Source organism: Gopherus flavomarginatus, chromosome 1 (genome assembly GCF_025201925.1).
Source record: "Gopherus flavomarginatus isolate rGopFla2 chromosome 1, rGopFla2.mat.asm, whole genome shotgun sequence".
Classification (NCBI taxonomy): domain Eukaryota; kingdom Metazoa; phylum Chordata; order Testudines; family Testudinidae; genus Gopherus; species Gopherus flavomarginatus.
Genome location: NC_066617.1, coordinates 18,349,767 through 18,476,589, shown reverse-complemented (window position 1 = coordinate 18,476,589; position 126,823 = coordinate 18,349,767). Strand labels below are relative to the sequence as shown.

Here is a 126,823-nt window from a genome sequence, read left to right as displayed (position 1 = left end):
TTCTGCAAAAAAACCCAGAGCAAAACCCGTTTTCTTGGGCTTGATGTAAAGAGAGAGAACTTAGGCATGGACCATTGAACTAAGATCTAGGGAAAGAACTATTAGCATATCTAGTTCATCCCCCTGCCAGCGTAGGATGAGTCCGTGATCTGAAGCAGTAACCTGTATTTCTCTTTAATAGAGCATTACATTTCACCTTTAATTTGGTGGCAAAAGTGGAGTGCAAACTATACAACAGAGCTGTTTACAAACGCTAGTGAAGCATTTAGATGTGATAGACTCTGTGAAAAATTCTTTAAATGAGCTGGAATACACACTTAGCTCGGTGATTTTAGAGATGCTAAAACTTTCTCAGAGGCAGGCACAGCACTAATGAAAGATAGGTGCTTAGGGACATGTTCTACACTCATCCTATGCTTAGGGCTCCTGGTGATGATTGAATCCATTCATGCCAACAGCAGTTTCACTTATGGAACAAATTCAGAATCTGACCCCGAATAAGCAGATTTACATTAACCTGATTATTTCATCCCAACTCTTCTGCAAATGAGTCAGATTTAGTTAATTAATTGGAAACAATCTTATTTCAAAAAAGCTATTAATATGACCACTTCAGTTTCAGCCTCTGATGCCATTAATCAGCTTACAAGCTGTCCAAAGAGCGCAATGCATGATCGTATTTATAACTTTTAAATCTTTCTATTTTGTTCACTTCTAAGCAGTACATATTCAGAATACATAACTAGGTCCCCACCAAATTCATGGTCCATTTTGGTCAATTTCACAGCCAGAGAGTTTTTAAAATAATCAATTTCACGTTTTCAGATGTTTACATCTGAAATTTCACAGTATTGTAACCATGGGGGTCCCAACCCAAATGGTGGTCAGGGATGGAGGGTCTCATGGCTATTGTAAGGAGTTCGTGGGATTGCCACCCTTAAATCTGCCCTGCTGCTGGCAGGGGCACTGCCTTCAGAGCTAGGCAGCCAGAGATGAAGGCTGCTGGCTGGGCGCCCAGCTCTAAAGCCAGTACCACTGCCAGCAGCAGCACAGAAGTGAGGGTCACAGGGATGGAGGAGGTGGGTTACCATATGTCCGGTTTTCCCGGCAGTGTCCCACCCAAGTGGGGGGCTGACAGCGGGAGCCACAGCCTCAGCATGCCGGGGGGGGGGTGACAACTGGAGCTGTGGCCTCCCCATGCAGGGTAGGAGACAGCTGGAGTAGCAGCCTCCCGCCCTGGTCAAGGGGATGACAGCTGGAGCCACAGAGCTTCCTGCAGCTGGGAGAGGTTCACAGAGGTGGGTCTGACCTGCCCTGGGAGCGGCTCCTGCAGGGGAAGAACAAGTTCCGTCCCTCCCCATCCCCAGCCAGGACTAGCAGCTGGAGCCCTGTGCAGAGTAGAAGCTCCCAGCTAGGTGCCAGATTCCGTGGGGGAGATCAGATTTCACAGTCTATGACACGTTTTTCAAGGCCATGAATTTGGTGGAGCCCTGTACATAACATATGTTCTTCAGCCAATCTTATCTCTAGGCAGCAAATAGTTACTAATTTGATGGTTGTTATGTAGCATTGATTCAGTTAACCACTTTTTCCTTGGTCTAGGACTAAATCTGAAGTATAAAATATTTTCTGTTAAACCTCATGGAAATACAGACCTGCATAAAGTATAAATGTGTCACTTATGCAGACCGATGTTATCCTGGCTGCACTATATAGTGTTTTATTTCCTTTTTCTTCTTTGCTTGGTTCTGAAGCTCTTTCTCGCCAACTTTGCCACACCTCCATCTGCGCACAATAGATTGTAAGCTCAATTTTCAAACTGAGTGCTTGAGGCCCCAATCCTGCAATGAATTTTCCATGTGGGCAGACCCCTGCAGCTGCACAAAGCCCACCGAAGTGAATGGAGCACCTTGTGGGCACAGGGGTCTATCTTCATAGAGCTCATTGCAGAATAAAAGCCTAAAGTGAAGTACACGAATTCATCAGAGCAACCAGAACGGGGGATTGGAGCATGCAAATTTATCGGCCAGGTTAGGCAATTGGCACTGGGCACAATCGTGTGTTAAGTACCCTCAAACTCTCATTGTGTTAATGAGGGTTAGAATCAATGGAGGAAGTGCTCAGAACTTTGCAGAACTGGGTCCCAAGTGTCTGATTAATTAATTTGCTTATTTATTTGGAATTCAAATTAAGTTTTCTCCAAGATTTACTTTAACTATTTACAATAACTTTCTCCCCAGAAAAAAATCCATCAAGATGTCTCTCTTACCCCACCATGTCCTGTGGCAAAAACAAGTGAGAAGCAGCAAATCCGCAGTATCACAAGTTAAGATAAATACTGTTAGGCACACTCAAAACAATTCCAAACAGTTACTAAAGGCAAAAACAACGAGGAGTCCTTGTGGCACCTTAGAGACTCACAAATTTACTTGGGCATAAGCTTAAGTGGGTTTTAGCCCACTCTTCGTTGTTTTTGTGGATACAGACTAACACGGCTACCACTTTGAAACCAGTTACTAAAAGAACATTCTCAGGTCAACTTAGGCCCAAAGTACTGGTTTTGTGAAAACAAAGGGAAATCTAGGATCAGTAGAAATAATGCCATGAATATGTTCCCTTCCAATGAAAAATTTGGGTTTAGATTTAAACATTCTCTGGCAACAATTGCAACTCCAACACTGCAGCATTGTGCTAACGCATAAGAGCCAGAAATAAAACTGACCTGTCTATTTTAATTGTGAAAGCTGAACACAGAACAAAAAACAAGCCAGGAATATGAAAGGTGACAAACTAGATTTTCAAAAATGATTTTTAAAAAACCCCTAAGATTTTATTAATAAGATTTTTTCAAATTTATTATTTTAAACCTGCCAATGTCCCTTTATTTCTTCTGAATGGATGTAAATCCTGAACACATAGCAGCACCACCTGCTGACAGAGGATAAGAATTCCATGATAAATGAAACTAAAGGATAAATCCTGGTCCCTTTAAAACTAATGGGAGATTTGCCATTGATTTCACTGGATGCAACATTTATCACTGAATCACAAAGGGCCAAGCCTACATTTAGGCTGAGCAAATCTTAAACAGTTGTCAGTGTGTAGCTCTAAAGCAGGCATTCTCAAAGTTTCACAATGTGGAGCACATCTTATTATAGATACCAGGCCAGCTCCTCAGTCAGGGCTGGCTCCAGGTACTAGCCCAGCAAGCAGGTGCTTGGGGCGGCCATGGGGAAGGGGCAGCACATCCGGCTCTTCAGCAACAAATTGGCGGCAGGTCCCTCGGTCCCTCTCAGAGCGAAGGATCTGCCACCAAATTGCTGCCAAAGACTGAAGCGGCGATGGTAGAGCTGCAGATCACAATGGTGGCTTTTTCTTTTTTTTTTTTTGCTGCTTGGAGTGGCAAAAACCCTGGAGCCGGCCCTGTTCTCAGTGGGTGTAAATCACTATTGTTCCATTGGAACTATGCTGAATTACACCAGCTGAGGATCCAGCCCCATTCCCATGGTCTAACTCCCCTCCCATACACAGCTGCATGTACAGCTTCCCCTTCCATTCACAATTATGCAAAATCCCAGTGATGATTACAGGGGAAAGTACTGATGTATTTTTCTGTCTTTAATGCAATAAGGGCCAGATTTTCCACCCTTTATTCACATTGAGCACTGCTTTACTCTGCAATTACGCCGTTTGCTTTCAGTGGCAATAGTAAATTACTTCCCAACATGAATAAGGGTGGCAGAGTCTGGCCCTAAATATTCTCTTTTTAAAAAAAATATTGATCACGCTGTCTGCCTTTTGCTCTTTATTCCATCTGCTGCTCCCATCTGTTCTGTATCTTCTCTCCTTTCTCCTCTCTGTGAGATTCTCTGCCATCTGGCCCCTCCTCCGTCTCTCCCACTAAGCATGTTCACTGATCCCCCTTTTCCCTCTGCTCTTGCTGTTCCGCAGCTCGGTCGTCTCCTGCTGCTCACCTGCACATTCTATGCAGCCATCCTTTCTATTTTCTGCTTTGGAGGTACTACCCAGTGGCCTGCCTCCCTTCTTGCTGCCTCCTCCGGACGTTCTTCTCCCACTGGCAGATCCAGTCCAACTAGCACTTCTGATACCCTCTTGTTGATGGCTCCAACTGGTGCCTGGCAGCTGCAGTCCTTATGGGCAGCTCCTGTTTTCTCTCCTCCTACTCCTCATTTAGATGTACGAATACAGACAACCTCTATGCAGGCACCCCAACGATCTAGGTGCTCTTGACAATCATCTAACAGCACTGTTAAACTTAAGGTAAAACTGGCAGCAGCTTCTGCTATCTATATACAGCTGTGCTCAATTAGACCTTCAGCAAAAAAAAAAAAAATACCCTCCCCTCAACTCCACAGACTGCAGTGGGAGATTTGCTAAGTGTGCTGAAATATGGAAATGTTTTCCCAGAGCACTGACCTTCCAGACTGGGAGGAAAACCAGTTTGCCCCATGGTGTAAATTACAGCAAGAAGCATTAGAAGGGCAGTGCAGTAGGCATTGCTGATAGCATCAATCCTTTTAGGATCGCACTGAGAGGCAGTTGAGGGAACATGTGTGAAACTGATTGTCCATAGTTGAGGGCAAAGTCTGGGAGACCATCTCCTAATGGGACTGAAAATGACTCACAACTTTTTCCAGGCTCCTGCTCAGCCTGGCTCCCATGCAGGAAGTTAATAGGGCTCTATTTGCCAGTCACGGTTCCTTTTAAAACTCCCCTTAAAGAGAGGTTCCACTCTGCAGAGGAGAGTTCAAACAACTTCACTATCTACTATTGCCATTCTCCTTTAGACTGTGAGCTCCTCAGAGCATGAACTATCCTTAAAGTTTCAGAGTGGTAGCCATGTTAGTCTGTATCAGCAAAAACAACAAGGAGTCCTTGTGGCCCCTTAGAGACTAAGTGTATTTGGGTATAAGCTGTCAGACGTATGGAGTGGTCTGGATGAAAGTTGGAGGCATGTCAACTTCTTGTCAACTGTCTGAAATGGGCCACTCTCATTACCACTTCAAAAGTTATTTTTCCTCCCTCGGTATCCTGCTGTCAATTGAATTGTCTTGTTAGACGGACCTCACACTTGATAAGGCAAATCACATCTTCTCCTGTATTTATACCTGCTCTTGTATTTTCCACTCCATGCATCTGATGAAGTGCGTTCTAGCCCACACAAGCCTATGCCCAAATAAATTTGTTAGTCTCTAAGGTGCCACAAGGACTCCTTGTTGCTTATCTGTAAAGTGTTTGCACAGCACCTACCACCAATAGATAATAACAATAATAATACCCTAATACTGAGCAGATTCTCTACAGGACTGGGTGGAAGGGAAGGATGTGTTTTCCTGCTAGTCCTTCCCTTTGCCCTCCATCTCCTGCTCCTTCCCAGTTTCCCACTCATGGACCCCCAGCCATAGGGGGTGCCCTCAACAGGTATGGGGAAGGGCAGCACAGTTCCTCAGAGACAGCTAAGCTAATCCATATCTCCCACTCAAGAAAATGGGTAGGACCGCACACAAAAGACCATTAGCAGGTGAGAATCCACAGGGTACAATCTGTGCCTTGTACAGTAACTTGCATTTTGCCTGGAGCAAATTGTTATCACTTACAAAAAAAGTTTTTATCATGCAAAACCTAACAGACCCTGGACTACTGTATGGAACCACAAACACCTGTCACTTTAATAGAGACTTGATGGAGACACACTGTCACTTATTTTGCAGGTTAGATCAGTGATTTGGCTGAACCAGTCCAAAGTGACAGACGTAGCCTCTCATGCTAAAGAGATACAACAGATAAATTCTCATTAGTAAACAAAGAAAATCTCTGAAAATCCAGATAGCAGTTGGCTGTAAAAATATAAGATTTGTCAGTGTATTTCCCATGAAATCCGTATCCCAAAATAACAACTAAATACAGAGTTAACCTCAGAGGGAGAGAGAAATAAAGAGATGTTGCAAGATACCCAGCATTTCAGTTTGTCACTCAAACTTCTCTTCCAAGACCCCGTCAAACCTTCTCCACTATGCCCTTTCTCTATCCCTGCTGACAATACCACCAACCCCCCTTGTTGCTCATGCTTATAAAATATATGTCACCTTTGATTCTAATCTCTGTCTATCCCATGTTGACGCAATGTCCAAATCCTGCCACTTCTTTGATAATATATCCAAGGATCCAGCATTCTGACGTAAACCATCTCCTTCAGACTGCTATTAGCTCCTGACGTGAATACCACAACTTCCTATTCTGTTGCGTCCTTGACACTGACATCACCCATTCAAAAAGAAGCTGCTAAGATTATGTTCCTTGCCTATCATCTTGACCTTGAGATCTTGCGTGACCTACAAAATAAAAAGGCGTCATATAAAAAATGGAAACTAGGTCAGATCACGAAGGATGAATATAGGCAAATAACACAGGAATGCAGAGGCAAGATTAGAAAAGCAAAGGCACAAAATGAACTCAAACTAGCTATGGGAATAAAGGGAAACAAGAAGACTTTTTATCAATACATTAGAAGCAAGAGGAAGACTAAGGACAGGGTAAGTCCACTGCTCAATGAGGAGGGGGAAACAGTAACGGGAGACTTGGAAATGGCAGAGATGCTTAATGACTTCTTTGTTTCCGTCTTCACTGAGAAGTCTGAAGGAATGTCTAGTATAGTGAATGCTTACGGGAAGAGGGTAGGTTTAGAAGAGAAAATAAGGAAAGAGCAAGTAAAAAATCACTTAGAAAAGTTAGATGCCTGCAAGTCACCAGGGCCTGATGAAATGCATCCTAGAATACTCAAGGAGTTAATAGAGGAGGTATCTGAGCCTCTAGCTATTATCTTTGGGAAATCATGGGAGACGGGGGAGATTCCAGAAGACTGGAAAGGGGCAAATATAGTGCCCATCTATAAAAAGGGAAATAAAAACAACCCAGGAAACTACAGACCAGTTAGTTTAACTTCTGTGCCAGGGAAGATAATGGAGCAGGTAATCAAAGAAATCATCTGCAAACACTTGGAAGGTGGTAAGGTGATAGGGAATAGCCAGCATGGATTTGTAAAGAACAAATCGTGTCAAACTAATCTGATAGCGTTCTTTGATAGGATAACGAGCCTTGTGGATAGGGGAGAAGCGGTGGATGTGATATACCTAGACTTTAGTAAGGCATTTGATACAGTCTCGCATGATATTCTTATAGATAAACTAGGAAAGTACAATTTAGATGGGACTACTATAAGGTGGGTGCATAACTGGCTGGAAAGCCGTACTCAGAGAGTAGTTGTTAATGGCTCCCAATCCTGCTGGAAAGGTATAACAAGTGGGGTTCCGCAGGGGTCTGTTTTGGGACCGGTTCTGTTCAATATCTTCATCAACGATTTAGATGTTGGCATAGAAAGTACGCTTATTAAGTTTGCGGACGATACCAAACTGGGAGGGACTGCAACTGCTTTGGAGGACAGGGTCAAAATTCAAAATGATCTGGACAAATTGGAGAAATGGTCTGAGGTAAACAGGATGAAGTTCAATAAAGATAAATGCAAAGTGCTCCACTTAGGAAGGAACAATCAGTTTCACACATACAGAATGGGAAGAGACTGTCTAGGAAGGAGTATGGCAGAAAGAGATCTAGGGATCATAGGAGACCACAAGCTTTATATGAGTCAACAGTGTGATACTGTTGCAAAAAAAGCAAACGTGATTCTGGGATGCATTAACAGGTGTGTTGTAAACAAGACACGAGAAGTCATTCTTCCGCTTTACTCTGCGCTGGTTAGGCCTCAACTGGAGTATTGTGTCCAGTTCTGGGCACCGCATTTCAAGAAAGATGTGGAGAAATTGGAGAGGGTCCAGAGAAGAGCAACAAGAATGATTAAAAGTCTTGAGAACATGACCTATGAAGGAAGGCTGAAGGAATTGGGTTTGTTTAGTTTGGAAAAGAGAAGACTGAGAGGGGACATGATAGCAGTTTTCAGGTATCTAAAGGGGTGTCATCAGGAGGAGGGAGAAAACTTGTTCACCTTAGCCTCCAATGATAGAACAAGAAGCAATGGGCTTAAACTGCAGCAAGGGAGATTTAGGTTGGACATTAGGAAAAAGTTCCTAACTGTCAGGGTAGTTAAACACTGGAATAGATTGCCTAGGGAAGTTGTAGAATCTCCATCTCTGGAGATATTTAAGAGTAGGTTAGATAAATGTCTATTAGGGATGGTCTAGACAGTATTTGGTCCTGCCATGAGGGCAGGGGACTGGACTCAATGACCTCTTGAGGTCCCTTCCAGTCCTATAGTCTATGAGTCTATGAGTCTATAGCCCACTCCCTCACACACACTTCTGATCTCTACTGCATCAGATGACAGGCCCCTTCATAACTCTGTTCCCTCTACCTATCCATTCTAGTATCTTATTGAAAAAGGCACATGCTACTAAAACAAAAAGTATTGTATAAATCTGTACCAAACTCTGTGTTTGTAGTACATTCTGCCAAGTCCCAAGTAACCAGACTTTGGATTAAGTTTATTAGAGTTACAGGATGGGTTGAATTGATTTATTATGCTTACAGACCATCTCAAAGCACCATGGTGAGTCATCCACATGTTGGTGATCCTCAGTCTTGTATCTCCTTTTCATCAGACCTAGGTTCCACAGTCTCAGTGCTCTCCCAGTGTCTGACAAAGATAGGGAACTGGATTAACAGACTATCTGTGCAAGGTGAAGAGCTCTGTAATTGGAGAGCAATACTCATTTATCTTTAACAACACCTAGGTGAAAGGAGACAAACACAAGTGATGGGGCTGCAACCAGTGGGTGAAGGATATGACATCTGCTGGCTGTTATGGAAAAGCTGGACTACAATTTTATAGGGATTTTATAGGGACAGTCCCGATATTTGGGGCTTTTTCTTATATAGGCTCCTATTACCCCCCACACACTGTCCTGATTTTAAACACTTCCTGTCTGGTCACCCTAACTCAAGGGAAAAACAAACCAATCAACAAAAAACAACCCTGCAAAGGTAATATTGGGAGCCTGATTCTCCCATCACCTATGGTAGTTTTATACTGATGTAACTCTGTTTATTCGGTGTTAGAGGAGAATCAGGCTCTCAGAATTGAATATAAATCCATAGAACCAAGAAATAAATGTAAGACTATAAGGTTCCATCACTCTCAGTGAGCCCTGGTGGACCTAAAGATTCTCCTTATAATCCAAATCTTATTAGCCAACTTTTTTATTGGAAATCTTTCTTTCTTTGAATCAATCTGGATGTGCAATATGCAATTATAAATTGAGAACATAAAGATCTAAAAAGTGGTTCTGATTTTTCATATCAATTAACTGATAACCAATTGGCATGACCCACATGGGGATTTCTTTACTTATTGTTTCTGTTGGATCAGCCACTACAGAGTGACCTGATCACAGAGAGAGAGGAATGCACAAAGACAGTCCAGTTCATTACACAAGGGCCAAACCATCCTCTGTATGGATTATTCTGACATAAGGAACAAGAAAGCGCACTCATAGAATTTCCACCTAATACTTCTGCCAGGCCACAAGGGGCACCCCTAAGGAATAGACAAGGGCCTCTGGCCCATCCAGAAGCAAAAGGGAATATTTGGCCCCAAATCTCAGTACTTAAAAATGAATCAACACAGAACAACAGCAACATAACCCAAGACATTTCTGGTCAAAGAACAGCAAAGTATTAAAACACCATGGCAGGGTGGCCTACTGTTGGACTGGGATTCAGGAAACCTGGGTTGTATTCCTTGCTTCGCCATTGGCCTACTGAGTAATCTTGAGAAAGTCATGTCACCACTCTGTGCCTCAATTTCCCCATTGGTAAAATAGGAATAATATGCTGACTTCCTTCGTAAAGAGCTTTGAGATCTACTGATGAAATATGCTGTATAAGAGCTATATATATTATTACTTCTAGTGAAAGTTTTTAGATCTCAGGAAATATACAAATTGGTTAACTTGAGCCTCATCTACCATGGAGTTTTGGTGAAAATCTACCACAGTTGCTACAATGCTTGTGCAGCTCCACAGCAGGAGAGCTAAAATAGATCAGCAGCCAATTACTGAGTCATCTACACCCTCTCTGAAGAGCGTTAGACAGCATGGTGCTTAAAATGCTGTTCATGGGTACACATTAACACGCACCACAGTTGCCAGCACTAGTGTTACAGTGTTGGTGGGAAAGTTTCACAGAAGCTTCAGTGTAGACACAGCCTCAGTGATGATAAGCATCTGATATTGATGGTACTCATAAAAGAGTCATTGCTTGTTACAAAGGTAAATCTATTGTTTTTCCAAGATCCAGCTGTGCTCTAGAAGCCTCAGCAAAATAAATATACACATACGTACATAAAGTCCATCCTTGACTCCATCAGTTCTCTCATGTACTGATACTCTCAATTGAAACAGGTCCTGTCTATAGTACTGATACTAACTGGTCCTGCTTTTAGGTCAGGATTACCTGCTATCCAAATAGTCACAGGACAATTCGGATCAATACTGAGCTCTTCTGGCCTAGGGTCTAGGCTTTTCTCAAGATCAGTTCTTTTAGACAGTTCAACATTAACCTTGGGCTTCATTATGTTGCAAAACTCACCTTCATAATCATCACCTTTTCCATGTGTACCTTGATGCTGTAACAGCATTTTAAAAGCATTAATGAATTAGGTCCTGCAACACTCCTGTGAGGTAGGTGGTATCATCCCTATTTTAGACCTGGAAACTGAGACACAGAATGGTGAAGTGACTCGCCCAAGGTCATGCAGAAAGTCTTTTGCAGAGCTAGGAATAAGATCAAAGAGTCTTGACACTCAGTTCCCTATACTACCCATCAAAAAATGCTGCCACATAATACTGGTATTATAACAATATCACGCACTGGTACGCCAGCATTACCAGCAGGTGCACATTTTGCAATGCAGTTGTTTCTCACAGAGTAAATACAGATACATGAACACAGGGCAATAATAGCCAAAAAAGGGGGAAATGCTAGAGTAAAACCACAATTTTAAATCACTCACAAAGCAGGAGTTAAAATGTGAAAGATAAGTATGGTATTCAAGTAGTCCTTCTCTTTGTGCTAGATTGTTGTCACTTCCCACACAGCAGCTTTCTCACCCTGATAAATTTTGACACAATGAAGAGCAGAGTACTAACTCGTGATTCCATGGTAAATTTCTTTTTTTCTCATTCCCTCCTTAGCACCTACAAATATTACTGCTTAATTTATTTAAAATATTATTACTTCATATTATCATGGAAATCCTTTTCTATATCTGTTCTGTATGCTGGAAAATTTTAAAATTAAGATCCAAGATCAATCCTACTGAATCCACTGAAGACAATGGCATTACTCATGTGCTTGAGGTTAAACACATAAATTTCTGCAGGATTGGGGCCTAAGGGTAAAATTCTCTTCTCAGATCCACTCTGATATTCTGTTCTTCCACTATGAGTGTATCTTGCGCTGACAGAGGTAAAGTAGGGAGAACATGACATGTACAGAGAGGAGAAGTTTTGCTCTCTGTACCTGGAGTCTGAATCTATGTTTCTTGTGCACCCAAAACTCCCACTGACCTTCATGGCAGTGATGAGTCATAGGACTGCAGCTACAGGCTCTTAATATTACTTCTAAAAAACTATATCAAGAAAATATTAAGATTGCAAAGTATAGCACTGAAAAGTTAGGAAATGCCAGAATTAACGTGGTCTATACAACCTGAATTTGCCCCTCTTTATGCTCATGCACTTTTATACAGACTCCCTGTTCTCAGTTCCTGTGCACCGTGTCATACCAGCTCCTGGCTCCAGGGTGAAACAAAACAGGGAAACTCCACCTAAGCCCCTGCAGCCTGGGCTGGAGCATGCTCGATGTAGATGGAATCTTTGAAGAATTTAGCTGCTGAACACCAAAAAGTCTCTACTGAAAATGTGCAAGCTGAGGTGTTTCAGAGGCTCATAACTTGGCTAACTTTGGGCATATGTACATGGGAATTGCAAAAGGACATCCCTGTCACTTGGGAAAATCCTCTGGCAAACTCAAGTCCTTACTCCAAATGATGGAGGCACTAAAGCTTCGCAATAAAACGGTTGTAAGAACTTTTTAACATGCATGAATCAATGTGTTTTCCCCTAACCTCATTCTGAGAAACAGCTGAATCACTTTTGCTGAAATTTCCCCAAAATAGTCAGCCTGAGGCAGATACCTGGCACGGAAAACTTCAGACTGAACAGCTAAATCTGGCAAAGTTATAAGCAGTCGACAATAGGTTCTTATAATGGGAAGTGTCAGGCACCCATAACCGGAGGTGAAAGTAACTCCAGACACTTACTGGTATGGGGTCAGGGCCGGCTTCAGCCCCAGAAGAGGTGGGGCCTCGGGTGGAAGGGGTGGGGCTGAGGGTCAGCATCCCGCAGCCAGCCCTTCCATACCTCCTGACCCATGCCACCCAGGGCTCCAGTGGCGATTTAAAGGGACCAGGCAGGGGCTTCGGATGCTGCTGGCGTGCTAGTGGCAGCACCATCCAGAGCCCCAGGCCCTTTTAAATTACCTGCCCTAGGGCAGCTGCTCCTTTCCTCGCCCATCAGCGGCTGAGGGGGGGCAAAAGGGGCAGGGACGTTAAAGCGCTGCAGGGTTCTTTGCCACGGCAGTGCTTTAACGTTGCTGCTCCCCCACCCGTCGGTGGCCTTGCTGGTAGGGCTGCCGATGGGAAGGCACAGCAACTTTAAAACACTGCCGTGGCAAAGGACCATCCTTAAAGCGCTGCCGCCACAGTGCTTTAACGTCCATGCCCCTTTTGCCTCCGGTATTGATGGTACAGACCTTACCAGCAGGGCCTCTGATGAGGGAGGCAAAAGGGGCAGGGACATTAAAGCACTGCTGTGGCAGTGCTTTAATGTGGGCCGCGTACAGGCCGATGCGGGTTCTTACCAGTACACCGTACAAACCGGTACCAGTCACTTACACCCCTGCCCTTAACTGTACCTATTGGTACCTCTGCTATCATAACCACGAAGTATTTACAGAGAAATAATGTTACTGAAGCAGAAAATGTCTGAGGAAATTTGGGAAGCCTAACAATTACAAACTAGATCTTCCTTTCTGGATTAGCAGACACCTCTAGTTCTTGACTGCTGGATCCAGATAACAATATATCCAGTGCATTACCCTTTCTCTGATTCTCTTCTTGCCAAGCTATGTGAAGCTTAACAAACATTAATGAAGCCTTGCAACACCCTTACAAGACATGATGTGATATTATCCCCATCTTACAATTCACTAAATGGAGACAAAGAGAATTCTCTTTGACAAGTAAAAATGCTTAGTTTTAAAAGCCCCTCTGAGACACAGTGAGAAGAGCCAAATCTAGCTAATTTGCACATTTTATAATTCACACAAAGCAAATGTGATCTCTCCCCCGTTCTCTGCAAAGTGGAGTCTCATTTTCCTTTTACTGAACATATTACAGGACATTTAGTACAATGGGGAAGATTCTGCAGCCCATTTTCATGGATGTAAATAGTCCTTATTCATACAAGTCGACCCACTGTCCTCAAAGGAACTACACAGTAAAAGTTGCAGGAATGAGCCCATTATGAAGTACCATACAGTATTCTAAATAATTAAGCTACATAGATAAAAAAATTAATGAAGAAAACATAGTTTGGGATCCAGTCCCTTGGCTGGTTTTGTGTTGTATCTGTTTCATTACTAATTTGCAAAATTCACTCATTAACGGTAGGTCCTCCAGTCATTAAAGCCAAACAGTGAGGTTCCACTGTATTAGATAAGGAACCTGATGCACCAGCACAGTATGAGTGTGAAGAGGGAAATGCATGAGCCTATGAAATGGGAAAGCACTGACAGAAAATGGATCTACCTCACTTTTTTCACTAGCATAGTCCCATGAATTTCAGTGGAGTTAGTCCTGATTTATGCAAGTCCATGTGAGGGGAGAATCAGGCTCTATGATGACTTCCTGGAGAGCTGAAGTCCAGTATTTCCATAATTCTTACATAGCATCAGGAAAAAAAGGTTCCTCTGGAAAGATGAGAGTTTCTCTGAAATGTTCCTCTTCCCTTATTGATCAAGGGCACATTATAAGGGCCACATTCTGATCTCAGTTAAAGAAGGAGAAATGCAGTGACTTTTGCCAAGAATCAAGGCACTTAAAAGCACCATCTTGCCAATGGGCAACTTCATAGGTGATGGAACTAGTGGTGCAAGGGGTGCTGCAGCACTCTAGGCTTGAAGTGGTTTCCATGATATACAGGGTTTACAGTTCGGTTCAATGGCTCTCAGCACCCCTCCTAGAAAAACTGTTTCAGCACCTCTGCACATTGGTCAGTGGTAAGGGAACAATTTGTACAGTGGGGGTGCTGAGACCTATTGAACCAAACTGTAAACTCTGTATATGCTGGAAACCACAGCAGCACTCCTACTTCCAGCACCTGTGCACCCAGGGGTGGGATGGGGAGGTATCTCCTCTCAGCAGGGCACACACAGAGGAGTGGGATGAGATAGAATGGAGTTCTCAAACTGGGGGTGGGGCCCCCCCAGGCAGTCACGAGGGTATTACACAGGCGGGTCACGAGCTGTCAACCTCCAGCCCAAAGCTCGCTTTGCCTACAGCATTTATAATGGTGTTAAATATATTTTAAAATGTTTTTAATTTATAAGGGGGTCACACTCAGAGGCTTGCTATATGAAAGGGGTCACCAGCAGGGCCACCCGGGAGGGGTGGGGGCAAGTGGGGCAATTTGCCCCAGGCCTCGCAGGGGCTCCGAGAGTTTTTCAGGGCCCCTGGAGCGGGGTCCTTCACTCGCTCCGGGGGCCCCTGAAAACTCTGGCAGGACCCGGGTCCCCGGAGCTTCTTCCTCCTCAGCTCTTCGGCGGTGGGGGGTCCTTCCGCCCCCCCGCAGCCGAATTACCGCTGAAGCGGGACCCGCCGCCGAAGTGCCGGGTCTTCAGGGTAATTCAACAGCGGGGGGGGGGGGCCTGCCGCGGGTCTTCGGGTCACTTTGGCGGCAGGTCCCAGAGCGGAAGGACCCCCCCCCTCCAAATTACCGCCGAAGCAGGGGCCTCCCGCCGCCGAATACCCCAGGCCACCTGAATCCTCTGGACGGCCCTGGTCACCAGTAAAGAAGTTTGAGAACCACTGAGAGAGAATCTCCCCTCAGCAGGGTGCACAGACGGGGATGGTGTGACCTTTCTCGCGCTCTCCCCCAGCCCGCCCAGTGCCGTGAGCTTTGTGGCGCCGCGCCCTGGCGGAAGCCGGTGGGCGGGGCGGAGGAGGCTCTTCCGGCGGCTCGCTGGCTGCCTGCGCCCGGGCCCCGCTGTTGCCTCCCCCGCTCGCTGCCGCTCTCGGCGCCTCCATCCTGGTACTTCAGAGTCTCCATCCTGGTTTCTCAAGTGCCCGGACCCAAAACAGGAAGTAAGTGCGAGGGGACCCGCGGGCTGCCGGGGCCAGGACCGGGAGCAGCCGGCCGCGGGGCGCGGCGCGGCGCGAGAGCCCGGTGGCGGGAGCGGCTCAGCCCCTCCCTCGCCCCCCTTCCTCCCACCGACGGCTGGCGGGGATAGGGAGCGGGGCTCGCCGCGGCCTCAGCTGCCGCAGCCGGGCGAGAAGAAGCCGCGGAGTCAGGAAAATGGCGCCGGAGCTAGCATGGGACCAAATGGCGGCGCTGCCGGGCGGGGAGTAGCGGGCGCCTGGCCCGGGGGCAGAGGCGGGAGAACCCCCCCCCGCCCCTCCCCCACACACGGAGCACGGAGTGGGGGGCAGCCCCTCCCCCATGGAGCTGTAACTCCTCGCCAGGAGGGAGGAGCTGGTGTACATGTGGGCGTGATTGTCACGGGTGGGGGCGAGGGCGTTATTACTGCAGCTACAAAACAGTGAAAATTGCAAAAACAGGTGAAATAGAAAATGAAAAATGCAAAGTGTTTTTAAAACGTATGGTGGTGAAAGCGGCCCAGAGGAGACTCATTGTGCGGGGGAGAGGTGCTTGTGAATTATTGTTTGTGCTTTAAAAAACATTGTTTTTGCGTTTTCCCTTGTTCTTTTTAAACCCGTGTGTTTAAATGTTAAAAGCCCAGCTGCAGAGCATGAGCAATGTGTAACATTTCTCCTTTCCTGGGTCTAGGGTATTTAAAATTCATGGGCTTTTGTTCTGGTAGGTGACATGATTTGGGATTGGGCTTTTTTTTTGGCAGTGGGTGTTACAGTAGGTTTTTGAAAGAGGACATTTACAAAAAGTGAGGATTTTCACTTAAATACAGAAAATTTCCAGAATTTATTTTTTCCACTAATTTGATAGTTATGCAGTAACCATGCAACATAATGCATCCTGTTAGGAGAACATCTGCATCCCGGTTTTATGGAAATTATTGTGCTTTGTTTTTGTTATGTAGTGAGTTCTGGCTATGATGGTGTATAATAAATTCACGGTAAATGCAAGTATATCCCTCACACAGCATCTCATTAAGCGATTCAAAGAAACTACAGCAGAGTATACTGTACACTGACCGAGAGTTACTGAAATTTTAGTTCACAGAAGTAGATAAGGATATTAACATAACCTGACAAAAGTTATTTATTGACAAACTTACAGTGTAATGTGTAGTTTGATATATTGACAATATTCAGGTGGTAATCATTTCACAAACATGAAGGATGTGAAGTGTCTTCATATTAAGTAAAAAGATACAGCTTGACAATGACTGCCATATAGATGAAGACAACTGTAACAAAGAAGGCACTGGAGTTTGGTTGGCATATGCCATCTGAACTTTATAAATATAGAAACCCTTTCTTCTTTGTAAACATTTGTGTAGTCAAAAAGAATTTGATTTTATAGTTGGTACTGTAAATAATAGGACTATCAGCTGAATCAGTAATAACCCACAGAGGTGTGGATCTTGCAACAGTTATAAGGGCTGGAACCTGAAACTGGCTCCCTGCAGAAACAGTTGTAGGATCAGAACTGAAATAATAACCATTTGTGTCAATATTTCAGTGTAGGTCACAGCACTCTTATTATTTATAGAATTTAATTCGTATGTTCAGTTATGCCTCTCAAAGCATCGGAGCTGTGGCTTTCCATTATAATTACAGTAGGTATAATACTGAACAACTTTTCATATTTCGTAATACACTGGCAAATTTTAATGTATCATAAAGTGAAGAGATAATTTTGAACATTAATAAAGAGATGGAATTTAAATATGCTTTTTCTTTAGTGTGTGTTAGTGTATACCAATCTATCAAGCTTTTTATCCACACCTATCCCAGTAGTTTTTAAAAGCCTCAGAAATGGCCTGCGGTCCAATTTTCCATTGTTCCATATGACGGATGAAGATATGGTATCCACTTCATATTGCAATGGTTCGATAAAACTGTACAGGCACACCAGTACCTCTTGAATACCGCATAAGAGCGGCCATATTGGGTCAGACCAATAGTCCATCTAGTCCAGTATCTTGTCTTCTGCCAGTGGCCAATACCAGGTGTTTCAGAAGGAGTGAACAGAACAGGTAATCATCAAGTGATCCATCCCTGTGGCCAATTCACAGCTTTTGGCACCATCCCTGCCATCCTGGCTAATAGCTTTTTTGAACCCTTCTGTAGTCTTGGCCTTCGCAGTATCCTCAGATAAAGAGATCCATGGGTTCACTGGGTATTGTCTGAAGAAATACTTCCTTTTGTTTTAAACCTGCTGCCTGTTAATTTAATTTGGTGACCTATAGTTTTTGTGTTAGGAAAAGGAGTAAATACTTCCTTATTTACCTTCTCCATACCCGTTATGATTGTGTAGACCTTTATTATATACCCCCTTAGTTGTCTCTTTTCCAAGCTGAAAAGTCCCAGTCTTGTTAATCTCTCCTCACATGGATAATTCACCTCGTCTCATTCCTTCTTTGACTTCATGAAGTTGTCAATTGCATGATGCAATAAATTAGAACAGTTTGTCCCAACATGTGTCTACTGTACCTTCTATCTCTTATGATAACCCATCTGTATAAATGTTGCTTTTGAACTCAGTTGACTTCATTTAAAATAAATTGTGAGATGTACATTGAATTTGCATAGATTCCATGTAAGAGGTTTTCTATGTGTGGACTGATTTTTTTCCCCTACTTTAGCAACTATTTAAGAAGATTTCCTTGTGACAGATTTTTTGAATCTGAAATACTTAACTGCTGGGTCTAATTTTGCTGTTACTGCAACATATGCTATTTGGACAACCAGAAGCAGCCAGTGTGAGTGAGAAGTCATGTTGTTTATGAAATAACTTACAAATGTGTGCCAGGTGGCCAGTGAAACCTGCTGATTATGACTGCATACATATTTATAAACTTACCGACTTTTTAATGAAAACACATTGAGAACACCTTAAAAGAGTTGGTTAGCTTTAAAGTACAAGGTGTTATAGTTTGTGTTATAATTAGGGCTGTTGATTAATCGCAGTTAACTCACGCAGTTAAAATGAATCACGATTAATCACAGTTTTAATCTGTTGGGACTTTTTGGTTCCTAATGAGTCTGATGCTGGATGGAATCAAGGGACTTCCATTCGATGCGATGCGATTCAATTTAATTCAACAAGGCTTTATTCAATATATACAAAAGGAGAGCCCCGGTACAAAAATCAGGCAGAGTCCCTTTCGCAAGGAGCCCCTCCCCTCGCTATTTTATAGCACATGGCACTTACATAAGAAGTTACATAACATGAACCTCTAACCAATCAGATTTAACCTTTCCATATATGGGTTTGTTTATCACCTGCTCATAGGTCTCCATTCCACGTGCTGAGCTCACCCCCCTCCTCCTGGCCTTCTCTGGAATGTTCCTGGGGTGGTGAGCCACAGCATGCTTCCCTATGCATAAGCACTCTGCAAACCACATTTTATCCAGAATGAACATAAGCGTACCCTTCAAGTCAAACTGCTAAACAATAGAATACCAATTGAAATGTATTAAATATTTTTCTACATGTTCAAATATATCGATTTCAGTTACAACCATACAAAAACAATGAGGAATCCTTTTATGTTTATGCCCAAATAAATTTGTTAGTCTCTAAGATGCTACAGGGTATGCTAAACTGCTCAAGATAGTTAAGACCAAAGCAAACTGTGAAGAACTTTAAAAAGATCTCACAAAACTAAGTGATTGGGCAACAAAATGGCAAATGAAATTTAATGTGGATAAATGTAAAGTAATGCACATTGGAAAAAATGTCAACTATATATACAAGATGATGGGGGCCAATTTAGCTGCAACGAATCAGGAAAAAGATCTTGGAGTCATCGTGGATAGTTCTCTGAAGATGTCCACGCAGTGTGCAGAGGCGGTCAAAAAAGCAAACAGGATGTTAGGAATCATAAAAGGGATAGAAAATAAGAAGGAGACTATATTATTGCCCTTATATAAATGATAGTACACCCACATCTTGAATACTGTGTACAGATGTGGTCTCCTCATCTCAAAAAAGATGTACTGGCACTAGAAAAGGTTCAGAGAAGGGCAACTAAAATGATAAAGGGTTTGGAACGGGTCCCATATGAGGAGAGATTAAAGAGGCTAGGACTTTTCATCTTGGAAAAGAGACTAAGGGGGGATATGATAGAAGTATATAAAATCATGAGTGATGTGGAGAAAGTAGCTAGGAAAAATTATGTACTTATTCCCATAATACAAGAACTAGGGGTCACCAAATGAAATTAATAGGCAGCAGGTTTAAAACAAATAAAAGGAAGTTCTTCACACAGCGCACAGTAAACTTGTGGAACTCCTTGCCTGAGGAGGTTGTGAAGGCTAGGACTATAACAGGGTTTAAAAGAGAATAAACTCATGGCGGTTAAGTCCATTAATGGCTATTAGCCAGGATGGGTAAGGAATGGTGTCCCTAGGCTCTGTTTGTCAGAGGGTGGAGATGGATGGCAGAAGAGAGATCACTTGATCATTACCTGTTAGGTTCACTCCCTTGGGGGCACCTGACATTGGCCACTGTTGGTAGACAGGATACTGGGCTAGATGGACCTTTGGTCTGACCCAGTATGGCCATTCTTATGGTCTTAAGGATGCCTCGTTCTTGCTGATACAGACTAACATGATTACCACTCTGAAACAGAATACAAAGTGTACAGTGCTCACTTCATATTTTTATTATAAATATTTGCACTGTTAAAATGATCATGTGCCAGCAATGTCCCTCTGCCATGTACATTGGCCATACTGGACAGTCTCTGCGCAAAAGAAAAAATGGACAAAATCAGACATGAAGAATTATAACATTCAAAAACCAGTCGGAGAACACTTCAACCCCCCTGGACACTCAATTACAGACCTACAAGTTGCAATACTCCAACAACAAAACTTCAAAGACAGACTCCAATGAGAAACTGCAGAATTGGAATTAATTTGCAAACTGGACACCATTAAATTAGGCTTGAATAAAGAGTGGGAGTGGATGGGTCATTACACAAAGTAAAATCTGTTTCCCCATGCCAATTTTTCCCCTACTGTTACTCACAGCTTCTTGTCAACTGTTTGAAATGGGCCATACGGATTATCACTACAAAAGTGTTTTTTCCTTCTCCTGGTAATAGCCCACCTTAACTGATTACTCTTGTTATAGTTAGTATGGCAACACCTGTTTTTTCATGTCCTCTGTGTGTGTATATATATATTCCTACTGTATTTTCCAACACATGCATCCGATGAAGTGGGTTTTAGCCCACGAAAGCTTATGCTCAAATAAATTTGTTAGTCTCTAGGGTGCCACAAGTACTCCTTGTTCTTTTTAAAAGAAATACTATTTTTCAATTCACCTCATACAAGTATTGTAGTGCTATCTTTATCGTGAAAGTGCAACTTACAAATATACATTTTTTTGTTATATAGCTCCACTCAAAAACAAAACAATGTAAAACTTTAGAGCCTATAAGTCCACTCGGTCCTCCTTGTTTATCCAATCACTAACAAGAGAAACAAGTTTGTTTACATTTACTGGAGATAATGCTGCCCACTTCTTATTTAGAATTTCATATGAAAGTGAAAACAGGTTTTCACATGGCACCGTTGTAGCCAGCACTGCAAGTTATTTATGTGCCAAATATGCTAAATGTTCATATACCTCTTCATGCCTCGGCCACCATTCCAGAGGAAGTGCTTCCGTACTGATGACGCTCGTTTAAAAAAAAATGCATTGATTAAATTTGTGACTGAATTCCTTAGGGGAGAATTGTATGTCTCCTAGTCTGTTTTACCCGCATTCTGCCATATATTTCATGTTATAGCAGTCTCGGATGACGACCCAGCACATGTTCGTTTTAAGAACACTTTCACCGCAGATTTGACAAAACACAAAGAGGGCACCAGTGTGAGATTTCTAAAGATAGCTACAGCAATCTACTCAAGGTTTAAGAAGCTGAAGTGGCTTCTGAAATCTGAGAGGGATGAGGTGTGGAGCATGCTTTCAGAAGTCTTAAAAGAGCAACACTTTGATGTGGAAACTACAGAACCCGAACCACCAATAAAGAAAATCAACCTTCTACTGGTGGCATCTGACTCAGATGATGAAAATGAACATGCATCGGATAGTTGTCAAGCAGAAGCCATCATCAGCATGGATGCATGTCCTCTGGAATGTGGTTGAAGCATGAATCTTTATCGCTTCTGGCACATAAATATCTTGTGACACCAGTTACAACAATGTCATGCGAACGCCTGTGACATTGTAAACAAGAAGTGCGCAGCATTATCTCTTGCAAATCTAAACAAACTTATTTGGGCAATTGGCTGAACAAGAAGTAGGACTGAGTGGACTTGTAGGCTCTAAAGTTTTACATTGTTTTATTTTGGATTCAAGTAACTTTTGTAGATGATTCAACATTTGTAAGTTCAACTTTCATGAAAACGAGATTACACTACAGTACTTGTATTAGATTAATTGAAAAATGCATTTTTTTAAGAGTACAAATATTTGTAGTCAAAAATAAAGTGAGCACTGTACACTTGATATTCTGTGTTGTAACTGAAATCAATATATTTGAAAATGTACAAAACATCCAAAAATATTTAAATAAATGGTATTCTGTTATTGTTTAACAGCACAATTAATCGCATGATTGATTTTTTTTTTTTTATTGCGTGATTTTTTTAAAAGCTTGACAACCCTAGTTATAATCTTGGTTACAATTTTGATAGTCTTGAATAACTACACTGATGTCCTATCAATTCCAATGTTGTTGCTTCAGTTTAATTTCACTGTCTCTGATAGCATCTTGTTGCATGAAATCAAACTTTAAAAAGGAGTACATTTTTACCCAGTGAAATTAGCAGTGTGGATCCATTGGAAATGGACTCATTTGTGACACTTGACGGGGAGGACTAGATCTGAAATCAAGTTAGTAGATAGAGAGCAATTGCCACTGCTTTGTTCATTTCCTGCTTAATAAAAGGTAATATTTCTTCTTAAATTAGTTCAGACTAAGCATTAGATCCAATGATGAGTGTATAAAAACAGTTTCTGCAGAACTTGCTGTAGTCCTCAGTACAGTTACATAGTGCAATCTCATGACTGAGAGCACTATAGAACTTTTGTTACTGAAAATCACAATTCACAATTTTCATCACTTAATGTAAAATCGGCATTGTTAGAGATTAGGGGAACCCACTGTACACCTCATAATTTTCTGAAACAGGTTAACATTACTGCACTGTGTAGTTTCAGCGAAAACGACGAAAAGTCTTTGTGGCACCTTAGAGACTAACACATTTATTTGGGCATAAGCTTTTGTGGGCTAGAACGAATCAGATGCATGGATTGAAAAATACAGGAACAGGTATAAATACACGAATGGATGGGAGTTGCCTTAACAAGTGTGAGGTCTTAGCTGCTATGAACAATAATCCCTGAATCTTTACTATCCATATTAAGAAAAAAACATTAAAATAGTCTGCCCATAAGCATTGTTTAACCCACACCATGTGTTCAGTTTCATATAGAACTCTGTTGAAATCCCATATGATTATTAATTTACAGCGAATATTGTTCAGGTGCACTTCCTAACAAAGCAATCTGTAAACTATAGGACAGGGGTCAGCAACCTTTCAGAAGTGGTGTGCCGAGTCTTCTTTTATTCACTCTAAATTAAGGATTACATGTGCCAGTAATACATTTTAGTGTTTTTAGAAGATCTCTTTCTGTAAGTCTATAATATATAACTAAACTATTGTTGTATGTAAAGTAAATAAGGTTTTTAAAATGTTTAAGAAGCTTCATTTAAAATTGAATTAAAATGCAGAGCCCCCCGGACTGGTGGCCAGGACCCGGGCAGTGTGAGTGCCACTGAAAATCAGCTCGCGTGCTGCCTTCGGCACACGTACCATAGGTTGCCTACCCCTGATGTAGGAAATCACTCATTTAGGGAACATTAGGATCCAAACCATTCACATACTATCTATCTTCACAACCACTCATAATAAATATTCATACTATTCCCCTTAATATAATGTTCAGGGGATAATCTAGTACAAACCTACACCCTTCCGCATAGCAAACACCATCAAACATAGTATGTACTCAGATTTCTTAAGTTTGTTTATGGAGAATGCATACAAGGATGAGCAGTGTAGCAAACTGTATGAGAGACTAAAAAATAAGTTGTTTTGGAAATGGAGAAATTGTATGTTGGTAATGTCAAAATTTTAGATTATCAGAAACGATAGGGCCATGATTGTGCATTTGACTTTTATGAGTAAATGGATTGAGGATGGAAGTAGTTTTTGTGTTGGAAGAGATTTATGTTGTGTGTGTGCTGAAGGAAGCTTAACTATGGTTTAGTGCCAATGGTAAGATTCAACAGTCATTGTGATAAATTGAAGACCTCCAGGAAGAATGTTTTCCCTACAATCAGTATCAGGGAAGTCTTCATTAAAATGCCTTGTCACCTCCAGCAGTGCTCTGCACTCTGCTGTGTTCTGTATAAGAATGTTAGTCTATCAGTGAATTGTCGGTCAGGGTCATTATTCAATTATAATGTGCCCATTCCTATAGTATCTGAGAATATCAAACAGAATAACTTAGCCTAAGGTTTACAAAAGTAGTCATTAAAGTTCTGAAAGCTGTTTATTTAATAAACAATTTTCCAGAATTGTTTAATCTTGAATTTCTGTTAGATTAGCTATCTCATACCTGTGGTATGTACACACTCACACTTTGTTGTCTCTGTCTAAATGTACATATCTCAAAGAGTTTCCCTCACTTTCCCGTCACCCTTTAATTCATAATCTAAAAGAGTGCACTGACTGGAAGTGTTTCATGATGCTTAGATTTGATTTTCCTTTTCAAGTTGCTTCTCAATAATAGTTTTGCTACTGGGCCCTGATCCAAAGCCTGTTGAAGTCAGTGGGAGTCTCCATTGACTTCAGTGCTCTTTAAATCAGGCCATTGTTACCTAAGATCAGAAACTATGATTTCATATGTGCTAAACCTGAAACAGGGATGAAACTGAAAGTAAAAAACCAAAACACCATCACCAACATAATTTTCTCTAGAAGATCTGTGCCTCAAGTCAGTGTCTCCCCATCTCTTCTCTTTAACCTTGACTTTGGCATACATCATTCTCAGGGGTAAGACATTTGGCAACAAGCATGGTATTCTGCTGGGTCTGGGGTTTATGTTGGGGAGTGCTACCTTCATTGTATAATCCTATCTTGTCTTGTGACTCCAAGGGGATTTGGCTCCATGGGGAGTTTGTGGTAGATAGGGAGTAGCTGGAACTCTGATGATTTCTGTTGCATCATCTTTAGCTGACTCTGAAGGTACCCATGCAGATATTTCAGTGGGAGAAGATGCTGCCCCAAGCATCATTAACTTCTCCTATGATTGCTGCTGCATAGCCATGAAAGATGACGCAACAAGGGCGAGAAAGTGGCCATCTCCTGTCTCTGCTTGCCTTGGGGAAATTCCATTTCATGAGGACTGTTGCGTTGGAAGGCTGTACCCCACTCCAAGATATTTCTTTCTTTCTTTCTCCTGCCCCACCTTCCACACCTTCAGCTTTCTGGCTTCTCAAACACCTCTATAATTTTTCAGCAGCTTTACTGAGACAATAATGCTAACTGCTCTGCATTCTCAACAATTACTCTGTACAACCAAAATTATATTGCCAACTTAGGAGCCTACCCCTGTGCCAAAATGTCTCAGAGAGAGCCTTCCACTGCACTCCAACCAGTCCTAAATGCCTGTGGGAAAGGAAGGGCAGCAGGGCAGAGGAAAGCTCAGCTGTCAGATCTCTTTATTCGGTTTTCATTGTGGATGCCTACAATAAAAACCCTGCCCTGTATTTCCCAGCATTTATAGTGCTAGAACTTCCTCCCCTCCAAGATGAATAAAAATGAGCCTTTAGTGAAAAACATGGTTGAAATGTGCTTTTATAAGCAATTTAGTCTCATCTGTCTTCCACACTGTAGTGGGATCCATTGAAGTCCTGGAAGGAAAAACAACAGACTTAGAGAGAGAGAGAGTGTGTAATGGGTGGAAATAATCATACACTAATTGCTGCTAAATAAGAGTGCTTCATTTGAAGACACTTTTCTATGAGGATTGTAACTACAACACTCCCATGTGATCCCATGCCAGTTAAAAACTGTCTAGAACAGTGGTCCCCAACGTGGTGCCCGCAGGTTCTGTGGTGCCCGCTGGGGCATTTATGTGCACCCACCTAGTTCCCAGCAGGGGAGAGAAGCTGCGGCCCCACACCTGCCAGGGACAGAGAACTCTAGGGCTGCAGGCACCAGTGTTCTCAGTCCCTGGCAGGTGCGGGGCCGCGGCTTAAGCCGGAGAGAAGCCGCGGCCCTGCGCCTGCTGGGGACAGAGAACTTGGGCTGCAGGCACTGGTGTTCTCAGTCCCCGACAGGTGCAGGGCCCACCTAGTGCCCAGTAGAGAAGAGAATCGGGGGCCCGGCACCTGCTGGGGACAGAGTACTCCAAGGCTGCGGGCACCGTTGTTTTCTGTCCTCGTGGCTTCTCTCCGGCTTCTCGCTTCTCTCCTGATTCATATATTATGTAATATTAAATATATTTTTTATATTATTTAATGTACAAATACAAAATAAGCCTTGAAAAATTGTTGGCGCCCACTACACTCTTCTGAAAACATGAATGTGCTGCTGGCCACAAAAAGCTTGGGGACCACTGGTCTGGAAAGTACAAATGTGCTGTGACAATAAAGGGTCCTATTCTCACTTCCGTCAAAAGAACAAGTGAGGAATTTTCCTCTGTTTGCCCACCTCTCAAACATTAAACTAAAGAATCAAGGTTCAAGTCTAAAGAAGTTATAGTCCACCTATTAATAAAACATATTGAATATTTCTCAGTCCCCACATGGGCTAAGGATGCATGTTCCAGTCCCTTAAAATCAGCAACATAACTTTTTCAACTAATACTGCTTGCAGATTAGTTTGCTCTAGGTTATCAACAGCATTCAGAATTCTCACCATAATGAAGAGATAACAAAATTTCATCCTAGGAAGCAATCATCATTACACATATTTTAAATGGCTGGTTGCTTTAAAGTGGAATCCCTCCAACCAGCACCAGAATTGACATGCATGGTTTGTGATGCTTTCTAAGATGATGAATTCATTTTAAATGCCAACAATGGTCTTATCCTCTCTAGTAATTACAGCAGTTGCTGACAGTAACTTCAGTAACTAATTAGACAAAGTGATTCTATCTAAAATAATAGGAGTTTTTTGCCAAAGCAGTAGCACTCAAGGAACACTATCAATTTAAAATGTAGATTGTAAATTCCTTATGGTAGGGACTGTCTGTATAGACCCTAGCACAATGGGACCCTGGCCTGGTTGGGATCATCTGTAGGAGTTACTGTCAATAATAATCGCTTATAAAACATGAGTTAAAAGTTGTTGCTGGTACTATATTGCCCTTGTGACCCTTTTTCAGTGTTTTGGGGGGTTTAAAATAACATTTTCTAGGTTTAAAAAAAAAATTATGTCTACTGTTGCTGTGTGGAAGAGCCACTCACAAAAAAGGAGCGGGAGGTGGATGGGAAATGGTGGCATCCTCCTTCTAGTGGCAGGTGTGGTCTTATTTAACATCCTAATTAAAGATCCAGAAGCTAAAGTAAACAACCCATTAATAAAATTCTCAGATGAAAAATTTCACAAGTAGTAGAGAGGACAAAAAAAAATATAAAAAAGACTTGAAGGCCTTAGAAACATGGGCAGAGAGAGTACATGAGATTTGAAAAAAATGAAAGGTAATACATCTAGTGAAGAAGAATCCAAAACCATGGTACGGTATGTAGTGGGATAGAGAAACCTGAGAAGCAGCTGCAAGAGACCAGGGGCTGTTAATGGACAGCAAATTCATGCTTCACTACTCTTTAGTAACCAAAGAGGCCAGTGCATCTTTGGCTGCATATGCAGCTCAATATTGTACACCTCTACTCCAATAGAACGTGACCTGATATAACACGAATTCGGATATAACGTGATAAAGCAGCGGGGAGCCCCGGGCTCTTTAAAGCGCCACCTGAGCCCCGCTGCTTTACCGCATTATATCCGAATTCGGGTGGAGCCCCGGATCCTTTAAATCACTGCTCGAGGCAGCCGGGCTCGGGCGGTGATTTAAAGGGCCAGAGGCTCTGGCCGCTGCAAGTAGCCCCAGGCCCTTTAAATCCCCACCCGAGCCCCACTGCCAGAGCTTCGGTGGTGATTTAAAGGGCCCGGGGCTCCAGCCGCTGAGGACCGCATTATATCAGGATAGAGGTGTAGATAAGAGAGGTAGTTGTCCTTCCCAGTACTGGTTTGGTATGACCACAGCTGAAATATTGCATTAATTTCTGGGCACCACGTTACCAGAAAGATATGGACAAACTGGAAGGACTTTAGAGAAGAGCAGCAGAAAGAAATGATCAGAGGCCTAAAGGGGTTTGCTTATGAGGAAAGATTAAGGCTCCAATCCTTCGAAGATTTACACACACAACTAACTTTAAGCACGTGAATACATATTTGTAGTATTGAGGCCTTGAAAAGAGCCAGTTGCATATAGCTTGGCTAAGCAATGCCTAAGGAGAATAATGTGACAGTCTATGCATGATTGAAGGGTATAAACATTAAGGGAGAAGAAGAATTATTATTATTATTTATTATTATATGGCAGATTGGGATATGAATAGGAGTAATGGAATGAAACTGAGAAAGTGAAAATCTGTACCTGTGTATCAGTACTTACTGACAGTGAGATGTATTGTGGAATAGATCCCTAAAGGAAGTACTGGCAGCCCCATTAGTTGGACTTCTTAAATTCAGTGGGATGAAGCAGTAGTAAATGCATTGTAGGGAACAGTCATGGCAGGAAGGAAGATGGACTAAGTGATCTGCTAGGTCCTTTTATTTCTAATACTTGTGGTTCTTCCAATGTTTCAAACTAAATACTTTCTATTTACATTAATAAAAAAAGTCACTTAGGGAGCTTATGCAGAACCTAACTTCCCTTCTGAAAATGGCAGATGCACCTAAAGTGTGAAGTTGGGCTCCTGTGTGCATATTTTAGGCACCTAGATGGCTTTGAAATGTTCTTATAATTTATAAAAATGTGTATGACAAATGTACAGGAAAGCAGTTGTGTTGTGGAATAGTGTTTAAGCACGGATGAAAAGTCAAGTCAAGAATGCTTTTCAAACCTCGACTTGCTCAGGCCATACAATGAGTCAGTATCAGAGCAAAGATAGAACCCAGATCTCCTGACTCCCAGGTCCCTAAAGGAGTTTTGTACTACTCATTAAATGCAAGAGAAAGAATATGTCGTACATTGAAAGTAGGAGCTTGCTCAAAGAAGACTTAATTTTTTTTCTTCTGTTCAGATTTGAGTATGAGCACAGTTGAAGAAGAGTCTGACACAGTGACAGTAGAAACCGTGAACTCTGTGACTTTGACCCAGGACACCGAAGGGAACCTTATACTTCATTGCCCTCAGAATGGTATAGAGAATTATACCAGTGTTTGTATTCTCTCTCTCTCTCATATTGGTTCTATTTATTTTGAAACTGTTTTCAACCTCCCTCTCCACCTGTGTCCCTCCAAGTGAGATGTTATCAGTTGGATTGTCTTTGCTGTCCATGCTGAGGTTCTGTCTGCTTTGGGCTAGCGCAGGACATTTTTTGTTCTAGGACCTCCCTTTCTCAGGATTTCCTTTTAGCTGTCTTTAAAGCTCTGTGTAAGAACTTTCCTTTCAGATAACATTTTTCTTGGGTATGTTGTCTTGCTTGTTGTCATCAAGTTTTCCCTTCAGTTGACTTGAATTTTTTTAAGTGGTTGGTTCCTGGGCCATTTACTCTGTTATTAGTTATTTCCTGACACTAGTATAGCATCTCTTACACCTTTAACTGGTGCATTATAAAAACAACATATTAAAAATACAGATCTTGACTTCTTTTGGTCACACTGGCTTGTTAATAGCTTCTATTTTATAATTTTACAAATGTACCAGTATACACTTTAATCCTACAGAGAATTTACATACTTGCTTAATTTTAAGCACATGAGTAGCTGATTGACTTCAGTGGGACTACTCTCATTCTTGGAGTTGAGCACCAGCATGGTTATTTGCAGCCTCAGGGGCTTGCTTTGCTTCTGAGAGGATTCAGATGTTGAGACCATAAGGGACCATTGTGATCTTCTACTCTGGCCTCTTGAACAACACAGGCTTTAGGACTTCCCTGGATTAATTGCTGTTTGAACTAGAGTATATCTTTATAAAAAGCATCCAATCTTGATTTTAAAATTTCCAGTGACAAAGAATCCTCTGGTAAACTGTTGCAATGGCTAATCACCCACACTATTAACATGGTTTAGCAAGAGTGTAGGTAGAAAAGAAAACACTTGAATGAGAGCACCGAGCAAGATTTCAACAATGTTTGGTCAGCAAAAGATTCATTATGTTAATAGAAAGGGCTCTGGATGTGTTTTTGTTACTAGAAGCTGATGAAGTAGACTCAGAAGACAGCACTGAACCTCCACACAAGAGACTTTGCTTATCATCAGAGGATGATCAGAGTATTGATGATTCCACTCCATGCATTTCTGTTGTTGCAGTTCCAAGTAAGTCCACTGAACACTAATCAAAGTGCACATTATATTTATGTTCTGGCGCTCCTGAAGCATTGAAAGACTTGCCAGAAACAGACAGGAGTGAAGGAGCTTCATCACTGCCCTAAACGTCAGAGGCGTAATAGAAACATCATGATGATTCTTGGAGCAAAAAAAAATTAGGAATATTTTAGAACACTTTATTTTGTCAGAGTTTCTATCAATATTTTACACTTTTGTGTCACCCTTAAGTCATAGAACACTTACAACAAGCTGTATATGTACACTATCAATGAAGTAAACCCAGTTGTTGGATAGAGAGTAGCAACCAACTAGCAGCATATGTACCACTCGGGGAGGCAGAGTTGGGAGGACACCAACAGAGACACTCTGTTCCTACTAAAAGAGTACAGGATCTTTATGTCCAAACAGAACAGTTGGGCTTTCCATGTTTGAGGTCATACCTGAAAGATCCACATATTTGCAGAGAACTGTGTGGTGCTTGAGTTATTTACCACAGTATAATAGAGAATTGACTCAAGCTTGCAAGGGTTTGAACCTGTGGTTCTAGTGAGTCTGGATATTCCAAAATACTAAACACACTACTTTTTGGCCTGTTTTAATGAAGTAAAGCATCTAGAACTTTGCTGGGACTTTATTCATTGATATTTTTACAAATGCAAACACTGTAATGTTGGAGTTACAGGAAAAATAAGCTTTAAAAGTTGCTGCCAACTGGTTTGAAAGCTGTACACTAATAGTCATTGGCGAGTAATGAAAACAAAATATAGAACAGAAAAAGAAACCTTCACATTATGCTGTTTGCACCCAGTTATTTAAAACTCACTTTAATTTTTGTTTCACATTCAGTTTTACAACATGAATCTACCAACAAGTGGTAGATGTCCTACTTGTGTATGTCCTGGTTTTAAAATCCTTATTTGAACTTCATAAAGCAAAGTATTAGCAAGCATCTTAGTGTTTTTACTAAGCCAAAAAATCAGTGTCAGAGCACAGCTTTATTCTGATTTGCAGACCAAGTACTGTGTTGTGTAAATCCTGTAGTCTACATATCAAATACTCCAGAAAAAAACTTGGCTACTAATTTACATGTTTTGAAGTTTCAGAAAATGATCAGAGCTTTGAGGTGACCATGACTGCTACCACTGAGGTAGCAGATGATGAGATTAATGAAGGAACTGTTACTCAGATCCAGGTATGGTAAAGCTTCAGGCTTGGTCCAAGGGCTTTTAATTAACTTGCCTCTGCATATTCATATTAAATTAAGAAGCAAAAAGTTTTGATTAATTGGGCACTGTGTGTCGTGTTCGTGAAACTAACCTACAGTGACACTGGTCTTGTTTGGAAGATTCTGTTCAATAAAAATACATTTTAATTTTTCAAAGGAAAACATGATTTGGTGAAATTTTCTGTACACGGATTGGTGCACTTAGTTATGACATGTGTAGCACACATGCTTTGATTTGTTTTAGAGAAAGCCATATTGAAAGATAAGATGGCTGGGCCACTACTGCAGGTGGTGGTGTTTAGGGGAAAATAAGTTTTACAATCCTTATGGTAGAACCTTTCAGGTGGTACCACTGTCGAGAGAGAAATGTTTAAACCTAAAAATACTCAGCTCTAATACAGCACACTTCACATTAAAAAGCGACATAGATGTTGGGCCCAATCCGTTCTCCACTGAAGTCAGTTTTAACTTCAGTTGGTATAGGACTGAGCCCATTATCTAATTAATCCTCACAACACCTTTGAGAGTTAAGATAGTAAGTATTATTATCTCTATTGGGTGTGGAGTTTACAGCTCCCATCTCTCCAGAGATGTTCCAGCAAGAACAGTGGGGGCCAACTGGACCTATTTGCGATTACTCTGCTCCCATCTGGCCACTGCCAACCCTTTTGGGTCAGAGTTTTAAAATCCCTACCTTCCCTGGAGGTTACAGCAATGCTTTCTGAGGCCTGATCTATACCTAAAACTTAGGTCGACCTAGCTACATTGCTCAGGGCTATGAAGAAATTCATGCACATTGTGATGTAGTTCGGTTGACTGAAGCCTCACTGTAGATGCAGCTAGGTTGACAGAAGAATTCTTCCTTTTACCTAGCTATTGCCTCTCAGAGAGGTGACATATCTGCACTGACAGAAAAACACCTTCTGTGCTACAGTTTCACAGTTGCAGGGCAGTAGCTGTGCTTCTGTAGCTGCTGTAATGTATACATACCCTAAATCTCTGAATGTTTTTTTTCTTTACTTTTCTCTTCTTGCTGTCGAATCCCCTATTTAAGGTGCATATCACCTGACTCCACTCACTACAAATACAGTTCTGCCATATCCAGTGTCTGCAGAACTACCAGTTATATTTTCCCCCACACCATCTTACCTGTCTTCAATCTTCTGGTCCTTGCTCATGCTATTTCCTCCTCTTATGTCTGCCCTCCTCATATCCCATGCATTTCCTAACAAATTGCAATTTTACAGTGGAGGTTACAGTTGGGTTCTAAACTATTTGATTGTCCACTTATAATTGTATACTTTATGAGTTGTGTTAACTGGGTGTTCTTTACAAATATTTAACAAATAGAATAATAAAATATACTAAAATTAATAATTTAATGCTAAATGACAAATGTAATTGTCATAAAATTAATACATCAGATGGACACAAGTAACGACGGATTTAAGCCAATATCTGAATAAAGAATAAACTTTTTAAAAGAAGATCTTTTCCTTACAGGGCACAAAAGCTGTGTTGTTAGAGATTGTATGTACTTTGTTTTTTTGTGAAGCTTCTTGTAAATATCAATCATTTCTCTTGATGGTGTGTAAAGTAGGCTCACTGCAAGGAGAGAAAGACAAGGGAAAACACAGATCTTAGTTTCTAAACCTTCACCTTATGCAGAATATAGAGTAGCGGAGGAGGAGTGTACATTACAGTAGATAAGCAAATGATTCAATATATCCTACAATTTATAAAAAATAGAATATATATCAGTGCCATTACTGCGAGAAAATTGGTATGTATTTTGTAAAAGATGATGGGGAAGAGATATTAGTTTAAACTAGCCATGAGTATGATGGGTAAAAGTGTTGCTTAAAAAAGGAAAATATCCTGGGAGTGCCCTGCCTAAAACAAATACACTTAATTAGCAGCCAGCAAGGTGAACTAGTATGACAGCCATCTTTTTTCCACTTACACTTTCCAGGTATTGCATGTTAAATTCTAGGTGGGGGAATGAATGTTAAATCAGTTAACAAGGTACTTTTCAATTCTTTTCAAGATTCTTCAGAATGAACAACTGGATGAAATCTCTACTCTAGGCAGTGAAGAAGTGTCAGCTGTTAGTCAAGCCTGGTTTACAACCAAAGAGGATAAGGATTCTCTAACAAACAAAGGTAGGATATGTAGGCCCAAATTCTCCCATTGGTTGCCAGAAGATGAGCTGATCTCTGTAATGTGTGTATGAGGGTACTTTTTAGGCTGCATAAAAAACCCTGTATTCTGGTGCAGGGTGGTCTATCACTTTCATTCACTGTCCTGATTGGATGCATGCTTGCTTTTAAGAGCCATTAGTTTCCCCCATCTTTTCCATCTCCATTTTTTCCTCTGTTCTGCACAGGTTCTAATCTCCACGGTGCTCAATTCAAGAAATGAGGTGGGTTGGGGGCAGAGTAGCAAAGAGACTGCTTTCCATTTCAGGAGGCTGGGGCTAAAGTAGTTGAGACGCCTCATGACAGTAGCTGGTAGACTCTAGGGTGAGGAAGCAGATTATGCACCTCCTTTCCAGTAGCCAGTGGGGAGGAATATGGACTTCACATTTATCAAAATCAAAAAGCCTAGAGCAGTGTTCTCCAAACTGTGGCCAAAGGAGTTCTTGCTGATGATTTAGTGAAGAGCTGACTGGTCACATGTGTCCTGTGTCATATTATATTAAACTTGGCTTAAGTTGGCTAGAAGTAGGCAAACATAGCAAAGGCATAATACAAGATTTCCTTTCCTCAAATTAGATGATATTCCATGTAAAGTGCAGCTCTATCTCCTCTTCGTGTGATTTCTATGCTCAGATGATCATGTAAATGACAGAGAATTGTAACTATACACTATGGGTGTAATTTACCTTTGGAACCTCATCTCGGTCTCTGTATGTCACTTGGGAGGAAGAGAAAGATTGAGGACATGGTGTAAGAACATTCTCCTACACTGCAGGAACAGAATTAGCTATAATAACTGTATTTTTGATTTATAATTAGATTTCAATAAGCAAAAGCTCTTTGTCGATTCTCTCCAAATTGTTTTGCTGGTAATGATCAGGCTAAGAAGGAAACACTTGGTTTTTCTGAGCAGAGATGGGCATGTAGCCAACATTCAGTACCTGAAGTGGGTCAAGAGCATATCCTTAATTACGTGTGATCTGTCACTAGTAAAGATGTTATGAGTACAAAAGGGAGAAAATATCTGTAGGCAAGAGTAAAGGGGCAGTTATTTTTAATGCCACTTGGCTATTAGATCATGGTATTTAAGGTTTGCATCCTTATCTCTGAATAAAATTGAATTGGTTTTGCTTTTTAAAAAAAGCCAAAAGCTTAGATGGTATTGAAATGACTAACTAATGTTTGTTTCTATTGATTTGCCATTTTTATTTGGGAAATACAACACATGCAACAGGGCCTTAATTCTGATTGTGACCACTAGGTACTACTCCCAATACAGATAATAATGACATAGGTCCCAATTCTGCAAACTCTACCAGGCACAGAGCTGATTACCATTGACTGCATGGGGAGCACTCAGAGCAGTTAGTACTACACAGGCATGGTTGGAAGTGATAAGGTCCATAACATAAGGCCACAGTGTTGCCAGGTTTTGCAATTTTGTGTCTTGTGATATTTGTTTTTCTTTAAGCCCTGGCTCCTGTAGTCATGGGAATACACGATAATCTCAGCTTTCATTATTTAAAAAAAAAAAAAAAAAAAGCTCCCAGTCCTCATGGGTGCAGAGAAAAGCTTAAACACGTGACTTGAATGCACCCTAAAAATTCAAAAACCAGAAGCCAAATAAAAACAACCCCAGTTTTTTTTTAAAGTGGCTTAAAATCATCAGACTCTTGTGATTTTTTTTTCTTTTTCTTTTTGAACTCTTGGGGTTGGTTATACTGAAGCCATCAAACATGGAAACTGGTTGCTTAGCAAATACAGTTATTTCTGCTGTGTAATGGTTCTAATTAGTTTGTAACTACTACATGTTTTTCTTTAATTACTTCAGTAAGAAAATTGTGTGTTCTCATTTCCCCCACCTTGCTAGCCTCCAGCATTGTAATTAGTTTGTCTTGTCCATTTTAAGGCCATAAATGGAAGCAGGGAATGTGGTCGAAGGAAGAAATCGACATTTTGATGAGTAACATTGAACGTTATTTAAAGGTAGGAATTACAGTACATTAGTCTGCTAGTTTAGCTGGTTATGCTATTTCTGCTATATCCTATTTGAAATTAATTTTCCGTAGAACTTCCAGAGAGCATGCAAATAGGCTTATTTTGATCATTTTGTAGTAGAACTGATTATTGCCTGTCTGAAATACACAAAAATGTTTCTAATGCATAAAATCAGTAAATATAATTTTTATTGTAATCATACTTAGGGTTTAAGGCTCTGCCAGATCGTCTCACAACACTTCCAGTTTGCATGCTCAGAATAATTCATTTGTAAAATTTCACATCAGTGTGCTCAAGTGGTGTGATCATCCCTTGAGCGTGTGTAACTCCCATGGAAATCATGGCCACATCAAGAGAAGAATCTACACGTGCAGAAGGGGCTAGATCCAGTCTTCACTAGGGCATGTGCAAATACCTCTGTGCACCTTTTCCAGTATTAGCACCTGCCTGCACAGGTATTAGAATTTATACTCACAAAATCATGCACATGTACATGCCTTTTTTTATTTAGCTTGGTCAAATTAAAGTCTCAATTCTTTCTTGGGTTAATAATAGCCCTCTGGATTAACATTGAAATGGTTTGTAAAATAAAATACCTTATCCCCATTTCTGATGTTTGCTTGCCTTTTTCACTTCACTCTGCTTGGACAATTAAACTAAATTGGTCAGTTTTGTTTTTCTTTTATAATCATGTTCACTTTCTAGTTCTCATGTGCTATCACAATTAAGGTTTGTTTGGGTTTCCATCAATGTAAAGAAATATCTTACCTTAAAAAGAAGTGCCCAAACTACGGCCCACGGGCCATACATGGCCCAACAGAGCGTTTCAGAAGGCCTGCTTCAACACAGTAATGATTGATCAGCATTTTGTCGTCATGTTTACATCATTTTAGTTTACACAGGTTGTTTCTATATACAGTATTGGCTATTTACACACTAAATACATACGAAACAAGCTGAGCTTAAAATATAAATCAATACAGGTGACTTTAAATCTGATTAAAATATGTAGAATCGGTACACAAGGTTGTGTTTAGGATTATGTGGCCCTCCTGTGTAATAAGGTTGTGCACCACTGCCTTCAAATTAGCTTTACATTGATTGATTTTTTTTTTTATGAAAGCATTTCTTCAGATTGTTTGTGAAACTTTTTTCTCCTTACAAAAACCCCAGTGCATGAACTAAACAGTGTCAGTTTAAATTTATTTTGTGTGATCTTCTCAGATTTGACATGGATTTTTTTTTACCACAAAATTTACTAGAATTTTCAAACTTGTATAGAAGTTAGACATTTCAATGCATATTTGGGCCTCTGAATGAATGATCTGTTTTTCGTAATGTTCTGCACTTATTTGGGCAGATATAGATTCAGTTGTCTAATTTAGGAATCCAATTTTACAATTTTGACCTATAGTTCTATGAAATATCTCTCTCATGAATTTCAGAATAATGTACCAACCTTCTCATTTTTAAAAGTTCTGTTTGTCAATGATACACAGTTTTGTCCAAAATCTCTTTTTAAAATGTGATCTCTCTAGGCCCGTGGAATAAAAGATGCCACTGAAATTATCTTTGAGATGTCAAAAGATGAACGAAAAGATTTCTACAGGACCATAGCATGGGGTCTGAACCGGCCTCTCTTTGCAGTTTATAGAAGAGTTCTTCGCATGTATGATGACAGAAACCATGTTGGAAAGTATGAAAATCTATAATAATGCATGGCTTGATTGATATCATTAAGATCATGTGTTTTTGTTTTGTTTTTTTATTTTACATTCACTTCAAGTAATGAAAATGACATTATTGAGGGAAAAGGTAAATTCCTTTTAACTTAGAGGTAGTTGAGAATCAAGACTAGAGGCTGTTGCCTTGAGATTTATTAGGCCTAGGGAAAAAAGGGTCAAGCTCCCTCCCTTTTTGGTTCTGTTGATATAAAGTCTTGTCAGAACTTGTATAAGTGCTTCCAATGATCTCCAGTGTAGCCTTTGTACATGCATAGAAATGAATTACTGGCCACGCAGCCCATTGTTGTTGCTCCACATTGTTGCTTCAGAGATTTGTGTAGTTTATGGCATTTACTGTATATTGAATACACAAGCAACCATTCTTGCTGTGTTTGATAACACTGATAGCACATTTGATAGCAAATACCATTTAATTTTCTAGACATTACTTTAACAAAGGTTAACTATTCTCTAAACATGCCTGCATTTTAACAAAAAGATAAACAGAAAGCGTAGATGACTTGCTCAAGACTTCACACAAGTCAATGTTGAGTCAGCTTTAGGACTCAGTAGGTGCTGGCTCCTGGTACAGAGCTCAGTCTATTAGAGAAGGCTGTTTCTCTAAATAGGGGGAGGAATTAAAAGCAAACAAAACAAATCATGGCTGATTTCATTTTGGTATTATAGCTCAATAAGTGGACTCTAAACAAAGCAATCTACAAACTTTTTTTTTTTTTTTAGAATGCATAGCATGTTTTTTGTTAATGCTTTTTGGCATTACCCATTTAAGTAATTGAAGAACTTTCATACTGGAGAAAACTTGGAAACAGAAAACATTAATATGAAAAGCCATTTCTCCTGCATCCTGCAGGTCAGTCTAGGCAGTGGATGCTAATGTCACCTGCCAGCAGTTCAGTACATTTCCTGGTGTCCTTTTCCATCAGGTGGGATGATTTTCTTTGACCTAAGGTTTGCAGTCTTTTTAGATTTCTTTTTCTGGTACTTTGTTTAAATCAGTGGGATTAGTTAGCTAAGTGCTAACAAGGGACTCATCTTGTTTTTCCTTCATTCCCTTCATTTTCCAGAACTCTCTGAAAAGTGTTCCCATCACTGGTCCATTACTGTAGGGAGATGTATGTTCAAGATAAAAACATCATCTCATTAGAGGGAGGGATTTGTTGGCCATTTATCTTTTCTGCACCCTTTGCAGACACCTCGGATATAGACTCATAGACTCATATATATAAGACTTTCTCTTTCCTTCTTAATTCTTAGTTCCTTCCTTTCCATAATTTTGTATAAGAACTTCCAAAGGACTGATCCTGCATCAGGATATGTTAGCACACTGTTCCATTGACTCCAATGGAATTTTGCATCAGTGCATGGGTACTGATGTAACCTACTGTAGGATTGGAGTCTAATGCATCTGGGATAGTATTCACTATAAAAAGATTACCAGGATGTGGAGAGCATTGTGAAGTGAGCACAGAACTAAGAGCCAGGCCATGAACTGCTGAGTACTAATCTTGTCTCTGACATGATCTTGAGGGCAATTCATTTAATCCCCCGGCCTTGGCTTCCCTAACTGTAAAGTAATGGAAATACATATCCCCATGGGGTGATGGTTAGGATTTTAGTTAACGTTTATAAAGCTCTTTGAAGAGGAAATGTGTGATTTGAGTGCTAAGTTTTGATGATGCATTTGTGGCAATAAACACCACTATGACAGTTACAGAATTAAATAGGAGATGTGCTGTGAAGAACTAGCCCTCCTTTAAGGCATAAGTGGGCCTAATTCTGATTTCTCATACCTGAGAAGTAAGTCCATTGAAGTTGAAGGAGTTACACCAGTGTAAAACTAAATGTGAAGAGATCCAAACATGTTTAGAAATGAACAAAGGTAAATATTTACCTTTTAATGTGCTTTTAAATATTCAGATTGTTTCCCTGAGTTCGAAATTTTCTTTTGTGCTGTTAGTAGTACATTGTATATGGCTAACAAAAAGTGTATATTTCTGGTCTAAGTAATGTTCTTTTTATTTATTGCATAGGTATACTCCTGAAGAAATTGAAAAGCTCAAGGAGTAAGTTTTGCGTTCGCAAGATCTTATCTAATTTATAACAGTTTTAAAAAAGAATTTTTTAAAGATTTCACTATGAACATTTCAGTTCAGTGATCATAGGTAAATTGACTGCTATAACTCTTTTTTACATAGTGGTGTACCTGAGTAGTTTGAAGGGCAATGAAAGCCACTTTCTGGTCAGTTTCTACTTGGATGTGTTTACAAGTTTCTATGTGTTTTGTAAGGCACCTAGAGTTCGAGATGGGTTCGTAATAAATTGAAATTAATTCGTACCATGGTTAATATTTTAAGCCTCTCTGAGAGGTGGTGAAGGAAGGGGAATGCATGAGCTTTAGAAATACGAAAGTAGTGAGGCAGGATGCTTCCCGGCTTCCTGGGCAGGTGAGTTATAGAATTCCTAGTTTTTCAACACCTATTATACCAGGCTTCATGAATATTCCCTGTACCACCTGCAAACTCTCCCCTTGGGAATAGATAAGAATTTGGAATGGGAGTCTCACCTTTCATCTGAAGATCTCAGAACATGTTTCAAACAATAATTAGTTAAGTCTCACAACATTCCTCTGAGGCAGGTAAATATAAATATGCCTATTTTACAGATGGATAAACTGAGGCATGGCCAGGCAAAATGGCTTCCAGCATCATGTGACAAATTAGCAGCAAAAATTGTGACTAAAACCTTGCCATTCCAACCAGTCCCATCTACTGTGAGACTGTGCTCACTCTCCAATAATATAATATTTATTATTGCCTACCGTGCAATATAGCTATGTGAGTCATTTGAACAAAATGCTAATAAACTGTATCCACTTAGGTTACGAATAAAGCATGGTAATGATTGGGCAACAATAGGCGCTGCACTGGGAAGAAGTGCTTCATCTGTAAAAGATCGATGTAGGCTGATGAAGGACACCTGCAACACAGGTATGGTATTATAACACACAGGTATGGTAGTATAGTGGTGTCAGTAAAGGATATTCTAGTTAAGTCTGTGTCAGTTTCCCTGTTGTTATCTCCTTCTGTTGTTTTTAGAGATTTCTTGTTCTGTAGGAAATTCACTTCAGGCTGAGGCTTAGCATAAAATTGGGTAACTTTTTATTTTTATTTTAAGTCTTTTTATTTCTAATTTCAGGTCACAAAAGGGCAAAAAAATTACAATCACTCAGTGCTAAAGTGTAGCTATGGCTGAATTACAGTGAAGAAACTATTAAACAACACATATCAACACTGTACAATATTGTAGGACAGGAAATGAAATATACTTGATTAAAAATGAAGGGGAAAATTAGGTAGCCAATATATAATTACCCGATTGAAATTTGGCCAGGACTCCGGATTTAATACCCATGTAATCTCCCATGGGATTGTTAATGACATTCAAGGGTCCTGGAACTCTGGTTTTATGTCTCATCTGAAAGTCAGCATTTCTAGCGGAAGTACTTTGCATCATGCTGGAGCACCGTTTCAGTACTGACCCAGAGTGAATGTGGCATGCATGCATATTGAACCACCAGCATTACTTCCTGCTGCATTTAGGCTTTTCCTTACATGTTTCGCATCCAAACACTGACAGCTGACCCCCCCACCCCACCCCATCCCCGTGAAAGAAAAGGGAAAAAAATAGTTTCTCACCTTTTTTCAGTGTCACCATATGTCTACTGGATGCTGCTGGCAGATGCAGTGCTACACAGTAGTATTCCCATTTTTGTCCATGTGCCCCTGGCCGACCTCACTGAGGCCAGCCAGGAGCACCCAAGACAGCAGCAGATGGTACAATATGACTGGTAACTGTCATTGCCAACTTGCAAAGCAGCAGACGGTACAATATGACTGGTAACCATCTCTGCTAACTTACAAAGGCAAGGGGATGCTGCTGTGTGGCACTGCAGTACCGTGTCTGTCAGCAGCATCCAGTAGACATACAGTGACAGTGAAAAAAGGCTGAACTGGCTCCATGGTTGCCGTGCTGTGGCGTCTGCCAGGGCAATCCAGGGAAAAGGGCGTAAAATGATTGTCTGCCGTTGCTTTCACGGAGGGAGGATTGACTAATGACATTTACCCAGAATCACCCGCGACACTGTTTTTGCACCATCATGCATTGTGATCTCAACCCAGAATTCCAATGGGTGGGGGAGACTGCGGGAACTATGGGATAGCTACCCACAGTGCAACGCTCTGGAAATCGACGCTAGCCTTGGTACATGGACACACACCGCCGAATTAATGTGCTTAAGTGTGGCCGCATGCACTCGACTTTATACAATCTGTTTCCAAAAACCGGTTTCTATAAAATCGGAATAATCTTGTAGTGTAGACATGCCCTCATAGTGGGAGATTGTGAGGCTTCCCATCTGTTAGTTGGGATATGGTATGTGTCTCCTAGTATTTCTGAGGTAGCAGTGTCTTGTTTTATTGAGGAGAGCTCTAACATACTCTGCTGATGGGCATACAAATAAATAAGTAGTGGAGGAAGGAGCCTGAATGAGGGAGAGGATGATGATAACTAGAACAGAGTATGCTTGGTTTTCTCAGTATAGATCTGAATATTCCCATTCTTACTGCTCACAGGGACAAAGATGTTGCCTTCAAACAATTAACTCTTTCCCTACTGCAGTGGACCAACAAGCATTTGAATGAGTTAATGACGTACTGTTGGAACATCTGACCGTCAAAGAGATTTACTTAGTACATAGGGCAACTCCTATATTAGTCTAGGACACTATGACTGTTTGAGGTTATTGTGACATTCCCCTCTGGTGTTATCTGGACCAGTGATCTGCTAAGTCACTCCAATCCTTGACTTTGGGAGCCAGCCTTACCCTGCTCTGCTATGAGAACCCCCTCTCTTGGGCTGTTCATGCACAGCCTCTGGCATGTAAGCTGCTCCTTGGATTATGCAACCTAATGACACTAGCCAATATCTCCAGTCCCAGACACAACCCTAGGAACCTCCTTCTTGCAGTGACCGGTTATGCCTGCTTCATACTGCAAGCTTGTATGAGTTCTTCAATTTAACAGAGAAATTGATACGTACCAGACTTGTTATCCCAAGGGGAGCCTCTGAAATGATGAAACCAAACACACTGCTTCAGGTAGAATAAACAAACAAATTTATTAACTATAAAGATAGATTTTAAGTGATTATAAATCAAAACATAAGTCAGATTTGGTCAAATGAAATAAAAGCAAAACGCATTTTAAGCTGATCTTAACACTTTCGGTGCCCTTACAAACTTAGCTGTTCTCACCACAGGCTGGCTGGCTGCTCTTCAGCCAGGCTCTCCCCTTTGATCAGCACTTCAGTCACTTAGTGTGGTTTCTGTAGATGTAGGTGGAAGAGAGAGGAAGAGCATGGCAAATTTCTGTCCCTTTTATTATGTCCTTTCTTCTCTCTTGGCTTTGCCCCTCCTCTCCCCCATTCAGAGTCAGGTGAGCATTACCTCCTTGCAGTCCCAAACTGACCAAAGGAAAGGGAGTAACTTACTTGAGAGTCTAACAGATTATTTTGTTGTTGCCTAGGCTAGCGTCCTTTGTTCATGTGAGGCTGGGCTGGGTTTGTCCCATACATGCCCTGATGAGGTGTGAACTACCTCTCTGCTCTTGGAGATTTTTTTCGCTGGGCTTGCTTTAAGCCATGAGGATACATTTTCAGCCTCATAACCATATACATGAAATTATAACCTACAGCATTACTGTAACAACAATGCTCAGCGCATCATGAGCCTTCTGAAGACACCTGTCATGACAAACTTTGCATTGTATACTGCACAATCATTTTACAAGGATGAACGTGTGGGTGCTGGGTGTTCCCCCAAGTTACAGAGCATCACAGTTATGCAAGTGGTTAAACTCCTGAAAATTGTAGTGCTGCTTCCAATCACAAAATGTTGTATGGTTCCATATCTGCTATTCAGATTAAGATGGCTTGTACTATTGGTTAACTTGCATGTTTTTGTCCTTTATTTTGTTAGGAAAATGGACAGAAGAAGAAGAAAAGAGGCTAGCAAAAGTGGTACATGAGCTAACCAGCACGGAGCCAGGTGACATTGTCACACAAGGGGTATCGTGGGCTGCTGTGGCAGAACGGGTCGGAACACGCTCTGAAAAGCAATGCCGCTCCAAATGGCTTAACTATCTGAACTGGAAACAGAGTGGCGGAACTGAGTGGACTAAGGAGGATGAAATAAATTTAATCTTGAGGTTTGTGTTCTCAGTTTAAAAAATTTCATAGTAAAAAAGTGACACTAGTAGAATTCCCTTGGGGTCCCTTTTGCTGATTTCCCAGGCACTAAGAGATCTCGAGAACACGCCAAAAATGGCTGCTGTGTTCACACTTCCCAGAGATTTCATATTGAACATTATTTTTGTTTTTGTTTTTTTAGTGAATTTTAGTGCTCGTGAAAGGTGTCAGATTGAAAGCCCTGGAGACTGAAGTCTTCTATTATTCCACAGAACAGGTACAGCACAGGCAGCGACCGTGCAAGCTTCCCACACACTGCCCCACCAATGCGCTTCAGCCCTGAACTGGAGGGTAGTTCAGTCTCCATGCCCATTCAGTCCCTGGCCTCTCTGCTGAGATTGCCAACGAAAGTCAAGTGTGGTGGTGGTTTCTGTAATGTGGACGCATGTCCACAAGGAACTAAACTGAGACCACAATTTCATTTCATGTAGGCCACCAGATGGCACCACCTTTGATCCCTACCTGAGTTAGAGTTGAACTGATAACCAAGTGGTGAAAGGCTCAGTAGTCCACTAGAAATCTTCTGAGCCATTCAGTTCCTCTTCTGTTTTGAATACTTTTAACTCTGATTTTTCAGCCAGTCAATTTTTCATTATGATTTGATAATTTTCTTGGATGGCGATAAAAGGGAGAGACAGGCAGGGAATCCAAACATGATTTACAGAGCACTAGTCACTGCTTTATGTCATACATTCAAAATGATTAACCTGACTGATTGTAAATTACAATACATCCTGGTTATATTTCTCAGTACTGGTGTGAAAATAGTATTGATGCATTTAGTCTCTCACAGTCTGTCCAGTCATTCATAATTCATCCCTTTAGGATTGTTCCTGTAGCTAGCAGAGTCAGTACAGCTACTTGGTCTATGAAGAGGGCTTTTGCAGCTTACAGGCAAAAACCCTTCCCCAGCATACTGTACAAATTGAAGGGAATTCAGGGATGAAGATTATTCCTACAGATTGTAGTAGAGCCGACAGGGTGCTGGATATTTGCTAACATATATTAAGACAATCCCTGCTCTGAAGAACCTGGAGAGATTGATTTTGAGGAAAGTTTTAAATAGTTAACTATGTATAGCTTACCTCAGAGAAATCTAAGGGGAGACATAAGTCCATACTAAGGAGAGATGGATGTTATTTAGGATAAAAGAAGAGTATAACTAGGAGTGATGGGATGAAATTAAGAGAGTGAAAGCTTAGGCTGAATATCAGGAAGTATTTCCTGCCCATGAGATGTTTGAAGGGAATAGTTTCCCAAGAGAAGTGTTGTAAGCACCATTGCTTGGGAGATTTAAAATTAGTCTGGAAGGGCACTACAATAAGTATAGGAGGAAGAACGACCTGCATTGGCAGGGAGATGGACTGGATGAGATAATAGGTCTAATCCATCTCTGACATCTGTGATTTGCTTGACATCTGGCAGCATGGAGCCTTGGAAGCCTAAATCCATTCTTAAGCAAAGATGTCTAACATCCCTTAAAGGCCTGAAGGCAGCTTCTGACAGATTCCTTTTTTCTATAACCCTGCCAGGATAGCAGAGCTTGAGGTGTCTGATGAAAATGAAATCAATTGGGATCTACTGGCTGAAGGATGGAGCAGTGTCCGCTCGCCACAGTGGCTTCGGAGTAAATGGTGGACAATTAAAAGACAGATTGCAAACCACAAAGATATTTCATTCCCTGGTAATGTATTAGTTACACATTTTGTTCTCTTCTTTAAAGTCTTCAGAAAGTCTGCTTCACAGATCCCTCAGGAATAGGTATTGTTACGCGTAAATGGAGTTATAACTTTAAAAAATTATGAACTTAGTAATTATGAAAGATGCCACATTGGTAGCCCTGGGATTGACTCCTGATTGTCAGCAGAGCAGGGACAGAGAATGACAGTGTAAGCTTCCCCACTGCTGTCTGCCTGCTATTGTCCTTCATCCCTGTTCTCGGCAGGAGGGGTGATTGCCTGAGTGAGAGGCTAATTCAGTCTCCATGCTCATTTGTTCAGTCCTTGTTCTCACTGTAAAAGCTTTCTGGAGGATGCCAGTTGTGGTAGGAGTTGTGTTGGTAAATGGATACCTGCCTATGACAATTATTGTTATTTATTATTTGTATTACAGGAATGCTTAGAGGCCACAACCATGAGTGGGGCCCCACTGTGTTGGTGCTGTACAAACATATAGTAAGAGACAGTCCCCACCTTAGATAGTTTACAAAATAAAAAGACAAATGAATCAACAGGCTGTAGTCCCCCTTCCAATTCCTCACTCACCAGACAGAAGGCTGTTTGCTGCCCAGGGTGGGGAATATCCACTGGTATCACTGAAGACTGAATTGGCTGTCCAGAAAAGCAAAGGCCTGGGCCTGCAACCCTGTACATGTGGGCTGCTCCCACAGCTAGTTGCACTAGGGATCAGAGTGGGAACAAGAAGGGAAGATGAGTGGCTTTCTAGGAGCCATGTGCCACATTACCCACAGATGCAGTAGAAAGTTTACACTGCGGGATTGGAGGGTGAATCTGGTGTCTTGGAGCGTTTCCCAGTTGCACTGATCTTTTCTGTCCTGCAACCTCTTGGACTAGTCTGTCCTCATCTTCTGCAAGGGTGGGAGAACATTTTATTTCTCTTTGCAATGTTATATGCAAATTATGACACTAGGAATTGTTTGATTGTAACTTTGAAAAATGCAGTATTTTTTTAAACAAATACTCCAAATTTGGGGTTTCTGTAGCTTGTTTATTATGTACTTATTTTTCAAACATGCTAAAATGTTTATAGATTCCTGAGAAATTGAGTTTGCACAGAGAATTTAATATTTATATATTTTTTTTCTGGGTATGAACTAAAAGCTGACTAATGTGTTGACCTCTCTCTAGATAGAGATGCATATTGTTGCTTCACAAATTCATAGAATCATAGAAAGGTAGGGTTAGGAGGGACCTTGAAGTCATCTAGTCCAGCTCTCAACTTCTAGGCAGGACCAAGTAGACCTAGACATAGATCATCCCTGACAGGTATTTGTCCAACCTGTTCTTAAAAACCTCCGATGACGGGGATTCCACAACCTCCCTGGGACGCCTATTACAGTACTTAATTATCCTTATAGTTAGAAAGTTTTTCTGAATATCTAACCTAAACCTCTCTTGCTGCCGGTTAAGCCGATTAATTCTTGTCCTACCTTTAGTGGACATGGAGAACAGTTTATCACAGTCCTCTGTATAACAGCCCTTAACATATTTGAAGATTATCAGATCCCCCCTTATCTTTTTTTTAAAAGACTAAACATACACAGCTTTTTTTAACCTTTCTTCATAGGTCAGGTTTTCGAAACCTTTTATCATTTTTCTTCCTCTCTTCTGGACTTCAGCTTGTCCATATCCTTTCTTAAAGTGTGGCACTCAGAACTGCATACAGTACTCCAGCTGAGGCCTTAGCAATGCTGAGTTGAGTGGGACAGTTACCTCTTATATCTTACATAAGACATTCCTGTTTATAAACCCCACAAGACAGTAGCCTTTTTGGCAACTGCATCATATTGTTGACTCGTATTCAATATGAGGTCCCTTATAACCCCCAGATCCTTTTCAGCAGTACTACCACCTACTTATTCCCCATTTTGTAGTTGTAGGTTTGATTTCTTTTTCTTTCTAAGTGTAGTACTGTGCTCTTGTGTTTACTGAATTTCATCTTGTTGATTTCAGACCAATTCTCCAGTTTGTCACGGCTGTTTTGAATTCTAATTCTGTCCTCCAAGGTGCTTGCAACCCCTCCCATCTTGGAATCATTCTCAAATTTTATAATCATACTCTCTGCTCTGTCATCCAAGTCATTAATGAAGATATTGAATACTATTGGACCCAGGACTGACCCCTGTGCAACTCCACTAGATACACCCTCCAAGTTTGACAGCAAACCATTGCTAACTACTCTTTGAGTATGGTCTGTCAACCAGTTTTGCATCCTTCTTATAGTAATTTCATCTAGAGCACATTTCCTTAGTTTGGTTATGAGAATCATGAGGGACCGTGTCAAAATCAAGATAGATCGCGTCCACAGCTTCTTCCCTATGCACTAGGCCAGTAACCCTGCTAAATAAGGAAATTAGGTTGGTTTGGCATGATTTTTTCTTAACAGATCCACGTTGCCTATTTCTTGCAACCCTGCTACCCCCTAGCATGTGCAAACACCCTTGAGTTCAAAATTATTTCTGCATTTAAACAATTATGTTCATCCAAAAATACACCCTCCCCATCATGCTAAAGAAAACAGCTTTTAGGGGTGGACAGGAAAACAGAAAGGAGAGAATGAAAGAGGTAGAGAAAAACATGAGTACAGGACTTTGTATTTTAAAAGGTAAATTCTGCCTGAGCCTGGGATCACTACAGTGCCTGTGTTAGGCTCTGCTTTGTATCTGCAGTAATGTTCTGCTTAACAGTAACAGCAGCAGTGAGAGCACTGAGCCTTCCTCATCCCAGCCTCTTCAATGGGGTGTTGACTCACTCTCCTGGATTCAGATCCATGCTTAGAACTGCATGTACTTTAGAAAATGAGATGGGAAAATGGTGTGCATGTGTTTGAATTTTTCTCAAGAAACAACATCCAGATCTGATGGCACTGGCCTATGCAATGATCAGAGAAAGCCATGGTAAAGAGCCAGTGGCATAACTGAAGCCCTGAATTCTAATCGTATGCTCTAACCTCTAGACACCACAGCCCACTCAGAGCTGTGGATAGAGCCCAGTAATCCTGACTTCCAGTCCTGCCTACTCTAACAACTAGATCCTACTTCCCTTTTAGAGCCAAAAATAGAACTGAGGATATCCAATTCCTATTCCATCCTGCTACTAGTGCCAACTCCTCTACCACATCAAGACCTGATAGCAGTGTACCACACGAAGACTAGAGTGCCAGGGTTAGGATATGATTTGTTGAAATGTCCTGGGAAAAGGGATGTGTAGCTGTGACACTTGTGTGTCAGTTCCCTAATGCCACAAACTCCACAGGACTCTGCCAGCCTGTATTTTGCGTTGCATGTTAACACTTAGTATACCCCTGTGCCCAGACTCCCCAGAAGCAGCCCCTGGTAATGTCTAGCCCCTGCCACTGAACATTCACAGTAATTACCAGGTAAACTGTCCCCAAAGAGACAGTGTACACACAGGTGGAAGGTTACAGTTCAGGATTATGTCATAAGAACATAAGAACAGCCATACTGGGTCAGATCAAAGGTTGTCTAGCCCAGTATCCTGTCTTCCGACAGTGGGCAATGGCAGGTGCTCCAAAGGGAACGAACAGAACAGGTAATCATCAAGTGATCCATCTCCTGTTGCCCACTCCCAACTTCTGGCAAACAAGCTAGAGACACCATCCCTGCCCATCCTGGCTAATAGCTGTTGATGGACCTATCCTCCATGAACTTACCTAGTTCTTTTTTGAACCCTGTTATAATCTTGGCCTTCACAACATCCTCTGGCAAAGAGTTCCACAGACTGTCTGTATGTTGTATGAAAAAGTACTTCCTTTTGTTTCTTTTAAACCTGCTGCCTGTTAATTTCATGTGGTGACTCCTAGTTCTTGTGTTATGAGAAGGAGTAAATAACACTTCCTTATTTACTTTCTCCACATCAGTCATGATTTTATAGACCTCAATCATATCCCCCCTTAGTCATCTCTTTTCCAAGATGAAAAGTCCCAGTCTTGTTAATCTCTCCTCATACAGCAGCTGTTCCATACCCCTAATCATTTTTGTTGTCCTTTTCTAAGTCCAATATAGCAAATGGAGCTTCTTTTGTGTTGGTTCCACAATGCTTAATTTACATTGGAGACCAGGAGATAACTACCTTTCCTCCAGTCTGGAAGAAACCGGATTCTCCCTTTGTTTGGTTACAGACTTTAAAGCATTATGTCAGTAACTACCCACAATTTCTATAGTTTGAAGGCATACATTTCATAATGATAGTAGTGACCAGTGTGTCACCAGCTTTCGTTTGATACTTCACACAACGTTTTTAGATAGAATTTATCTATCTATGACAGCAGTATGTTAGGGGAAGCAAGTTTGTCAGGTCTGATAGGAGTTGCTGACACAGAGTAGTGAATCACCAAGGGGCCTCTGTGTCATAGTAGCTTACTTCCCTAGGCAGAGCTGGAATGGAGGCTGGTCTTTTAACACATGCCAGCATAAAACACCCTCTAATTCAGAAGGATTGTTATAGAAGGATAGAAAGAGAGAGAATTTAGACTGGAGTTTGGGTTTAAACAAATATTTTGATGGAGAGGAACACACAGAGAAACAAGGAAAGAGTGAAAGAAGAACAGGGAGAAAGTCAGATGGAAAGGAAAGCAAAAGGCAGAGAAGGAAATGAATGAGATACAAGGAGAACAAAAGATGGAGAATGCAGACAGGTAGGAATTACCAGACCACTTTCCTGTCCATTCTGCTGATTGATCTATCTGATGCTGGCCTCTGCCTATCCTTTGGCTTCTTTCTCCCATATGAAGTACCAGCGATTGCACTCATTGTTTGTGCAAACAATTCTGATAAGGTTCTCATCTTCAGATGACAAGTCTGAAAAGCAGACATACATCTCGTTCTCCCAGGGTCCATGCTGGCTGTGATGTCTTCTTGAAGAAGCATCATCTTGTCAGGCGTTCAACTGAAAAAAGCAAAGCTAGGCTTCATATGGAAGGCTGCATGGTCTCTCACAGGATTCTTGGTGTCCTGACCTTGCAGCATTTCTAGCCTTTCTTATATGCTCGAGCTCCCTGCTCAGGGTCTCCCTCCCAATTCTTCTCTGGCTTTTAATCATTTGAGAGAGTTGACACATGGTCTTTGTTGCAAGTCAGTGAACAGTAGCTCTGACTTTAGCTAGGCAGTTCAAAGAAACATGAGCCTGAGCTGTTGTCGAAACATGTTTATACTGTAAATGCTCAGGAAGATCCCCATTTCGTATGGCCGCATGCCTAACCCACAGCCACTGAAAACATAATGGGATCCAGCTAGTAACTAGTTTTCAAGGGCAGCAGTAAGAGAAGCCCTCTAGTTAAGAGTTTGTGGTCCTGTTCTGTTCTTTGGGTGCTTAATGTATACCTCAACAGGGGGGAGCACTTACTCTTGTCCATATTCCAGTGAGTGCTCCCTTTTGGGGTGAAAAATCAGTGATGCTCTACTTGGATGGCTTTGATTACTTTCCCAACCAGCAGCATATGCTCTCTCAAACCCCAGGGGCTCTTGAAGTTACGAAGAGTCCAACGGGTGAGACCCTCAGTTTAGATCTTTCTCAGAGATCTGATGCACAGTGTTGATTCCAAATTCCTCTCTTCAGCATGTCTGAGAATGAATTTTCTTTTTCTCCCTCAGTGCTAATAAAAGGTCTTAAACAGCTGCATGAGAACCAAAAAAACAACCCGGGGCACCAGCTTTCAGAAAACAAATCTGGAAGTGGGTTATCAAACACTCATTCCAGTTCAGGGGTTCAGCATGTACAGATTCGAGTGGCTCACTTGGAAGAGAATGCAGGCAACTCTCCGAGTCCTATGGCAGCTTTGCAGATTCCAGTCCAGATTACTCATGTCTGTAAGTAGTTGAAACTCATACTTGTTGTGTCCTATAATAAAACCTAAAGGTTTCTTGTTTTAAGATGAGTAGGGCCCTATCAAATTCACGGCCATGAAAAACTCATTACGGACTGTGAAATCTGGTCTTTTATGTGCTTTTACCCTATATTATACAGACTTCATGGGGGAAACCAGCATTTCTCAAATTGGGGGTCCTGACCCAAAAGGGAGTTGCATGGGCGGAGGTCACAAGGTTATCTTAGGGGGGTCGAAGTATTGCCACCCTTATATCTGCGCTGCCTTCAGAGCTGGGCAGCCGGAGGGCAGTGGCTGTTGGCCGGGCACTCAGTTCTGAAGGCAGCGACCCACCAGGAGCAGCGCAGAAGTAACGGTGGTGATACCATGTCATGCCATCCTTACTTCTGTGCTGCTGCCTTCAGAGCTGAATGGCTACAGCTGAGTGGCAGCTGCTGATTGAGGGCCCAGCTCTGCAGACAGCAGTGCAGAAATAAGGGTGGCAATACCATACAATGCCGTCCTTACTTTTGTGCTGCTGCTGGCGGTGGCTCTGCCTTCAGAACTGGGCTCCTGTCGAGCAGCCACTGCTCTCCAGCTGCCCAGCTCTGAAGGCAGCCGCCCTCACCAGCAGCAATGCAGAAGTCAAGGTAGCAGTATCACAACCACCCCCCACATCCTCCCCACAGTAACCTTGTGATCCCTGCATAACTTTTTGGGTCAGGATCCCTACAGTTACAACACTGTGAAATTTCAAATTTAAATAGCTGAAATCATGAAATTTACTATTTTTAAAAATCCTATGACCGTGAAATTGACAAAAATGGACCGTGAATTTAGTAGGGCCCTAAAGATGATGAATAAATGAAAGTATCTTACAGAATTTAGTTTGGAGTGCCACTCAGATCTTGTGGCTATAGGACAGGACTGAGAGTTGGGAAACCTACATTCCATTTCCAGCTCTACCTTAAAGTTGATATGTAATCTCATCAAAGTTTGTGACAAGATCTATTTTCCATAAACCAGTGTTGTTTGGCATTCATTATATGATTCTGTGTTGATTCTTTATTAATCGAGTGTTGTAACGGAAATCCATCATTTTGCCCCAGTGCCTATAATTAAGGCTGTGATTTAGTCGTGGCTATTTTTAGTAAAGGTCATGGACAGGTCACAGGCAATAAACAAAAATTCACTGCCTGTGACCTGTCCATGACTTTTACTATAAATACCAATGACTAAATCTTGCGGGGGGGGAGGGGGCGGGCACTGCTGTGAGGGGTGCCCCAGAGGGTCGCTGCTAGGGAGATGAGGCCAGTGGCAGCAGTTGCTGGGGGCTGCCAAGCAGCGGCTGCTTCGGCTGCCCAGGGGTCAGCTGCTGGGGGCTGCCAACAGTGGCAGCTCCGGCCGCATGTGGGGCCAGCCACATCAGCAGCTGCTCAGGTGGTCCCTGGGGCCAGCTGCTTGGGCGGCTCTGGGGTCAGCCACACTGGCCTCTTCAGAAATCACGGAGGTCACAGAAAGTCTCCGAATCTGTGACTTCTGCAACTTCTGTGACAGACATGGAGCCCTACCTTTAATTACTTGAATCATCCTGATTACCCTTTTTAAATGTTGGCAGAACATTAGCTTTTATCCAGCCCTCAGAAACTTCCCCAGTTTTCCACAATATGTGGAAAATCAAAATTAACAATCTAGATTGCTCCTCAGCCAGCTCTTTTAAAACTTGTGGGAAGCAAATTATCTGGACCTGCTGATTTAAAAATGTCTGACTTTAGTAGCTGCTATTTAATAGCCGCCTCCTTGTTCAAATTGCTTTCAGTAACCCAGTGAAACAGTCAAGCTCCTATAGTATTAGCATTTGTACCTTCAGTAGGTTGCAGCCATTACATACAATGTGATTGAATGTACTTGAGTGCATCTTGCACTTTATCCATTGGTGCACATACACATTATAGGAGGACAGAAAGGAATGCAAATATAGGGCCAGTTTTGAGCTGGTGTGGATCAACACAGAACATAACTGCATTGACTTATCGCTGATTTACACCTGCTGAGGATCTGACCTGTAAGGTGGTCTTATAATTATAATAATAATAGGAGATATACCTATCTCCTAGAACTGGAAGGGACCTCAAAAGGTCATCGAGTCCAGCCCCCTGCCTTCAGTAGCAGGACCAAGTACTGATTTTTGCCCCAGATCCCTAAGTGGCCCCCTCAAGGATTGAACTCATAACCCTGGGTTTAGCAGGCCAATGCTCAAACCACTTATGGATACTTATTCCAGAATATTAATTTATTTAAAATGTCATTACAAACATAAATCGTTAAATCCCTTTAATATCATTTTGTTTTTTAATCCCTATGCAGTTAATTATACTTTCTTCCCTTTATTTCCATCTCATGTAAGATGGCTTCTTTAAAGAGTGTTGTATTCTAGATACAAACTAGAAAACTTTGGCATTAGTACTGCAGTCAGCTTCCTTTCTCTCTGCACTGGGATTAGCAATACCCTGCTTGACACCCTTCTGTGCTGACACGTTTTGGTATACATGTGTTTTTGTTTTTTTTTTCCCTACTCCCATAGCCTCAACTGATTCTCCTGCTGCTGCTGCCGACTCTGAGACAATAACACTAAATAGTGGAACGCTACAGACCTTTGAGATTCTCCCAGTAAGTAACGTAGAACTTGCCTTGCAATATCATACTTGTCCTTTAAATGCTGTTAAATAGTTAAATGTTTGTAGTTGATTTCCAAGATGGAGGAGGGAAATTTTAATGGTGATTCTGAAGTAAACTTCTATTACAAAATCCAGAGCAAAATGTGGACCTAATTGTAATTAGTTAGAGCCGTGAAGCTTCAATGTGAAATATTAACTCTTGTGAAACCATCTTGTAGCAGTGTGTTTAATATTTTTTTTAATAAAAATCTCTTATAAGAGGAGTTTATAACACGAGAGACCCTTGCTGGCAAAAGATTCCCCTGTACCTGTACCATTCATCCCATTATTGGTAGGGCACAGTCACTCTACTATTACTGCAGGCAGTGGAAAACGTGGTTGAGGGGGTCTGTGCGGCCATATCCTCACTGAACAACTGTAGCTAGAGTGGCCTGTCTCCTTGTCACTCCTCTCTGGGAGCAAGACCAGGAAGTCAAGAATTTCTCCTTATCTTTACCCCCATAGGATCCTGGCATCTTTTATCTCCTCCTCGTTTCCATTTGGTCAGCCAGGGCCCAATCCAGCTCCCACTGGGTCTTTCCATTGATTTCAGTGGGAGTTGGATCATGTCCCAGCAGAGGGACAGACGAGAATTAACCTACCAGTGGGTGCAAATTGCTGTATTCCAAGTGGATTTAAGATAGCAGGACCTACTTTTAACAGTGTAATTTCACTGTAAGATGTGTGAAAAGATTCTTCATCAACGCAGTTCAGGATTTTCACTCCAGTTTAACCACGTCCCCTTGTTAACTCTTCTATCCATTGCTGAACAGGAGAGGGGACTAAACAGAACCCTGCACTACCCCATAGGAGAAATTTCTTAGGGCAGAGAGGCAGTTGCCAAGACTACAGATAATTAGTTCTTCACTAATTTAGCTAATTTAGTTTGTTGAAGAAAAATGAGGTTTTACAGTTACTCCAATTAAATTGTGGTAAGTAACACAGGGAAGGAGTTATTTCAGTATGATTTCTAGCTAGCTGGATTCCCTATAAGTGAGTGCGCTGACATGGTTCAGGAAGTGGGGAATCTTTGTATTGACCTTTTTTTCCCTTTCTTAGTCCTTCCATCTCCAGCCTACTGGAACTCCCGGCACTTACTTACTACAGACAAGCTCAAACCAAGGCCTTCCTTTAACACTGACTACCAGTCCCACAGTGACCCTGACAGCTGCTGCTGCTCCTGCCTCCCCAGAGCAGATCATAGTCCATGCCTTATCCGTACGTATCTTGAAGAGTTAGAATGCTGAAACATCTTGGGAAAAGGGTGGGCTAATAATTATTGTCTGTCAGCCACTGTGGTTACAGCAGGTCCCTGGTTACCTCCATATGCTAAGGTTACGAAGCAGTTCCCATTTCATACACCTTTCTGACATGCTCATAACTTTCCATAATATTACCTCTGGAGGTGAAATTTTCCATGCTCACTCTCCAGTCACAGGTAGAGTACAATTATTTTGGCCGTTTTAAAATATTGAAGAGTGAGAATTTCCTATTTAAAAAAAAAAAACTCTTCAAACCACGGGCTGCCGAAAACTTACTGAAGTTTAAAATTTGGCATGGGCAGCATAGTCCTTATTGGAGATTAGATCTTTGGTTGAAGATTAAACTGGTTTAAACATGTGATGTCTCCATCTAGTGGTTGGCCTCAACAAAATTAAAAAATCTGTTACCTAAAAACTTTATTTATGGGATTTTCTAAGATCTTATCACTGAAATCTTCACATCTATGAATTAATTTATCCTCCCACAACCTTTGTAAGGTAGGGAAGTATTGTGCCTGGTTAGCAGAGGGGGAGAGCTAACAGATATTGAAAGTCACATAGGAAAGTTGTTGCAGTTATAGAAACAGTACTCTGATCTCCTGAATCTAGGACTATTATTTTAACTGTAACCACTTAGCTCAAGTGGTCTGAGCTCGTGCTTTTGGTGCTGAAGGTATCTGGTTTGATCACTGCTGATGACTTTTCTGTCTCAAGTTAAATACTTAAGCTTATCACTATCCTTCTTTGTTACAAACAGGAAGGAAGAAATGTTGTCTAGTAGTGAGATCACAGGATGGAGATTCAGGACTCCCCTGGTTCTAGCCGCAGTTCTGCCACTGATTCTCTTTACCTTGCTATGCCTCTCTTTATTTACTCCTCTGTAAACCAGATATAACAGTTTCAACCAAGTTGCAGATTCATTGAATTGAAAGCCAGAAGGGACCATCAGAGCATCTAGTCTGATCTCCTATATGTCACAGACCATTAAATTTCACCCAGTTACCCATGTATTGATCCCAATAACTTGTGTTTGACTAAGGACAGGTGAAAAAGCAACAAAGTGCTAAATACTGTTTATTTTGTATCCTTTGTTAATGCTTCTTACAGCCAGAACATTTGCTGAATGCAAGTGATAATGTCACAGTGCAGTGCCACACACCGAGTGTCATAATTCGCACTGTTGCTACTGAAGACATCTCCTCCGTAACCCAGGCAGAACTTACTGTCGATTCACATATTCAGTCAGCTGACCTGACAGATCCTCCAAGTACCCTGGAAGCAGACACTTTTCCACATGACATCCATCAGTCCAAGCTGAGTGATGAAGAGCAGTCTGCCTACATTGACGATGACTCCTCCAAATTCAGTGGCAGAAATAGCACCGAACTGTTAGATGGGGTGATGGTAAGAACTGAAGAAGAGATTTCAGATACAGACCTCAAACGTGAAGAGGATTCCCACTCCAATTTAACTGACACTTACGTCACTGAGGTAAGGAAGTGCATGATTAAACTATCAGAATATCTGAAACTACTGCCCCTAAGGCAGGGGTCAGCAACTTTTCAGAAGTGGTGTGCTGGGTCTTCATTTATTCGCTCTAATTTAAGGTTTTGCATGCCAGTAATACATTTTAATGTTTTTAGAAGGTCTCTTTCTATAAGTCTATAATTTATAACTAAACTATTGTTGTTTGTAAAGTAAATAAGGTTTTTAAAATGTTTAAGAAGCTTCATTTAAAATTCAATTAAAATGCAAAGGCCCCCGGACCGGTGGCCAGGACCCGGGCAGTGTGAGTGCCACTGAAAATCAGCTCGCGTGCCGCCTTTGGCACGCGTGCCATAGGTTGCCTACCTCTGCTCTAAGACCTTGTCTACACTACCGGGGTAAGTTGACCTAAATTACACTACTCCAGCTATGTGAATAACTTAACCTAAGGTACCTCAAGTCCAGTTAACTTATCCCATGTCTTCACTGCGCTGTGTCAACAAGAGTTGCTCTCTGGTCGACTTACTTTACTCTTTTCAGAGAACTGGAGTACTGAAGTCGACCAGAGAGTGCTCTGCCATCGATTTAGCGGGTCTTCACCAGACCCGCTAAATCGACAACCATTGCATCGATTACAGCAGCATGGATGACGGTTCAAAATAAAGACCTGATGAGAAAATCAAAGTGTCCTTGTGAATGTGTCAATAGTGCTGGTTTTTAATGGTTGTCTAGCATTTTAGCTGCACGAGCATTTTGTGAAGAGGCTTTTTCTGTCTCAGAACTTTGTAAACATGTTGGCAGGGGGTGGTAGTTAGATCAAGGCTAGGGTTTGGGTTCAGATTTAGTGGCTCAGAAATCTCACAAGTGGACTAGGAATCTGTACTCCCCAAGTCCTCATCTTGAGGATTTTGCTTTAATGCAGGTAGGTAGCATAACAGTGTGTGACCCAGCTAGTATGGATCAAAGCAGTGTCCTCATGGTTTATGGTTTTAGGAGATAAACAAGCAAGCTATTTGTCTACCAAGTCAGTCTTTTCTTTACAAATATATTGTGTGAGCAAGGGAGAAGTGAAGTACAGTATTTCTCACAGTCAACTTTTTACTCTTTACAACTAATCTTGCTAGTGTCCTCTTAGCTGCAGCAGACTTTTCATTACTCTTTTTACAGGATTTGATTGGTTAAGCAGAATAGTCCAGTTATTAGATGTTCAAACACTTCAGTAAAGATTCAATTGTGAAACAAATTACTGTCTCACACAGCTCCACATCTCAGATGCAGCCATGAGTTTATCTAAGTATAAAACTGGAGCCATTGTATAGGCTAGATTCAGGAGTGGGCAAACTACAGCCCAGGGGCCACATCTGGCCCTCGAGCTCTTGCTAGGGAGCTGAATCTGGGGCTTGTCCTGCTCCCGTGTTCCAGCCGGGGAGTGGGTTCGGAGGCCTCTCCACACGGATGTCCCCCCCTCTGGCTCCTGTGTTTAGCGGCAGTCACCCCTAAACTGCCCCTGCTGCAAGCGCCAGCCCCACAGCTGCCGTTGGCTGGGAGTTGCGGCTAATGTGAGCTGCAGCGGTGACACCTGCGGATGGGGCAGCACACAGAGCTGCCTGGCCAAACCTCTGCATAGAAGCGGGAGTGGGGACATGCTGCTGCTTCCAGGAGCTGCTTGAGGTAAGCAGTGCCTGAAGCCTGCACCCCTGACCCCCCTCCAGTGCTCCTGCCCTAGCCCGGAGCCCCTTCCCGCACCTGAACTCCTCATTTCTGGCCTTGCCCCAACCCCCTGTCCCAGCCCTGATCCCCCTCCCACCCTCCAAACCCCTTGGTCCCAGCCTGGAACACCCTCTTACACCCTAAGTCGCTCAGTCCCACCCCAGAGCCCACACCTCCAGCCGGAGCCCTCCATCCCTGCACCCCAACCCCCTGCCCCAGCCCAGAACCCCCTCCCGCACCTTGAACCCCTCATTTCTGGCCCCACCCCAGAGTCTGCACTCCCAGCCCGAGTCCTCGCCGCCTCCTGCACCCCAGCCCTAATTTTGTGAGCATTCATGGCCCACCATACAGTTTCCATACCCAGTTGGGCCATGAATTGGAACAATTGATAAAGATAAGTATCAAGAAATTAGACCAACTTGCATTTTATTCAGCTTGTTAGAGTTTGTTAAAGTGCACGTCCCTTCAGCAAACTGTTCTCCAAAATGATAGATATAACAGATGCTCCAATTTTTTTTCCTCACTCAGCCAGGAATCCCACTATAATTCAGACGGTGTTAGATTTTGTTTCTGCAAGAGAACAGATATGTACATTGAACCATCTCTCTGCTGTTCTTTATGAGCAGGATCAGTACATCCTACATACAGTCCAAAGCTACTGACTTACCTCAATTTGCATCCTTTTTCTTTTCACTTTAGTTGAAATGGATGCAATAATAAGCTTTACATTTTAGGCAGTTTGAGAACTCCATTTTAGTCTAGTCTAACCCCCTGCGCAAAGCAGGACCAATCCAACTAAATCATCCCAGCCAGGGCTTCGTCAAGCCTGACCTTAAAAACCTCTAAGGAAGGAGATTCCACCTCCTCCCTAGGTAACCCATTCCAGTGCTTCACCACCCTCCTAGTGAAAAAGCTTTTCCTAATATCCAACCTAAACTTCCCCTACTGCAACTTGAGACCATTACTCCTTGTTCTGTCATCTGATACCACAGAGAACAGTCTAGTAGTTCTTCGAGTGCTTGCTCATATCCATTCCAAGTAGGCGTGTGCGCGCCGCGTGCACGTCCGTCGGAAGATTTTTACCCTAGCAACACTCGGTGGGTCGGCTAGGCGCCCCCTGGTGTGGCGCCACTATAGCACCGAATATATACCCCTGCCGACCTGTCCGCTCCTCATTTCCTTCTTACCGCCCGTGTCGGTCATTGGAACAGTGGAGCGCAGCTTAGCTGATCTCCACCTCCCTAGCTTTTCGCTCGTTCTAATACTTACTGTGTATATAGTTTATTTTTTGTAGTTCTAGTTAATAGATTTTTGTAAATGTAGTTAGTGTATATAGTTCAGAGCGTCGGGGATTAGCCCTTTCCCTCTTCCGGTGCCCAGGCCCATGCCTGGCTCACCGGGTTTCAAACCGTGCTCGGCCTGCCGCCAGCCGATGCCCACGGGAGACCCCCACGACTCTTGCCTCAAGTGCTTGGGGGAATCCCACCTTGCAGACAAGTGCCGGATCTGCAAATCGTTCAAGCCGCAGATGAAAAAGGAGCGGGACTTTCGCCTTAAGCAGCTTCTAATGGAGGCAGCCCTCACTCCTCCACCTTCGGCACTGCCTACCGGACAGTCCGCGCCAGGGAGAAGTGCCTCATCGGCACCAGAGAGCGCCGGCACCACGAAAACAGCTCGGCACCAACCGGCACCGGCACAGAAAACAGCCCAGCACCGCTCCCTCTCCCCACGTGCCAAGAAGCTTAAAGCTCCTGCAGCCTCACTATCTGCACCACAGTCTGAGCAACAATCTAAGTCGAGCCGCCCGGCACCCACAACTGCCACGGCACTGACAACCTCCGCACCGTTGATTCCGGCAGTGCAAGAGCCGTCGAGTCCGGTGCGTGACAGCTCCCCGGCACATGCCTCGGTAGAGCTCCTTGTTCCCACTACACCAGAGACATTTGCTACGGCGAGGGAACTTATTGCCTTAACGGAGCCCGCTCTGCCTCAACCCCCGGTACTGCCGGTGCGGGTTATTCAATCGACAAGCAAGCCAACCATGGTAAGACCACCTTCCATCGGCACCTCAGACAGACAGCACTCAAGATCGAGATCCCATCAGCGCTCTCGATCTCGCCATCGCTCCAGATCCAGGCGCCGCTCGCAGTCCCGGTACCGATCTCCTGCCCGGTACCGGTCGCACTCGCGGCACCACTCGAGGTCCCGCTCTCCGGACCGATATTCCAGGCACCGGTCCAGCTCCCGGCACCGTTCGCACCGCAGCCACTCTCATCACAGAGCATCCAGATCCCAGTCGACCTCCCAGCACCGCGCCGGTCGCAGGTCCCGATCACGCTCTCGGTACCGATACGGATCCCGGTACCGCTCCCCGGTGCGGCACAACATACGGTACCCTAGAGACATGGCTTACCCTCAAACAGCCTCCGCTCCACCATGGCCATCGAGGCACGCATCTGAGTCATTGCACGCGGATAATGCTGCCTATCCTGATTCAGAGGCGCACAGCTGGGTTCTCCATGAGGCTCAAGGTCCAGACCAAGATCCTCATCAGTGGTCCTTTTGGATGCCTTGGACATATCACCAGGCCCAAGGTGAGCCCACGGTACCATCACGTTCCGCCGCGTCGGAACATCACGCACCGGAGGCCACTATTAGCCGCCCCCCTCCAGAGGGTACAGATCACTCCCCTCAGGTACCAGACCCTCAGGCCTTCCCGGACCCTGATGTACCTCCGGACCAAGAGTCCCTCCAGGACCCACTGGTACCGGGTCTGTCGTCCTCCTCTTCACCCGACGAGGCAGTGGCCATCCTCCTCGGGCCTGCCCCCATCGACCTCTGAGCTCACCAGGATCTTTTGAGGCGAGTCGCCTTAAACATCAATCTCCAGGTGGAGGAGGTCCCTGAGGTTGAGGACACGGTCATAGACATACTGTCGGCGGATGCCCCAACCCACGTAGCTTTGCTGTTTATACGCTCCATCCAAGCCAAAGCAGACACAATCTGGCAATCCCCGGCGTCTATCCCTCCTACGGCCAGAGGGGTGGAAAGAAAGTATATGGTACCCTCCAAAGGGTATGAATACCTATATACCCATCCTCCTCCATGCTCCCTGGTGGTTCAATCCGTCATTGAGCAAGAGCGCCATGGCCAGCAAGCCCCCGCCCCAAAATCACAGGAGGCTAGGCGGATGGACCTGTTGGGACGTAAAGTCTACTCTGCAGGGGGCCTCCAACTCAGGGTGGTGAACCAACAGGCCCTGCTCAGCAGATATAACTATAACACCTGGCAGTCGGTGGGTAAGTTCACTGAGCTGGTCCCACCAGACTCCCGCCAGGAATTCCAAGCCCTTCTCGAGGAAGGAAAGAAGGTGGCGCGGACGTCCCTGCAGGCCTCCCTCGACGCTGCGGATTCGGCGGCCAGAACCGTGGCCTCGGGAATTACTATGAGGAGGATCTCGTGGCTGCAAGTGTCAGGTCTACCTCCTGAACTGCAACACACCATCCAGGACCTGCCGTTTGAAGGCCAGGGTCTTTTCTCCCAGAAGACAGACTCTAGGCTACAGAGTCTTAAAGACAATCGGGTGATCATGCGTTCCCTTGGGATGCAGACTCCACAGACCAAACGCAGGTCCTTCTGTAGCCAACCCCAGCTCCCTTACCCTCCGCCCAGACCGCGTCAAGACTTTGGCAGGAGGCGCGGTCGTGGGAACCGCAGGCGACAAACTGGATCCCAAGGCGGACACAATACCGGTCCCGCCAAACCACTGCCAGGCCCGAAAGTGAACTTTTGAAGGTGCGCCCGAGAGCAGAGCACCAGTCCTTTCCCAGGATCCCCTTCAGTTTTCCAACCGCCTTTCCTCCTTCCTCCTTGCGTGGTCCCAGTTAACCTCGGATTGCTGGGTCCTGCGCACGGTGGAATTTGGATACCACCTCCAATTTATTTCGCCCCCTCCCTCTTAACCCCCGTCCCTCTTCAGGGACCCCTCTGACGACCAATTCCTCTGGCAAGAGGTTCGCACGCTCCTCTCAATCGGAGCTATAGAGGAGGTACTGGAGGAATTAAGGGGCAGAGGATTTTACTCCCGATATTTCCTAATCCCCAAAGCAAAGGGAGGTCTTCGACCCATCCTGGACCTGCGAGGACTCAACATGTTTCTGAAGAAGTTGAAGTTCCACATGGTATCCCTGGGGACCATTATCCCTTCCTTGGATCCCGGAGACTGGTACACTGCTCTCGACATGAAGGACGCATATTTCCATATCGCTATTTACCCCCCGCACAGACGGAACCTACGGTTTACGGTGCACCGCCAACATTTCCAGTTTGCGGTCCTTCCGTTTGGCCTCTCCACGGCCCCTCGCGTCTTTACAAAGTGCATGGCAGTAGTGGCCGCCTTCCTCCGTCGTCGGCGAATACATGTGTTTCCTTACCTAGACGACTAGCTTATTCGAGGGACCTCCGAGGCCCAGGTCACCCAGCACATAGCCATCATCACGGACCTATTCGAGAGACTGGGCCTGATGATCAATCGAGAGAAGTCCACTCTTGTACCCACTCAAAGAATAGAATTCATTGGGGCTATTCTGGACTCCAAACTCGCAAGAGCCTGCCTGCCACCGCCCCGGTTTCAGGCACTAGTCTCAGTTTTAAAAAGCCTCCAAACCTTTCCGACAACCTCAGCTCGCACCTGTCTGAGCCTCCTTGGTCACATGGCCGCATGTACCTTTATTGCCAAGCACGCAAAACTACGCATGCGTCCCCTTCAAACCTGGCTCGCCTCAGTGTACCGTCCAGCCAGAGATACCATAGACATGGTGGTCACCATTCCTCAGAGCATCTTAGACTCCCTCAACTGGTGGCTAACACCCTCCCTGGTTTGTGCGGGACTGCCGTTCCATCCGAGGCAGCCCTCGCCGTCCCTAACGACGGCCGCGTCGTCTCTCGACTGGGGGGCTCATCTAGACCATCGTCACATGCAAGGCCTCTGGTCACCTCAAGAGCTAGCATTGCACATAAACGTCCGGGAGCTGAGAGCAGTCCGCCTGGCGTGCCAGACATTCCTACAACACCTGCAAGGTCGTTGTGTTTCAGTGCTTACTGACAACACAACGGCCATGCATTACATCAACAAGCAGGGCGGGACTCGATCCTCCCCCCTTTGTCAGGAGGCAATCCAATTGTGGGAATTTTGCGTAGCCCACTCGATAGACCTTGTAGCATCGTTCCTCCCGGGAGTTCGGAACACCCTGGCAGACCATCTCAGCAGATCCTTTCAGTCTCACAAGTGGTCGCTTCGCCCGGACGTTCTATATTCCATCTTCCAGAAGTGGGGCTTTCCCCATATAGACCTCTTCGCTTCCCGCGACAACAGGAAGTGCCAGAAGTTCTGCTCCTTCCAAGGTCTAACCCCGGGCTCGATATCGGACGCCTTCCTAATCTCATGGAAGGACCAGCTGCTGTACGCCTTTCCACCTTTCCCATTGGTGCACAGGGTTCTCTTAAAGCTCCGCAGGGACAGGGCTCGCCTGATCCTGATCGCCCCTGCATGGCCCTATCAGCACTGGTACACCACGTTGCTGGACCACTCGATAACCAACCCGATCCCTCTGCCCCCGCATCAGGATCTTTTAACACAGGACCACGGCAGGCTTCACCACCCGGACCTGCAATCCCTCCATCTCACAGCGTGGCTCCTGCATGGTTAACCCAGTCGGATTTACGTTGCTCTGCCCCAGTGCAAGAAGTACTCCTGGGCAGCAGAAAACCTTCCACCCGATCTACGTACTTGGCCAAGTGGAAGCGTTTTTCTTGCTGGTGTCAAGCACAAAATAAATCACCCATGGAGGTTCCCATTCCCACTATATTGGACTACCTCTGGTACCTTAAACAACAAGGCCTCGCTATCTCATCATTTTGAGTGCACTTGGCGGCTATTTCTGCTTTCCATCCCGGAGAAGGTACTTACTCTGCCTTCTCCCACCCTATGGTCTTGAGCTTCCTCAAAGGGTTGGAGCGTCTATACCCCCTAGTACGATGCCCTGCCCCTTCCTGGGACCTCAGCTTGGTCCTGACAAGACTTATGACTCCTCCATTCGAGCCACTGGCAACTTGCTCGCTCCTGTATTTGTCGTGGAAAACAGCCTTCCTTGTAGCCATCACATCGGCTAGGAGAGTCTCTGAGCTTCGGGCTCTGATGGTGGACCCGCCATACACGGTGTTGCACAAAGACAAGGTGCAGTTACGTCCCCATCCGGCGTTCTTCCCTAAAGTAATCTTGGCCTTCCATCTCAACCAAGACATATTCCTCCCAGTCTTCTTTCCCAAACCACATACATTTTGTAGAGAACAGCAGTTGCATTCCCTCGACGTCCGTAGGGCGTTCACCTTCTACATTGACCGGACGAGACCCTTCCGCAAATCGCCCCAACTTTTTGTGGCAGTGGCAGATCAGATGAAAGGCCTACCCGTCTCTTCTCAGAGAATTTCATCATGGGTAACAGCGTGCATCCGTACTTGCTATGACCTAGCTCATGCCTCTCCGGGGCATATTACCGCCCATTCCACCAGGGCTCAGGCCTCTTCGACCACCTTCCTAGCTCGAGTTCCCATCCAGGAGATATGTCGAGCAGCTACGTGGTCTTCAGTACACACCTTCACTTCCCATTATGCCCTGGTGCAACAATCCAGAGAGGACGCAGCCTTCGGCTCTGCGGTTCTACACGCTGCAGTATCTCACTCTGACCCCACCGCCTAGATAAGGCTTGGGATTCACCTACTTGGAATGGATATGAGCAAGCACTCGAAGAAGAAAAGACGGTTACTCACCTTTGTAACTGTTGTTCTTCGAGATGTGTTGCTCATATCCATTCCAAAACCCGCCTTCCTTCCCCACTGTCGGAGTAGCTGGCAAGAAGGAACTGAGGAGCGGACGGGTCGGCAGGGGTATATTTTCGGTGCCATAACGGTGCCATGCCAGGGGGCGCCCAGCCGACCCACCAAGTGTTGCTAGGATAAAAATCTTCCGATAGACGTGCACGTGGCGCGCACACACCTACTTGGAATGGATATGAGCAACACATCTCGAAGAACAACAGTTACAAAGGTGAGTAACTGTCTTACCCATCCTCTTTGGAACCCGCTTTCAGGTAGTTGAAAGCAGCTATCAAATCCCCCCTCACTCTTCTATGCTGCAGACTAAACAATCCCAGTTCCCTCAGCCTCTCCTCAGAAGTCATGTGCTCCAGCCCCCTAAGCATTTTTGTTGCCCTTCTCTGGACTCTCTTCAATTTTTCCACATCCTCCTTGTAGTGTGGGGCCCAAAACTGGACACAGTACTCCAGATGAGGCCTCACTAATGCCGAATAGAGGGGAATGATCACATCCCTAGATCTGCTGGCAGTGCCCCTACTTATACAGCCCAAAATACCATTAGCCTTCTTGGCAACAAGGGCACACTGTTGACTCCTATCCAGCTTGGATTGTCACATGGTAACTTAACTTATTTTGATTCCTATGTTCAAATTATGAAGACAAAAATGTTAGCAAGTCAAAATCAAAACTTTCAAGTCATTAGTTATGGGTAAAGGTATGAAAGGATGTTAGACTGTTTAATTATTTTAGGAAGAAAAAGCAAATTGACTTGGTAATTCTCATTTGTTTATCCTCCTAGCTAAATGGAAGTTTGGGGTCTGTGCAGTTTCACTAGTGGAGATAGAGGGGATTATTTTACTCAAGAGGAGTACTCAGGAGTAGGACTGACTCTAAAAAGGCCTCTGTAAACTTCTCTTTCTGTAGAAGACATTTCTCCCCAACTGCTGCCATTACGGTTGTGTCAGTGCGTGGAAGGTATGGACTCACATTGCAGGGGTTTGATAACTATAACTAGAGAAGTGCCCAGTTCCCTTTCCCATTATCCCCTGTACCTTGAGGGCCAGCTTTTCAGTTTGGGCCTAGGAACCGCACCTCAGTGTTGGAAGGTCCAGCTATGCTGTTCTTTCTGCAGGCTGCATCCTCATTGAATTAGTGCAAAGTATGATGTATCTAAGTAGAGCAAGCACGGATCTGGTCTAATTTAGTGAGGGAGGACCCAGCTATGATGCATGCATCGCATACATGTGTTCATTCGTAAACTGCTTGACAGCAGCTGATAAGGGGTAACCAGCTGGGTGGCCAGTCACAAAGATAGTACCAACAAAACTGCCAAGAGGAACAGGTATTAGTAAAACTGGCTAGCCAGCCCAAGCATTCCACACTCCAGCTGTGAATCTGAACAATCCAGCTGTTTTCATTCTGCCAATTCCAGTCACCCCTGCTGACAGCAGTCAAGATCACTCTTCCTTAGTGGTGCTTAGAGTAGTTAAAACTTGACAGTGAAAGCAGCAGTTGTAGTTACGACTCAAGGAGAAGTATCGGTAAGGTGTTAGGAAAAAAATTAACTTCCTTATTAAAATCACAGAAAGCAATTATCTGTTGTACAAATAATTTGTGATTACAAGGCCAGAAAGGACCATTGTGATTTAGTCTGACCTCTTGTGTAAACACAGGCCATAAGACTTGCTTGAATAAATTTAAACTAGAGAATCATTTACCCCCAAAAAGTCTTGACTGAAAAGTTTCCAGGGATCCATCCCAACCCCTGGTAAGTTTTTCCAGTGGTTAAGTTACCCTCACTGTTAAGTTTGCACTTGATTTCTAGTATCAATTTGTCTAGCTTCAAGTTCCAGCCATTGGACTGTGTTATATCTGTTGCATTAAATCAAATTTTGGTCCCCATGTAGATAAGTATTGTAAAGATGTTACATATGTCTTACCACATCTAGAGATGAGTAGCCGACATGGTGAGAAATTCAGTTTATAGCCAGTGTGGGTCACTTACAACAGTGCTTTTGAATATGTCAGTCATTTTCCATTCCCTCTAACTACTACTCGCCGTGAAAAAGATCTCTGCCACAGCCAGCACCTAACTCAGTTTTCTAGAAACAAATGTTTCTGTATTCCATTATGGATAAACCTCTCACATCTTAACCTTCAATCTCTCATCATGCAGGACCTAGGTTCTCCAGCCATAGAAGAACAAGTTGATCAGTCTGCAATAGATGATGAAACTGTTCTTATTGTTCCTTCACCCCATGGTTTTATTCAGACATCAGATGATATAGACAATGAATCCGTCTTACCTCTGACAACATTAACAGGTACTATCAGACAGATGCTTAGTGTAATTGGCCTGAAACAAGATTCTTTAGTTCAGGGGTTCTCGGACGTCATTGCGCCGTGACCCCCTTCTGACAACAAATACTACTACACGACCCCAGGAGGTGGGACCAAAGCCTGAGCCTGCCACTCCGGGCAGGGGGTCCCAACCCAAGGGCTTCAGCCCCAGGCAGGGGGCCTGTAACCTGAGCCCCACCGCCAAGGGCTGAAGCTATTAGGCTTTGGTTTCATTGATGGATGGTGCAGCTTAGGCTTCGGCTCTGGGCCCCAGCAAGTCTAAACCAGCCCTGGTAACCCCATTAAAACCCCCAGTTTGAGAATGGCTCCTTTGGTTCAATATGGTAATTGAGATCCTCTAATCATTCTATGCATTATAGCCTTTATCTATGGAATCTTCATATAAAACTTACCTTCCAAATCATTGCTAGTTTGAAACTTTAGAATTAAGCCTCTTTAGATGAAAGGATTTGGAAGCTTTTTTTCAAAACAAGAAAGTCATGCATTCATCTGCTTTCCTCCACTGCACCAATGGTAAATGCCAACTAATTAGTTTTAGACTAATTATACTGTAGCAGGAAGAATGTTGATAGCAGTTCCAGTCCTTGTAGAGACCACTCAGTGTGAGGCTTGAGTTAGAGATCGGAGACTGATCAGTAATGTTTGTTGTGTGCAATTCTGTATACCTGCTTTTTAGAGGAAATTGTTTTTGAAAAACTAGAGGGTGTCAGAGTAGCTACATTAATAGATTAATTTAAATTGATGCAAAGCACTACCTATGTGTGTTTGAGGTAAGTTTTTATAGCAGTATAATAAGTTTGAGTCCTTAACATGTTATGGCTCATTGCAGATCCTATATTGCAACACCATGGAGAGGGATCACACATTATTGGCTCGTGTTTGGACAGTCCTGATTCTGAAGATTCAAAGGATGTTGAAGACTTAGTGAGTTGTCACTAAGAAGCAGTAATCATGTCTGCTTTCTAAATGAACCTGTTTGCATCATGAAATTACAGTTGCAATCCTGTTCCACCTTCCAAAGAAAGTAGTCAGTCCACACATGTAGACCATTCTCAAGTTGAAATGACTACAGTGCACTTTTACTGCTCACAAGACTGTATGCCTCATTTGTAAAGGGTACAGCAGCTAACTGAAGCCCCAGTCCACTGCTTTGCAGCAAGGGGTTACTAAGAGTCTCAGTTGCACACTGCTAGGATCCACTCAGTCATTTTGACCTGGCTGTTGCCCATCTGTTGGACTTTATGCACCTTGAAAACTGGATGGAAGCCAAGGACTGTAGCCCTTAGCTTATTAGTGCAGCAACAAGAATTAGTTTGCACACACTTCATGGAAAGTGGATGAGGATTTCTGCACTTCCTGGCTCCTCTACAGTACAGAGCTACGACGTGTTACTTTTCCTCTTGACATTTAGCTGAGGATAACTCAGTGACTTCAGAGGGTGCGGGCAAGAGCAGCATTGCAGAAGGGGTCTGTTTTCCTAATCTCATTGGATGTACCAGTATTTCCAGCACATAAGACCCTAGTTACAGATGCTTACAGGGTTGTCCTTCGCTGTGCCTGTTCCTGAAGAGTCCGTTGCTGGCAATGGATGGAGTTGCAGAAAGATCAGAAGTGGTTTGTTTTTTTTTAAAGTAAAAAAATAATCACTACAGCAAGGGAAACTTATAAGAAAGGGAAGGCTGTGGAGGTCCACCGGCATCCCTCTAAAGCCAAGAGAACAAAAAAGCCTCGAGCCTTCAGAGGCCATTCCAGGTCAGGTAGAAAGACTGCCTACCTAACTAGCTATTCTCATTACACTTCCAGCCTCTCTCTGAAGGGAGCTGGATGCAGCACATTAATATTTGGGGAATGGCAAGGAGGTGGTAGCACCCTTTACAAGGTCTTGAAGCAGCAACTCAGTGATAGTTTGGGCCTGTGTCCCTAAAGCAATGGAAAGCGATTCATTCGCCACTTCAGGCTCATAGCAGACACACTAGGCTGAGCAGCCTTCTAAGTGTGCGTGTGAGTGTGTGAGTGAGTGTGGGGAAAATAACTACAGAAATTAAAGACTGATGTATAAATTATTTTATTTATTTCTATAATTAGCTCTTCATAATCAGAGTTGGTCTTTCAGTCTGTGGTTTTGTTAATGTGAAATTAAGTTGTAGTTTCAATAAAAGGTTGCCTGGGGAACAGAAATAATTGTATAGTCAGTTTAAACAAAAATAAAGTATTTGTCTTATGTAACTGTAAGATGCCATGTATTTATTCTGTTACAGATCTTTGCAATGCTGCAATTATTTGTACAATAAAAAAATGCAGTTTTTCCAAAATGAAAAAGCTTGTGCCCTTCTGAAACATCAGTATAGTTGGAATGTGCATTAAGTGCAAAGTTAGCTCTTAAATAAAAGCAAAGTGTCATGTCATATGGCAATAATTCCTCCCAACACGAGGGACTTGAGATATACATTTACATGAAAATCATGTACTGATTATCCCTGAACAACCCCTTTCTTCATTCCTGTCCAGCTGATTATCCCCTTTGTTTCTAAGGTGGAGCTAAGAACAGTCTCGCAATCATTTACCCACTTCATGGAAGTACAGGTTGGCACATATGCATAACATGACAATAGAAAATAAGATATAGTAAATTAGATTCCTAAACTTAGGTTCCAAGTCTCCTTGTCGATACCAGTAGATCTAAAAAGGAGAGAGTGATTTTGCATTAGAAATAAAATCAGGTATTTATATGCAAGATAAACAGGCTACAGTTCAGTGCAGGAGTATGTAACTGTGAAACTAAGAAGTTCTAGGGTTTTCTTTAACATCCCCCCTTTAAATCGGACTAATGAAGAGAGCAGTTAATAGAGGGAAACCTCACTGAAAACTAAGCACTAAGAACAACCACCCACTTCTCTCTTTCAGCATTCTTGTGGAATGCACTTCCACACTTTAGGGAGATACTAACCACTCATGTATTGCCTGCCAGTATCACAGTCAGCTTACTTACCGTTCCTCTAGACATAAGACAGTTTCATTTTGAGAAATGTTAATTATGCAAGTAACGAGACTTGTGAGCTTGCTTTGCAAAACAGTAAGGCCTGGTCCACGCTAGAAAATTAAGTTGGTTTAACTATAGTGATTGGGGTGTGAGAAATCCACACCCCTGAACAGTGTAGTTAAACAGACTTAAGTCCTTGTGAAGGCAGCACTAGAGGTTGACAGAAGAATTCTTCTGTCTGCCTACCTACCCTACCACCTCTCAGGAGGTGGAAGTACCTATGCTGACAGGAGAATCCCTTTTCTCAGCATAGGTAGTGTCTACACTGAAGCACCACAGCAGTGCAGTTGTAGCATTTTAAGTGTAGACAAGCCCTTAGCTACAACTGTGTCAATAAGCCATTAACATGTCAAGTAGATTTATTATTTCAATGGTTGTTTGAAAGTTAGGAAATTCACAGTTAAACAGATTGGAATCAAATTAAAAAAAAAAAAATCCCCCTAATGATTGCCAGAAAGTCTTTACATACTTGAGATGCCAACTTTAACTCTACTTGCATCCCTATCCTCCCTTTCCTGTGGCAGCTCCCACCAGTACAGAAGTTAAGTCTTGCTTGTTGTGTAAGAAGACACACCATAGCTGGGGGGAGGAGGATCTACAAAATTCACAGCTGTGAAAATCATGTCACAGACCATGAAATCTGATCTCGGGCTGCCCAGCTCTGAAGACAGAGCAGGGGCTGCTGGCTGGGCATCCAGCTCTGAAGGTTGCACTGCTACCAGCAGCAGCACAGAAGTAAGGGTGGCAATCCCATGACCACCTGCAATAGGCTTGTGACCCCCTTTTGAGTCAGGGCCCCCAGTTTGACAAATGCTGTGGAGAGATCACACTGTTAATCATGGCATAAATAACATTTCGAGATGTGTAACAAAGCTATGAAATCTATTTATACCATGACCAACCTGCAAAAAAGTGTGTTTTCTCCGTGATTTAAGTAAACCTCTAACCATAGCATAGTCTTTTGTTGTAGGATGTGACCTGTACACTCTCTGTAGCAGGTGCATAGACAAGCCTACTGTGAATGTGTGTTAAATATTAGGATGTTGTAGCCTGGATGCTCAGGAGGGGACAATAGGAGAAGAGAAGATATTTGATAGGAAGTCTGCCCCTCTGCACTCGCAGAATAAACACAAGATATCTACCTTTGACCAATATCCAGTGCTTTACCAGATTTCAAGTGCACATCTGTACTATAATCTACAGCTGCCCTACTTAGAGGGTAGGTGTAGCTAGTTCACTACTGTATTATGAAAAACAAAGGATCTATTATGTACATAAAATACAACTGTGTATATTTCACAATAAATGTAGCAATTACTTACAAGTATGCCAGCAGAAACACTACACAAGGAGATGCAGAAAGCAAAAAATATATTCACTGGTTTTGGAGGTAGTTGAGGAAAGATAAAAGCACTGATCAGAGTGACCTGTACAGAGAAATACAGAGAGGCTAAATATTTTCATAATGGCAAAAAAAAAAAAAAAAAGCCACACACCCAGACCCACTCACAGAAGCAGAGTTATGAAGTGACCAAGGAAACAGTTTAGGATTCCTCCTTGGGTGTGTCTCACTACAACCAATACCCACCCACCATGGCGAGAGGCAAGGTGGAGGTATAAGAGGTTGGAAAGGACTACGGACAGAATTTTTAAATAACTAAGTACCCCTAACCACATAGGCACAATCCTTAGTGATTGTACAATAGTTCCCTTCCAGTGGCCTAATACAATCCTCATGTCCATGTAGAAGGACAGAGGGAAACAGAAAATTCAAGGGTCACACACACAAACTTAAGGGAGAAAAAGCCATGTAGAATTCCTTATGTATTAACCAGAATAGTGCTCCTTCTGGCAGTCTTGAAAGATATCCCACTCCCAGCGAACTGTAACCATCCCTCATGGATGCAGGTCTTGCCACATTATCTTGTGCCTTGTCACCTCAAGAACCAGGTCCTACATAACTGGGTTTAATTCTGAAGGCCAGTCAAAAAGTTCCAACTGGCTATGTAGCATGTGGCTAGCCAAATGTTAAGCCACCTAAAACAACAAAAAAAAACTGCAGTAGTGTGTCTTTTTGCAGCAGCTAATTTACTTCCAAGGTTCTGGTCATAATACATGTTTGTAAATCTTCCAAACTAATTCCCCACCTATGTTTCATCCTAGCATTATTACTTGGAAGGGATGTTTCTGCTACATGTCTCGAAGGTGAAGCTCAAGGGAGTTCTGAGGCTGGAGGCTGTCTGTGATGGGCATGGCATTCTATCCTGGTTTTGTTCAAGGATTTTCTCTCTGGACTTTCCAACAACAGGCTGGATTCCCTGAATATTCACGCTTCAGATGCTTCCCATCATGTTGGCTCTCAAAGTCAGGAGAGTCAGTAGCTACCATCACAGATCATGGAGTAGCCTCCCCCTTTTTGTGATAGCATCTGGTTCTTTCAAGAGCTGGAGGAAAGCACAGTGAGATAGCACAGCAATGGGTGCCTCAAACACATGTAAAAATTTCATCCAGCACTAGGGAGTGCTGCTGAAGAGTTCCTTTCTCACATGGATTTGGGGAACTTTATTCCTTGTTTTTAAAAGGACTCAGTTCCCGCAAAGCGGCAGCAGAAAATAAAACTGCCAAAAGAAAATGGCATTCTCCCTTCCCTAAAGGCAAAGGGTCTCAAATGACTAGCAAGCTAGTTTGCAAAGGATGGAAGCACATGGGGCTAAAACCTGGGCCCACTCAAGGTCAGTGGAAGTTTTCCCATTAAACTTCAACAGAATCAGGATTGGAACCACAGAAAGAAAAGAAATTTAGTTTGGGAAGTGGAATACTTACTATAAGCAGCAAGGATGTTAAGCTACCAACAGCTAAGTTGATGATTCGATCCTGGAAGAAGGAAGAAAAGGAGAAAGTAACACACTTGGTCATCTCATTTATCAGCCTAACATTTGATTATTGTGTGTATTACGATAAGATGTAGAGGCTCTAATTGAGATCATGGTGCCAGTGTACTACTGTACATTCACACAGTGTTTGTGGGGCTCAGCCCCCAAGAAGCTTAGAAGACAAATCAATTATTTTTAAATTCCATCCTTCATCTATATGCAGTTCTACTTTGAAATGTAACTACATCTCACTGGACATCTTCCACTGTGTATTGAAGTCAGCAAATCTCTCATTGACAAAAGTAAGCTGCTACTCCTTTTAACTCCTACAAGCCCTGCAGAGCCGACACCATTCTGAATGAGAGAGTGGAAGTCTGTTTCCTGTGCATTAACAGTGGATTTTTTTTTAATTTATTTTTTTAAAACACCACTTTCCTGTATTGCCGTACCCTCACACTTGTGTAAACCCACTAAAATAGCAGGATTGTGCACAGGGCTGTCTCTCACACACACACACACCATTTAACCTGCAGAAGCTTTATTACTAGCAATGACGGAGAGAACCCAGATTGAGACCGGTCTCAGGTCAAGTTTGTAGGGCTACACCACCTACCATCTTTGTACTTTGAAACCAAGTGAGATCTGTTCCCCAAGTTAGACACCTACATGACTTGGTGTGGGGCGGGGACTTCAACTACTCAGACATCTGTTGGGAAAATAACACAGCAGGGCACAGATTATCCAACAAGTTCTTGGAATGCATTGGAAACAATTTTTTTTATTTCAGAAGATGGAGAAAGCTACTAGGGGAAAGGCTGTTCTAGATTTCATTTTAACAAATAGAGAGGAACTAGTTGAGAATTTGAAAGTGGAAGGCAGCTTGGGTGAAATGGTAGAGTTCATGATTCTAAGGCAAAGGTTCTCAAACTGTGATCTGCAGACTACTGGGTGGTCCGCAGATAGTTCCCTCTAAGGTGTGCACTTGGGCAGCTGCACACGAGAGAATGAAAGGCCACTCACCTAATTAGTGGAGCTGTGCAGGCCTGGCTCCACTAATTAGGTGCCTGGACCCTGGAGAAGACGCACATGTGAGGTCGTGACCTTGGGGGGGAATAGAGGGTAGGTGGTGTAGTAAGTGAAGGCCCTGATAAAGGCCCAGTATGAGGCCTGAACTAAAATAATGGTCAAGACTTTGCTAATATAAAGCAAAGTGAAGCTGTGAGCTAGAGGCAGGCCCTGCTCACAGAAACTGGCAAGGAAAGGGCTGATGCTGCAAGAAGATACGTACCTAAAAGGTACTGAACACTAGAGATCAGAACATTCACATACTTGCACATTCCACACAGATAACAAGGAACAGGCTGACCCATCCCAATGACAGGGGCAAAAGGGTAATATGATGGATAGAGTTGGTTTGTTCAAACCAACATGTACAAGGTGAGAGGCGGCATCTTACTACGTAGAGGGGTTGTACCTTGCTACGTAGAAGGGTTGCACCTCAATATGTCAGGAGTGATGTGTAACTTGTTTGTACCTGTGTATAAGAATGTATCCCTGGGGCGATGTCTTTGTCCGGCCGAGGGGGCAGTGGAAAGTCCCGCCACTAACTGAGCCGAGTCCATTGACAGTGGGTACATATTCGTAGTATGCTCGGTAGACTAAGTAATCTGCGGAGAACTACTACTGTATCCAATACGGCAATAAACCTGGCCGACATGCCTTCGTACCTTACTAGACTCTGTGGTCATTGGGGGTTCTCTTCGGGTCTGCTGTGTCAGCTATCTGTGCAGAGCTGGGGCAGCACACAGAGTGAACACACGCACGCAGCCGAGTAATACCAACAAGGAGAGAGCAGAGCAAAGCACCATACCGGTAGCTTCTGACAACACCTCTGACAACAGGTGGGAGGGGGCAGTAGGGTAAGAAGAGTGAGTGGGGGGAATTTGGGACATGCAAGGCTGCGGCAAACAGAGGAAAGAGGCGACTTTTCCCAGCTCCAGGGCTGTGGTTACTGGGGACAAACAGTGCTCCTGCCCGCCCTCAGCTCTGTGGCAGGGTAGAGATCCTCCCTCCTTCCCAGCCCCAGCTCAGGTGCTGCTGTGATAGGGGAGGGCGCACATCCATCACATTAGAAAGGTAAGACTGATATTAAAATATGAGTTGTGTGCTTTTATTTGTAGAACAAAACAAAAATTACAATTTTTACAGCGCTTTTATCCAAAGCACTTTACAATAGTTAGTTAATGGTACAAACAACATTTGGAAAGATCATTAAGTGTTCCACCGAGACCCTCAGCAATTTTCAAGAGGTCCGTGAAAAAACAACAATTGAGAACCACTGTTCTAAGGAATGGTAGGAGGGAGAACAGCAAAAGAAAGACAATGGATTTCAAGGAGGCAGACTTCAGCAAACTCAGGGAGTTGGTAGGTAAGATCCATGGGAAGTGAGTCGAAGGGGAAAAACAATTAAAGAGAGCTGGCAGTTTTTCAAACAGACATTATTAAGGGCACAAGAGCAAACTATCCCACTGTGTAGGAAATACCGGAAGTCTGGCAAGAGACCACCCTGGCTTAACCAGGAGATCTTCAATGATCTAAAAATCAAAAAAAGAGTCCTACAAAAAGTGGAAACTAGGTCAAATTACAAAGGATGAATACAAACACAAGTATGTAGGGACAAGATTAGAAAGGCCAAGGCACCAAAAGAGATCAAACTAGCTAAAGACTTAAAAGAGTAACAAGAAAACGTTCTACAAATACATGAGAAGCAAGAGGAAAACCAAGGACAGGGTAGGCCCCAATGAGGGGGAAAAACAGTAACAGAAAAATATGGAAATGGCAAAGGTACTTAATGACTTCTTTGTTTCGGATTTTACCAAGAAGATTGGTGGTGATTGGACGCCTAACATAGTGAATGCCAGTGAAAATGAGTTAGGATCGGGGGCTAAAATAGACAAAGAACAAGTGAAAAATTACTTAGACAAGTTAGATGTCTTCAAGTCACCAGGGCCTGATGAAATGCATCCTAGAATAGAAAGAGAGATCAAGGCTTCAAAAAATTTGGCAGGCATCTACCTGCTCACCAGAGACTGATTTGAAAGTCAAGCTTCACTCACAGGCGAGGTCCAGAGGCCAGTGCCCAAGTGAGAAGGCTAGCTCCACCATCACCCACTGCTAGCCACATCGGCCTGGCTGTCCCAAAGAGCAGAGCATTGGGATTCACACTGACTTTCATATAGGCCTTTGGCTAGCAGAGGTCTGAAGTGTCAATCTCCCCCTCCTGCTAGTTGCTGAAAGGGACAAGGAGCTTTCTGCCATCTCCCCTCCCTTCCTCCAGAATGGATCACTGTTGCTGGCAGACAAGGGAACAGCGGTGGTGAACCTGACCAATCTTATTAGTTTCATTCTGCTACTGCTGTGCAAAGCCAGGAAGAGAAGCAATGAGAATGGAGTAGTCTGCAGACACCAAGGCAATGCTGCATTACGTTACACTCCAGGCACACTGGGATGGGTTTTTTTGTTTATAAATGGACTCACAGCCTGCAGCAATTGATGGTTTGGAGGACACATTAAGCCCATTAAACCAGCAGTGCCAATTTATATTAAGCCAGGTAAGACGCATTCAGTTGCTATTCTATAGTAAAGCAGCAGCACTTCCTAAGAAGGTTGAACTTTTCTCAAGCCTACATTCATTAAAAAGCAAGTGCCTACAGAATGACTTGGCAAAAGAACAAAGGACACAAAGCGGGGGCTGGAGGGCTGTTGGGATACACGTCAGTAATGGCCTTTCCTGGAAATAAAGGCTGAAATCTTGCTCTTTTCATCCAGCTGAATCCAGAAAATGCTTTAATAGGGACATTGGCAAGTTTAGGTGTTTAATAAACATGCTAATCTAAAACTCAAGTTTCTGATACAGCCCCCTTTAAATAGTATGAACGGGATGTTTTTGTAGGTTTTTCTTTTTTAAAATTTTACATTCCCTCTCCCCCACTCCATGCTGATGTGCAAGGGTCTTTAGAAAATGCCACCAGTCCTCCCCTCTGCTATGTGCATGCCTGCCAGCCCTTCAGGGTCAGCTTTGCTGCTCCAGTCATCGCTGGTGAACATCCGCTTGCACAGGGGGCCTTGCAAAGTTAAGTTGCTCGAGCTTCGGCTTCAGCCCCAGGCAGTGGAGCTCGGGCTTCAGCTTTCTGCCCTGGACCCCAGTGAGTCGAATGCCAGCCCAGTTCAGATCAACAGAGCCAGACGTGTACCCAGAAGCCTCCTACTGCAAGACAAACCCAAGAAAGAAACCAACAGGACTCCACTGGCCATCACATACAGTCCCCAGCTAAAACCCCTCCAATGCATCATCAGGGATCTACAACCCATCCTGGACAATGATCCCACACTTTCACAGGCCTTGGGTGGCAGGCCAGTCCTCGCCCACAGACAACCTGCCAACCTGAAGCATATTCTCACCAGTAACTGCACACCGCACCATAGTAACTATAGCTCAGGAACCAATCCATGCAACAAACCTCGATGACAACTCTGCCCACATATCTACACCAGCAACACCATCACAGGACCTAACCAGATCAGCCACACCATCACCGGTTCATTCACCTGCACGTCCACCAATGTAATATACGCCATCATATGCCAGCAATGCCCCTCTGCTATGTACATCGGCCAAACTGGACAGTCTCTATGGAAAAGGATAAATGGACACAAATCAGATATTAGGAATGGCAATATACAAAAACCTGTAGGAGAACACTTTAACCTCCCAGGCCACACTATAGCAGACCTTAAGGTGGCTATCCTGCAGCAAAAAAACTTCAGGACCAGACTTCAGAGAGAAACTGCTGAGCTTCAGTTCATCTGCAAATTTTACACCATCAGCTCAGGATTAAACAAAGACTGTGAATGGCTTGCTAACTACAAAACCAGTTTCTCCTCCCTTGGTTTTCACACCTCAACTGCTAGAACAGGGCCTCATCCTCCCTGATTGAACTACCTCATTATCTCTAGCTTGCTTGCATATATATATATATATATATATATATATATATATATATATACACACACATACACACTGCCCCTGGAAATTTCCACTACATGCATCTGACGAAGTGGGTATTCACCCACAAAAGCTCATGCTCCAAAACGTCTGTTAGTCTACAGGGTGCCACAGGATTCTTTGCTGCAGCCCAGTTCTGATTTATATTGGCTGACCGCCCCCCCTTCCCTCCAAATCTGCTCATGGTCGCCAGGGGCCCCCAGACCCCTGGTTGAGAACCACTGGTCTAGTGCAGGGATCCTCCATCCTTCCCCTATTGGGACACAATTTCTCCTTTTCAGCAAGGTGAGTGACTGTAACCCGCTGACACTTGCATGCAACCTCCCAGCTAAGAATCTCCAGCCTAATGCAACAGTTGTCAGACCATGCTCTATGCGCCTGTAGTGGTCCTTGGGGGCACTTGCTAATCAGCAGAGAGCTGGCTGGCTGACACGATGACGAGTCTCCTGTTTCCAGCTGCTATATTTAGAGACACTGAACTTTACTCCCACACATAAGTAGTTACTGAAGTTGCCACATGAAGTTCTGGGATTGCAAATGGGAAGGGAGGTACTCCAGCGGTTAACACCCAGAACGGGTGATGAAGATCTAGGTTCTAATCCTGCCTCTACCACAGACATGCAGTGCGACCCTGGACAGGTCACTAAACCTCTGTGCCATAGTTTCCACATCTATGGTAGAGATCTGCCTGCACTGTAAGATCTGCAGGGCAAAGAGAGTCTTTCACTCAGTATGTACAGTGTTATGTACACCTATGGAGCTCAGGGCTAAATGTGCAGCCACCTCTGAGGTAAAACAGATGCTCTGTTCCAACAGTGCACAGATCCGTAGAAAGATATCCTAACTAATTGAAGCTACAGGGAGATTTTCAATAGGTAGAATAGAAGAGTGCCCCAAATTTGAACCTGGCTCCCCATACTTTTGCAGAAGCATGCCAAGGGATTGCTGGGGGCCACAAACAGACAAACTATTTCCTGTCTCTTCTTTTGAGGCACACTGAGGGTACTGTTTAAAGCATGAAGAGGGAAAGCCTCTCACAACACCAGTAAAAGAACAATGTCAAGCATCTCAGATTCACACAGTGGGAACTGCTATGAAGCTTTAAAAGAAAACAGAACCCATGGGTTCTCTTCACGGTGTACAGCCAAGAAGTTTGTTTCTCTCTAACAGTCTTGCAGAAAAGCTGCAATGCAACCCAACTGTATTCCTTAGGATTCAGAAAGAGAGAAAGCAGGCTGCTCACTGAAATAGAATGGCACAACTCAACCTGCCTCTAGGCCAGCAGTTCTCAACCCACAGCCCAAGTAAAACACAGCTGTGGCCCAGCTGTGCACTAAAAAAATTGAAAGTTTGCTGCTCTTGTCTGGCAGGGGGAGAGGCTGACTCAGGGGAAGACAGCGTCTGGCAGCCTGCTGGAACACTCCTACTACCAAGGGGCTGGGTGAGTGCCACAGGGGGGCAGGATGCAGGAGAGTGGATATCTGGGCAAGTTTGTGCAGGGTGAAGCTCTGGGAACTAGGGGTTTCCTGGGATGCTGCAGCAGCTCCAGGTTTTAGGTGTGGCTCCGCTCCTGGCCCTGTGCCAGGCGCTCCGTTCCTGGTCCAGTGCTGGGGGTCCCAGCTGCTCAGCTGTGGGGTTCAGGTCCCAGCTACCCAGCCCTGGACAGCAGGGTCCAGGTCCCAGCTTCCAGCCCCATGCCGCAATGTCTGGCTGCCAGGCCCCGCACCAAGGGCTCCACTCATGGCCCCACGCTCTGGAGGGATATCTGGGCAGGGGGCGCTGTGCATAGGGGACTGTGGGAGGTTGAGGGGGCACTGCGGTTCTCAACCTGCAGCCCACGTAACACATTGTGAGCCACATACGCAGCCCACAACGATAAAATAGGTTGAGAACCACTGATCTAGGCCAGGGTTCAACAATCTTCAGCATGTGGCCCATCAGGGTAATCCGCTGGCAGGCCGTGAGACATTTTGCTGATGTTGACCGTCCGCAGGCACCGCCCCCTGCAGCTCTCAGAGGGCGCGGTTCGCTGTTCCTGACCAATGGGAGCTGCAGGAAGCGGCGGCAGCCCGTAGCTTCCTGCATCTCCCCCCAGCTCCCATTGGCCAAGAATGGCAAAATGCAGCCACTGGGAGCTGCAGTGGGGGAGTGCCTGAGGATGGACAACGTCAGCAAAACGTCTCGCGGCTCACCAGTGGATTACCCTGATGGGCCATGTGCTAAAGGTTGCCAACTCCTGCTCTAGGCTGGCTGCACAACTGACTGCTGCTAGGTCCAGAGATCCCACGTTTCCATACAGAGCTCCCTAGTGTGCAAGCAGGATTAGGAAAACCCCCTGAAATCTACATTCTAACAGCATTTTAAATACACCTGTCATAAACAGATGCTTAAGGGTTGATGTCTCTTTTTCCCGTAAAGGGTTAACTAGCAATAAATCTGGAACACCTGACCAGAGACCAATCAGGAGACAAGATACTTTCAAATCTCGGTGGAGGGAAGCCTTTGTTTGTGCTTTCTGGGTTTTTTCTTTGTTCTCTCTGGGTTCTGAGAGGGACCAGACATGTAAGCAGATATCTCCAAGTTTCTGAAACAGCCTCTTCTGTTCAATTTGGTAAGTACCAGTTAGAAAGGCGGTTTAGTCTTTTAATTGTTTTCTTATTTTGCAAATGTGTATTTTGCTGGAAGAATTGTATCTCTGATTGCTGCAACTTGTATTTGTGCTGGGGGGAGGATTCTCTCTAGTGTCTATAAGCTGAAAGACCCTGTAACATTTTCCATCTTGATTTTACAGAGACAATTTTTACTTTTTTTCCTTTCTTTTATTAAGAGTTTTCCTTTTTAAGAACGTGATTGTTTTTTTATTCTTGTGTGAGACCCAAGGGGAGGGAATCTGCACTCACCAGGGAATTGGTGGGAGAAAGGAGAGAAGGGAGGAGGAAAAACCCGATTTCTCTCTGTGTTAGTATCACTGTCTCTCTCTCAGGGAGAGTCTGGGAGGGGGAGTGAAGAAGAGTGGGGAAGGTGGATTTCCTCTCTATTTTAAGATTCAAGGAGCTGAATCACAGCGATCTCCTAGTGTAACCCAGGGAAGGGAGGATCTGGGAGGAAGAGAAGAGGAGAATGGTTTATTTCCCTTTGTTTTGAGACCCAAGGGGCTTTGGGTCTTGGGGTCCCCAGGGAAGGGTTTGGGGGCCAGAAAGTGCCCCAAAACACTATATTTTTGGGTGGTGGCAGCTCTACCATTTCTAAGCTAGTAATTAAGTTTAGGAGGGTTCATGCAGGTATCCCATCTTTTGGACGCTAAGGTTCAGAGTGAGGGTTCATACCTTGACAACACCACAATATTAAAATGCAAAATCACATCATGGTCCTTTCACATGGGCTGGGATGAAAGGATGGTCATTGGCCAAGATTTTTCAACAGCAGCTAGTAATTTTGGGTGCCTAACTGAAGGCTTTAAGGGGCCTGATCGTACTCACCATTTTCTGAAAGTCAGGCCCCTTTAAAAGATCTCAGGTTAGGCATTCCAAATCAGCAGCTGCTTTTGAAAATAAATTTAAAAAATGCCCATTCTTCCTACAGCCATGGGGTCAGACAAGGCTTTTGCTTCTGTTTGTGTATTAAGTTCTATTCAATCCTAAAATGATGAAATTGCAGGGAGGGGGGGTGTGTGTGTGTGCGTGCGTGCGCTCGTTCGTTCCAATAGGCTTGCCCATGAGACTGCTGATCAAATACTCCAATCCCACATCAGTAACTACAATAAACTTGAAGGCAGATGAAACTTAAAGCAGCAACAAAAACAGTCTGCTGGGAACAGTTCTCTAGCTTGTGGCCAGTTTAAACAACTAAATCTAGCTGATTAACCAATTCCATTTCAAGGTCTAATTCCCCATTTCGGGAATGGTTGCAATGAAACCACCTTTCAGGAACTCGAGGTTAAACCCACAAAGAGTGGATAAAAAGTTCCAAATATACCATCAGCAGAACAAGATATTTCAGGATACTGGGATTAGAGTAACTGATCCTGAAATCCCAGGATTGCAGAAGTGATCTGAGATTGTATTTCCCAGCACCCAGTGGCACTTCAGCTCCTGGCAGCTTAACATGGCAAAAAAAGGTTACACCAGGGGTAGGCAACCTATGGTACGTGTGCTGAAGGCAGCACACGAGCTGATTTTCAGTGGCACTCACACTGCCCGGGTCCTGACCACTGGTCGGGGGGGTGGGGGGGGACTCTGCATTTTAATTTAATTTTAAATGAAGTTTCTTAAACATTTAAAAAAAACTTATTTACTTTACATACAAGAATAGTTTAGTTATATATTATAGATTTATAGAAAGACACCTTCTAAAAATGTTAAAATGCATGACTGGCACACAAAACCTTAAATTAGAGTGAATAAATGAAAACTTGGCATACCACTTCTGAAAGGTTGCCAACCCCTGGGTTACACATATATAAGCAGGAAACAAAGATGGCTACAGGGATTGATAACGGGATGGAGCCTTCCACCACATCTGGTCCCTCCGACTACCAACACAGGTCAGCACTGACCAGAAGCTGAAACAGACCTCTGTTCGGGACCAATACCCAAAGAGAGCATGAGGTTAGCAGAGCTGCTAGCAAGCAGGCGTTTACAACACACACACTACAGCTGTCATCCTCATTGGCAGAGAGGCCAAGGATGGAGACAGCCGGAGGATCAGAACTATGTCTCACCTTTAGAGGCAATTCCCCCCCACCCTCCCACCAGGAGAGAGGCATGTAGGCAAGGAAATGAAGCGAGATCCATACAACTGCTGCTGCTACTTCTTGATCTCTGCCTGCAGAAAGGGCTTCGCTTTCCAGAGTTATCATGTAAGTTACTAACATATTGCATTGCATTGCATACAAAAATGTTCAGAACACTACGTCTGCAAAGTCGAGCACTGAAAAGTAGCAACTGCTAGGATTAAGGGTTGCCCAAGCAACTTTGATTCTGCCCCCTTGTACATTGTGATGCAGGGTTTAATTACATGATCACATACTATTTTCCACAGGACCGCTGCCTCATTCAGTGCACAGGATGGACAGTGGTCATTGAGTGGGTAGCTCTTCAGTACTGCATTTTATCCTCATCATTCAACGAACGGCCTTCTTTAACTCACACAATTCAACCCATGCACTGAATACAGAATTATGAGTTTTCTCATTGGCTTTTCTGTGTTGCATTCACCATTGTAGCTAAGTGCCTCAAACATTTCTTTTTTGTTTTGAGGCCACCTCTAATTATTTTTGACTGAACAGTTTTACATCAAAACACGAGATTTTACCAAAATAATTTTGTAGGAATGTGTCAAGTGTGACAAAATACCTTTTTTCCTGTCTAATTTTATATATATGTACACACACACACACACACACACACACACACACACACACTATTTTTTTTAATGTAATGTAGAAGTTGAAATGAAATTAAGGGAACATTTTGATGATCCCAAACTGATTTTTTTTTTTTAATTTCATTTGCAGGAAATTTTGGCTTCTTGTTTCAATTCAAGATGAAAAAAATTAGAAATGTTGGAATTTCCTGCAGATTGGATATTCTGTTTCCCAAGCAGCACAATTGATCTTCGCCCCACCACTTGGAGGTCGGGGCATTAGTAACCCCATTTTACAAATAAGGAATGGAGGCAGAGAGAGATTAAGGCCAAAATTATCATTAACTGTCCACTAGTTTTGGGTGCCCAACTTGAGATACCCAGAGCCTGATTTTTAGAGCACTTAGCCTTTGATAGTACTTTGTATGTTCAAAGCAAAGCTTTGTTGGGGCTCATCTAGTCCATTAGTCCGCACCAGCACATCACACACTAACTGGCCCCTGCCAGCATGCTACAAAAAGCAGGGCTGGCTTTAGGCAGATTCCCCCAACTCCCCAGAATCGGGCCCTGCACTTAAGAGGGCCCCACGCCCAAGGCACCTTTTGAATTTTTCTTACATACCCAGCAGCGGTCCGGGTCTTTGGCAGCACTGGATCCTTCACTCGCTCCGAGTCTTCGGCAGCATTTCGGTGGCAGTGGGTCCTTCAGTGCCGTGGAAGGCCTGGAGCGAGTGAAGGGCCCCCTACCGCTGAAGTGCCGCCGAAGACGCGGACCGCCGCCAGGTATTCTAATTGGGTCCTGCAGTTCCTAAAGCCAGTCCTGCTAAAAAGTTCCCTAGTGCACATTAATGTAGTCCTGTTTCAAACAGTATTACATCAACATGCAGTAGGGAACTTTTTAATGCACGTCAGCAGGGTCCGCATGGGTCAGGTAGTGTGGGACACACTGGTGAGGATTAAAATGTATGCCCCACTAGAGCAGATTAACACACTGTCTAGACAAGCTCTTAAATTGCAGTTTGAGTACTCTGCACTGCTGCAGGTCTGGCCTCAGGTGCCTTAAGTCAGGCATGCAGAAAATGAACACGACTAGTGAAAAGTTTAGTTTAAGTAACTTGCCCACCATTGCACAGAAATTCTGTGGCAGATGCAGGGACGGAATCCAGTTCTTCTTCGAGTGCTTGCTCATATCCATTCCAATTAGGAGTGCGTGCGCTTCGTGCACGTTCGTCAGAGACTTTTTACCCTAGCAACACTTGGTGGGCCGGCAGGTCGCCCCCTGGAGTGGCACCGATATGGCGCCTGATATATACCCCTCCTGGCCCATCCACTCCTCAGTTCCTTCTTACCGCCCGTGTCGGTCGTTGGAACTGTGGAGCACGGCTTAGCTGTTGTCCACCTCCCTAGCGATTCACTCTTTTGTATAGTATTGTGTATATAGTTCTTTTACTATAGTTTTAGTTAGTATTTAAGGTTAGTTTTTATAGTTCTGTATATAGTTAAAGAGGATTGGGGATTCGCCCCTTCCCCTCCCCTGGTACCGGGGCCCATGCCCGGTTCACCGGGCTTCAAGCCTTGTGCGGCCTGTCATCGGCCGATGCCCACAGGAGATCTGCACGACTCCTGTCTGAAGTGCCTAGGTGAAGCCCACCTTGCGGACAAGTGCCGGATCTGCAAAGCTTTCAAGCCCTGGACAAAGAGGGAACGGGACATTCGCTTAAAACAGCTTTTGATGGAGGCAGCTTTGACTCCTCCATCCTCGGCACCAACTCTGGCACCGGGACCAAGCGTCTCTTCCGCACCGGACCGCCCGGCACTGACAAAGGCTTCGCTCCCCCACCCTTCACCGGCCCAACACTCCAGCCGGCACCGCTCCCTCTCCCCGAGGAGCAAGAAGCACAAGGCTCCTGCGGCAACTACAGCTATGCCGCAGTCGGAGTGTACTTCCAAGATGGACCGCCTGGCACCGTCATCTGCCGTGGCACCGCTTGTCTCCACACCGTCGATTCCAGCTTCACAGGAGCCGTTGAGTCCGGTGCCTACCAGCTCCCCAGCACGCGCTGTGGCTGAGCTCGTCGTGCCCTCCACATCGGAGACCTTCTCCGTGGCGCGCGTCCTTATCGCTCTGAGAGAGCCCGAATTGCCCCAACCCCCGGCACCGCCGGTGTGGGTTATTCAGTTGCTGGGCAAACCCACCATGGTGCGGCCACATTCACCGGGCACCACTGAGCACCGTCGGTTCCGCTCCAGATCCCGAGATCACTCTCGGCCTCGTCATCGATCAAGGTCCCGGTGCCGCTCGCAGTCCCGGTACCATTCTTCACGGCACCGGTCATACTCGCGGCACCGCTCGAGATCCCGGTCGCCGTCGTGGTACTCTCGGCACCGGTCCAGATTGCAGCACCGACGTACTTACTGCAGCCGATCCCGGCACGACGATATAATGCACCGGTCGACCTCCAGGCACCACGCTGGTAGCAGGTCCCGGTCCTGATCCAGATATCGCCACGGCTCCCGGTACCACTCACCGGCACTGCATAGAGACGAGCTCTATGGGCGCAGAGACCTGGCCCAGTCAACATCAGCTCCTCCGTGGCCATCGCGTCACCCGTTCGCCTCCTCACAAGCGGACAGTGCCTCTTACGGGGGTTCAGATGCACAGGCCCACCCGGACCATAGACCACCTCAATGGTCCTTTTGGATGGCTTGGGCCTATCACCAAGCCCAGGGTGAGCCTATGGGCCCAGCACGCTCCAGCCACTCAGAGCACCGTGCACCAGAGGCCACAGTCAGCCAGCCTCCCCCCTCTGGTATGGAGGAAGACCCTGCGCATCCTCTTGCGCAGCATGATGTTCCAGAAACGGAGGTCCCTCAGGACGAGGCGTCAGTGCAAGAACCACTCATCCCTGGTTTGTCTCCCTCCTCTTCCCCAGATGAGGCGGTAGCAGGCACATCATCATCAGGGCCCCCGCCAATTGACCTCTGAGTGCATCAGGACCTTCTGCGGCGCGTTGCCCAAAATATAAATCTTCCCGTAGAGAAAGTTCCTGAAGTGGAGGACCCGGTGGTTAGCATACTATCCACAGAAGCACCAACCAGGGTGGCCCTCCCTTTCATCAAATCGATCCAAGCCAAGGCAGACACCATCTGGCAGTCCCCGGCTTCTATCCCACCCACAGCCAGGGGAGTGGAACGAAAGTACATGGTGCCGTCCTAGGGGTATGAGTACCTCTACGTGCACCCCGCCCCCTGCTCATTGGTGGTACAATCAGTCAACAAACGGGAGCGCCACGGCCAACAAGCCCCCACGCCAAAATCTAGGGAGGCCAGACACATGGATTTGCTGGGCTGGAAAATCTACTCTGCGGGAGGCCTTCAGCTCCGTGTGGCGAACCAGCAGGCCCTCTTAAGCCGATACGGCTACAACACCTGGGAAGCTGTCGGCAAGTTTACCGAGTTAGTTCCCCAGGACTCACGTCAGGAGTTTTCAGCTCTCCTAGAGGAGGGAAAGAGGGTCGCCAGAACCACACTGCTAGCCTCTTTAGATGCCGCTGATTCGGCAGCCAGAAAGCTTGCCTCTGGTGTAGCCATGTGTCGCATATCTTGGTTACAAGCGTCCGGCCTACCGCTTGAGCTACAATATACCATCCAAGACCTGCCATTCGACGGGCATGGTCTTTTCTCACAAAAGACAGATCCCAGACTACAGAGTCTGAAGGACAACCGGGTTATCATGCGTTCGCTGGGAATGCATACACCCCAGACTCAGAGACGGTCCTTCCGCTCACGACCCCAGCGCCCTTACCCCCAGCCTCGACCAAGACAGGATCTTGCCCGGCGACGAGGCCGCACGACCCGCAGACGTCAGACTGGACCTCAAGGGGGCAACAATTCCAGTCCCACCAAACCACCGCAGGGACCTAAAACCAACTTTTGAGGGTGTGCCCGAGAGCAGTGTACCAATTCCCTCCCTGGATCCTCTTCATTTTTACAACCGCCTCTCCCCGTTCCTCCCAGCGTGGTCCCAGCTGACCTTGGATCGTTGGGTCCTACGCATGGTGGAGTTTGGATACAGTCTTCAGTTTATTTCTCCCCCCCTCTCCCACCCTCCCTGCTCGTCCCTCTTCAGGGACCCCTCTCACGAGCAACTCATCATCCAGGAGGTTCGCAAGCTCCTCTTGATCGGAGCTATAGAGGAGGTGCCAGAGGAGTTAAGGGGCAAGGGATTTTATTCCCGATATTTCTTAATCTCCAAGTCAAAAGGCGGCCTCCAGCCCATCCTGGACCTGCAAAGACTGAACAAATTCATCAAAAAGTTCAAGTTCCGCATGGTATCCTTAGGAACCATCATTCCTTCCCTGGATCCCGGAGATTGGTACACCGCTCTCGACATGAAGGACGCATATTTCCACATTGCAATTTATCCTCCGCACAGGAGGTACCTGCGCTTTGTGGTAAATCAGGGTCACTACCAGTTTACTGTCCTTCCCTTTGGTCTCTCCTCGTCCCCTCGGGTCTTCACCAAGTGTATGGCGGTCGTCACTGCTTCCCTGCGCCGTCGTCGAATACACGTCTTCCCTTACCTCGACGACTGGCTTATCCGAGGGACTTTGGAGGCGCAGGCGCTCGGCCACGTCGCCATCATCAGGGAGCTGTTTGGGAGTCTAGGCTTGATCATCAACTTGGACAAGTCCACCCTGGTGCCTACGCATTTATCGAATTTATCGGGGCAATGCTGGACTCCAACCTTGCAACAGCCAGTTTACCCATGCACCGGTTCCAAGCCATAGTCTCCCTTGTCGAAAGTCTGCAAAGCTTTCCAACCACTTCTGCTCGTACTTGCCTTGCTCTCCTGGGGCACATGGCTGCATGCACTTTCGTCACGAGGCATGCAAGACTGCACATGCGCCCTCTGCAAACCAGGCTCGCGTCGGTCTATCGGCCAGGCAGGGACGCCATAGACACAATCCTGACGATTCTGCCGGATGTTCTAGGCTCCCTCGACTGGTGGAAGACGTCATCCCGAGTGTGTGTGGGCCTGCCGTTTCATCCTCCCCAGCCCTCTGTGTCCCTAACAACGGACGCGTCCTCGCTGGGCTGGGATGCCCACCTAGGGCTCCTGCGCACCCAAGGCCTCTGGTCACCACGGGAACTGAAGCTCCACATCAATGTGCGGGAGCTGAGAGTGGTCCAACTGACATGCCAAGCGTTTCAGTGCCATCTACACGGCCGTTGTGTTGCGGTGTTCACGGACAACACAACGGCCATGTATTACATCAACAAGCAGGGCGGGACCCAGTCCTCCCCTCTGTGTCAGGAAGCAATACGCCTGTGGGACTTTTGTATAGCTCACTCCATACATCTAGTGGCCTCCTTTCTCCCAAGGGTATGGATCACCCTCACGGATCACCTGAGCAGATCCTTCCTATCTCACGAATGGTCCATCCATCCGGACGTTCTTCATTCGATTTTCCGGAGGTGGGGATTTCTCCACATAGACCTGTTTGCATCCAGAATGAACAGGAAATGCCAGGTGTTCTGCTCTCTAGAGGGTCGCTCCCCAGGCTCCCTGTCGGACACGTTCCTGATCCCGTGGACGGGCAGCCTCTGTTACGCCTTTCCACCCTTCCCTCTTGTCCACTGAGTCCTGCTCAAACTCCAAAGGGACAGAGCTCGCCTCATCCTGATCGCTCCGGCTTGGCCGAGGCAGCCCTGGTACACCATGCTGCTCGACCTGTCCCTGGCAGACCCAATTCCCCTGCCGCTTTGGCCGGACCTGATCACACAAGACTTCGGCAGGATGCACCATCCAGACCTGCAGTCCCTTCATCTGACTGCATGGCTCCTGTCTGGTTAAACCAGTCGGAGTTGCACTGTTCTGCCACAGTACAGCAGGTGTTGCTGGGTAGCAGGAAGCCCTCTACGCGCTCGACCTAACTCGCAAAATGGAAGCGCTTCTGCCACTATTGTATCCAGCATGGCCATTCTCCGCATTAGTCCCCACTATTCTGGACTACGTGTGGTCTCTCAAACAGCAGGGATTGGCAATCTGCTCTCTACAAGTACATCTGGCGGCTATATCCACCTTCCATCCGGGCGAAGCTGGCAGTTCCGTTTTTTCTCACCCTATAGTGTCAAGATTCCTCAAGGGCTTGGAGCGACTATACCCACAGGTCAAACGGCCTACCCCTACCTGGGACCTGAACCTTGTCTTAACCAGGCTCATGGGGCCCCCTTTCGAACCTTTGGCCACATGCTCGCTGCTGTACCTGTCCTGGAAAGTAGCTTTCCTAGTCGCTATCACCTCGGCTAGACGAGTCTCGGAGCTTCGTGCACTGACTGTGGATCCTCCATATACCGTGTTCCATAAGGACAAGGTACAGCTGCGACCGCACCTGGCATTCCTCCCTAAGGTCGTCTCTGCCTTTCATGTTAACCAGGACATCTTCCTGCCAGTCTTTTGTCCAAAGCCGCATTCATCGCGACGAGAGCAACAGCTCCATTCTTTGGATGTCCGCAGGGCTCTCACCTTCTACATCAAGAGGACCAATCCCTTCCGCCACTCACCTCAGCTATTTGTAGTGGTGGCGGAACATATGAAGGGCATGGCAATCTCCTCCCAGTGTATTGCATCTTGGGGGACATCCTGTATTCGGACATGCTACGACTTGGCTCATGTTCCAACTGGCCATCTTACCACCCATTCTACTCGGGCTCACGCCTCATCTGCCGCGTTTTTGGCCCATGTTCCCATACAGGAAATTTGCCGCGCAGCCACCTGGTCTTCCGTCCACACCTTTGCATCGCACTATGCATTGGTCCAACAGGCTAGAGACGATGCCGCCTTCGGCTCAGCGGTTTTACATTCCTCAACGTCTCGCTCCGACCCCACCGCCTAGGTAAGGCTTGCGAATCACCTAATTGGAATGGATATGAGCAAGCACTCGAAGAAGAAAAGACGGTTACTCACCTTTGTAACTGTTGTTCTTCGAGATGTGTTGCTCATATCCATTCCACACCCGCCCTCCTTCCCCACTGTCGGAGTAGCCGGCAAGAAGGAACTGAGGAGCGGATAGGCCGGCAGGGGTATATATCAGGCGCCATACCGGCGCCACTCCAGAGGGTGACCTGCCGGCCCACCAAGTGTTGCTAGGGTAAAAAGTCTCCAACGAACGTGCACGCGGCGCGCGCACACCTAATTGGAATGGATATGAGCAACACATCTCGAAGAACAAACAGTTACAAAGGTGAGTAACCGTCTTCTCAAGCGCAGCATTCAGCTGCTTTCACTGGGAACAGGGCCTTGGAGCAGAGCCCGGAGCTGGAGTGCGGAGCAGCTTTGGAGCAGTGGAGCTGCAGATTTTGCCTGGAGCTGGAGCAGAGCCAGAGCACAGCTCCAAAGCCCTGACTGTGAAAGCCATCTTGTCTCTTTTTGAATCCCCGAGTCATACCCTACACACCTTCTAACTTCTGCAAAAAAATGAGGCAAGGATCCTACAGACAACAGCCATGCCCATCCTATGCACTGAATGAGGGAGGGGTCCTATGCAAAAAGAGTATGTGATCACGTATCATAATGCATATGCACAAAAGGGCCAAATTAAGATTGCCCAGACATTACTCAACCTTTGAGTGCTTGAGTTTGCAATCTTCATGTTCCTTTAATGTAGTTCACCCTGTGTAATTTTTAAAAAAGCAAACACACATATGCACACACAGAAGTTACCAGAAGCTTTCCCAAAAAGTGCAGCTTGAGATAGACACCCAGCCCGGAACATTTTCATCCCAAATGATTGAAGTTTGATAATTAAGCAACTGAAAACAGGATCTCATAAAGGGAAGTATCAGGCAATCTTAATTCTAGGCAGTGCAATCTGATCCATCTGGGGGGGGGTGAAGCAGAGGTGGTGATTAAATTAAAAAACCAACAAAACAAAAAAACCTGTTTTATTTTAATAGTAAATTTTCTCTTTTTAAAAAATAAATCTGTTTAAAATGAAATCCGAATTTAATCTAAAATATGTTAAGGCCTAAACTTAATGAGCTCTTAGAACATTTAAATAAAATAATAAACGTGCTCTTTTGTGGTAAATTCCAGTTACCATCCTAGTGCAGCCTGACACAAATCAGGAGCAAAAAAATTCTCTAGTAAATACACAATATATCATTCACCATTTTCTAACATTAAAATGTACAATAAGAATCTGAAGCTATTAAGTTATATAACAACTGCTTACTGAGTCATAGCATAGCCTCCCAGGTAGCACAAAGATGTACCAAATCTAGTGCAAAGCCTCTATTTAGTTGTCAACTGACATGTTTTAATGGCTGTATCAACCAAGGAGAACGCACCCTTTTTAAGAAAATGATTGAAGTACAAATGGAAAAGTTGATAAAATCGAGGATTTAAATCAAGGGTTTTCATGTGGTGATTTAAATCAGGATATAAATCGTCTTATTTAAAAAAAAACAAAAAAAACACACACACAAAACCCCAATCCACACTGCTCCACTTATAACAGACACACACAAGCTGCAGTCCCAGTTATCAGCAGATTCCAGGGACCACCACCCAAGACTTTTGTCTTTCCCCTTCTTCCTTTCCTCCCAGTGGAGCCGGCTGAGCTGGCTTTGAAGTCGGCATTCTAGCTCCCTCATCCCAGGGCAGTTATGTTCTGGAGGCGGCAGCCTCAGGGGACCTGGAGCACTGTGAAGTTTGAACGTCCCTGGGAGGTAGAACTCGGCTTCCATTAGCCAGGCTCGAACTGCACAAGCTTCACTCTTGTACTCAACTGTTGCCCGCATAGGCACTGACTCCGTGGATGCTCTGGGGCTGGAGCACCCATGGGGAAAAAAAAAAATAGTGGGTGCTCAGCACCCACCAGCCACTCAGCAGGCCCCACTGGTCAGCTGTTTGGTGGTAGGCAGGAGGTGCTGGGGGAGAAGGGGCGGAACAGGGGCAGGAAGAGATGGGGCGTGCTCAGTGAAGAAGTGGAGCAGGGCTGGGCTTTGGGTGAAAGGACAGAGTGGGGGCGGAGCCTAGGGTGGCACAGGGGTGGAGTATCCACCCAGAAAAAAAAAAAAAAAAAAAAAAAAAAGTCAGCACCTGTTTCCTGACCCCTCAGAATAGGGCACATAGGCACATGAAAGGCTTCTCCGTGACAACATCACCTAAAGATACTTGAAGCAGATTCACTTGCAAAGTGGCCTGTTTAATTTACCAAGTCTCCCTGTTCTTTGCATCTGTCATTCCTTGGGGTGGGAAAGCAGGATGTCTGCTCACCGAACCAGCATAAGCTATATCACTATAACTGTGTCCACACTAGGACTTCTATCCATATAGCCCCCCTAACCAACCTAGCTAGGCTGACATACCTTTTCTAGGTATAACCAAGTTGCACTGGTTGATTTCAATAGGAGTTAGGTGCCTAAATAACTATAAAGATCTGGCCAACATGGACGACGAGCTTGATAGCTTGAAGAACCAGCCTGCCCAATAGGCACAGAGTATCTACCTTTGGGACTCAGCCTCGCAAGGAGTAATTAGCACATGGGCAGGCTTGCGCAAGCTGTAGTAGAGTTAGCTCTAGCCAGTGCTGCAATAGCTCGCATTTGTACAGGGCTGACTTTCAGAGATGCTGAATACCAGCAGGGCCCATTGACTTCCAATGGAGTTGCGGATGCTCAGCACCTCTGAAAAGTCAGGTCCATGATGCCCTTCAGTCCTAGTGATCCCCGATATGCTTTACGGGCTCTGAACCAGCTCCCAGGCGTGTCACAGGCTGACCTCCTGCTGACTTCAGCCAGGAGCAGACTCAGTCTCTAGGGATCAATTCACCCACCACCTCCAAAGAATAACAGTTCTATTTAGCAGCACATGCAGTATGGCAACGGGGGGTGGGGAAGAGTTAACATTGCAAAGGGATTCAGGCAAGTACAATGACTTATGCTGGAACTGGCCAGGTGAACAAGAGGAGCATTTAGCTCAAATTCTTTGAGAGCCAAGTGGATCTCTAATGATTTAACATTTCATCCCAAACTCAGTCAGTCCCTCACTCTTACACACCAGCTTCAACTCAATATGAAGACAGACCTATTACAGATGCCCTCCCTTCTATAATGAACTCTCGTCAACTTCTTCAGTCCCCAGTGACATGCAAAATACTGTTCTTCAACAAGGAACTCCGTCCCTGCATCTCCTCCTTCTCCAGGAGCTCAGCCATTGTGGAGCACTACACAACTTTGTTATATCATCATAGTGCCCAGAAGCCCCAGTCATGGACCACGCCCTCACGGTGCTAAGCACTAGATGCCTCTTAAGCAAGATTCTCTTTACTCAGTCCAGGAACCCCACTCCTCCAAGCACACTGCAGAGCTCAGGGCATCTGTGGAGTCAAGGGATTCCTACCACATTCAGTAGAAACTTCAGTAGAAACTGCCACATTCAGTTATCACCCCATCTCTGTAAACTAGTAGCCTTCCAAGTATGGTTACCATTGCAGTTAGAAAGGCTCCCAAACAGATGCCTCCCCGTATTGCATAGACTCAGACTTTAAGGCCAGAAGGGACTATCATGATCATCTAATCTGACCTCCTGCACATTGCAGGCCACAGAACTTCACTCACCCACACCTGTAATAGACCCCTAGCGTCTGGCTGAGTTACTAAAGTCCTACAATCATGATTTAAAGACTTCAAGTTACAGCAAATCCACCATTTACACTAGTTTAAATCTGCAAGTGACCTGTACCCCATGCTGCAGAGGAAGGCAAAAACCCCCCAGGGTCTCTGCCAATCTGACCTGGGGGAAAATTCCTTCCCAAGCTCAGCTATGGTGATCAGTTAGACCCTGAGCATGTGGGCAAGACCCACCAGGCAAACACCTGGGAAAGAATTCTTTGTAGTAACTCAGAGCCCTACCCATTTAGTGTCCCATCACCAAGCACTGGAGATGTTTGCTGCTAGCAGTCACAGATCAGCTATATGCCATTGTAGGCAGCCTCATCCCTTCCATAAACTTATCAAAGTCAGTCTTGAAGCCAGTTAGGTTTTTTGCACCCACTGCTCCCCTTGGAAGGCTGGTCCAGAACTTCACTCCTCTGATGGTTAGAAACCTTCATCTAATCTCAACCCTAAACTTGTCAATGGGCAGTTTACATCCATTTGTTCCAGCGTCCACATTATGTTTAGCTTAAATAACTCCTCTCCCTCCCTGGTATCTATCCCTCTGATGTATTTATACAGAGCAATCATCTCTCCCCTCAGACTTCTCTTGGTTAGGCTAAATGAGCCAAGCTCCGAGTCTCCTCTCACACGGTAGGTTTTCCATTCCTTGTATCATCCTAGTAGCCTTTCTCTGCACCTGTTCCAGTCTGAATTCCTCTCTCAAACATGGGAGATCAGAACTGCACACAGTATTCCCCAGATGAGGTCTCACCGGTGCCTTGTATAATGGCACTAACACTTCCCTGCCTCTGCTGGAAATACCTCACTTGATACATCCTAGGACTGCATTAGTCTTATTTTATAGTCACATCCTATTGCCAGCTCATGGTTGATCACAGGATGACTAATACGCCCAGGTCTTTCTCCTCCTCTGTCACATCCAGCTGATACGCTCCCAGCTTAGCGCAAGAATTCTTGTTGTTAGTGCACTATTTAATTCACACCTTTAAATTTCATCCCATTTTTATTACTCCAGTTTTCAAGGTTGTCCAGATTTTCTTTTATGATAATTTGGTCCTCCTCTGTATTGGCAATACCTCCCAACATTGTGTCATCCACAAATTTTATTCACACACTTCCACTTTTTGTGCCGTCATTTAAAAAATAATAATAAAAAAAAAAGGTTAAATAAGATTGGTCCCAAAATCATCCCTGAAGAACTCCACTAGTAACCTCCTTCCAGCCTGACAGTTCACCTTTCAGTATGATCTGTTGCAGTCTCCCCTCTAAGCAACTCTTTATCCATCTTTCAATTCTCATATTAATCCCCATCTTTTCCAATTTAACTAATAATTTCCCATGTGGGAACTGTCTCAAATGCCTTACTGAACTCCAGGTAGATGAAATCTACTGCATATTTCCTTTCTCAAAGGAGGAGATCAGGTTGGTCTGGCACAATCTACCTTTTGTAAAACCATCTTGCATTTTATCCCAATTACTATTCACCTCTATGTCCTTAACTATTTTCTCTTTCAACATTTGTTCCAAGGCCTTACCTGCACTTGAGGACAAACTTACAGGCCTGTAGTTTCCCCAATTGCTTTTCTCCCCTTTCTTAAAAATAGGAACTACATTAGTAACTCTCCAGTCATAGGGTACAACCCCCGAGTTTACAGATTCATTAAAAATCCTTGCTGTTGGGCTTGCAATTACATATGTCAGTTCCTTTAATATTCTTGAACGGAGATTATCTGGGGCCCCCGATTCAGTCCCATTAAGCTGTTTGAGTTTGACTTCCGCCTCAGATATGGTAATTTCTACTTCCATCCTCATTCCCATTAGCCACCCTGTCACTGCCCCTAAGTTCTTCATTAACTTTATGAAAAACTGAGGCAGAATATTTGTTTAGATGATGGGCCATACCACCTTTAATCTCATCGCATGCTGAGTGGTCCCACCTCTTTCCTTGTTTTCTTTTTATTTATATGGTCCATTTCGGCTCTGCACAATCTTCCTATGATTTAGTGCCAGAGGAGCAAAATAAATCAAAGCAGGAGAGATCCAGAAATCCAGGTCAGGATGAATCCATGCCAGAAGCGGAGGAATTGGAAATAGTCATGGTTTTAGCATTCTCCGCCAACTAAAGAAAATGCTGCTAACTACCGGCTTTCACCCAAGAGTGCCAGATACTATACTTTCAATAACAAGTCTGAAGTTATGGTGCCATCATTCAAGCTTAGCCATTTTGTCCTGAACAATGGTCCAGTCCTACCAAACTCCGTTCCAGCAAATGTCAAGGTTTTAAAGAGACATCTGTCATGCCTCAAGGATCCCACAGCATTTTAGTAAGGACTTGGGTACCAGCAGTGCAGCGATCATGTAGGCAGATCCCACAGTTATCACACAATTCATCACAACACAGCTGGTAGGGCTGGGAAGCAAAGGAATGGGGAGTGGAAGAAAAGCAGCTAATTGATATATGGCACGTCTTTTCAGTTTAGAGTGGTAGCTAAGCCTGGTCTACCTGATGTCTGCTTGGTGGCCCCTCAGCAGCTTCTGGTGAAAGGGTGTCGCCCACACCGCTGTCAGACTTGAGAGAGGCTGCAGTGTACAGGAATTGAGGAGTATCCTGGTCAGTGGTTTGGAAGCCCACTAGTGGGCCTCTGAGTTTTCTCCTGCGGATGCCACCAGAAAAAGCAGCAGTGTATGAATGTAGCTAGGTTTGTAAGTTTGGGAACAGTTAGTAAACACAGTTATTTGGCATATAACTGTGCCCCTGTGGTTCCCTTATAATCTTAGTATCATGTAAAGAGTAAGGCAGAGCCAGTGCCCTGAGGTATTCAAGTCTAGACATGGTCCCTTCAGATCAGATTTGAGTCATACTGGAATTTTACCATTTGCTATCTCCATCCTAAAGGTAAATGGTGGACTTCAGTGCTAATAAAAAAGGTGCTTGGGTGCTATATTCTCTCACACAAACACTTCAACAAGAGGCAGGAAGTTAATGTGGTGTGAAGAGTTTAAAAAAAAAGAGGAGGAGGCCCCGATCCTGCAATCAGCTCCATGTGAGCAGAGCCCTGCACTCATGTTGAGCTCTTCCACGGTCAGTAGGGCTTCGCACAGGGGTACATTGCCGTGGCCTGCAGGCTCATGGCCAAAGCTGGGGAGCCATTCAACAGAAAACTGTAATAAAAACCCTTCCGTTGTCTATTACCCTCCTAGATGAGGCAAAACACAGCTGAAAGGGACAGACACCTCCTTCACTGCATATTTACCCCTAATATTTTGGGCACCTCTGAAGTTAGCTTGACTGCCACTTTTTGGTTTCTCCAGGCAACCATGATGGCAGAACACAACTAATGCTCTTTCTGGAGTTCTCAGCTGTCACTCAGCTGCATGTCAGGACCACTCAGAACTTCATGGCATCAACAGGGACCAAACTCACATCCTCCTACTCTAGAAAGCCAGGCCCTACCACTTAAGCTACAAGGATAAACCATGAAATAGTAGGGATTTGGCAAAGTCACTGTACTATAGAGTCATTCTCACATGCTCTCTGTGGCTCTATGACTGGGTGAGTATTTCTTCCCTGTGGAACAGTGTTTGGGCCAAAGAGAGAATGACTCTGTAGTCCAGTGGTTAGGACACCCACTAGGGACAGGGAGACCTGGCATCCAGTCCCCCTACTCCATTTACTTTCATTTTTTTAATCCAGAGTGGAACAACTTCAACAGGGGGGACTGAGGGAGCCCCATATCAGAATAGCCCAAAGCCCAGTGGTTAGATAACTCTCCTCAGAGGATTTTAACTGTGGTCTCCCACCTTTCCCCACCTTCAGCAGAGAGGGAGACTTGCAGTTGGAATGTGGGAGACCCAGGTTAATGCTCTACTCACTGGGCTAGAAGTTATGAAATAGGCACCTCTCACCCCACCTTTTGAAGGGGACTCAATCCTGTAGGCAGCCTCTAAGACCATCTACCAGATTGGGCCCAACAAATAACTTAGTGGCTAAACACTTATCTTCCCCCAGTGCATGAATCACTCTGCGGCTCTGGATACCAACAGCAAGGCAGCCATGTGCAAGCCCAGAGGCAAAAAACTTAGACACAGAGTAAACTTTTACCCTGAAAACTTTGGCACTAAATTTAGCCACCTACAGGGTTCAGGGAGAATTATGGATTACAGGGGAACCCAAACTGGGATTTAGGTACCTAAGTATCTTTGCTGATCTGGGCCTTAGTTACTGGCAATATAAATAGCGTTGCAAGAAGTAGTTCCTGCCATCTAGCACTCCACCATGGTCATGTTCAAAACATGTGACATTCTCCAATTAATCCTCACTATAGCCCTATCAAGTAGGTATCACCACCGTTTCACAGGTGATGAAACTGAGGCAGAAAGGCTGAGCGATTTGCCAAGAATTAATACTTCCCCATTCCAGTTAGCTGCTCAGACCACAATTCACAAATTGAGAGTTATCTCAAGAAAAAGGCAGGACAAGAAAAAGAGTCATTCCCCCAGTCTTTTGAAATAATCCCACTAAACCAGAAAATTCTAAAGCAAATTTGCTATGACAAAGTATTTTGCCTAGTTGCCATAGCACAAAGACCCTATTATTAGAAGATCCCACAAGACTGAGCAACTAACACCATGTGCTTGGCATATGTAGTTGGTAGGGTGACCAGATATCAGGAGCTTTATCTTATTTATGCAACTATATCCTCCTATTCTTCCCCCGCAAAAAAACCGGGGTCCTGATTTTTCACCCTTGCTATCTGGTCACACTTGCAATTGGGCAAGTCACGTCTACATTACACAACACCACCATTACACAATCAGAGCATTCATTTTTGAGAAGACCCTGTGCAAGGCACCCTATCGCAACTGCTGACATAGGACCCTAAAGAGGCTCTGAAGGACCTTTCAAACTCTGCAAATAATCCCTGTGGCTCTGTGCCTTTAGATCAAACAACAAAATCTCTATTCGGCCCCCTGCTTTCCAGAGGCCCTAATACGTCTGTGAAGTGCCACTGTGGGTGCTGAAGTACTTCTTGCTAGAGCAGTTCAATTTTTACTTTAAAAAAAGAGAGGGGTGAAATTAGTGACTACTAAGAGACTGGGTAAGCTACTTATTGCACATGAAAATGCCCAACACTGCTTTATGAAAAATGAGTAGCTCTACCTCAGCTTCAGAAAGGAGTCCTTCAGTATCCAGCTCTTGGAGGGGAAAGGGGGCAGCAGAGAGATCTCTCCAAAGCACAATCAGGTCTTACCCTTGCTGAAGTTTCTCCAAAGAGAGGTCTGTTGTCCAGTCCACCCGTGCCATAGGTTCTAGTTGTATAGTCTTCCATTTCCCACCCCACAAAAAGATCGGTCGTGTCACTCACACACAGAGAGATTATCTCAAAACAAAACCATCCCCGTCTCAAGAGGCCTTAAGCCCATGGCACAGTATATGTGAGCAAGAGTTATTTATGGAAAATACATCTCTCCGGGCTTTGGATGCTACACACAACAGGTGGCTCAGAGCCAAGGATCCAAGCCTCCCCTCCAAGCCTTCGCTTTCTTCTTCATGATCAGAAGCTGCTGCCTGCCAGAGAAAAAAACAAACGAGAAATATTGGACCTTTTTTGTTAGCTGCAGGGGCAGCGTGGTTGATTTATTACCGTTTATTTCCCCTAATGGAACTAATCAAGGCTGTTAATGCCAGGAGTCCTTTTCTCCCCCAACAAATGCTCTATTCTTTTGGAGATCAATTAAACAAAGCTGCCTTTCTACAGCTGCTACCCCTACCCCAGCATCAGGGCTCCTAGTTCAAGGCTCACGAGCTGGGGGTGAGTCTCATGGGAGAGGAACTCTTGCCCCAGCCTCGTTCCCCTCCCACCGGATTCGCTGCTGGTGCTCACCCAAGCAATCAGATTAGACTTGGTGCAGGGTATTTAATCAGGGAAGGGGGTAGCGAGCATATGCCAAAGGTTACAAGAGAAAATAGTACTTTCCTTCCCTTTTGCTAGAACTTGTTTGCTGGGGGGAAGGAGTGATTATAATAAAAAAAAGCCAACAGAATTTTACAGTAAGAGGAAATTAAGTGGTTGATCCACGATTTCTGTTCCCCTTCTAATTTAAATCAAGCCACCACAGCCCGCAATAAACTTCGATTCATGTTCTAGTATATAGTCAGCTGCTCTCCCTCTCCCAAGAATAACCCTTCTTTTCCCAGAGATCTGCAGCGGCCTGAGCAAAGGGGGAGGGGAAAGAGCCAGGCACCAACCCCTTTCCTCACTCCATTCATCCATCCCTTGAAAGATCGATTCGTCTCTTAAGGGAAAACACACAAACGCTGAAGACCAGAAACAAAGCAATCCCGATCAGAGAAACTGAAATGCCAGACTCGATCACTTCCTCCTTCCCTCCTCCTCCTGCCCCGACAGTGCACCCCCCTCTACTGTACATACCCCAAGCGTGAAGCCCACCCCGTTCTACACACACCCTCTGCGGAACATGTGTCCAAGAGGCCACAGTAGCGAATGTTCGGAAACAGAACGTTGGCGTTGCTAAGATTCCATCGCTGCTACTTACCCTCGTAGCGTACTTCACTGAACCTACTGCCCCTTCACAGGTTAATATCCTTCCAGGCGCTGTCGCAAACCAGCCCTCCCCTACCTACAGTCCAGCCTCCCGCATGATCTCACCGCCAGCCTGATCCAATCACAGGCAGGAGAGGACCCGCACTTGCTGCAATTTTTTATTTCCCGAGCTTGCAGATTTGTTTATTTTGAAACGGAAATAACTGTTCGGGGCATTGGTAAGAGAGTGGCTAATCAGTAACGTTGGCAACGTGAGAGTCACATTATTTTAAGGTTTTTTTTAGCGTTAAGTGCAGCTTTAATTATTAATAATAATTAAATTGATCGTTGCTAATAGTAACAATGCACTGATTTTCTTTTGATAGAACGTTGGGCTTTTCAAGATACTCGCAGAGGTGATGGCCGCATTTAGTCTATCTGTTTCAATGGGATGACCCCTCTGACTGCAGGGTGAATTTGACCAAGGGTGCCTGGGGGTTCTCCACTGGGTTACACTAAAGTTTATGCCACTGTCACTCCTTTAAATTCAGTGGAGTTATACTCGGCTAAAATTGGTGTGACCAACAGAGAACCTGGTCCACGGTCTCTCTCCATTGTTATTGTTGTTATATTATTTATTGGAGAGAGATATAGTAGTCTGAGCACACATCTGGGAGCCAAGAACTTTGACCCTTGATATTCTGGTGCCTGGCAATCAAAAGAGAAAGGTGATAAAATAATTCTAAGGTCTAATCTTGGCTTCTTTGATCCTGACTGTCCCTCTGGAGCACTCAGAAAGTCACTTGGGTCCAGATCCTCAAAGGTATTTTGGTGCCTGTCTCCTGTTAAAGTCTATGGGAGCTAGGTGCCTACCTATCTTTCTTAGTCTGGGCTTTAGAGCCTGATTCTCCACTGCCCGGCAACTTGTGTAGCCCTCCCTCTGGGCAAAATGCAGTGTTGCCAACCATTGTGGTTTTATCAAGAGTTGCAGTATGTGGTGTTGCTGTTAAAGCTTCAGCTCTTGGAGTCATGTGATTATGTGAGACTCTCATTGTACAGTTTTATTTTTTGTTTTTAATTGTTTTTTTTCCATCATGGTTGTGAAGAAAAATTTGAAAACATGAAACAGACTCAACATCAGAAGGCAAATGAAAAGAACCCCAAATTTATTTTTTAAATATCATGCTTTTAAGCCAATCTCATGATTTTTGAGGGGGGTGACGGGTTGAATCACAGAAACCCCCTTGGGAACTGCCAACTGATGTGCCAAGACTACTTCTGCCCCTGCTTTCCTGCCCTGGCAGCTCGGGACTCCAGCACTCTGTCTTGTTGAGCCAGACACGCCCATTTGCTCCAACACAGACCCAGGGTCTGAATTACTTGCCCCAAGGCTGCAGACAACTGAAAGCAGCTTACAGAAGTGTTCTTGTTTTTAACACTCAGATGCCCAACTCCCAATGGGGTCTAACCCCAAATAAATCAGTTTTATCCTGTATAAAGCATATACAGGGTAAACTCATAAATTATTCACCCTCCATAACACTGATAGAGAGATATGCACCGCTGTTTGTCCCCCCCCCCACACACACACAGGTATTAACACATACTCTGAGTTAATTAATAAGTAAAAAGTGATTTTATTAAATACAAAAAGTAGGATTTAAGTGGTTTCAAGTAGTAACAGCGAGAACAAAGTGAATTACCAAGCAAAATAAAATAAAACACATATGTCTATGTCTAATACAGTAAGAAACTGAATAGAGATAAGATCTTACCCTCAGAGATGTTTCAATACATTTCTTTCACAGACTGGATGCCTTCCTAGTCTGGGCACAATCCTTTCCCCCCTGCTACAGCCCTTGTTCCAGCTCAGGTGGTAGCTAGAGTATTCCTCAAGATGGCTCCTTCTTTTCTCTCTTCCACCCACTTACATATCTTTTGCATAAGGCAGGAATCCTTTGTCCCTCTAGGTTTCCCCTCCCCTTCCCCTTTCTCAATGGAAAAGCACCAGGTTAAAGATGGATTCCAGTTCAGGTGACATGATCACATGTCACTGTAAGACTTCATTACTCATTTGCCAGCACACAGGTATACAAGAAGACTTACAGGTAAAACAGAGCCATCTGCAGTCAATTGTCCTGGTTAATGGAGTCATCAAGATTCCAAACCACCATTAATGGCCCACATTTTGCATAATTACAGTAGGCCCTCAGAGTTATATTTCATATATCTAGTTTCTGATACGAGTGGTACATTTATACAAATAGGATGATCACACTCAGTAGATTATAAGCTTTGTAGTGATACCTTACAAGAGACCTTTTGTATGAAGCATATTCCAGTTACATTAGCATATTTTCATAAAATCGTATAGAGTGCAACTTCCTGCCTGTGCCAAAGTGAATAGTGAGTGTTACCAGTGTGTGTATAACATGGTCATTGGCAAGGGTAACTGATTTTAGTTTAATCAATTTAGTTGAGCGAGGGAGCGAATATTGCCAGGACTGAGATTAGTGACATATTAAGTTTGGTGCTCAGATGCTCCCTTGACAGAATTTTCTTCTTCATCCTAATAGACTCCTGTTTATGTCCCACTCCCAAATCATTGCTCTTCGTGTCCAGTCCTGCCCCTTTAAAATACATCAGGGGATTTCTTGCCCATTAGGTGAATTCCATTGAACACCACTGGGTTCCTGTAAAAATAAAAAAGATACGTCATTCTTGCAGGAGAAGAAGGAAATTTAAACGGCCAAGACTGTAGATGAGCTAGGCCAGAAAAAGGCCACAAGTAGCATTCACCTGTTATGTATCACTGCCTGTTCACGTGCTGTATTCAGGTCCCCTCTCATTGTGGACTCCAGAGCCCAACGACCCTTCCTTAGTCCACCCCTGTCCCTGCATCAAAGAATTTATACATTTAACAAGTTCTTGGACAGCCCATCTATGTAGGTTCCTCTTTCGTGGTGAAGAAAGTCACTTTTTTTGCATGATATTTCCATCCTTGCAGTTTTGTAAGGGGAAGGCCGTCGAGCAGGTACAATTCAGTTCATTGTTGCTAATAAGCTTCTTTGATGCAGTACAAGTGTTCTGTACACAGGAGCCACCCAGCTCTGTAGTATATTTGATCAGTATCTTGTATTAGCCACTTATAGTCATTATGTTAGAACATCAAAGCACTGGAATTTTAAAGACAGATAAAGTTGGGATTAAATTCTAGTGATGCTATAAAGAAAAAATCAAACTATCTTTTACCCTGCCTCTGTTCTGATTCAAAGTACAGTGAGAAAAGTCATTAATCTGGTATTCTTTTCCTTAACCTCTTTAGCACTCTTGCACTGTTGCCCAGTAAAATGGATTTCTGAGGCCAGATGGAAACACTCTTCATTCTATTTTGATTCATTTGTAAAATTGCTGGCCAGAGAAAGGGGGGCCCTGGCTGACAGATGAAAAATGAAAGGTAGAGTGTTAGGTTTCACAGCATACACACAGAGAAGTTAGATAAAAACCAAAAATACTCTTGCTCAAAGATTGCAATGTAACACTACTTTATTTCTTAGACTTCAGAGCCTTGGCACACAAGGACCAAAAACAGAGAGAGACAAAACAGACTGCTCCCAAAGGCAGCAATGTATAATTCACTCCACCTTACTCAAAGTTTGCTGGTGCAGACGGACTCTGATTACATGCTTCCCTACAGAGCCATCTGCTGCAAGCAAGATCGGGAAGACCTCTGAGAATTTAAAGTGATAGATCACAATTTTAACCAACTTTTCAATACACCACAAAGAAGGGCTCTGTGGGGCTCTCATTAAATAAGTTGCACAGACAGTGCACTGATAGCTCTTTTATGGTTATTCAGCCCTGGATAACCTCTCTGGTCTTTTGCACTGTCTAGATTAACTGAAACATAACATGCAAGTATTTCATTTGATTAAGGAGACACGGGCCAGATTCTTGGCCTTGCTCTACAGCTGTTTTGTGCCTCTTCTGCAGCGCAAGGAATCCACCACTCTTGAGTGTTCCCAAAAGATTTTGTTGTTGTTCTTATGCCCCAGCAATCTCTAGCTGCTGGAGTGGCCCTGTGATACTGTGGTCAGCCAGGCATATATTAGAGCAGCCCTGAAACTGCACTAAATTATGCTGTAGAGCCCCTTGGTCCCCTGGATCAGGAAGAGGGGGCATACGAGTGGTTCAAAGCCACTTGCCCCCATGCAATCCCACTCATGCACCAAAGAACCTGGTCAAGCGTGGTTACCGACCGTGACACCATCTAACAGACCAACAAGTGATATATCTCTCCTCCTCCTACAGAACAAAATATACTGCAATTTTATAGTTGGGGATTAAGTGTTTAAAAGCCAGGACATGAAATAATTATGACACTTTGCCCTTCTATTGGGCCATTCACCGAGTATCGCGAAGTACCTTACACATGTTTATCGATGAACAAAATTCTGGACTTCAGGGGTCCCCTTCTTTTGAGTCTGACCCTGCAGCTGCCCTATGTATAAAATTCCCACTGAAGTCAATGAGAGGTGTGCACATGGAGCAACTGCACATGGACACTGTTAGGTGTTAGAGCCCTTTGGGTAGTAGAGCTCCTTATTAATATTTGTGCTTTATTTCTAGAGAGGGGTCCAAATGCTAAAGTCTGGATCCATGCATAGATGCAGCTTCTGTACTTCCATGAAGTTGCCAGATTCCAGGTTTTACTTGGTCTGTTATACAGTTAGCTCTCAGCTGCGTAGTTCAGAAGCAGACCCAGGTCCAAACATATTTTTACAGCCTGGGAATTGGCAAAGGTGACGCCAGAAAATGTATTGGCACAGAGATCTCCTCCTGGTGGTAAATGGCAAGAGAAGGAAGAAACTCTTGATAAAACCACACAAAGTGGAAGAACTGTAAAGCTGTCTAGTCATTTCAAAGCCTGTATAGTTCACTGAAATCACTCAGTTTCCATTATGGGAAGAGTGATGTTATAAGACTATGGTAGATATAGAAATAGCTAACCGATAGAGTGCCATAGATGGTGTTCAAGAATATATGGTTTTGTTGGAGCAATACAACTTGTTACCATGGGTATTGCAACTGGCTTCCTTTGTGCCACTTTTTATATCAGCTTCAACAGATGTGATTTTGTGCCCATGTCTATTTATCTGAAACATAAACTGACAAAAGCTCTTTCTGTGCCACTTGCTCCTAATCTTATTTCAGGGCTTCGGCTTTGTACTGAAAGTATTTAAATAAAAAGCACTATGTTAGCCCGCTTCAGGCGGATTAGAATTTACAAGATGCCACCTTACTCTTAGAGCATCCCTGTTGATCAGTGTTCTATCTAATCTAAGGTATTCAGCGAGCTCTAATTACCATAGGACCCAGATATCAGATAAGGTTCTCTGAGAAAGTGACTTAAGGCCATGGCTACACTTACAGTTCTGCAGCGCTGGTAGTTACAGCTGTGTTCGTACAGCTGTGTAGGGCCAGCGCTGCAGTGTGGACACACTGACAGCTACCAGCGCTGCAGTGTGGCCACATTTGCAGCATTTGCAGCACTGTTGGGAGTGGTGCATTGTGGGCAGCTATCCCAGCATTCAAGTGGCTGCAACGTGCTTTTCAAAAGAGGGGGGTGGGGTGGAATGTGACAGGGAGCGTGGGAGAGACAGAGAGATTTGATTTTTGGAGCTGACACTGTTCTTAGCTCCCTGCCTTGCAAGTTCTAAGGACTGGAAGACACACAGTGCCTACCTTCAATCATTTTTAAAGTTCTGACCCCTTCCCCCACCCCTCTCTCATTCACTAAATGCAAATTATGCACTCCTAAATAGCCGTCAGACCAGATAAGCATCTGGTCAACATGGACTTCCCCCTCCCCCTCTGCCGTGTGAGCGTGCTGTTTCTCTCTTCAAGCAAACAGCTGTGAACATTCCAAAGTAATTCGCCTGCCTGCCTCCGCTCGCTCAGCAAACAGGAGCTGTGTTTGTTTTTTAAATAAGCAGTTTGGCTGAACTCCGAGCTCTCCCTTTCTTCCGGTTTGTTGTGGACAGGAATTCTGGGATACCTCCTTATACTCCGGAGGTCAATAAAAGTGCTGGTGGGTGTCCACACTTGCTGACCAGCGCTGGATCACCAGCGCTGGAATCCCTACACCCGAGGCTCGACCGGGTGTACAGCCAGCGCTGCAACCAGGGAGTTGCAGCGCTGGCCATGCTTTGCAAGTGTGGCCACATCCTAAGTTGCAGCGCTATAACCCCCTCACCAGCGCTGCAACTCTCTAGTGTAGCCATGGCCTTAGCAGTTGCCACTTTGAAAGAAAGCAGGGTCTCTAGAAGCACTCTGGAGCCCTTTCAATGTGAAACTTTAGGATCTTGGAGGGAAACAAATGAGAAAGGTTCTGAAGCTGTTGGGTTTCACATGGTTGGTATGATAATTAAGCAATTTCCTTCACTCCTCAAGGCATGTGAATGTTTAGGAAGCGGGACACTCCTTGAAGTCAATGGGAGTTGTGCAATGGATTTACTGACCACAAGCAAAATCAGGCATTTACTGCGTGAAGCGAGAGGCTGTTCTGGACTGATTAAAAGTTCAGCATGACCCTCACAGTCTAGGCAGAGTGATAGGCTCTGGAGGTGGCTTATCGTGGGGTTCTCTGTCACCCCTAGCATAATTTAGACATCCCTGGGGGCCTGTCTACATTACAACAATTTCCCTGGTCTGCTCTTTTGGCTGCCAGAATCACTTACTGCAGCGCTGCATGCTGCAGATCCACCCTTCCCACTCCTAGCTTGGGAGGAGCTGTATGGCTGTCTCCCTCAGTTCCTGCGCAGGGGCAATCCCTGGGCTGCGTATAGGGGTTTCAGAGCCTCTTTACACTTCTCCGACCTTTTCTACATTGTGTAAAAGGCCTGGAATCATTTGTGGGAGTAGGAGACAAAGGGAGTATCAGAGAGAGCTGAAGTGTGTCAGGGCTTGAGCAAGGGTGCTGCAAAATGTTAGAAATGAGACATAGGCTAGGATGGAACCATGCAGGGCTTTGAGGCGGGGGAATCTGAATATGATAAAGAAGGAGACTGGAAGCCAGACAGACACTTGAGAAGGAGGCAAGACGTGTATGTCAATTTCATGGTTTAATGTTTCATGCAAAATATTAGTTCTTAAACGTCATATCCTCTCTCCACTTAAAGGTCTTGCATTTCACTCCTGGACCACTTGACTGTATACCAGAATATTTTAGCAGGTGACACATATAGGTAGTAGGTAGCAGCTGATGCATGATGCATCTTTTGAACAGGTATTATATTGGACTCAGTAGATAACAGTTGACACAGTAAGTGATATGCCTGATTTAATAATATATCTGGCTTAACAAATTATGTGTCAGCTTCAACAGGTGACATCTCTTGTTTGGTGAATGATGTAACTGATTCAGTAGCTGATCCATCTTTCTCAATATTTGGATTATTAGGTGAGACATCTGCTTCTCTAAATGATCTCTTCTGCTGAGTGATTATACTGCATCAACGTCACCTCACTATGTAAATGAGAGTTGTGTGCATGTGCCAGGGTTCTATTTCATTAGTTATTTGTATTGCATTAGTTTCAGTGCAATGCAGCCACATTCCTTTAGAATTTTGAAATGAATGGTTCTTTGTAGTAGCATTCCCTGGGGAAGGAAAGAAAAGAGCTTTAAGAGGGAAAAAAAAGAGTTCTAAAGTTTTTATACACACAGAGAGAGCAAGAGTGAGTGTCTTGGACCCAATCCTGCAATCAGATCTGTGTAAGCAGTTCCAATTGACATCAGAAAGGTTCAATGCTGGCACAAGAGTCCACCCTATGGATTTGAATGAAGACTCAGGACCTCTCTGTTTAATTGCCTTAATTTTTGCCCAGTTCAACCAGTATGTACTTCTGTGTTTCCCAGACTTCTGAAATATAAGTCTCCCTCTTCAGGAAAGTGAAACCAATTTGGAATCCCCTGCAGCCTTGCCTTGTGTTGTTAAAGGGTTACTCATCTCAATAGATAAATTTCCTGCTTTCTCCAAACTAGGAAGTACTGATAATGATCTTCATAATCTATTTTTCTTTTCTTACTTGCTTAGATGAGCAGTGAAATATTTAACAATATGGATGCTGACAGTTAAAGAGCCGAGTTAACACTGATGGCAGTTCATACCATACAGCTGTTGTTTCAGGTTCTCTGCTAACTCAGGCAGCCATCTCAATGCCAGCTGCAGTTTTGATGGGTTTTATTTGCTACTATAATAGCTTAGAGGTTTACTTAAAAAACCCCAAAACCTCAGACTAGAGAATAACATACATCTGTCCATTCCATGCCCCTATGTTGGCTTCCTTTGTTCACCCCCGGGAGTTAGCAACCCATATTTTGGGAAACACTGATGTACTTCATAAGTACAAGAATTTAATAAATAAAAATAATGAAAATATTTCCCTCCTCATTTAGAAATCTGTTCTGTGTGGTTCAATCTTTTCCTCTGAAATGTGGGTCAACCTATGTTACATGTATATCAGAGGGGTTGGCGTGGTGGCCTAAATTCCATGTTTGTGTTCACTGGATCCATAGATATAACTCTCCATAATGCTGACTCAGCTCTTTGTTTTTCTGGGACAAAAAAAACCTGATCTCCTTTGAGAGCTGGGTAGGATCATTTGGTCAAAACTAAAGTTCTGTCTGCTTTTCGCAGACAAAAAAAATCTCATAGTGCTCGGCTTTCCTAAAGTTTGCTCTGGTGTCCTTAGTCAAAAAATCCCCTCCTCCACTATTATTTAGCACACCTCTGCCCTGATTGTCTAAATAGCTGCTACCCTCCACCCCAGAAGTGGCTACATTTCAGTGCTGAAGGGGTTCCTGGTTTTGTATGCTGAGCATGATCCATTGCCCACTGAAATCAAAAGGAGCTTTGGCATTGTTTCCAAAAGAGGCTTGGGCCCATAAATTGTTTAGAGCTATGGTATCCCCAGATGAACAGTACTGTTAACATATAAGACAGTACTTAGCTTCTCTTGCCTCTATTTTATTTATTCTGAAGTCTATCTGTATGGTTTCTTCTGTACTCAGTCCATGGTGTTTCATTTGCCTAAAAATTTAATTCGTCTTGGATATTAGTGTTTTGGAAGGACAGGGCTATACCAGGGTTAATTATGTATCACTGTCACTGATGCAGCTGCTGGACAGTAAAACTAATCATCAAATTCCAGAGAGGTGGAGGTCAATTTAGCCAATCTCATCTTTAGTTATGCTCTCCAACATTGCTCTCTGCTACTCCAAAAGTCCCTTCAATTAAGGCACACCATTAATATTGTTTTCCTGCGGAAATTTCTCTCATGTTTTCAGCTCTGATAAAGCAGCCACCACTCTTTCATTGCCCCCTTCCAAAGCATGTTCACCTTTGTGACACAGTCTTGAGTAATGAGAATCGAGAAATCAGTTTTGCAACATTAATTCTGCCTCTCATCCACAGCTTTTATGACCCTTCTGCTATTCTGTTTGGCATGATTCTTTTTAGTAGCATGAAGCTTTCACTGGATCTTTCTAACAAAAGAACAGGGAGCACAAATTCCTGGAGGATACAGGAGCTATTTTCTCCTGCACTTTTGAGTCCAAGGAGAATGTGGTTACAATGACTCCGAATATTAACTTTTCGTAACAAAGATCCAGATCATCCCTCTCTTGAGGAAATGCTCTGGAGGAGGAAATCTACACAAGGGTCTCCTCACTGAGATCTGACTCTGTTGTCCCCAAAAGGGGCAAGGTTTGCCTCTCCCTGTGGAAAAGGCAACTGGGCTGGTCTCCAAACCTGGCAGAATCCCAGAGATTCTAGACTGGCCCTCCCCAGGTCCTGGCAGCATGGCTCAAGGACTCTCCAGGCTGCAGCTGCCCCTGGGATCCTGTGAGGGCAAGCTGTATTATCTTCTGACTAAACCATGTAGGACTGGAAGTAGGACATTATGCATTTCTCCTAATCCTTGTTCCAGTCATGACCATCACTCTTTCCCTGGCCAATCCAGTCTTCACCCCCTCTATCAGCATCGAGGCTGAGCAGAGGAGCCTCTGCAGGGATCATGGTGCACTACAGGGGCAGTGTTGAAAAGACGGGTAAGTCCTCTTTTCATGCTGAATGGGGATGATCCATGTGCACCTCCCTGTGTGGATTCAGGGGGAATAGTGGGCTGTTTCTAAATGTTATTGAAAAAAACAGTTGTGATTAATATGAACAAGAGTGTTGTCAAGCTTAAAATGAACAACACTGTTGTCAGTGTTAGGCCTAAAACTTACAGAAGCTTTATAGAGCAAGCTTTGCAAAATTAAGCTGCAACTTGTGGTCAAAAGACACCTGCAACCAGACAACGTTTTATGCTGACTCCTATATGGTAAAATAGGTCATGACCACGGGTACGGCTTATTAAGGTCACCTTTGAAACTTGTGGTTAAGAGATGCTGCAGCCAAAGAACTGATTCCTATGTGGTTTTGATGGGCTAGGCCTTCAGGCATAAGTTATCAAAATAACCTTACCCACAATCAAGACAATAGCCCATTTAGAGGTAAGTTATGTCCTTGTAACCTAAAAAAATTAAAGCACCAATTGGTTATTAGAAAAACTACAGTCAAGACAATGGGCTATTATGGAAATAAGTTGTCTCCTTGTGCATAACTTATAAAACTAAAGCAACCGCTGGCTACAAGAAAATAAGTAAGCATAAATTATATAGCCAAAGCGACAATGCTAACCACTTGAAAGATTTGGCCTAATCTGATTGGTTGACCTGCTTCAAAACACGGCAGGCAGATGAGATTAAACGCATAGAGCCTCAGGTGGGCGTGTATATGTGTCTTGGTCTAAGAGGTTATTCTTTTTGATCGGTCTGACCCCCACCCCCTGAACCAAGGAAACCTGACTCACACCAGCTATCTGTACCTGGCCAGTGCAAAGAGCAGTCGACTAAAAGGTAACATATTCTCGGTAGGGTAAGGTTTTAAAGTAAAATAGTCTTGTTGCATGCAGAATAAGGTAACAGAGTAAAGAAGTCTTGATTGCTTGAGCTGATTTGATCACCAATATCCTGTTACGTTTCTGGCTGCACTTTTCCCCTCACCTCCTTCTCTATGCACTCCCTATCCATGGCCCCACAAAGTCACAGGACCTCCTGGTCAACCTCCTCCTTGCCCTGGCTAAAATGGCCATCTATGCAACCAAGGAAAAGAGGTTGGCCGATGGGGACTCCTGTGACTGTGGGGCTTGTTTCCGATCCTTAGTCCATTCACGCATCCAGGCAGAGTTCCTCTGGGCGGCGTCCACTGGCTCCCTTGGCGCCTTCGAGGAGCAGTGGGCGCTGTCCAGGGTTCTCTGCTCGGTGTCCCCATCAGGATCCCTTCTTATGACCCTCTGACAGCACTCCTGTCCCTGTCCTTTTATTAGTTGATTTGATCTCAAGTTGTACTGACACTGTAGTATTAAAAATGGTAGTGTTGGGATAATTTGATCTCAGATTATATTAATGCTGCAGTATTAAAAATAGTAGTAAAAGTTTAATACTAGTGTTAAATTGTTTAGAAATAGAAGAAAGTTGTTAATCAATTTATAGTATCTTTGTGAGTACTTGTTATTAAGGGCAGGAATAGAACTTGTAAGATTAATAGTTAATGAGTAATAATAGCTCTGCATGTACTCATGCCTGTCATCAGTAAAAACTGCTAATGTTAAGGACATGCTTTTATAGTAATAAGTAGCAAATGCTTAACATTACCTATACTTGTGCTTGTCTGCAATATAATTTGTCATTTATATTAATCCTTATTCAATGCTGGTCTTTAATTTTCCTTTTCCTATTCTGTCTGTGTTGCATTTATAGCTGTAAATCATTAAAAGCCTGTCTTGAGGAATAATCAGTAGTTTTAATTTCTTTATACGGACACCACTTAACCTCATTACATCTGTGTTGGGTGGTGGGAAGTAGTGATCACCCAGAGCCTCATTTAGGCCCTGGTGTGTGTCCCCTTCTTCCTATATCTCCGCAATAGTATTATCTTTTGAAATTCACAGCTCAATCCTTGTCAGCGTCTGCAGTTAGGAACTAAGATGACAGGTTTCAGAGTGGTAGCCGTGTTAGTGTGTATCAGCAAAAAGAACGAGGAGGACTTGTGGCACCGTAGAAACTAACAAATTTAGCCCATGAAAGCTTATGCTCAAATAAACTTGTTAGTCTCTAAGGTATAATTTGTAGAATTAGTCTCTCCTTCAGGTTTTCAGATAACATGGGTTTGGTGAGGACTGTCTCTCTGATAGAATCTCTCAATTTTATATGAGCTTTTTCACTGTATTTCAGAAATCTTCCTCCTTCTCCCTCTTCATCCCACAGAAACCTTATCTGGAAAAGCTATAGGCACTGATGTAAAAAGGTCTAAGCAAATTGCATTTTTGTTTTCAGTATAATATATCTTCATAAAGGGTTGTCAATCTTTTTACAGGCTCTCAGGAAATTTTCCCTCCTTAGCCTGTCATAAATTTGAGGCTAATTTAGCAGAATCCAGAGGGGAGTTGAACACTATCAGAAGCAGAGAAATCACCTCAACCCGCTCCTTCATTTTGGAGGAAAACTTTTAACAAGGGGTTTCCCAGAAGGTCAGCTGCAAGGTTAAACCCCCAGTTATGAAGCATGATCTTTCCATATCAGAAAAAGCAATTTCACCAATTTTGCCCTAGAAAACAACCAAAAGTGAACCATGAAAACTTATTTGTCCCTTATTGGCACTAATGTGCATGTCAATTGGCTGGCAGAACTGAAGTTTCCTGGATTATGGCTCTTCGGCCCATGTTGCCCCAGCAATTGTTCCCTAGTTTGGAGAGGATCATTCACTTAAGATCTGTCTGGCCCCAATAATGTTCACACATTGAAGAAAAAAGGGTAAAAATTTCAAAAGCACCTCAGTGACTTAGAAGCCTAATGGCTTCAATGGAAGTTAAGAGCCTAAATACCTTTGGCAATCCTATCTTTAGGAACCTACCTCTCATCAAAAGTTAATGGCTCTTAAGTGCCTGAAATCTGGATTCCTCGCTCCTGTCTCTTCCCCTTCCCAGACAGCCTACAAGCACTCACCCTTCCCTCTGGCGGTTAGCGGCTATTATGCACTAAGATTCAAATCTATTGCTGTTCTGGCAAATATCAGTAAGTGAAAAGCAGGTTTTCTCTGGTCATTAAAATCTGATTTACACTGGGAAAGCTATTACCCTGCAGGGATCACATACAAATTTACCACATGAAAAATTGCCTCTCTCCTTGTTTCCACTACAGACAGAGGATAACATGAAAGCCAAGCTTGTCAAAAATAGTCATCTAAAGGTAGGCCCCATAATCTATATTTAGGCACCTAAATAAGTGACCTGATTTTCAGCAGTGCTGAATTCAATGAGAGCTGCTGGATATGTCGTCATATATTAGAGAAATAGGTCCATGTCATAGGTGAACAGCACGGCTGGTGCAAGGATATTTTGTGCCCTAGGCGAAACTTCCACCTTGCGCCCCTCATCCCTGGTACATTGGTTCATTGAGGGCAAATCCCAATGATCCTTTATAGACCCCACGGGCCAGCCTGCCCAGGGGTCAGCCATGCCCAGGGGCTGCTCCCCAGACCATGTTCCCCCCCTCCTCGCCCCCGAACTTGCCTGGAGGGTGCATAGCCCCACCCCCGAGCCCTCCCCACCCAAGAGGCCCCCGCCCCGCGTCAGGCTTGGGGCGCTGCAACAGCTCGGCAGGGAGGCACCAGAGAGCCAGAGCGATCTGCTTGCAGGGCAGCGAACCCCAGCCATGGAGGAGCTGGTGTGGCAGAGGGGGGCAGCACGCAGCTCTGCAAAGGCAGCGGCAACACCGCTAGTGGGGAGCAGCCGCGCCCCCGCCCCTCCTGCTCAGGCTGCACCGTGGCGCCCGCCCTCCTGGGGGCTCCTGCAGCAGATGCATGTGGCAGAGGCCCCTATGCCCCCCCCCCCGGCTCCTCCCTCGCCACGCTCAGGCTCTGCGGCTCCTAGTATGTAAGCCACCGCCACCGCTTCTCCTCCCGGAGTAGGCTCAGGGCCCCGTGCCCTGACGGCAGCTCACATGTGGGAGCCACAGAGCCCGAGCATGGTGAGAGGGGAACAGGGGGGTGCATGGGGGCCGGTGCCCACATGCATGTGCTGCAGCCTGCAGGAGCCCTCGGGAAGGGGCCCCAGGTTGCACCCTGGGCAGGAGGGGTGAGGGTGGTGCAGCTGCTCCCCGCTAGCGGAGGTGCTGTCTTTGCAGGGCTGCTGCCCCCCTGCGCTGCGCCACCGCCGGCTCCTTCATGGCTGGGGCTCACTGCCGCGCAAGCCGACGCTCTGGCTCTCCGTTGCCTCTGGAAGGCAGCTCCTCGCTGCTGAGCCAGGGCATGGCTTTTTGGCACCCCCAGGGCCATCCTTAGGATTTATGGGGTCCCATGCAGTATTATTAAACTGGTGCCCCTATGCCCCACGGCAGCCTGAGCTTGAAGCCCGGCAGAGGGATGTGGGGTGGAGGGACAAGGCAGAAAGAATAACAAGACGCCCAGCCTGCCTCATGGTGGCAGAGAATCACAGTTCCCCGCAGACACCCTGTACCCTCTCCCTCACGCAGGATGGATCTACAGGAAGTAACTAATTAAAAGCACTAAAATTGAGAATAAAAATGTCAATCACAGGTTTTTTGATATGCCCTGAAGTTTGTCAGACATTTTTTTTTTTATCATTGTAGTAAGGGTGAATAAGCTGTCTTGCTGAATACAACATTAAATATTATGGAATACATGATGCAGCTCTTCTCTGTTTTACAGTTTCTTAATCAGTATTTCTAAGTTTATTTTATATTTTAAATGTACTCTTAAGCCTTCATAAAGTAATCATTCCAGATTACTACATATTTAACTCACTGAAACAGACATTATTTTAAATTAATCCATCATAGTGGTTTAAGTATCAGAGGGTAGCCGTGTTAGTCTGGATCTGTAAAAGCAGCAAAGAATCCTGTGGCACCTTATAGACTAACAGACGTTTTGGAGCATGAGCTTTCGTGGGTGAATACCCACTTCCTCAGATGCATGTAATGGAAATATCCAGGGGCAGGTATATATATGTGTGTTAGCAAGCAAGCTAGAGATAACGAGGTCAGTTCAATCAGGGAGGATGAGGCCCTGTTCTAGCAGTTGAGGTGTGAAAACCAAGAGAGGAGAAACTGGTTCTGTAATTGGCAAGCCATTCACAGTCTTTGTTCAATCCTGAGCTGATGGTGTCAAATTTGCAGATGAACTGAAGCTCAGCAGTTTCTCTTTGAAGTCTGGTCCTGAAGTTTTTTTGCTGCAGGATGGCCACCTTAAGGTCTGCTATAGTGTGGCCAGGGAGGTTGAAGTGCTCTCCTACAGGTTTTTGTATATTGCCATTCCTAATGTCTGATTTGTGTCCATTTATCCTTTTCCGTAGAGACTGTCCAGTTTGGCCGATGTACATAGCAGAGGGGCATTGCTGGCATATGATGGCGTATATTACATTGGTGGATGTGCAGGTGAATGAACCAGTGATGGTGTGGCTGATCTGGTTAGGTCCTGTGATGGTGTCGCTGGTGTAGATATGTGGGCAGAGTTGGCATCGAGGTTTGTTGCATGGATTGGTTCCTGAGCTAGAGTTATTATGGTGTGGTGTGCAGTCACTGGTGAGAATATGTTTCAGGTTGGCAGGTTGTCTGTGGGCAAGGATTGGCCTGCCACCCAAGGCCTGTGAAAGTGTGGGATCATTGTCCAGGATGGGTTGTAGATCCTTGATGATGCGTTGGAGGGGTTTTAGCTGGGGGCTGTATGTGATGGCCAGTGGAGTCCTGTTGGTTTCTCTCTTGGGTTTGTCTTGCAGTAGGAGGCTTCTGGGTACACGTCTGGCTCTGTTGATCTGTTTCCTTATTTCCTCTTGCGGGTATTGTAGTTTTGAGAATGCTTGGTGGAGATTTTGTAGGTGTTGGTCTCTGTCTGAGGGGTCAGAGCAGATGCGGTTGTACCTCAGTGCTTGGCTGTAGACAATGGATCGTGTGATGTGCCCGGGATGGAAGCTGGAGGCATGAAGGTAGGCATAGCGGTCGGTGGGTTTTCGATATAGGGTGGTGTTAATGTGACCATCACTTATTTGCACCGTGGTGTCAAGAAAGTGGACCTCCCGTGTAGATTGGTCCAGGCTGAGGTTGATGGTGGGGTGGAAGCTGTTGAAATCATGGTGGAATTTTTCCAGAGTCTCCTTCCCATGGGTCCAGATGATGAAGATGTCATCAATGTAGCGTAGATAGAGAAGGGGTGTGAGTGGACGAGAGCTGAGGAAGCGTTGTTCCAGGTCTACAGCCAAGCACTGAGGTACAACCGCATCTGCTCTGACCCCTCAGACAGAGACCAACACCTACAAAATCTCCACCAAGCATTCTCAAAACTACAATACCCGCAAGAGGAAATAAGGAAACAGATCAACAGAGCCAGACGTGTACCCAGAAGCCTCCAACTGCAAGACAAACCCAAGAGAGAAACCAACAGGACTCCACTGGCCATCACATACAGCCCCCAGCTAAAACCCCTCCAACGCATCATCAAGGATCTACAACTCATCCTGGACAATGATCCCACACTTTCACAGGCCTTGGGTGGCAGGCCAATCCTTGCCCACAGACAACCTGCCAACCTGAAACATATTCTCACCAGTGACTGCACACCACACCATAATAACTCTAGCTCAGGAACCAATCCATGCAACAAACCTCGATGCCAACTCTGCCCACATATCTACACCAGCGACACCATCACAGGACCTAACCAGATCAGCCACACCATCACTGGTTCATTCACCTGCACATCCACCAATGTAATATACGCCATCATATGCCAGCAATGCCCCTCTGCTATGTACATCGGCCAAACTGGACAGTCTCTACGGAAAAGGATAAATGGACACAAATCAGACATTAGGAATGGCAATATACAAAAACCTGTAGGAGAGCACTTCAACCTCCCTGGCCACACTATAGCAGACCTTAAGGTGGCCATCCTGCAGCAAAAAAACTTCAGGACCAGACTTCAAAGAGAAACTGCTGAGCTTCAGTTCATCTGCAAATTTGACACCATCAGCTCAGGATTGAACAAAGACTGTGAATGGCTTGCCAATTACAGAACCAGTTTCTCCTCTCTTGGTTTTCACACCTCAACTGCTAGAACAGGGCCTCATCCTCCCTGATTGAACTGACCTCGTTATCTCTAGCTTGCTTGCTAACACACATATATATACCTGCCCCTGGATATTTCCATTACATGCATCTGAGGAAGTGGGTATTCACCCACAAAAGCTCATGCTCCAAAACGTCTGTTAGTCTATAAGGTGCCACAGGATTCTTTGCTGCTTTTACATAGTGGTTTAGTATGTTCATAACAATGTTCATTGCTTTTAGAAAAAGGGAACACTAATTTACTGTGTGTGATCTCCATAACAATACACATTTATGAAATTCCACTAACTAAAAAATGTTTCCAAAGATTTTAGGCATAACAAATGATTTTTATATCTTACTAAGGTATTGATTTTGCTGGAGGGTTCTTTTAAAACTAGTTTATCAGATAGTCTGAAATAAAGAAAGAGAAATTCTTTGTCCAGCTATCTGGAAGCAAAGGGCTGTTGTCTCTTTAAGGGCTCTCTTCAATTGGGGGGCTGGGGGGGGGGGGTTTGAAGGGAGAAATGGATGAACAGAAAGGACAGGAAGACTTTGGAAGTAAGGTTTTTTTTTACTATAGTAATTAAAATGTGTATTTTAGATAAGGGCGGTCTTTTGAAGAATTTATTTAAAGAACCATATGTCTGAAGATCCAAGCATTTAAGGCTAAAGATGATCGTGCATCTAAAAATCTATGCAAGGATTTTTTAGAGATGTGATTTTATAATCTTCGCCAACTCACTAATGAAATATTTGTAAAGCAAATTTTAAACTAAGGTCCTGTAGAGTAACATGTTCTGAGTAAATATTACAGTCATGCACAACTGTTTTTGTCGGTACACTCAGAAATTGAAAGTATATACCTGGGGGTTGGCAAATGCCTGTTAAATGGCTTCATTACCCATTGAATGGCTCTTTAACAGTTTCAGTGTTGTGCTAATGTGTCTGGCAGGCTGGAGGCTTTTTCTCTTTTAACTGCTAGATCTCCTTCCCAGGAAGACTCCAGAGCCTGCAAGAAGGGTCAGAACAGGGATAGGAAAAGCAGGAGGGTGGACACTAAGGAAAAGCAGGAGGGTGGACCAGTGGTGCCCCAAATTTTCAGGTGTCCTACCCAGCTGCCTACGCCTAAGGATGGTCCTGGGTGCCCCCAACCACTTGGCGCCCTAGGCAACTGCCTAGTTTGCCTAGTGGTTGCACCGGCCCTGGTGGACAGGCAGCAGAGCTGGTCTGTAAACTCCTCAGAGCAAAAATTGTGTTTTTATAGGTGTTTTTACAAAAACTGACAACAGTGCCCCATTCCTGACTGAGGCCTTTTGAGTGCTACTGTATTATAAATGCTAAATAATAATGATAATAAACAGTCTGATTAAGTCCTAAATTAGTGTCATTAACAGATAGTTAAGGGTTAATGCCTCTTTTTCCTGTAAAGGGTTAAGAAGCTCGAGGGCTTGTCTACATCAGAAAGTTGCAGCGCTGGTGAGGGAGTTACAGCGCTGCAACTTAGGAGGTGTACACATCTGCAGGGCACCACCAGCGCTGCAACTCCCTGTTTGCAGCGCTGGCCGTACTCCCGTTTTGTCTCGGGTGTAGAGGATCCAGCGCTGGTGATCCAGCGCTGGTAATCAAGTATAGTCACTTACCAGCGCTTTTCTTGACCTCCGTGGAATAAGCAGGTATCCCAGCATACCTGAGGAAGCCTCTGGTAATCAAGCTGGTCTCCTTCCCCGGCTTGCTCTCGCGTTCCCCGAACCCCGAGCAAGCAGGTCTCCTTCCCTGAGGTTTGCTGGGTGGTTCCGGGAAGGCGAGAGCAAACCGGGGAAGGAGACCAGCTTCGCCGCGGTTTGCTCTCGCGTTCCGCGAACCCCCCTGCAAACCGCAGGGAAGGAGACCTGCTTGCTCGGGGGTTCGGCGAACGCGAGAGCAAACCGGGGAAGGAGACCAGCTTCGCCGCGGTTTGCTCTCGCGTTCCCCGAACAAGCAGGTCTCCTTCCCTGCGGTTTGCACGGTGGTTCGCGGAACGCGAGAGCAAACCGCGGCGAAGCTGGTCTCCTTCCCCGGTTTGCTCTCGCGTTCGCCGAACCCCCGAGCAAGCAGGTCTCCTTCCCTGCGGTTTGCAGGGTGGTTCGCGGAACGCGAGAGCAAACCGCGGCGAAGCTGGTCTCCTTCCCCGGTTTGCTCTCGCGTTCGCCGAACCCCCGAGCAAGCAGGTCTCCTTCCCTGCGGTTTGCAGGGTGGTTCGCGGAACGCGAGAGCAAACCGCGGCGAAGCTGGTCTCCTTCCCCGGTTTGCTCTCGCCTTCCCCAAAACCCCTTGAAGCCGCCCAACAGCGCTGCAGTGTGGCCACATCTAACACCACTTGCAGCGCTGGTTGCTGTAAGTGTGGCCACTCTGCAGCGCTGGCCCTATACAGCTGTACTAATACAGCTGTAACAACCAGCGCTGCAAAATTTTAGATGTAGACATGGCCTCAGTAAACCTGGCTGACACCTAACCAGAGGACCAATAAGGGGACAAGATACTTTCAAACCTTGGTGGAGGGAAGTCTTTGTTTGTGCTCTTTGTTTTTTGGGTGTTGATCGCTCTTGGGACTAAGAGGGACCAGACGTCAAGCCAGGCTCTCCAAATCTTTCTGAATCAGTCTTTCATGTTTCAAAATTGTAAGTAACAGCCAAGCAAGGTGGATTAGTTTTATTTTTGTTTTCTCAACTTGTAAATGTCCTTTTTTTTGCTGAGAGGATTTTACCTCTGTTTGCTGTAACTTTGAACCTAAGTCTAGAGGGGGTTTCTCTGGGCTATATGAATTTGATTTCCCTGTAAAGTATTTTCCATCCTGATTTTACAGAGATGATTTTTACCTTTCTTCTTTAATTAAAAGCATTCTTTTTAAGAACCTGATTGATTTTTTCCTTGTTTTAAGATCCAAAGGGATTGGATCTGGACTCACCAGGGATTGGTGGGGGAAAGAAGGGGGATGGTTAATTTCTCCTTATTTTAAGATCCAAGGGGATTGGATCTGGACTCACCAGGGATTGGTGGGGAAAGGAGGGGGATGGTTAATTTCTCCTTGTTTTAGGATCCAAGGGGTTTGGATCTGGGTTCACCAGGGAATTGGTGAAGTCCCTCAAGGCCACCCAGGGACGGGAGAGTTTCAGGGGGACAGGAAGTGCTCCAGACACTGAAATTTCTGGATGGTGGCAGAGTTACCAGATCTAAGCTAGTAATTAAGCTCAGAAGTGTCCATGCAGGTCCCCACATTTGTACCCTAAAGTTCAGAGTGGGGAAGGAACCTTGACAATTAGTAATAGCAACTATGGTGTAATTAAATTTAACATCCTGGTAAGGGGGAAAATACCAAAGAAACCCACCACAGTAGCATTTAATTGCCAAAAGGGGAACTACACAAAAATGATGAAGCTAGTTAAATGGAAATTAAAAGGAACAGTCAGAAGAGTGAAATGCCTGCAAGGCTCATTGAAACTTTATTAAAAACACCACAACAGAGGCACAAACTATATGAATACTCCCAAATTAAAAAAAAAAAAAAAGAGGAATAGGACCAGAAAAAATGCCACCGGGGCTAAACAACAGAGTAAAAGAGGTGGATAGAGACAAAAAGTTATCCTTTAAAAATTGAGAGTTAAATCCTACAGAGGAAAATAGAAAGGAGAATAACTCTGGCAAGTAAAGTGTAAAAGTATAATTAGACAGGCCAAAAAACAATTAAAAAAGCAACTGCCAAAACACAGAAAAATATGCTACTAATTTAAATTAATTTTGGCATGAAAGGACCTAGGGCTTACAGTGGATGAGAAGCTGGATATGAGTCAACAGTGTGCCCTTGTTGCCAAGAAGGCTAACGGCATTTTGGGCTATATAAGTAGGGTCATTGCCAGCAGATCGAGAGACGTGATCATTCTCCTCTATTTGACATTGGTGAGGCCTCATCTGGAGTACTGTGTCCAGTTTTGGGCCCCGCACTACAAGAAGGATATGGAAAAATTGGAAAGAGTCCATCAGAGGACAACAAAAATGCTTAGGGGGCTGGAGCACATGACTTCTGAGGAGCCACTGAGGGAACTGGGATTGTTTAGTTTGCAGAAGAGAAGAATGAGGGAGGATTTGATAGTTGCTTTCAACTACCTGAAAGCAGGTTCCAAAGAGGATGGATCTAGATTGTTCTCAATGGTAGCAGATGACATAACAAGGAGTAATAGTCTCAAGTTGCAGTAGGGGAGGTTTAGGTTGGATATTAGGTAAAACTTTTTCACTAGGAGAGTGGTGAAGCACTGGAATGGGTTACCTAGGGAAGTGGTGGAATCTCCTTTCTTAGAGGTTTTTAAGGTCAGGTTTGACAAAGTCCTGGCTGGGATGATTTAGTTGCAGATTCGTCCTGCTTTGAGCAGGTGGTTGGATTAGATGACCTCCTGAAGTCCCTTCTAACCCTGATATTCTATGATTCTATGAATTTTTGTAAGTCCATCAGAAGCAGAGAGCATGCCAAACAATCACTGTGGCCACTGGATGATCGAAGTACCAAAGGAGCACTCAAGGAAGATAAGGCAGAGAATTCTTTGTAACAGTCTTCACTGCAGAAGTGAAGTAGATTCCCACACCTGAGCCATTCTTTTAGTTGACAAATCTGAGGAACTGTCTCAGATTAAATTGTCAGCAGAGGAGGTTTTAGAACAAATTGATAAATTTAACAGTAATAAGTCACCAGTATCAGATGGGATTCACCCAAGAGTTCTGAAGGAACTCAAATGTGAAATTGCAGAACTACTAACTGTGTTGTTTACCCTAGCATTTAAAACAGCCTCTATACCAAATGACGGGGGGATAGCTGGCTAATTTTTTAAAAAGGCTCCCAGATGCAATCTTGGCAATTACAGGCTGATGAACCTAACTTCAATACCAGGCAAATTGGTTGAAACTATAGTAAACAGAATTACCAGACACATCGATGATCACGTGTTGAGGAAGAGTTAACATGGCTTTGGGAAATCATGACTCACCAATCTATTTTAATTCTTTGAGGGAGTCAAGAAACATGTGGACAAGTGTGATCCAGTAGATATAGTGTACTTGGACTTTCAGAAAGCATTTGATGAGGTTCCTCACCAAAGGATCTTAAGCAAAGTAAGGAGCCACGGGATGAGATAAAAGGTCCTCTCATGGATCAATAATTGGTTAATTGCAAAGAGTTACAAAGGCATCTCACAGAACTGTGTGACTGGGCAACAAAATGGCAGATGAAATTCAATGCTGATAAATGCAATGTAATGCACATTGAAAAATATAATCCCAACTATCCATACAATATGATAGGGTCTAAGTTAGCGGTCATCACTCAAGAAAGATCTTGGAGTCACTGTGGATAGTTCTCTGAAAACATTTACTCAAAGTGCAGTGCCAGTCAAAAAAGCTAACAGAATGTTAGGAACCATGAAGAAAGGGAAAGATAACAATACAGAAAATATCATGTCACTATATAAATCTATGGTATGTTCACACCTTGAATTGCATGCCCAGTTCTGGTCATTCCATCTCAAAAGAGATATATTAGAACTGGAAAAAGTACAGAGAAGGGCAACAAAAATGATTAGGGGTATAGACAACATCCATGAAAAGAGATTGAAAAGAATGGGCCTGTTCAGCTGGGAAAAGAGACAACTAGGGAGGATATGACAAAGGTCTATGAATGGCATGGAGAAAGTGAATTGGGAAGTGTTATTTACCCCTTGATGAAACAGATAAACCAGGGGTCACACAATGAAATTAATAGGCAGCTGTTTTAAAACTGACATAAGGAAATGCTTCTTCATACAATGCACAGTCAACCTGTAGAACTTGTTGTCAGGGGATGCTGTAAAGGCCAAAAGTATAAATGGTTCACAAAAGAACTAGGTAAGTTAATGGAGGATAGGTCCATCAATGGCTATTAGCCAAGATAATCAGGGATGCAACCTCATGCTCTGTGTGTCCCTAATCATCTGGTACTGGATGAAGCGGATGGATCAAGTGACCAACTGCCCTGTTCTGTTCACTCATTCTGAAGCATCTGGCACCAGCCACTGTCAGAAGACAGCATACTGGGCTAGATGGATCATTGGTCCAACTCAGTATGATCATTTTAGTATTCTTAGCTTCAGCATTAATTGTAATCAGAAATGGCCAATGGCATAATTTACTTCTCTCTCCCAGCTTGAATTATTTCCCTCTAATGTCACGTTCTCATTCAACTGCTTAAAGTAGCGGTTCTCAACCCGAGGTCCGCGGGCCGCCCAATTAGCACACAGCTGTGACCCGGCTGTGCTTAAAAAAAATTCAAAATTTGCTGCTCTGGTCTGAAAGGGGAGACAGTGTCTGGCAGCCTGCTGGAGTGCTCTTGCCAGAAGGGTGTGGGAGAATGGGTCTCTGGGCAGGTTTGTGGGGGGAGGGGGTGCTCTGGGCAGTGAGGGGGTGGGAAGCACTGGGAACTAGGGGTTTGTGGGGGTGCTGCAGCACATCCCAGGTTTTAGGCTGCCCGGCCCCACATGGCCCCATGCAGCGGGGTCTGGCGTCTGGCCCCGTACCCAAGGCTCCACTCCTGGCCCCATTCTGTGGAGGGGTGTCTGGGTGGGGGCCGCTGGGCAGAGGGGACTGTGGGGAGTTTTGGAGGGGCATGCTGTGGTTCTAAACCTGTGGCCCACAATGATAAATAGTTTGAGAACTTAAAGCATAGCTCAGCCGTGATGCTAGCTTCTCAAAATTGAACAGAACAAAATCAATGGAAGCCAACAGTATGTTATTTTCCCATACTACTCGTCAGCTATGATTAGGGATTTCTATCCAACACCATTTCTTTTTTCCAAAAGGGTTAACAGTAAATTTAAGACTCCATGGGACCAATTCTAATCTCATTTACACCAGTATAACCTAGCAGGACTCCAGTGAAGTCACTATATACACTCATGCAAACGAGACCAGAATTTGGCCCTATGATTTATGAGCACATCTTTACAGAAAATGAAGATTACACTAAACATGAACAAATTTTTATACATAGAAGTCATAAATCCCCACCTTCATTTATTGAAAGTCTTTAGTTTCACAAACAAAACTAATACTGTTCATTATATATAAAAGGCAAAATAGAAAACAGAAGCATACATATAATGCATTAAAAAAGGAGGGGAAAAACACACATTGAAATCCATTAGAGTTCACAATTCATATAATATAAGCTTGATGTTTAGGTATAGTCAAAAAAGAGTCTACATAAAAGCAGCAATTTCTTATTCAACAGATGTGTTCTCTATATGTACCCTAAATCCAATATTCTTACTTCTCCAACAACAAGGCATGCTGTGTTTTCAATGGGGAGCTCTATTTAAAAACTGATAGCATTATATGGTCCCAAAATAAGTTTTTACTCCTTTTTGGTAGTACTGCAGAGCAATACAGTTCTAGGCATGAGATTCTGTTCTGGCTCTCACATCACCAGACTTCTTAATTGGGCAATAATTATAGAATCTTTACTTTTTGGTGACTAGTGTTGTACTAAGTAATAATGCTTATCTGTCATGCAGATAAGGAAATTGAGGCACAAGGTACTTAAGTCCCTCAACCACACTGAGTCTATGGCAGAGCAGGGAACAGAAGCCAAGGGCGAAATCCGAGATCAATTAAGACAATAGCACACAACACATTTTAACTTCAGTGGGGCCAGGATTTTACTCCAAGCTTCTGGAGTCCTAGCTCTATGCTCAATCTAATGGATCACAACTTTACCTGTAACATAACTCACTTGAGTTAGGCGATAATGTGGGAACGAGAAAGAACCCAGCCTGATTGCCAGATCACAGGTTGAGCTTGCAGTCCATGTGGGTTTGGGAGTCCAGCTTTTGCCTTATAAACTGAGTACATTTGATATGGACCAAATTTGAGATGGACCTCACAATGCCATTCTGGCAGTTATTTTTGCAGGTAGAATCCAGAGGATTGGATCAAAAGGATTAACAGAAGATAAGGAGCTACAGTAAATAGTACTAAAGATTGGAGTGTTATTTAATTTACATCAATTAATGTAACCGACGTGTGCTAGAGTTTAATAGCTTTCATTGCACGGATACCAAACCAAGCAAAACAGCTGCAAAAAAACAAAATGGACTACCATAGACCACTGCAGTTAGAATTCCGAGGTCTGGCACCTCACCAGCAAGTTGAACAACACTGGAATCTGTAGTTTCATTTATTTATGTGATCTTCCAAAGGATACAGCATTGTCGAAAATGTGATTTTTTTTCAATCCCCTAGTACATTGCCCTTAAGTTTTCAGGGTAAAGGACAGACACTTCTTTTCCTCTACTTCTAATACCCCACCACAGAGACACAAATCTCTCTCTTCTATTCAAAACTGTGGTGTTTTAGGTCTGGAAA

At 44.3% G+C, this 126,823-nt stretch overlaps 2 protein-coding genes across 3 annotated transcripts; one reads left to right on the top strand and one right to left on the bottom strand.

Annotated features, from left to right (window-relative positions):
• The first annotated feature begins 15,314 nt into the window (after positions 1-15,314).
• DMTF1 (cyclin D binding myb like transcription factor 1) lies at positions 15,315-69,832 on the top strand. Of its 2 annotated transcripts, XM_050936865.1 has the most exons (17): positions 15,315-15,457; positions 28,918-29,034; positions 30,032-30,154; positions 31,264-31,358; positions 33,439-33,553; positions 35,499-35,575; positions 37,126-37,283; positions 39,363-39,395; positions 40,210-40,319; positions 43,367-43,595; positions 45,168-45,319; positions 50,987-51,202; positions 53,783-53,868; positions 54,975-55,133; positions 56,285-56,668; positions 67,422-67,569; positions 68,436-69,832. In XM_050936865.1, exons 2-17 carry the CDS (start codon positions 28,926-28,928, stop codon positions 68,543-68,545), a joined length of 2,304 nt encoding a protein of 767 aa, XP_050792822.1. In that variant the 5' UTR covers positions 15,315-15,457; positions 28,918-28,925; the 3' UTR covers positions 68,546-69,832. The 2 variants fall into 2 exon arrangements, with proteins under 2 accessions (XP_050792822.1, XP_050792823.1); XM_050936866.1 differs by lacking the exon at positions 28,918-29,034.
• Positions 69,833-69,933: 101 nt separating this feature from the next.
• On the bottom strand, positions 69,934-101,229 carry TMEM243 (transmembrane protein 243). The gene is made up of 5 exons (XM_050937037.1): positions 101,192-101,229; positions 99,886-100,202; positions 73,470-73,520; positions 71,969-72,073; positions 69,934-70,285 (listed from the first exon to the last, which is right to left on the bottom strand). Exons 2-5 carry the CDS (start codon positions 99,961-99,963, stop codon positions 70,163-70,165), a joined length of 357 nt encoding a protein of 118 aa, XP_050792994.1. The 5' UTR covers positions 99,964-100,202; positions 101,192-101,229; the 3' UTR covers positions 69,934-70,162.
• Positions 101,230-126,823: the final 25,594 nt, after the last annotated feature.

What these genes read in the sequence shown, in the direction of transcription:
- DMTF1 (XM_050936865.1), top strand. Translation starts at nt 28,926, where the DNA reads ATGAGCACAGTTGAAGAAGAGTCTGACACAGTGACAGTAGAAACCGTG. An exon ending in ACTTCATTGCCCTCAGAATG is followed by an intron (nt 29,035 to 30,031) that starts GTATAGAGAATT and finishes TTTTGTTACTAG; the next exon opens with AAGCTGATGAAGTAGACTCA. An exon ending in CTGACACTTACGTCACTGAG is followed by an intron (nt 56,669 to 67,421) that starts GTAAGGAAGTGC and finishes CTCATCATGCAG; the next exon opens with GACCTAGGTTCTCCAGCCAT.
- TMEM243 (XM_050937037.1), bottom strand. Translation starts at nt 99,963, where the DNA reads ATGGAAGACTATACAACTAGAACCTATGGCACGGGTGGACTGGACAAC. An exon ending in TTGGAGAAACTTCAGCAAGG is followed by an intron (nt 73,521 to 99,885) that starts GTAAGACCTGAT and finishes TCCTTCTTCCAG; the next exon opens with GATCGAATCATCAACTTAGC. An exon ending in GTGTTTCTGCTGGCATACTT is followed by an intron (nt 70,286 to 71,968) that starts GTAAGTAATTGC and finishes TCTCCTTTTTAG; the next exon opens with ATCTACTGGTATCGACAAGG.